The following is a 142,582-nucleotide window of genomic DNA, read 5'->3' as shown; positions in this document are numbered from 1 at the left end:
CATTTGAGATTATCGGCACAATTTGCTTTCATAACATCTGATGAAAAAATAAAGAGTTTGTCATATTATATTCTTTATTCCTTTGTAAAAATAAATGCAATATAATTAGTAATTACATACAATTGAAATATTAATGAATTGAATTGAATTAAATTGAATTGTTGTCAATATGTTTGAAACTCAAAAAAAAATTTAAAATAATTAATGAAGAAAAAAATTAAACCTGATGACAAGATGAGCAGTGAAAGTAGGACGATTGACAGCACACCAAACCTAGCCATTTCCTTAGTTTCTTCTATCAAATTCAACTCTTCTTCAATTTTCTTTCAACTCGATTGTTTTGTGATTGCTCGTCTGGTCTGGTTTTTATAAGGGTGATAAATAATATATTTATGGAAACAAATACAAATTTTTAAGGAACTTTATTTTATTTTATTTATATTTATATTTTAAAAAATTAAATCTTTGGAGAACTAAGAGACTTTACAATTTTTGAGTACTACTAACTCTGTTACAATTAGAAATTAATTGAGTCAAATATCTTGTGGTCTAGTGATACCCGATTTATACTCCCACATGGAAGGGAGTAGGTTCGAGTTTCAGTGGATGGAATTATTGATTTTTTGTGCTTCAGTAGATTGATCATAGTCGTCCAATAGGGTTCATCAATGCTTGTTTTAGTAAAAATCAGTGGGTCACTTTCATAAATATTATAACCTTACCTGTGAATACGTCCCCCCCCCCCCCCTCTCTCTGTATATGTATATGTATATGTATATGTATATATGTGTGTGTGTGTGTGAGTGACAAAATAGCGCAAATATCTCCACTATCATTTTTAAAATGCACTCAATATCTCTAAGCTTCCTAGTTTTCTACGTTACCAATTCTAGACTCACCTAATTACTCCAACCACCATATCGACATCTTCATGGCTAGCGAACAAATAGTATATGCAATCATTATAGTACAAAATACCAACCGTGCACATTCATATGGTATATGCGTCATGCATTCATATCGATTTCATCGTGCATTCCTAAATCGAATGTAGTAAAACGATAACTCTCTGATTGTACATCCATTTACGAAACTTTTGCAAACACAACCTAAACACATAGCTCACCACCTTTTGGGAAAAAAAAAACTCATAGCTTACCCAAACTAATATAGCATGCACAACACTGCCCAACATAATTCACACCTTTACTGCTATCAATGCACAAGTATACTTCTGGGAGTGCACACAAGTGTACATCATTTTTGTAAGTGCACACATATAATTCGATGCTCTATACTTTGGTTCCAAATTATTATAATATTTCAGTTACAATATTTTTGAAAGAACATCTAAATTATTTAATATAGATCTATAGTTTTATGGTAACAGAATTAATAATATGGATTATAATATTTGATACTCTCTATTTTGGTACTGAATAACTTGCTATTGTAGGTCAATTAATGATTTTGGGATTTCAAATTTTCAATGCAACAAAATGACTTGTTCATGAGCTTAATTGCGTTTTTAAAAAGTTCAGAATTCTAATTGTACGTTGGTGTAAAGTTAGAGGATATATAACTCTATACTTTTATGGGAACAGAATTAATAATATGGATTATAATATTTGAAGTCTATAAATATTATAAGATGTTAGTCAACATATTTTTTTTTTTATAGATCGAGCATCAAAATTATATATATATATATATATATATATATATATATATATATATATATATATATATATATATATATATATATATATATATCTACAATCTTAATAATAGTCAATAATGTTAGGATTCTAACGGAGAGAAAAAAATGTTGGTGGTAATTATTTACTTAAATGAATGGTTCATATTATTTTGATTTTAGTAATTTTTATGATTTTCCTTCTTTACCCTAATCAGAGTTGCATAATTGTTAAACATATACTACAAATATGTTAGAGTATATTATTGAAAAGTGAGTATCCTATTCTATTACTCTTGTTCAAATAAATAAATTAGTAACTACAACAACATATATATATATACTTTGAAGTACTTATTTAAAAATAAACATTGGACATTATCCTATTTGCGCAATGTGCGTGAAAAAATCAGTAACCATAACAAAATTGATAATGAGAGGATAAGGGAATTTGAAAATTTTCTAACATTACTGCAAAAAGTGTATATAAATAAGATGAATAACTTTGCAACAAACAGGATGCACCAGTGGTCTAGTGGTAGAATAGTACCCTGCCACGGTACAGACCCGGGTTCGATTCCCGGCTGGTGCACTTTGAGAAGCTGTGATGAAAAAGCGCTCAAGTGGTGATTGGGTCGCCACGGTTTGTCAGATCTAAATCGGACGATTAACAGCGCATCTGAGTTTCTTGGTTTTTAGGAGTTGTGCACTTTGCATGTCAGTAACATTTTGATCCCAAAACTTCTTTTATTTGTTGATAAACTTCAAATAAATAAATGAAAAATTAAAGAAATGATACTGGCTTTTTGGACAATTGGAGTGAGACCTAATACAACTATAACAGTCATTGAAACAAAAAATAAATGTATAAGTTAATATAATCAAACTTGATAATTGATTTGAATGAAAGGTTTAATTTCAATTTTCCAAATATAGTTGTATTCTATTCTTAAAATTAGATATCTATTTTTTATGAAAGAAACATAATATCAATATGATCATATCAAAATATACCGTGTTAGTTTAAGTATTTTAAAATTGAGAAAATAATATATTTAGTCCTATTATTATATGCATATAGGTGATATAGTGGTAAGTCCTTCAATTATACATGCACTTAAATTTCGTCTTTCGATTAAATCCCCTTTAGTATGCACTCAAGGTTAAACATCATATTTGCAGTTTGCTTTAATTTCATTTCTTCCACCATTGTAGCTCATAAACTAAATCAAATCATGCATGACTCCAAATTCCAAGTGAAGTGTTGTTTACAAAGTAATTATCTACGGTGATAATTACTAAAATTAACCAATTGCCATGGACTCCAAAATGTCATTTTAAAATGTGTGTTTAATAACCATCGTTAAATATATATTATAAGAAAGAAGTTGTCTTTGTTTGTAAACAAAAACAACAATTTGTAATGAATAAATTTCATGTTTGTATATATCATTGAATTTTTGTGTATAAGTTACTTTTTCATATTTATGACTTAACTCCTTTCATTTTCCCTTTGTAATGCATTCTAATTCATTCCCCCTCATTTTCTTAAACATGTAAATAGGCATTATTGACGATAGTTAGAAAAATATTGAATAATCACAATCATGTCAGGTCAAGGTGTGGGAGTTCTTAGGGCGAGAGATTTCGCTTTTTGTAGGTTAAAAAAAATATTGAATAAAAATTATATTCTTTTTTTTTATTTCATATCTCTCAAACTATTTAATCACTATATTTTTCACGTTTACTTTGCAGATAACTATAAATAATTAGAGAGAGAAATTATCAATCTCTACAGATGTTTTAGTGAAAAGTTTAATTTTAATTTTAATTTTTAAATTTATATTGACATTATTTTTTTAAAAACTAATTATTGGTGTTAAATTAAAATTGTTCAATGAAATACTTTGTTTGATTCAAGTTATATAAGATAAACTAAGGTAATATGTGCTTCGAAAGGGGGTGCCTGAGTGGGTAGAAGATAATTCTTGTACTTAAAGATCAAGATGTTGATTCTTTGCAATATCATCCTGTCAAGCATGTAGTTTAATTTGTGGGCTAAAAAAAACTACGGTAATGTGTGCATAGTTATGTTATATACTTTCGTTTAACACTACCAACACATCAATTTTTTTAGCTATATTAATGTTATATCTCTAATTAACCTCTTTATCTTAAGTATTCTAAGATAACATTAGATAGAATAGTACCTTCAAATGATTTAATTAAATAAAACTTTGATAATCAATGATATTATTGAATGAAATTAAATATTAAAGATCAAAGTGATTAAATCACATAGTTGATGGGCAATTTTGATCACTTACTATTTAGCATTACTATGTCAAAAAGTGAAAGACAAATAGATGAGTTAATAGCAAAAATATGAGTAGAATATAACAAGAGGCACCAGTGGTCTAGTGGTAGAATAGTACCCTGTCACGGTACAGACCCGGGTTCGATTCCAGGCTGGTGCACCTTCCTTTGAAGTGACGACGATTTTGCGCTGTTGTAGTAATTGGGTCGCTACGTTATGTCTGAACTCTAAGTGGACGGCTAAATATAGCGCCTCTGAGCTTTTTTGCATATATTCCCACTAAACTTTCACTGTGGGCGGCCACTATGGGCGGCCACTATGGGCCTATGGCAACAACATTCTTTCTTCAAATTGTATCTTTTGTCCATTGTTTAACCATTGAGTTTGCAAATATTCACAAAATAACATAATCTAACTTGGTAGTTGATATTTGTAAAAATTGTGTCGACTCTTGTTTAACTATAATTCTTCGATTTTCCTGTTAATTTTTTTTGAATTGAATCCTTAACTTCAAGTAACTTTATAATTTTGTTATTTTATTTACAAACATGTTATTCATGGGCCCTGTGCTTATTGGATCAGACTATGTATTTTGATGGCCCATGTGGATCTTACTGGCAAATTATGCTATGGACCTGGCCATGTCGATACTCACAATTTAAAAAACTCTATGTTTACAATTTTAAAATTTTATATTCGCAATTTTAAAATTTTATATTTATAATTTTAAATCTTAATACACAAAATTATATTACTCAATATTCACAATTTTGTTATATAAATTCAAAAATTGTGTTATACTATTAAATATAGAGTTCTGAAATTGTAAACATAGAATTCTGAAATTGTGAATATAAAGTTAAAAATTATGAACGTAGAGTTAAAGCTTTAGACCGACGCACCTTAAGTACACAAATCACGCACCTTAAGAACACAAACCACGCACCTAAGGTTTTAAAATAGCGCACCTTAAGTTTTAACAACCCACTCACCTTAAGCATACAAATCACGCATCTTAAGAAAGAAAAATCACGGACCTTAAGAAGGAAAATTACACATCTAAAGCAACCGCACGGGAAATCATATATATATATATATATATGAGAACCACTTTTCTCATGAGTCCATGAGAATCAATCTGGTGCATTAAAAATTAGATCTATGGATGAAATTAATTGGGAGTTCAAAATTCGTGTGTGTATATGAGGCATTCGTGTGGATGAAATTGTAAACATAGAGTTCTGAAATTGTGAATATAAAGTTAAAAATTATGAATGTAGAGTTTAAAAATTGTGAACATAGAATTCTAAAATTGTGAACATGAACCTAGGTCCACCTTGCAATGTGAACTCAGGTCCATGGCATAACAACCTGATCTTACTTCTATACAAAAATAAAATAATTACAATAATATCATTGGAAATTGGAATTAACAGAATCAACCCCTAAAACTAAAATAATAACTAAATTGATATTGTTACAAAAAAAATTAAAATTTCTGATATTTTAGTTAAAAATTAAATCTTTTTTAAATTGATTAAATAACTAAATTAAACATCAAATTAGGTGGGAAAAAAAAAAGATGAGAGCAAGGAGTAAACGAGCAACTAATATTTGACTCTAGTTCCATTAATAAGAAGAGAATGAAGAAAGAGTTTGAAGCTTTTCTTTTGAAGCATCCGGTAAGTGCAGTGCACTTGTCAGATATTATTAATGTTTTTGGGACATGCAACTTCATAGTAAACTAGGTTTAACTATTGTTACGTTCGTATAGAAGAAATCAGGCATTCCCTACATTGGGATTATTGTACAAGAATGTTTACTCTTATGCATGCTATTCATAATTGTAAGTTTCGACATATTAGATTATGATCAATGAATTTGTTAACTCATTATATAATAAAAGGTGTAGTAGATTTTTAGTTTAGTCCGGGAGAATGGCGAGACTCACCTCCGCTTTATATTCCATGACATTATTTTTATTTAATAAACTAATTGATTATTGTAAAATATATTTATATATGTGATCTCAAGTGTTTCTAATCCGATCCGTTTCTAAATACCTTTTTAATAAGCCTATTCTTTCTTATCCTCCCTACAACATGTTTTTACATAAGAGTCAAAATATTTTTATTATTAGCCTAGTGGTGTTTGGTTCTTACTTTTAATATAAGTACAAGGGCTCGATTCATTAGTTTATTTCTTGAATTGTATCTCAAACTCTTAATTAATACGCTTGGCAAGGATCTAATGCCAATTACCAATACACACATTTGCTGGTCTTATTTTGTTACAACAAGATATTAAGGTGATTCAATCGAATCAACTAAGTTAACACTGAAAGGCTCTAGCCAGCAATTATTAATACTTTGATCGGAGTTAAGAAGTTCCCTAATTTATATAGTGGGATAAGAAGCAGCCTTGGCAAGACCACATAGTCCTTTCTTATCTTTATAATCCCTTAGAATCCTCATATACCCATTTTCTCCCCATTTTGTCCCCCATGAATTCTTTATCACCCAATACTTCTTCCCGTCGCCGGCCGTCGTTCCATATCCGACGGCGGTCACCCCATGATCCAGCTCCGGTTTGCACTTCCCGCTAAACACTCCTTTTTCATAGAACTGGAAATGGAAGTCGCCGCCGTTGATTTCTAGCAACACCGGCTGATGCGCCACCGCTTGCATTAGCGCCGTCTCGTTCTTGGCGGGGACTTTCTCGTAGCCGGAGATGCGCGCCGCCTTTGACGCCGTTTTCTTGGAGTTGCAAACGCGGTCTTTTCCCTTATAAGGGTAGTTTTCCTCGGTTGTGAGGCCGTTGTTATTGACGATGAATTGGAAAGCGTATTCGGGAAAGCCTCCGTCGCAGCCGTAGCTTTTCCGGTCGCAGTCCACGAGTTCTTGCTCCGACAGAGAGACGAGGTTGCCGGTTTTCAGTTTGTGGATGCCTTCAACTGTTGCAACTACCGCAAATGCCCAGCAACTCGCTGCAGTGTTATTATACTGAAATCAGCAAAACCCGCCAGCCAAGATGACTAATGATACGAACTTGTAACCATAAGGTCACAATTTCTTTTTAGTTTAAACTGATCAACATGACCAGTTTTTTTTTATTTACGTGACCCTGTGCTGATAAATTGATGAGGCTCTATCAAAATATAAATAAACTGTGAATTGAAGAAAAGTAATTCGCATGAAAATTATGGAGTAGAACTTTTTTGAGAATAATACTAGTAGAATTTAGATTAGTTATGAAAACTTAATTTCGAGCCAATATAATCACAAATACATATACTAACTATTGAGTTAGGGCTGAACTACGGGCCCCAAAATTTTGAGACCCTGTGCTGTTGGCCTGTTGCACATCTTGCACGTCCTAAAATCCGACCCTGATTAATTATGGACAACTAAACTGGTTGGAGTTTTCCCAATATATATATATATATATATATATATATATATATATATATATATATATATATATATATATATATATATAAAAGGAGTATTTTGAAATGGAAATATTGACCAAAAACCAATATAATCCAAAAAAAAAAGAAAGTTACCACATTCGCCTTGGTCCTTGATGGGTGTGACAGCTCCTTTTTTTCTCCAGTCCACGGTGGAGGGTAAGTTGGTGGCATTAGCGTACCTGAAATGTTTTGATTTTGAAGCGGACATGAATCTTTCAGGTTTCCGGTTTCGCCGCGTCACATACCCGACAAGATGTAACTGTCGGAATTCGTCGTTAGTTAGATCGGCGAATTTATTAACGCCAAGCTTATACCCTTTATCGGGACCGGCATTAAAGGTTTCAATACGTTCAACGTTGTTTTTGAATATGTTAAAACGCATGTCTGCCTCAGATGTGTCTACGTAAACTTTTCCATGATAAGCCATCCATTGTTGATGCCTCAATCGCATGGAATGTTGGTAGTCATCAAAGGTTACCCGGGAGGAAGCTACTAGATAGCTCCAAACTCCCAAGATTATTGTTGTGATCATGAAGAGAAGAGATGAAGGAAGTGTTTTGGAGGCCATATTCGAGTGAATACAAGCTATATAGGAAATGCAGATTAGTGTTATTGGGTATGATGAAATGCCAAAGCTTGCAAGAGGGATTTATAGGCAAAGGCAAAAGGGATGTAGCCAATCAGCCTTTAGTCTTCGTCTTGTCTTAGTGATGGAGACATGCATGCATGTCTTGTTTACTTTGCTCGTCTAATATAATAGTCTAATGCCAAAGACCTTGTGGTCTAGTGGCATATGGTGTCCCGGTTAACACTTTCACATGGATAGAGCCTCAATGGAGGTTCATTAAGTTGAGAAAGTAGCTATGAACAGATACTACATTGTACTGGCAACTGTTGACTCTTTGCGTGTTTCAGTGGCATATGGTGTCCCGGTTAACACTTTCACATGGATAGAGCCTCAATGGATGTTCATTAAGTTGAGAAAGTAGCTATGAACAGATACTACATTGTACTGGCAACTGTTAACTCTTTGCGTGTTTCATTAGATTGAGAAAGTAGCTATGAACAGATACTATATTGTAACAGAGTCAATAGTACTCAAAATATATATATATATATATATATATATATATATATATATAATAGTCTAATTGAAAATGAAAGAAAAAGGGTATATGGTCTAAAAATTAATAATGTATAGGTCTTTGCCAAATTCCATTATGCTCGTGTGAAATTGGGATGTTCCCCTTCCACACTAACAAAGTTGTATCATGATGTGTCTCAACGTTGGACTGCTCCACTATCATATATGTTACAGTAATTTTTAATTTTTTTTGCTCGTGTGAACTTGTTCCCCTTCCACACTAACAAAGTTGTATCATGATGGTTCTCAACGTTGGATTGCTCCACTATCATATCTGTTAATTTTTAATTTTTTTAATTTTTTAACTTTTTCTAGAAACCCGATAATGTTGTATTACGTTGGATTGCTCCACTATCATATATTTAATTTTTAAAATTTTTTTTTTTTAAAGAAACCGATAATGCTGTAATATTTTTAATTAATTAAATTTTTAATTTTCTTTCAAGAAACCGATAATGTTGTAATATTTTTAATTTTTTTTTCAACCAACGACTTCCCACTAAGAATATTTTCAATTTTTTTCAACTCATAACATCGCACTAAGGCTCAAACCCACATATTCATAGTGGAGACTGGTGCTCGAACCCAAAACCTTCCAGATGAGAGTACAACTTGGTGTCACTGGACCACAAGGTCCTTGGCCTGGTGTATCTTGTTTAATACGGAGTAGCATTTATTTTGTACTATACTTTATATATGTTCATGAATTTAAACCTTGATAGACATAAATACTAAATTGCATATGCACTATATCTATTTCGTTCCATCCACTATATAGGTTCTCCACATATTCATAGTGGAGACTGGTGCTCGAACCCAAAACCTTCTAGATGAGAGTACAACTAGGTGTCACTGGACCACAAGGTCCTTGGCCTGGTGTATCTTGTTTAATACGGAGTAGCATTTATTTTGTACTGTACTTTATATATGTTCATGAATTTAAACCTTGATAGACATAAATACTAAATTGCATATGTACTATATCTATTTTGTTCCATCCACTATATAGGTTCATAATGTTCATAAAAAAACAAAGATTAATGTACATAAATATTACTCTACATGTGCATCATTTTTAATAACATTCATCCTATATTATGTTCATAATAGTTTTCTCTATATGATCATATAAATCTAAACATTAGTGTACATAAACACTAAATTGTGGGTACGACATATATATTTTCATCCACTTAGTAGACGTCATTATGTATATATTATGTTCGAATTATTTGTTCTATATTTTCTTTATAATTTTATAAATATCTTATTATTTGCTTTAAAAAAATAAAAATAAAAAACTAAAAGACATGTTGCTAAGAAGCTTTGCGAAGAGTGTAAAACACTGAAATCATACTACATACCTTGAAACAATGTGATATTAGATTAAGATCTATCTTATATAGTGGATCTTTTTCACAATATAACGATTGTCCCTATGCTCACAACACAAAATCCTAAGAAATCAAATCTATACTATTAATAAAAACAATATCGTTTTAACTTCCCGCCCAAAACAGACCTATAATATTATGGTTTGCGTAATATTGTAAAATATGGTAATACAATTCCTATCCCTAATACAATTGTAAATTAGAATAGAATTCCTAATAAAATATATTCTTCCCTACGTTCCTATTCGTAATACAATTCTAGACTAGAATTACTAATGGTAATAATTCAGTATATATATTTCTCTACAATGCAATCTATACTTCTATACTATTAATAAAAACAATATCCTCAGTTTTAACTTTCCGCCCAAAACAGACCTATAATATTATGGTTTGCGTAATATTGTAAAATATGGTAATACAATTCCTATCCCTAATACAATTGTAAATTAAAATAGAATTTCTAATAAAATATATTCTGCCCTACGTTCCTATTCGAAATACAATTCTAGACTAGAATTACTAATGGTAATAATTCAGTATATATATTTCTCTACAATGCAATCTATACTATTAATAAAAACAATATCCTCAGTTTTAACTTCCCGCCCAAAACAGATCTATAATATTTTGATTTGCGTAATATTGTAAAATATGGTAATACAATTCCTATCCCTAATACAATTGTAAATTAAAATAGAATCCCTAATAAAATATATTCTTCCCTACGTTCCTATTCGTAATACAATTCTAGACTAGAATTACTAATGGTAATAATTCAGTATATATATTTCTCTACAATGCAATCTATACTATTAATAAAAACAATATCCTCAGTTTTAACTTCCCGCCCAAAACAGATCTATAATATTTTGATTTGCGTAATATTGTAAAATATGGTAATACAATTCCTATCCCTAATACAATTGTAAATTAGAATAGAATTCCTAATAAAATATATTCTTCCCTACGTTCCTATTCGTAATACAATTCTAGACTAGAATTACTAATGGTAATAATTCAGTATATATATTTCTCTACAATGCAATCTATACTATTAATAAAAATAATATCCTCAGTTTTAACTTCCCGCCCAAAACAGATCTATAATATTTTGGTGTGCGTAATATTGTAAAATATGGTAATACAATTCCTATCCCTAATACAATTGTAAATTAGAATAGAATTCCTAATAAAATATATTCTTCCCTACGTTCCTATTCGTAATATAATTCTAGACTAGAATTACTAATGATAGTAATTCAGTATATATATTTCTCTGCAATGCAATCTATACTATTAATAAAAATAATATCCTCAGTTTTAACTTCCCGCCCAAAACAGATCTATAAAATATCCTCAGTTTTAACTTCCCGCCCAAAACAGATCTATAATATTTTGGTGTGCTTAACTTCCCGCCCAAAACAGATCTATAATATTTTGGTGTGCGTAATATTGTAAAATATGGTAATACAATTCCTATCCCTATGCGTAATATTGTAAAATATGGTAATACAATTCCTATCCCTAATACAATTGTAAATTAGAATAGAATTCCTAATAAAATATATTCTTCCCTACGTTCATATTCGTAATACAATTCTAAACTAGAATTACTAATGGTAATAATTCAGTATATATATTTCTCTACAATGCAATCTATACTATTAATAAAAACAATATCCTCAGTTTTAACTTCCCGCCCAAAACAGACCTATAATATTATGGTTTGCGTAATATTGTAAAATATGGTAATACAATTCCTATCCCTAATACAATTGTAAATTAGAATAGAATTCCTAATAAAATATATTCTTCCTTACGTTCCTATTCGTAATACAATTCTAGACTAGAATTACTAATGGTAATAATTCAGTATATATATTTCTCTGCAATGCAATCTATACTATTAATAAAAACAATATCCTCAGTTTTAACTTGCCGCCCAAAACAGACCGATAGTATTATGGTATGGTTTGCGTAATATTGTAAAAAATATGAAAATTTGGCATAATTCTAGGTGTCGGCCCACGAGTCAAGCCTTTTTAAGTTCATTCTGTGATTTCATTTGCACCCCCCCCTCCCGCGCCCCCCGCGCGCGAGAGAGAGCCTCTATGCTATACAATTCAATAAGCCTTAGAAAAACTCTTGTATATGTAGTGGTGCAAACCACTTCTCAAACTAATGTGGGACAAAAGTTACTTGAAAGGTTTTTCTCTATATTTTTCTAACTCAAATGGGTCAACTTTGAGAACTAATTTCTCATTCACCCATTATCAGTTTTGAGCGTACAATATATCAATCTTTTCGTCTAACTACGAAAAACACGAATCCACTTTGACCCGACCCAAATCGAAAGTGGACCCCACATATATTTGTACCACAATATTGCCAGTAAAATGCCATTTTATGCTAATTTTTTTCCAACAGTTATTTGTCCAGAGAATATCAACGTGTTGATGGAAGAAGATGATATATAGTGAAGGGCAATATCATCTTCACTATATATCATCTTCTTCCTCCAACACAACGCTTTACGGTTAACCAACAATTACTCAACTGATTATCCCATTACTCCCATGTAAATTTTTCTCTAATATAGTTATACTTACTGAATATCAAAATATAAGTGTACCTCAAGATCTTGCAATAACTAACCGACAAGTAATTAAATTAATGAATATGATGCAATAATGTAAATTATCTACCTATTACATTTATACACTTATTTTGGAATACTGAATTTTGGTGATATTTGTTGCATGCAAAGAAGACTCATACTATAATTGCATTTATACACTTATTCATACTGAAGACTCATACTATAATTGCATTTATACACTTATTCATACTCATATTCGATGTTATAATTTATATAATTGTATTATTCATACTCATATTCGATGTTATAATTTATATAATTGTATATTTCATACTCATATTCGATGTTATAATTTATATAATTGTATATATCGATTCAAATATTTCTTAAAATATTATAACAAATTCATTCCGTGCAACGCACGGGTGAAAATAGTAGTACTATTAATAAAAATAATATCCTCAGTTTTAACTTACCGCCCAAAACAGACCTATAATATTTTGGTGTGCGTAATATTGTAAAATATTGTAATACAATTCCTATCCCTAATACAATTGTAAATTAAAATAGAATTCCTAATAAAATATATTCTTCCCTACGTTCCTATTCGTAATATAATTTTAAACTAGAATTACTAATGGTAATAATTCAGTATATATATTTCTATGCAATGCAATCTATACTATTAATAAAAATAATATCCTCAGTTTTAACTTACCGCCCAAAACAGACCTATAATATTATGGTTTGCGTAATATTGTAAAATATGGTAATACAACTCCTATCCCAAATACAATTGTAAATTAAAATAGAATTCCTAATAAAATATATTCTTCTCTACGTTCATATTCGTAATACAATTCTAGACTAGAATTACTAATAGTAGTAATTCAGTATATATATTTCTCTGCAATGCAATCTATACTATTAATAAAAACAATATCCTCAGTTTTAACTTGCCGCCCAAAACAGACCTATAATATTTTGGTGTGCGTAATATTGTAAAATATTGTAATACAATTCCTATCCCTAATACAATTGTAAATTAAAATAGAATTCCTAATAAAATATATTCTTCCCTACGTTCCTATTCGTAATACAATTCTAAACTAGAATTACTAATGGTAATAGTTCAGTATATATATTTCTCTGCAATGCAATCTATCTATACTATTAATAAAAACAATATCCTCAGTTTTAACTTCCCGCCCAAAACAGACCTATAATATTATGGTTTGCGTAATATTGTAAAATATGGTAATACAACTCTTATCCTAATACAATTGTAAATTAAAATAGAATTCCTAATAAAATATATCCTTCCCTACGTTCCTATTCGTAATACAATTCTAGACTAGAATTACTAATGGTAATAATTCAGTATATATATTTCTCGGCAATGCAATCTATACTATTAATAAAAACAATATTCTCAGTTTTAACTTCTCGCCCAAAACAGGGCAAATTATACTGTGCACCACGGTGCACATAGCAATGTGCACCACGTACCTAAACGACGTCGTTTTGAGCATTGTAAACTAATCGTCAGTTTTTTTTGGAAATCACGTTTCCCGTTTTGGCCGGTCTCTGTATTTATGTTAATATTCTGTGTATTCCAAGAAATCATTCTGTGTATTCTAAGCAACCGTTCTGTGTATTATATGCAACCGTTCTGTGTATTCATGTTAGTAACACATGTTGTAATTTCATGTTAGTAACACATGTTGTGATGTGTTTGTGCATTCGAATGTTTAGGAGGATGAGTTCTGTGTATTTTGTGTAAATATTATGTGTATTCATGTTATTAACACAAGTTGTGATGTGTTTGTGCATTCGAATGTTAGGAGGATGAGTTCTGTGTATTTTGCGTCAATATTCTGTGTATTATGGGCAAACATTCTGTGTATTCTAGGCAAACGTTCTGTGTATTCTATATAATAATTATGTGTATTATAGATAATGAAGTTTCTGGAGTCATTCGCGTCCACTAACATCTGTGTATTTTGTGTCAATATTCTGTGTATTCTGGGCAAACATTCTGTGTATTCTAGGCAAACGTTCTGTGTATTATAGATAATGATTATGTGTATTATAGATAATGAATTCCCTGAGTCATTCGCGTTCGCGTCTACTAACATCGAAACGACGTCGTTTTACGTACGTGGTGCACATTGCTATGTGCACCGTGGTGTAGGGTATAACAATTGCCAAAACAGACCTATAATATTTTGGTGTGCGTAATATTGTAAAATATGGTAATACAATTCCTATCCCTAATACAATTGTAAATTAAAATAGAATGTCCTAATAAAATATATCCTTCCCTACGTTCCTATTCGTAATACAATTCTAGACTAGAATTACTAATGGTAATAATTCAGTATATATATTTCTCGGCAATGCAATCTATACTATTAATAAAAACAATATTCTCAGTTTTAACTTCCCGCCCAAAACAGACCTATAATATTTTGGTGTGCGTAATATTGTAAATTATGGTAATACAACTCCTATCCCTAATACAATTGTAAATTAAAATAGAATTTCTAATAAAATATATTCTTCCCTACGTTCATATTCGTAATACAATTCTAAACTAGAATTACTAATGGTAATAATTCAGTATATATATTTCTCTACAATGCAATCTATACTATTAATAAAAACAATATCCTCAGTTTTAACTTCCCGCCCAAAACAGACCTATAATATTATGGTTTGCGTAATATTGTAAAATATGGTAATAGAATTCCTATCTCTAATACAATTGTAAATTAAAATAGAATTCCTAATAAAATATATTCTTCCTTACGTTCCTATTCGTAATACAATTCTAGACTAGAATTACTAATGGTAATAATTCAGTATATATATTTCTCGGCAATGCAATCTATACGATTAATAAAAACAATATTCTCAGTTTTAACTTCCCGCCCAAAACAGACCTATAATATTTTGGTGTGCGTAATATTGTAAAATATGGTAATAGCATTCCTATCTCTAATACAACTGTAAATTAAAATAGAATTCCTAATAAAATATATTCTTCCTTACGTTCCTATTCGTAATACAATTCTAGACTAGAATTACTAATGGTAATAATTCAGTATATATATTTCTCTGCAATGCAATCTATATTATTAATAAAAACAATATCCTCAGTTTTAACTTGCCGCCCAAAACAGACCTATAATATTATGGTTTGCCTAATATTGTAAAATATGGTAATACAATTCCAATCCCTAATACAATTGTAAATTAAAATAGAATTCCTAATAAAATATATTCTTCTCTACGTTCCTATTCGTAATACAATTCTAGACTAGAATTACTAATGGTAGTAATTCAGTATATATATTTCTCTACAATGCAATCTATACTATTAATAAAAACAATATCCTCAGTTTTAAAATTTGGCATAATTCAACCCGCAAGGCCAACCAATTTTCTGAACGACATTCGTGCATGCAGGTGTCGCCGCACGAGTCAAGCCTTTTTAAGTTCATTTTTGGATTTCATTTGCACCCCCCCCCCTCCCGCGCCCCCCGCGCGCGAGAGAGAGCCTCTATGCTATACACATCAATAAGCCTTAGAAAAACTCTTGTATAAGTAGTGGTGCAAACCACTTCTCAAACCAATGTGGGACAAAAGTTACTTGAAAGGTTTTTCTCTATATTTTTCTAACTCAAATGGGTCAACTTTGAGAACTAATTTCTCATTCACCCATTATCAGTTTTGAGCGTACAATATATCAATCTTTTCGTCTAACTACGAAAAACACGAATCCACTTTGACCCGACCCAAATCGAAAGTGGACCCCACATATATTTGTACCACAATATTGCCAGTAAAATGCCATTTTATGCTAATTTTTTTCCAACAGTTATTTGTCCAGAGAATATCAACGTGTTGAAGGAAGAAGATGATATATAATGAAGGGCAATATCATCTTCACTATATATCATCTTCTTCCTCCAACACAACGCTCTACGATCAACCAACAATTACGCAACTGATTATCCCATTACTCCCATGTAAATTTTTTTTAATATAGTTATACTTACTGAATATCAAAATATAAGTGTACCTCAAGATCTTGCAATAACTAACCGACAAGTAATTAAATTAATGAATATGATGCAATAATGTAAATTATCTACCTATTGCATTTATACACTTATTTTAGAACACTAAATTTTGGTGATATTTGTTGCATGCAAGGAAGACTCATACTATAATTGCATTTATACACTTATTCATACTCATATTCGATGTTATAATTTATATAATTGTATATCGATTCAAATATTTCTTAAAATATTATAATAAATTCATTCCGTGCAACGCACGGGTGAAAATACTAGTAATCATTAAAAAAAAAAAAAAAAAAAGTCCTAACATATCAATATATCATTAGGTTACACGTATCATTAATTTTTACAAGTAAAATATAAATTTATCATACAAAAGAATATAAATTATAAGACAATTTTGAAAGTTGAATTGATGGCCTAGTGTGACGGTGTGAGTAGCTTAGTGTCATCATCTTTTATACACTATATTAGTGGTTGATGCCATCATAATTGAAGGATATATTACATTTCAATTAAAAGTATAAATGGATGATATACTATTTATTTTGACCTTTTGATTTCCAAATAAATTTAGTTCTAATAACAAATTAATTAAAGGATGTGTCCCGCCCATTAACTAAAAATCTAAACTAATTAATATAATTAAAATATTGAATACCACATTTATTTTATATATATATATATATATCGTTACTGAAGGGATTAGTTACAATTCAAGTAGTAATATTATATTTGTTGTTGGTCAAAATTGGGGCTTTGAAGAATTGATGATTTCGTAGTGGATACACTATCCAGTCCCTTTGTACTCATCACTAACTATTTAGGCCTTTAGGGTTTGGGCTTGGGTTAGAATAATGGTGGCATTTACTTTTGAAGTAAAAAAGCGATATAATTGAGTGAGGGAGTTGAAAGAAAAATAATTGTTGAAATCCCAAATGGCATGTAACTTTGACTAGGGCTTCATGTGACTCGTTTCTCCCCCTTTTTTTTTTTTTTTTTGAAATACTATTGACCCTGATACATGTAGTATCTGTCCATATACTTTCTCAACCATGAGGTTCGAACCCATGACCTTCCACTTGAGAAAATTACTTCATGTCACTTGACCACAAGGCCTTTGACCGTTTCTCCCCATTTAAATGCCATTATATTCAATATAATCTCTGTTTGCGTAGATAATATAGGACTGGTTTGCCCCTACTTCATCAAGTAGCTTAATTGCTTTATTCGAAACCTGCAAAAAACAACCCAGTGAAGTTGGTCGTAAAATTGACTTAATAATCACAAGATTCTAAGTTTAACTTTTCATGGAAGCTATTTATTAGTCTTTTTAGTTTCAGCTGGTCAATTATGGACAACTTAGTTTGATTTATCTCTTTATGCTCATTTGTCGGTTAGAATCACATATGACTTTCACGCAAAATGCACCTTCGAATAGCGAAGCTTAATTGTTTTGTTTATTTAATTTTCTCCACTATGTGAAAAATTTTTAAATGGAGATTAAAAAAATTAAAAATTATTATTGATTTCCTTTTCTATTTTTTATATCAAATTAATTAACCAACATGCTTCTATCAAAAGTCACTCAAAATTCTAAAAATTTTATTTGAAAATTGTAATTTTGTTCTTAAGTAGTTGTTATTTTTTGTTCTTAATTAGTTGTTGTCAGTACTCATATTTTATTTTTAACCTTTTTATCCAAGTTACTTTTTCCTCCCTAATTTTAATTTGGATTATTATTATTTTCGTCTATAATTTTTTAGACGATAACTTATATCAAGATCCTCCAATACATTGTAATTGGTTACAATCTCCATATGCATCACGAATCTTTAATCTACAATTTTAAGAACAAAGTAGTCGTATCCCACCACGTTTTACACTCTTTAGTGTAAATATTGGGGAGTTCATCAATTACTTTTTCCTCAAAATTGCCATATTAAAGGATTGTGTGAAAAGTGCCAAGAAATTCTATTGTTTCATGTACACAATTTTAAATTAATTAAAGATTTGTGATACATATGTAGAGAGTTCAACCCAAATTTAAATATATTGGAGTTAAAAGAATCTTAGTTTTTATAGAAGATATTGTCAAATAATTAGGGGCAAAAATAATAATTATAAAAAAAATGGACAAAAAGCAACATGAATAAAAGTTTAAGGATGAAATACAACTTATATAAGCACAAGTAAGAACAAAAGGCGAAAAAAATTCCTAAAAGCATCCACATTTGTGGATTTTAGAGATGTTTTTGCCGTCAAAAACTAGATGGTGGTGTTTTAAAACAAATGGAGAACGAGGTTTTTTTTTTTTTTTTTTTTTTTTTTTTTTTTTTTTTTGTGCGCGCGCGCCTTAGTGTTTTGGAGAATAAGAGGAAGAAAAGCGCGTGGAAGGCCTAAGGTTGCGTGAAAAGCATATTGAACTTTTTTTTAATTCTTTTTTTACATTTTCTCTTTCGTAGTTATACTTGCAAAATCCCACAAAAAACTTAACAAATGAGCTTGCTCTAATAACTTAAAAGACGAAAATTACAATTCTCCCCATTTTATTTCAATTACATTAAAAAAATACTATCATTTCTGTGTTATTTGTCTTACTTTCTTTTTGTTTTGTTTTGTTTTTGTTTTTGTTTTTTTGTTTTTAAAAAAAATTCCGATACAAAGTAATGTTTAATTTTTAATTTGAACACTATTAAATTTTTCTTTTTATAATTGATCTTATGTTTTTATTAACTTTTAAAGATGTTCCGCTTCTTAAAAGACTAAGTTTGAAATGAAAATTAAAATTTATTTGTTTTTTTTTTTTAAACATCATGTTAAACAAAACGATCTCTTATAAAATGGGACAAGTACGTGGATAATTTAATAAAGAATAAATTTCACATTTTATCATCTTGACTATTATACATGAATCACATTTATTTATTAACTATTAATATTTTCTAATTAGGTGCATGACTATATAATTTGTATCATATGTAATCCTGTTAGCTAATTTTTCAGCCAACTATTGCCGGAATGCTCCTTTTGAAAGGAGCACTACTTTCAGACTGGGCATTGCATTTACTTCTGGAAGGGGCACTGCATTTGTTTCTTCCAGGATGAGCACTTCTAGTAATAATTGGCTAAGAAATTAGATAGTATAATCAAATGTGATACAAATTAAAAGTAAAGTTTATTCTTTAATAAATAAACAATAATTAAATAATTACTTTATATAAAAAAAATACATGAACAAAGTTCGAGCAAAAACTTGTTCTTATATTAAACCAAAAATTTTCAATATATATTTTTTTCAGTGACGAGGAAAACTCGCAATTACTATGTGAAGGTGTGCATGTACTACTTAAATACTGCCTTGTGACCTTAACCTGCAAAGAACCACTAGGAGGTAAACTAGCTTAGATTATTCATAACTGAGTGATTCAAAATTAAACAGCCAATAAGCCACTCCCGCTAGGAGTTAAACTAGCATTATGTAACATTATGGTTACCAAATCATCAGTCTAACTCACTTGGATGCATGGGTTGGCCCACCAATATGTATTTAAAATTATAAAAATGTCCATTAAATACATTGAATAATATAATATAAGAAACCATAGTCAATCTGCATGTACTAAAGTAATTCACACATCATAAATTAGTTGATAGTGGTAACTACTTTTGACCATGATATATTCGATGCTGCAAGTTATTAATTCTAATGTTTATGGTGGACCACGTCATAATTATGGTGGAATTGTAGCTACCTTAAAAGTTAAAACTTAAAACTCATAAGTATTTTATTGTCAATTTTTTGAGGTTCTACCTGGCACAAAGAAGCTTAGTCACTTTTTAAGGTTTTATCGACACAAAAAGAATTAGTTTCAGTGTATGTGTGGGTTCCTAATATATCATGACTAGAGAAATATGCTTCAAATAAAAAAATTTATAATAGATATATTAATTATTTAATTGTGTAATAAAATATTAAAATACATTCTATGTTTATTGTTTCTAGAAAAAATTAAAATTTTTTGAAGATCATACAAATTTTTTACTTATATTTAGATAATTTAATTATTGTTCACGTGAAACACAAACTCTAATTAGATAAGAAAGTTTGTTCTCATTGATCACATGGCTTTAAAAAATAATTGTATTATTGAGTTAGTGCTTACATTGGAATCTTTGACCACAAATACTAAACCTTATGTTCATGAATCCACCACCTCCGCCTGAGGCTCAAACCTACACATTCATAGTGGAGTCAATATCACATACTCAAACCCACAACCTTCCATATGAGAGTGCAACTTGGATGATAATCAGCGTATCTGAGCTTCTTTATATTAACTATGATTATGCATAGTTGTTTCCAATGTAACTAACATTTTGTTCTCAAACTGTTTTTTTTTTTAGACAAACCTAAAAGGAAAGATGTTTTGTTAAAAATCCATCACACTTCTTCTCAATTAAATGACAAATGATACTAGATTTTTATTAGAACTAATATAACTTCGATAGTCATTGAAATAATAAATGTATACATGGTGATTTTAAAAATACTTATAAAACAATATAATTAAACTTGATAGTAGATATATAAAAGTAAAAATGTGCTTCAGCGGTCTCTCTCCCTCTCTATGAAGCGTTTTTTCCCTTGCAATATGCGTGGGTTTTTGTTTGTTGTCTTTCTTTTGTAATCATAGTTCCGCCATCTCAACCTCACATCACTTAGGGCTCCCTATTTCGTATATGGATCAGAGGAAAGGCATTAAAAGATATATTATGCAAAGTGAAGAAACATATATAGGCAACATCAAGATGCATTGCAAGAGATAAGTTACAACAGATAAGGCCTACTCTAACCGTGAACAATTATAACCTCAAAGACGAAACATCAAATAAATTATAATCCTTAATATGCCCCTGTAAGATGGAAGAACCATTAGTGACACCAATTTTGGAATGGAATCATATATAGAAACAATGATCGCATTATTGCTCTGCCAACACTTCAACCACTTGATTAGACGATGAGGTATGGCGAACACAAAGTGTACGGTCAGTAACCATATCTTTGATGAAGAAATAGTCCAACGATAGGTGCTTCATTCTAGAGCAGAAGACTAGATTCTTGTACAACATATGTTGCACTAAAATTATCGCATAACAATGTAGGTGCACAAGTCAAGACAATACCAGCCTCTCTTGAGTAAACTACGGACCCAAACAAGTTAAGTTATTGCATGAGCTAACGTGGGATACTCAACCTCGATAGATGAACGAGACAGTCTTTGATCGTGTAGACCTCCAATAAATAACGTTTGAGTTAAGATAAACCACGTATGCGCTAGTTGAATGCCCACTGTCATGCATGTTGCCTCAATCGACGTCTAAAAAAAACATTCAACATAAATGAAGAGTCATATTTTAAAAAGAAGTCACGGTGATAAGTGCTCTTAAGATAACGCAAAACCCTCTTAGCGATTTACAGTCAACTGCACCTGGGAGTGCATAAGCTAAGATAACTCATTAACCACATATGCTACATATGGGCATGTAATCAACAAATACTGCAACATTCCAATTAGTTGATGATATCCAGACGTATCAATAATAACACCAAAATCAGTTTGTTGAATCAACTCATCTGCAGACATAGGTGTGGAAACTTTTATCGCCCCATCCATCTTGAAGCGCTGAATAAAGTCAGTCAAATACCAGCTTTGAGACAAAAGCATACCAGAACCAATGAAAATGACCTCAACGCTAAGAAAATGGTGAAGAGCACTAAGGTCTTTAATAGAGAATCTACGAGGTGTGCGAGCTAAGACAGCGACAAAGTCATCCAAAAAAGAGATATTATTTCCAGTTAGAAGAATATCATCAACATTTATTAGGAAATTAGCAAAAACTCCATCGGTTGAATAAATAAACAATGAAGTGTTTACGCTCTACCGTTTAAAATCAATCATGAACAAATAATTAGACAATTCCAAATATCAAGCCCGAGAAGCTTGCTTTAGATCATATAATATCTTCTGCAACTTAAAGATATTAGAAGAAAACTTAGCATCCTTGTAGCCAAAGTGTCATGTAAAAACACGTTATTCACATCTAATTGGCGAACTTAGCACTTGCAACTCAAAGCCACAATGAGAATAACCCAAATGGAGGCATCAGGCATGCTTCATTACTAAGACTGAAGATTTCAAAATAACCGCGATGTGGTTGTTTACTGCCTTTTTGTGAAACTGGGGTTAGATATGGTGCTATGCCTGATATTATGAAAATATTTTTTTTATAACTTTTTTATTTCAAGTTAGTGACATATAATGAAAAGCATTTTCCAATTAAAAATATCACTGCATAAATATTAAAAATGGAAAATGTTCATATAGTAAAATGTTTACAATTAATATAGAGCTTTACCAAATGTGCAGGTGTTGTCTATTGTATGCTTAATCTTCAAGCAACTGTCTTCTTCCTCCTCGTGAATGCTTTCCCAACATGTCATATATATGCATCTCCACCATTCTAACAATATCCTTGATTTTTCTAATTTGTTCTTCTGTATATACTATATGCATCAGTTAGGGTTATTCATGATTTCTTTGTCGCGTTTGTGGCTGATCTGTTTCTGAAATTTGACCTTCCTCGAGTCGCAATTGATCTCGCTTCTCTGGATCTATTGACACTGTTTCTTGACCTTTGACAATTTGCACATATGATTGCATTGTTTCTGGAAATATACATGAATTTATTTGTGCTTCTTTAGATATATCCTTTCAATATTTATTTGAGATTCTTCCATTTTGAAATCTGAAATGTGAATGTTCAGTTCTCAAAAACAAAATATAAATACCTTGGTCCACAAAGAAATTGAAAGAGAAATGCACCTTGTATTCTCCTCTACATTTTACCGTCTTCAGCCTCTTTCGCCGTTGCCATGAAAATTCAAGAATGGTTCTTCTGCAACTTTGAACCATTTTTTCACTGATTAATTCCAAGTAGCTATCTTGCGAACTGTTAGTGCTTATTTATAGTGTTGTATATGATTATAGAAGCTTATGTATATTTAATTTATATATTAATATATTTGTAACTGTATTTGTATTATCTTCAAAATTGAAGAGGCACAATTAAGTGTAATCAATTCCTGATATTCCAAACGGCTTGACTCATCAACTGAACAATTATCACAATAATTTATCCCTTTTATTTTGGTGGAAATATTTTCTATTTTTAATTATCAAAAATGTTCTACTTTATTATAGTAGAAAACTAGTTCCATATACTCAGAAGAAAATGAAGAAACAATTGAATCTTTTCTTTTAGGGCATCTAGTAAATGCACATTTCACATTTTGTTTTTCTTCAAAGCATACAAATCCTGAGAAAACATTGAATTGTTTCTTCTTGGGCATCTAGTAAATGCACTTTTCACATATTATTTTTCTTCAAAACATACAATTCTTGAGGTAATATAACAAAATTAAAATTAACACTTTATTGTTGATTTATTGACTAAATATGTAAAAATTCATCACTAAAAGTCAAGTAGCTTGTAACTTAATGACACCTATGTAACTCTTTCAAATGGGAGGTCACATTGATTAAGAAAGTATATATGGACAGATACTACATTGTAATAGAGTCAATATTAATCAAAAAAAAAAGTTTATCATTAAAAAATTAACCGGTGCTTCCTAAACTGGATTTATTTCTTTTAGGTTTATCTACAAATAAGATAAAATAAATAAAAACAGTTTGAGAACTAAATGTTATTGACAAAATGGAGAGGTTGTAGTGAAAAAAAAATATACGAAGAAGCTCAGATGCACTGCTGATCGTCCCGATGACAAATTGTGGAGACCCATTTTCACCACTCGTGCGCAAATATCATCACCGCTTCAAAGAATGCACCAGCCGGGAATCGAACCCGGGTCTGTACCGTGGCAGGGTACTATTCTACCACTAGACCACTGGTGCTTATTGAAAATCCTTAGAAATTAAACAATACATATCATTCTACTCCTCAATTAAACCTTTTTTTTCCCACTATAACCTCTCCACTTTGTTCATAATATTTTGCTCTCAAACTTTTTTATTTTTTAGATAAAACTTAAATGAAATGATATTTTGTTAACAATACATCATCATTCTACTCAATTAACCAAAAATTATACTGAATTTTTTTATAACTAATATAACTTTAATAGTCACATGGCAATTTTTAAAATATTTATTAAAAAAATATAATCAAACTCGAGAGTAAATTTGAAAAAAAAGTTACAATTTTAATTTTCTAAGTATAGGCGTACTTTTAAAAGGAAAATGATGGCTGTGGTCCTTGAATCTCTTGTACTAATATAGCCAAGGAGTTTTGTCAATAGTTTTGCTTTTTTTTTTCGCTCATACTAAACAACAATCTTTTGCCAAATTATAATGCTAACTTTTTGCTTTAAAATGAATTCTTTTTGCAAGAGTCTGATATTTAGCTTCAAGATGCTTTTAATTGGTTCTAGAGATTGTGTTTTTTGAAATTTTGCTATGAGGAAACTTGTGAGCACAAGTTAAACCAATGGATCATATTATAATCATTCTGTTTATTTATAAGTTTATCGTAATTGTATTCTTTTTATGGCGTATATTTAATTTCGTTAGTGTATTTATTTATTTATCTCATTGACTATGGGAAGGGGAAGGGAAGGAATCCAAGGTAAAATCAATTCTAATAAGCAACTTGAAAATTTTGATTGGATTACTAATACTAGAGCATCTTGTCACAAGGGATCAGAGTAAATTGTACCATAAAAGATTTTATATAATAATATAATATAATTTTTTTTAATGTACATTTGCATGTTGGTAAGGTTAAGTGTATAACATTGAATTGTTTTTTTTTTTTTCTAAAGTATCCGGTAAATGCACTTCCCAGATATTATGAATATGTTTTGAACTTTCTTTTTTTGGTAACTATAACCTAACATTACATAGTATCTGCTCAATACTACAATGTAATAAGGTCAGTTGAATTCAAAAAAAAATACATAATATATGTTCACATAAGGAGACTTAAACAGTCAAACTTGAAACCTTCCATTTGGAATGGTAACAGTAATGCAATCAAACCAAAAGTACTTGGAAAATAACTTGTTTAATAACATTTAAATAAAAATGATATAGATAACTAGATATAGCTCTGGTTTTGCCAAAACTTATTTTAAACGTTTTGTTGAAAATTTGTAAATAACTAAACTTAAAACAAGTAGCACCAGTGGTCTAGTGGTAGAATAGTACCCTGCCACGGTACAGACCCGGGTTCGATTCCCGGCTGGTGCATTCTGTTTGAAGCGGTGATGACTTGTGCGCACAAGTGGTGATTGGGTCACTACGCTTTGTCTGACATAATCGGACGATCAACAGCGCATCTGAGCTTGCCTTTTTATTTCTCCGTGTATAGCATTTTTAGAACTAAAGTTGGAGTTAATGGTTTTAACTTTTAACGCATTATTATAACCCACAACACTTCGTGGCAGTAGTAGAGAAGTGTATTTACTTATAAGCTTTGCAATACCAATTGGATTAAGGCATGTGCTAGCTAAAAAGTCTAATTGACAAGATTGGTGGATAACTTAATGTGTTGAAAAAATGGGTATTTTAGTGGTTATTTTTTATTTTGAAACACCATTTTGAGTGGGATCCGTTACCAAGTTAAATTAGTTACTGATCGGATTATCTTATATCAAAAGATAAATTACGTATAATTATATACTAAAATTAGATAATTGGTGAATCAGAAATTGTTCCTTACAATATACCATGAAGTTTGAAAAAAATTATGAAGAATTGCACCAAAATTAGATAATTGGTGAATCAGAAATTGTTCCTTACAATATACCATGAAATTTGAAAAAAGTTATGAAGAATTGCACCACACTAACTACATGATTGCACCGGACTGAATACGATTCCACCGCATATTAGAAATCTATATATATGTGTCTGGGGGTTTAGAACTTAGACTAGGAAAGAGGCATTGAGAATTTTGAATAAACATATCCATAAAGTTGAGAAAAGTATGTGGGTTTAAATTAAGGCAAAAAAAAAAAATGGAATTGACTTTTGAACCAACTTAGCCCCCACATGCCCAACCTTACACAACATTAACTGCAGTGTCATTATTCATCAGATCTAACAAAAACTCAAGAGAAATGGTGCTCTTCAAAATGGGCATCAGATTCCCTTTGTAAGCCAGAGCAACTGAAATTTACAGACAACTGCAACAACACAGAAACAAGCCAATAACTCCAGTACTAATGTAAGTGAAGTTCATGTTACTATCTAGTAAAAACCCACAGCAAGTTGCCAATATAAGGTTACATAAGAGGGAGAGATCAGTTGTGGGTTCTTCTCCATATTCCTAAACAATCAAGATCTAGATAAATTGCTATACACCTAAATGACTGGTAACTATTGAGGTAAAACGGAAGGAATTTGCAGGTCCGGTTCTCTATATACAAATACGACCCACCCTGATAATGCGCTCGACAACTGCTGTCAATTGCCAAAGGTCGGGTAAGGACTAGGACGTCGTGACATCCATGGGTTCCACTTCGTCTTCTCTTTGACCAGCATTGTCGGGTTCAGCTGTTTTATCTTCATCGACGTTTTTGTCAAGAGTGTCGTTGTTGGTGCTATTGTTATCAACAACATTATCGTCACTGTCAGGTTTCTCGGCAGTGTTGGCTTCGTTGCTGCAGCTGATGGCATTACCCTTACACTCCTCTTCTTCGTGTTCTACGGTTTCTTGTTTGTCACCGTTGACCACGCCTAAATCTTCCGAGATCCCATCACTCGGTCTTGTTTCTGGCAAATCATCTTGCGGTTTTCCATTGTTGGGGGAAACCGCGTCTTTTGAGGCACCATCAATTGGGGTTTGTTTCGCTTCTTCAGAATCAGGGGTCTTCTCGTCCACACTTAGCCCCGCACTCGAGGGAACTTTTTGATCCAAAGTGGGAGAATTAGGACAATTTGCTTCCTTAGAAGTAGGAGACGACTCAGAGATCTTTATCTCTTGGTTGGCAATAGCAGTTATCACTGAAAGAATGTCGGGATGTGTCTCGATATCAACCCACTGATCTCCAACCCAGTCTTTTGAAATTCTTATGTTCTTTCTATCTACACTCAAGAACAGATTTTCACCTAATATCACGAAAAAAGGAGAGGAAGTCATTGAAAAATGAGGGTTTAATCAGACTAGAACACATAAATAAACAAAACCAAGGTAACAAAAACACAGATAAGAAATTCGATTCAAAAAAAACATACTGGGAATATAAACTTGATAGCCTTCAACCCCGTAGTTTCTGGTGTCAGTAATAACGCCTTCCCACCAGCCATCGCTCCACCAAGTATCAACTGAAACTCCTACCTCAAAGGTACGGTCTCCATCTTCACAAGGTCGAGCAGGTCTAATTGTTGGACGGCCAGGATTTCTCATTCCAAGTTTATCAGGCCTGGCTTGTCTAAATGCAGGGACCCACTCCTATTACGTTAAGATTTAAAAAGAAAAAACAAATGTCAAAACCTTGAACCAATATTCTCAATTCAAATTAAATGTCTTCAAATGAATAATTTGTCCACTCTTCCTTACACTGCCTACTTATAACAAATCTGGAAGTGCCTGAACATACCTCAAGGTAACCGCAACCATCTTCATCCTCTATGTCATCATATCGAATTTTTAGTTGTCTTCGGGAAATTTCCAGGACTGTGCATCTGAACCAGCAGCCTCGCATTCCACTATCTTGGCATAGAAATTCAATCTTTTCATCAGCCTTAAGATTTAGCATATGCCAAAGCGGGCCTTCAACTTGCTTGTGGGAGCTCATTCTCCTATCAAAAAAACTACTTTTCAACTTCTGATATGATTTTTCATACGTCTTCATCTCATCCTCTTCATAATTTCTTGGCCTTTTAGCTCCAACTTTTATTTCGTCTCTTGTGGCAAACTCTTCATCTTCGAAAAAGTCAGGACTAAAACACGAGAAAATTGGCTGATTAAAATAGCCACGCAATTTACCCAGCTCAAAAGGCTTTACTCTGTTGTTCTTAAATTGTCTATAGCAAAAATGTACTCTTGATAGCAAGTCACTTGGAAAAACAGCTGCACATTTATCATAATGTGCCCTAGTTAATACAATTGCAGGACCGTCAACACACTCTGCACTGATGACTTGGGCATAAGGCGTAATAAAAACTTCTCTGGGATTTGGATTCCGTAAGGAGACAACACCTCTGACTTCCCGATTAAAGTGGAACCATCTTATCTTGACCTTTTTCTGGCCCTTCCTGTCCTCGTACATATCGTCCAGATATGCAAGGTAGCGATTCTCTTTTTCAGCCATCACAAAGACAAATGAGTGTATCTGCAGTTAGATAACAGGATAAACAGATGGTTTCAACCAGCAAACAAAACAAAACAAAAACAAAAACAGAAGAACAAGAAAACATCATAGCGGGTGCCCTTCACCAAAAGGTAGGAAACAAGGACATTTTTACAATTTACAGGAAATTAGCTTACATTAAGATAACTCAAAGTCTAGAGATTCAATATCCATTAACACTTCTAAATGCTTCAAGCCAAGGTTAGATTTCAAATATCCTTTCTTGGAATACTTTTTAAGTGTATAGCTTCTATCCACTTGGTCGATGCTAGAACTCAATCAAAAATTGTCACAAAAGCATGAATTATTTTTATAGAGTCTAGATAACACTTACAGCTATTGCAATCCCATTCCTGCCAAATCCCGGGTAGTGCTTTAGCTGTTTACCACATGTCCATGGTTCACCTGACCATACTATGTCAGAAGAAAGTCCTTTTAAATTCCTAGCAAGACGACCCTGAAATAGAGATTAAAAAAATAAGCAAGTTAAATAAGTGATGATACGGAAATCAACAAAGTGTACAAGGGTGGATTTTACCTTATCATCTGCCATCTCACTTTGTTCAAAATTGACTCTGGAGGTCGGATCATCTTTTGGCGATTCTGTTAATTACATGGTGAGGAAGTTAATTACACAAAATGAAGAAAGCATGCCAACAAGGTAACAATTTACTCTTGTATAGGCTATAACAGCAGGGTAAGGTTTCTAATACTGAACTCATTGCGAATACCAGATGTTAAAGGATACAACCCATTGCGAAACAGACACTCATTCTTTGGTCAGATTTAGAAAAATGTTGGATTTATGTGCTCCCAAATCACTAATCAGACCATTATTGCAAAAAGGCCTATGCACATGACACATTAGGGATCACAAGAGGGTAAAATCAAAAGTAAAATCTGAACCATAAACTATGCATAGCAACAAACAATCTTTAGCAGTTGAGGTAAAGCAGCAACTTTCCTAGCATTGAGGCTTCTACTTGATTCACATAAAAGGGAAAATATATCCATCCAACGCAAGAAAAGAAAAGAAGGAAAAGAAAAAGCATACTTGAGCGATCATTCTGCCTATTCTGTTTGGATAGCATAGATGTGAGCCAATTCACAACCTCTCTCCTTGATCTCCATCTAAAACCAGCATGGACAGAAGTCTCAGCTCCATGTACTTTCAAGAACTCCTCTGAAACAACATAGAACATGTGGCGCACACTTCTCTCCGTGCCCACAACCGCAAGAACAGATTCCCCTGTACTGTCCTTCAAGAAATAATGAACCACACGGTTCCCCCTCTCTTTTGAAACAAACTGTTCTTTCCATTCCACGAAACAATAATCACCGGCCGCCATGCTTCACCAAACGAACTCCCAACCTAAACACCCATGACAAACCTCACACAAACCCTAAACCTGACAGACCGCTGCCCTAACCCCTAAATTGCCAAACACATCTAAACTACCTTGCCTCCCTGCTCCTAAAAGCTACATCCTCTCATCAGTTAGAGCTGTGAGGAGACAAAGCGGCGATAATCTGCCACTTCTGAAAGACTAAAGCTTTTCTGAGGCAGAAATTGGTGCCCAATTCATATAAACTGGGGAAACACAGACTGGTTCTTCGAGAAAATCAAGAAGTGCCCTTGAAACCGAAGAATTCCCAAGATCTGCTGCAAATCAGAGACCAAAGTGAGACCAAAGTCAAAGAACAAGAGGTTAGAGTTGGAAGATCCCTTGAAACCCACAGGGCTCTGCTGAGGTCCAAGAATCACCAAAAGAATGCAATGGCCCTCAGTCTGCAACACAAAAGAGCTGTCTTGGGAGGGAAAAAGACTGGATTTTGACAAGGATTCTAAGTCAAAAGGAGCCGGCGGCGTTGGGATGAAAGAGAAGGCGCTGTGTTCTAGCTCAGAGTATTAAAGGGTCTGCTGGGAAAGAGATAAGAATGCAGAGAAAGGGTTGGTTTAGAGCTTGGAGAAGCGGTGGACATGGCAAAAGGGTTAGTTGCAGAGGTCTGAAAGAGAGAGAGTTTGGGCATGGTGGCTGGTTGGAAGGAAGGAGGTAAAACTCTCATAATTATCTTTGGTTGGAGGGGAAATCTGGTGTGTGCGCGCTCACCTGGGGACCAGAGAGCCACCCGGCCGGACCCCGCGTGATGCTATCCTTTATCGGATAATAAATATGGATTCTGACGGTTGATTCCTTAGACCTTATTTTAATTTGGCCCATATACTTTACAAAATTGAAGATTTTTTGTTTTTTTTTTAATTACTAGTATTTTTTTTTTTAAATATGTTTAAGAGTTGATCTTTTTTAGTCCTACTCCTAATTTTATTAGGGGTTAGACACTTTTAGTTCATCATAAAAAAAAAATTACCGCATTGTATCCACTCTTATTTTGAAAGTGCCACGTTTAGTCCTCTATCCAATTTTCCATCCATTGACGGTTAAACAGGAGGGTATTTTTGTCATTTTATGTTTTCTTATTCTTCCCCTTTTATCTATTCTTTTCTCAGACTTGTTCTATGAAGAAAACAAACGATAAAACTCCTATGAAGAGATCCTCGTCGATCTTATTTTCGTTGCATTTTGCTATAATATTCTTGAGACTGTAAAAATTATCACCGCCCATGAAACCGGAACTAGCTTGACTTTTCGCATGCCACCACCCTTGATTGCCCAAAACAAATCTTCCCCCACTGCGGCAACTTTGTCTATAACACTGCTCGTGGCGTTAATGATACGTGCATCCAAAATGTTGTCCGCTCTAAGATCGTACTTTCTCATCAATTGACCATACACGCGCACCAATTGTGTGTCCTCCAATACCCAAGTTGATGCAAAACCACACCGAAAAAGCAAGAGTTATGCTTTGTTTTGAAATATTGTAATAAACTTCTACATTGGTGGCACTAGTCTAGAACTCTGGGCTCAACATTATTACCTTTAATATCCACCTTAATTCCTCAGAACTTAAGACAAATCAATCACAACAAAGGGCGTAAGAGATTTCATGTTCGACATGCAGGATAATCCTTCGTAATCATGGTTGTTACTGCGGACTATGAGTTAAGCGATAGCTTCTTTAGTGCAAATGACCGCAACCTAAATGTGGAATTCAATCAGCGGTGTGAATATGAGCAACAGTTTAAGCGTGGAAGGCACAATGAAGCGGAGATTTTTGTTGTTTGGTTAATTGTTTTTTTTTTTCCTCCTAAGTTCCTAGAATATAAAGTTTTTTTTTTTTTTGAGAATATAAAAGATAAGGGTGAGAATAAGATAACATGAAATGACATAAATGTCCTCTTTTTTTTTTTACAGTCAATGGATGGAAAATTGGGTGAATGACTAAAAGTGGCAATGTCAGATTAAGAGTGGATAAAATGTGGCAAATTTTATTATTGATAGTGTAAATTCATTTCGCGTATATAAGTGTGTAAAAAATGTATGTAAAAAGTAGAGATCCTCATAGAAAATAGCTTAAAGAAGCTTTATCATTTCTCATTCAATGTTGTAGAGAGATCACTAGAGAGAGAGAGAGTGTGGAGGGTGATAAAGAGGGTGTGTAGGGGATGGAAAATAATGGGCCTCCATGGCTTCGGAGTGAATGACCCTTATATATGTCAAATGCATTGACTATTTGACTTTGACACGAACACACAATCTTGACCCGAATCCGGACCAACATAGGACCGTATGCTATATAATAAATTGCATACTCGATGTATATTCCTTATCAGTTATGATAGACTAAAAGTATCAAACCCCTAATAAAATCAGGACTAACAAAATGAATTAACTCTTAAGTTTAAACAATGAATTTAAAGTTTACTTATATCCTGGAGAGTGGAGACTTGTGAGATGTGCTTCAACCAATTTACAACATCTCAATTCAATATTGTGGATTATGGTCATATTGCATGTTGGACGTCTGACAAAAATGTTTAATTTTAATATACTAACTAAAATAAATCTTCAATCTATTAAAAATAATTTTTCAATATACTAAAAATGAACATTTATCCGTGGTTTACATTGTAATGTAAATCACGATTCACAATATAATTTATCCCCCAAATATTTGTATAATAATCGTGCTCACAAAAAATATAAATATCTTCTAAGTTTGCACCTTGTGACTGTTATTAAAGCAAAACTTATAAACTTAGTTTATGTTGATTGACGAATTGAATTGTACATCGAGAGCTTCTCTTTTAAAAAAAAAAAATACATTTGAGGAGTTATATAACTCTGATTTTAAGGTATTTGGTATTCAATTTTGGTCTACATGTAACTAACTCTAGTATTTTACTATTTTTCAATGTTACCAAACTATTCAAATTAATTTTTTGACTTGACATACTCGTATCAACCATTGACTAGACCACCTATAAAATGTTTTTTTTTTTTTTGCTTTTGGTTTCAACTAGAATACTTTGAAATTTTATAAATCACATAAAAATTGTATAAACTTTTTTTTTTTGTTCCAAATAAATACATTTGTAACTAACAATTTCGGCTTCAACATTTTAAGAACTTGAATTGGGATCCGATTGCCTAAATGGCTAAATCCATACCCGAAATTATAATCATAGCTATATTGTTTTCATTCCTACAATGATTAGTTCATGACGAACTATTGGTTTAGTTATTTGCTCATGCATAGTGCATTGTAAAATTTAAAGAAGAATCAAATATACTCTATTAATTTTAAATAAAAAAGTGCAAATAAGTGTTTTTTTTTATCAGAAGAAAAGCAGTAAACTCGAAAGAAAGACAAAGGATTAAGGACTAGTGATCAGGACCCTTTTGTTTTGGCGGCTACTAATGATATAATCTTGAATAATGTCTTGGATTGTGTTGGAAGGGATCTCAATAATCTTCAAACCACGCGCAAGTAGAAGGGAATAATTGCTTTGTCGATCAGTCACTTTGTTTTGCTCTATGAAAATGTAATGAATTTTAAACTCTTAATTTAGTACAATTAGATATCAATTTTGACAATATTTTTTGAAATTAGATTATAATACTGATAAAATAATAAAAATTTATTTAATTGCTATTAAATTTCTATCAAAATTAACAATAAATTAAAAAATTAGTATATTTAATCACATATTTGCCATTGTATCAAAATTAGAAATAATTGCACAAATTTATTAAGATTGAAATATGACTCATGAAATTGAAAAAAAAAATTTTAATAACACTTTTTTTTTAATAGTTGTAGTGCCTAATTAAACTTGTACTAAAAATATGAGGGCATATCTGATATTTTCCATAAATTTTACTCCACAAAAACAGTTTGAGTTTGATTCAAGTCATTGGATTGCAAGCTGTAGATTGGGCCGAATTTTGAAGCCCTAATTTTTTAAGCCCAGGCCCAGAATGGACGTATCCGACAAGAAACACTCTCCCCGTCTCTCTGTAAACTACATCGGCGCTCGAGCTGCCCGATATACAAAAATACAAAATTCATTCAAAATTATTTTTCAATCGATCTTTCCTTTTCCCCCATTGGTGCCTTAACCAAGTCGAAGCCGGAAGAATATAAAGATTATCCACAAAAAACAGGAGAGTATAAGAGGCGAGAGCTTTGGTTATGGTGGTGAAGATCAAGGAGGAAAAAACTTTTTTATTGCTCTAACTTTTTTATATATATAAAGTATGACTGGGATTGCGATTGTGTTGGATCTGCTTCGGAAAAACCCAAGCTTCAGTGGCCAGACCCTCCACTCTTATGGCGTCTTCTCAGCTAAACTCGCCGCATCTGCTGCCGCAGCTTCTATTGGTGCAACCACTCCTTTTGCTTATAGGGCCTTTCTCGGGTAAATATTTCACTGTTCCGTACATATGTCCATATCTAACATAGATAATCTACTTGTATTAGTATTGCGTTATTTGTTTTAAGTATGCCTTGAATCCAAGCTCCTGACAAACATAAAGTTGAGTATTTTTTCTGTTTGCATACGGATACATGCAATTTGGGATAGTCATGTTCATACGAACTAGTCGTTCTTACTTCTTAGTGTGATATGTCATACTATATTTTGTGAACCAAATTATAGATTAGTGTGTGATATCCGGATCAAAGGAAGCAACTATATTGCCAAAGTTCTGCCCTACTGCATCCATTGCCCTAGGGTGTACACTTGCCTTGTGACTCCAGCCTAGAAAGGACCACAAGGAGTTAAACTAGTCTAGGTTGCTCATAATTAACTGGCTCAAATCAAGAAGGCCAATAGGCCGCCCCCGGTGGCAGTCGAACTTGTAACTTTGTGGTTACCAAGTCAACATCCTGACCAACTTTGCTGGGGTTGCCACGCCAAAGTTCTACCCTTGTTTAGAGTATTGCTGGTTAAAATGTGGTTTTGCTCATGTCATGCATTGATTAGATTTTATAATTTCAATAAATTGTAACTTAATTGACTGGAATCCCCTTTAGCAAGTAAGGTTTATAGGCATGTTTGATCCTCTTCCCCATTGTCCTTTTTGTTTTTTGGTTGAACTAGTCTATAAAATATTGATACCTGATGGTCTGATACAGTAACACTGGGACAAGAGTTGCACTTTGCGATGCTGGCACTGGATTCACCGATGATTACATATCTAGCTTAAAAAGTGATTCAACAGTTAACCTAGAAGCATACAGTTCCAAAGTATACTTCATTGAGCAAAAACCATTGCTTTCGGCATTTTATTGGAGAAATTTTGCCCTTACATCCTTGAGGTCTCTCCTATTATTTTACTTGCCTCTTCTGGAGCCCCATGCAAAGATGGAGGATGATGATGAGGACGATGAAGACTTTCTACAAGACTCTCAGGAAGAGCAGCGTGTTGATTTGATTACTCCTTTAAAGAAGTCGGCTAAACAAATTTGTCGTGAGGTAACCTTTCCCAAGTGCAATGTGATATTGTAAATTAATTGAGTTGTGTGGGATTTAAAGGTCATTATCAATACCAGTACAACCATAGATGCATGAGAACTAAGTCAACTAACAATATCATGCATGCCTGCTCAAGATTTATGTCTTTTATGCCAAACAATATTATTTCAAATATGTTATCCTTTTTTCGATTTCTGTCTTTATTGTTGAAGAAAACAGCTTTGCTTGAGGCTGTTAACTTTTAACAAGTAAATCACGCATTCTTGGAGCATTCTAAGTCTAACAATTGTGATGAAGATAACCCTCATCTTCTTACACCAAAAATTAGTTTACTGATATATTAGACTATAAACATGTCTATAATGTTCTCTTTAATGCTTTATTGGTAAAAAATCAGTTTGATAAGGACCATTATTGTGTACATGTTACACAGGCTTATTTCCATGGTAAAGTTACTCATTTTGATTGAGAAATCTTTAATTGTATGATATTCTTTTACTAAGTGTTGAAAATAATCATGCATTAAAAATGTAAGACTCTTCTTATTTCTAGGAGCCTTTTTGTTCTTTATAGGTATTTGGGTGATTCTTATCCTATGAATTCTAGGCTCTTGTAATCTTGATATCAAGTCAATATCACTATATCAGTCTTCTATATCCCTTGTTTTAGTCTGTCATATGATTCTTATTTCTTCTTCTACTTGTGTCGCTTGTTCAAGACATATAAGCTTCTTCTTATGGCTTTACCTACAGGTGTTGGCAAAGGCTCTTTGCCACCATCCAGATCTTTTAACTCATTTCTTAACAGAATATCAAAACCAAATCTTAGTCTAGTTTGTTGGGCATAGTTTTGATTTTGCTGGGCTTCTCTGTAGAGGGGTGTTGAGTCCCACACTGCCCAACTATCCAACCTGGTGCAGTTTATAAGCCTGTTAGCACTCACCATCTTACAAGCTAGTTCATGAGGTTGTACTATGCTTTTGACATGGTATCAAAGCGACTTTCCTACGGTTTGTTTCCAGTAAGATTTTCAAGCAAGGTTACTGACTTACTGCTCTTGTGACAGTACCCAAACAATGAACAGTAACTCAACTACTGTTCATTTTTCTGGTTTTATTTTCAGATTTACAGTTTCAACCAGTTTGATATGTGTGTTCTGTCTTTTCTAGAGCTTTCCCATTTACTGACTTTTAGCGGTGTATTTCATAAACCAATATGTTCAATGCCCTACCACTTCATAAGACATTCTAAAGCTTCAAGAGGGTGAGTGTGGGAATTATTGCCCGTATTCTACACAGAATTTCAAATTTCCTCTGGACAAGTGTGGGAATTATTGCCCGTATTCTACACACATAGTTTCTTTGTGAAATGATGGTCCGTCCTAAGACGGATCAAAGAAGAGTGGGGAACCTCTCGCTGGTTTTTGGAAAAGACTTCTTTGGTGCAAAATTGGGTCTTGGTTCTTTCTTCTCCAGGCTATTATTGCTTTTTGGCACTTTTCTAATAACCAGATCTCTGTGAAGAAGATCATGCTGTTCATCTTCTTTTGTGGGTTGCTATTGTAAACCACTTTTTCCAATTCCAGTTTCAGTTTCCAAGATGCAGCTTATTATGTATTTTACAGTGGTGTTTTGAGGCTTGAAAGCCAGTATTTGTTACATTGTCATGGACTTGTGGATCAGATTTTCAGTTCATATTCCAGTATTGAGTAGAAGTTTGCTTAAGATCTTTTTCAGTGTTCCCTATGCATGATCAGTATACTGCATATGATCCAACTTGGGGTAGTGTTGAAAATAAATGTGTTAAATGTAAATTCTAGTTAGACCTCTTGGGTATCTCATGGTCTATAAGTTCTAGGCTCTTGTATTCTTTCTGTCAAGTCATTATCAGCCTATCTGATCTCTTATTCTATTACTGTTTCTTGCTTAACAATTTTGCCTCACCAGCCAGTGGCAGCTATTTGCCACCCACTAGACATTTCAACTTATTACAGAGTATTTCACAACATAAAAGGAACCAGGAAAAGTTGAAAAGCTCCAGTGTACATTTTAGCAGACAAAATTAATTAGTTATTGAAAGTATTAGCTATCATGTCTGAACTTTAAATGCTACCATTACCTTACTTTTTGCCTTCAATTATTATGTACACAAACTGACTACACGAGATATCTTATTTATGGAATGTTTACCTTATAAATTTCATGTCATTTGATGATGTGTTGATTCCTTTGCTGACAACCTGCCATGTCACTCCACTCATTTTAGAAAGCTTTTTGCTTACTTAATGTGAACTTAATTCTTTATGCCTTATTTCCAAGCTTCTTTCATTGCATTAATCTTGTCTCAGACTTCTATATAGCGACTTGAGTTTTCAATTATGCTTTGAAACTCCCTGACTTTTATTTTGATCTAAACTTAAATTTGAGAGTCAATTGAGCGACCAACTAACTTCTTGTCATGTATCATGACTTAGACCACAGTTGTAACTACTAGACGTGTGTTGGAAAGACTTGCTGTCCATTATGTCTCGCAGCGCATGGCATGGAAACTCCTCAAAGGTACCTTTAACTGTTTTTTGTTAGTGCTCTATCTTCATCTATTAACATGTGATCAACAATATATGCAGATGTTCCCAGGTCAGCTGTTCGCAAGGCTGGAAGAGGAATGCCAACTTTGGTCTACATATACAGTGTTACCAGAACAACTTTCAGAGGTGATTTTCTTTTTGGGGTAGTATTTCTTGTTCCTCTGTTTCACATGTACTTAAACATCATTTCTTTCTCTATATTCCACTGTTTGAGAAGGTCATTGCCTTGGAGTCCTGGCATCTTGGATTGTCCAAGTTGGGATAGATATATGCCGACTCTTTAGATCAAAGGATGACAGCGAAGAAAAAGTTATGCTGCTTGGAAAGAAGGTTTACATTGCTACTGTTAGGTGTGGTGCATCTCTTGTTTTCGCGTCAATCGGGGCCGGAATAGGAGCTTCATTCCTTCGCCCTTCAACCGGCCAGTGGATAGGTGAGTTTGCGAAAAACCCGCCTTATGTTAATTCAAACTGTTCTTATAATATACACTTATTGCCATTCTGAACTTTCAGGATGTGCAATCGGGGATGTGGCTGGACCCGTCATTGTTTCAATGTGCTTCGAGAAAGTTCTTCATCTCGAACTTTAATCATTGAAGTAAGAGATTCAAGACATGATTGACCAAGTTTTTAAGTCCAATTGTGCTAGACTTGTGCTTAAAACTGCACCTTTCCATCAATGAATCTACTCGCAATTTTTCACTGTGATAATAAGGCTTGTTATGGATATATAGAACATTTTTTCCTTGAACATTCATACTAGGTTTCCACAAAATGTCTAATAGATTTCCCATTTTAGATGCTTTGATGACAGTATTCTCTTGCTATACCTATGTTCTTGATAAGATCAGGGACAAAAGCTCACATGGATTAAATATACGAATCACTGTCTTTCTATGCTCTATATTAAGCTGATTTTACAAGAATGAATAGTGGAAGAAACTTTATTACAGACCCAAATACAAGCAGGTTGTGGTAAAGCTCAGGTGTCCCAGATCATGACAATTGCAATGACTCCAATGCCCAGGAGAACAGCCATGAACTTGAAATGAGGCTTATCGACACCGACCGTCTTCTGGGGCTTGTAACCCTTGGAGAGCAGATGGTTAATCGAAACATAAATGAAAACCCCACAGGCAATGCCCATGGAGATGGCGTAAATCCAGTCTGCCACTGCACCTTGAGTTGTGGCGTCGATTATGATCCCGATGGCGACGCCCACTGGGCTGGAGATGGCGAACGCGAACGAGTAAGCTACGCAGGATAAGAGCGGGCGATTTGGGATCATTCTGAGCAGTGCTATCCCCATTGCTATAGCTGCAAATATTTTGTGCAAACAGACTGTCCAAAGCGCCTTCCATGCATCCGCTTTGGTGTCTGCTACTCCAATGGCGATCCCTTCGAAGACTGAATGGAAACACAGCGCGAATATCAGAAGCAAACTGTCACCCAGTGAAGATGCGTGCAAGAAATGGCTTTCGTTGCCATCACAGCCCTGGTAAAACATTGGAGCTTAAGATTAGTCTAATGTAAGCGAGAAATAAGGAACGTAAACTGGAAACAGTATAAAAGTTATAGATATTTTGGACTTGACAATTTAACCCAGATATAAGATTTGATTATTCTTATAATTACAAAATCCATAATTTATATTATGTATCATTCTATTAATTTAATCTTATCTGTCCTCATTTCATCATCTTCTCACTTATCTCTACAGCTCTACTCACTTAATTGACTTTCTCACTATATTACTTACTCATTTTATTGTCACTCTTACTATCAATTGTCTTGATTTTTATTTTTAAAACATCAATATTAATAATTATTCTAGTTCAACCCTACCATCAACTCACCAAGTATTCGATTCTCACTCTAATTTAGATTCCCGTGTTACAACCAAACAAACCCTTAATGTATCTATAAAAAAAAAACAAAAAGAAAAAGAAAACAAAAACAAAAAAGTTCATTTGAGAACATCCATCACCTGTGATTGTGGATGGGTGGTCCCAATTCCATTGAAATTTCTACCCTCGGTGTTCCCTACAAGTTACAACATATGGGTAAATTAACACTTAAAAGAGAAGATAAGTAGTGGTAAATTGACAGAAAGAGAGAAAATTGAACCTTGGAGCTCAAGATCGGCGGCGGGTTTATCAGATACATTAATTTGCTTGCTATAAACATAGGAAATCACACAATCGGCAAACATGGTGAGAAGATATCCCGCACTGGCGAGCATGAACGCAAATGGGTACTCTTTATCACTCAGCTCCTCAAAAGTCTCATTCGCGTCGCTCAAGAAATGCATCAGAGCCGTCCCCAGAAACACGCCGCCGGCGAACTGCGTTCCCAGCACCAAGAACCCCTCGTTCCACTTCAAAAAATAAGGGGAAATCCCTCCCGCAAAAGTCCCCACGAACACGATAATCAGGCACCATATCTTCACCAAAATCAACGGCCGAGATCTCAGGTCAGGCTTCTCGGATTCGCCGCCGGAGTCGGCATCGTCGTCGTCGTGGCCGCCGTGAGCGGCGGCGGAGACGACGAGGAAGAGGAGGAAAGCGACGAAGAGAAGAAAGCGAGGCATTATTGGGGAATTTTCAGCATTTTATGAAAAGATTCTAAATTTATTTTATTTTTATGAAAAAAGAAGTTTGTTTGGTAATGAAATATAAATCATTGTGTAGTACAGACGAATGAAGGAAGAAGGTGGCGATGCGGTGAAAGTACGTACTACAACTTGTGGAAAAGTCTTAACGTCCATTGACCGTTAGTCCGTCAACGATATTTGATTATTATCTTTTCTTTTTGTCTTTTAAATAAATTTTTTGTTAATATTCCAAACTATTATTATTTTATTACAAAAATGTAATGTCACAATGATGCAATGAAAGAGTAGTTGACAACAATAAATACCTATTATAGGAATGTCAATCAGGTCAACTCATTTAGTTTCGGATTAGTTCTATCGGGCGGTTAAACTTACCTTTTTTTTTTTGTCTTATTTTAAATTCTTTAACTACTCTAAAACTTCGAGCTGTTAGGTTATTGGACAATCTGATCTAAAAAAAAATATTTTTAAATTATCATTCTAAATATTTTATTTTAATAAACCATCACATTTATGTTAATAAACATAAACTTCAACAACATAATTCAATTCAAGAAACATAATGCAATGATGAAAAATTAATTCAGATTTCAAAGTCTCTAACATCCAAACACAAAGACCATAAGTCCACAATTCACCTACGCCAAATTCACAATCAATACTAAAGTTTAAAATGGCAAAAGATCAAACGTAAAGCAACAATATTTCTATATTTTTTCAAATTAAAATAAGAGTATAAAAATTATAATATGGAGTTGTCAAATAAAAAAAGTAAATGTCATTTGTAGCAATTCAACGATTAAATATAGAAATTAAGTATATAAAATAAATAAATAAATTATTAGTTTATGAAACAATTAAACATAATTAAAAGCTAATTACTAAACACTTAAAGCTAAATATTTAATTTTAAAACAAAAAAAGCTAAATATTTAAATATTTAAACCATATCCAAATAAATCTAATTAAATAATTAAACATTTAATGGATTCTAATTAGAATTATTTGTTGAAGTGCTAAATTGTTAAGTTGAAGAATGATTGAATAGAGATTTGAGTAGTGGTCAATTCAAGTTCTTTTTATTTTCTTCGTCGGGCTAATCAGGCCAAATTGACAACTCGATTAGCTCGCTCAATTTCTTAGCAGGTTATTATTCTTTTTACTCTTAACCCTACACTTTTTTGAATCAGACCAACACATCAATTTCGAGCTACGTTTTCGAAATTAAATTTTATGAATAAAATAATAATTGTTACAGAAATATCAAACTCGAATTTTATAAATAGAATTCTTAATTTATACAACTCGAATAGGAAAATAAATATATACAAGAAAGAGAAAGAGGACAAAGGTTGATTCCGACAATTCTTGCACTCCTTAACAACGTGGGACTATGAAAGGGGACACTGGACAACGACAAGCTCCAACATCTTCCAATACAGAAAATGATAAATATACTTTCGATCTACTAAAAATAATTAAATTAAAAATTTTTACAATTGTTTTTTTAATGTATATTCTATTTTATAAATTTTTACTATCTCCATATATTCTATTGTGTAATATTCACAAGGCTACGACATATTGTGTTAAACAATTTTTTTTTTCTCGAAAAAATGTGTTCATTAAATTAAGATTTTATTTTTATCCATTTTCTTTTTCATTTTTATATAATATCGAGTATAACCGAACTTGATGCAACTCCAACTGAGTTGGTAACGACAAGTTTTCAAGTTTGATTCCCATGAAAAATGCCTATTAGTTTAAACCGAAAGGAACATTTTGTGTAGTTACCAGTAGACTAAACATGAACCTGTTTTTAGTCAATCAAGTAACTCAAATTACCATTTTTTTTAAAAAAAAATCAAAGATGACTGCATTAATTCAAGTCCGAAATAAGAGTGTTACAAATGATAGAAGGAGGGTTCGTGAACCACTCCGAGCTGAAGAGGCATATAAATAATTTACCACATCTACATACAACTAAAATCACTCTCTAAATAATTGTTAGAAATAGAATAATAAATCACTCCAATCATATTATTTTAACCATCTTAACTATAATTCTCGCATAAAGACAAAGATTACTAGTTCCCCATAGATTAATTTTTTTGTTCTTAAATTTAATTTAATTTAAATAAGTAAAAATAAATTTGTTAATATATATAAAAACTACGGAGTATCATTTATGCTAATAAATAAATGAAAAATGTAAATGTATTAAAATTAGTATATTAAATTGTGTCTCATTCTACGTACCGTGACTAAAATTAAAGTTGGTCCAATGCTTTAACTTCACATCACAGTATGGCCGTTCTCACTCATCCCCCACACAAACAAAACCCCAACCCTCCGGACGATAGTTGGGTCCACTGGACCCCACTCCATTATTATAACACGCTTATTCTAGGACTAAGTCAAATATGGCAAATTTTTCGTAAATATAAATATAAGGTATATTTTTTAATATACTAAAAGTATATTATTGTGTATTGAAAGTATGTTATTTTTGATGTGTCAGATCAGAAGGGCCTAAGAGGCACAAATACTGAAGGTATATTATTTGATATTTGATAGTATAGAAAATAATACTCCCTTCGTCCCATTTTATGTGTCTGGTTCGGTTAACGAGACTTGACTGAAGTTAGTTTTAATCCAATTTTTCATAATATTAAGTTTAGTATTAATATACAAAATTTATATATTTAGAAACTACTATACACTAAAAGTTCTATTAAACACAAAAAATTAAATTTAAAAATAAGTAAAAAAATACTAAAGAAAATAAACAAAAAACGAAAAGTTGGTTTGACTAATGAATAGTAAGTATGACAGATAAAATAGGACAAAGGAAGTATATTTTTAGTATTTTTTTTGAGTACTACTGACTCTGTTACAATGTAGTATCTGTTCATAATGTATTTTTCATAAATACAAGGTACATTTCAATATACTAAAAATACATTATTTAATAATATACAAAATAATATATTTTTAGTATTTAAGTAATGTTATTTCAAATAATGTAAATACATAGAATGTACAAACAAACTGTCATTACAACTAATTATATACATCTTATTAAAACCATACATTTATTGAATTTACATAAGCAAAGTTTATCGGGTATACACCTTCAAATAGTAATTGAGATTTTCTCGTCACAAAAAAAAAAAAATTTTAATTAAATTTGGACTCCTTCATGATACTAATTAATACACTTACTACCTCCACATTAAATCCGGAGCTTCTCCCATAGTCCCATATATATCATTAGGTTTAACTAAACCATCAATCAATTATCGGTTTGAATTTGTTACTAAAAACAATTGTGATGTTAAGTTGTATGTGCATGTCTATAAGAGCCAATAAGAGTTGTATATATGGAAAAAAAAAAAAACTAACGATTTTAAAGTCATTGGAGAAAATAAAATGCAATGTCATTTTTATAAATAAAATGCAATGCCATTTTTATAAATAACTTGAATTTTAAAGTGTAATTATTAGTACTATAGAATCCAATTCAACTTTTAATTCTATAGAATGCAATTAAGCAAAACTACATAGTGCATGCACATGTTGATAAATCGCGAAAACTAAACCAAAGTAAACTACAAATACTAAACTTAGCTTCTTAGCAGTAAAAAGTGAATATTTAAACCAAGCTAAAAAAAAAAAAAGTGAAATCATAAATTCTAATAAAGCTCTATTTGGCAATAGCTGAAAAAACTAGTATCTAATAATCTAATTAATTAAAATTAAAATATTTAGTAAAATTAATTATTGAATTAGCTAATAAGTGTAATAAGACATTTTTTTAGTACTATTGACTCTGTTACAATATACTATCTGTTCATAGCTACTTTCTCAACCAAATGAAGCACAAAGAGCCAATATCACGTCCATTGAGGCTCAAACCTACCCCCTCTCATGTAGGGGTGCAACCGGATGCCACTAGACCACAAGGTCTTTGGCATAACTGTAATAAGATATAAAATGATAAACTAAGATATTACGGAGTATGATTTTGATTAATGATGGGTAAATAGTGTCATTTTTGTAAATTAATAAAGATAAAAAAAAAATTTAAAAAGCCAATAGCTTATTTTAAACTCCCTAAGGGAGTTTTATCAAACAGAACCTTTAAGTAAACCCTAACTTCTTTTTTTTTTTTGAATACTAATGACTCTGTTACAATGTAGTATCTGTTCATAGCTAGTTTCTCAACCTACTGAAGCACAAAGAGTCCCCGCTCCCATCATTCATGTGGGAGTGTAAACCGGGACACCGGGTGCCACTAGACCACAAGGTCTGTAATGAGCTTTTACGTTACGTTGGGTGCAATTAATGATATTGTGAGTTCACTTTATACTATTGCTAAGTATACTTTATATTATTGTTAGGTACACTTTATATTCTTGTTAGGTATGTACACTTTATATTGTGATTCACGGAATTTTGGATTATCCCAGGTGATAGGATTACCTTCATGAAGGTAATGTGAGATTTTGGGAATGTAAGATTACCTTATGTGTTTGGTTTGGATTGTGGAATATAATATGTTTGGTTAAGGGTTATATTTTAGGTTACATGGATCAATTTACTATAATGATATATATATATATATATATATATATATATATATATATATATATATATATATATTCACGTGTGATACGTGTATTTATTTATTTATATGTATGAATGTATTGATACTTAATATTAAAAAAACAAATATATAAATATACACATGTGTATATTTGATTATATAAACATATATTTATATTATATATGTTATTGCGTTGTTGTTGTTGTTGTTGTTGTTGTTGTTGTTGTTGTTGTTGTTGTTGTTGTTGTTGTTATTATTATTATTATTATAATTATATAAGGATTAGTTAACAAGGGCAAAATTGGAATAATTCAAGGTAATCTAAGATTACCTAAAAAAACGGAGGTAATCACATTACCTTGAAACATTACCGCCAAATCAGCTTTGAGGTAATATAACATTACCAGGTAATCTCATAACTTGAACCAAACAAGATAATATAACATTACCAGACTCAGATTACCTAGGTAGTCTAAGATGACCTGAACCAAACGGCCCCTAAGGGTATATTTGCTTGGGAATATAAGATTCCCATGTTTGATTATGTAATTTTCTCAAGGAATGTAACATAACCTCCAAATGAAGTTTTTAGCTATTGGAAGGGAATGTAAGATGCATCCTAATTTCTTAGGTAATCTCATATTCCATTATCTTATTATTAATATTGGACTTTTGGCATTTTAATCAATTTATCTTATTTCCGTTATTTTATTTGTATATACTTCAGTTTTAAACCAAACACAATTATCTAACGTTCCCAGTAATCTAACATTTCGTAAGGTAATCTAACATTCTGTGAACCAAACGCCCCCTAAAGGTAAAACATACCTATTGAACTCTAGTGAACTTCTAAACCAACTTATTAAAAAAAAGGAATAAGGATCAAATAGGCCACCGAACTACACACGAAACTGCAATTAGGCCATTGAACTCAAAAACAATGCAATTGGGTCCCTGAACTACACAAATTCATGCAAATTAACCCAAAGTGACTTGTTGACTTGATCTTCCGGTTACCAACTTTAAAAAATAATATTTTAAAATAATTTTGAATAAAATAATTAATTAAAATTAAATTTAAAATAAAAAATTTAAAAAAGACCTAATTGACTTGTTCCTGTTTTTTTTTTTAATTTTAATTTTAATTAATTAATTAATTTAAAATTATTTTAAAATATTATTTTTAAAGTTGGTAACCCGAAGATCAAGTCAACAAGTCACTTTGGGTTAATTTGCATGAATTTGTGTAGTTTAGGGACCGAATTGCATTGTTTTTGAGTTCGATGGCCTAATTGCAATTTCGTGTGTAGTTCGGTGGCCTATTTGACCCTTATTCTTTTAAAAAAAAAAAACACTAATTAAACTCTGATCTAAAGCAAACCATAAACTCTCAAAGGTGAACCATTTTACGTATTGCACTTATTATGCATATCACATGATGATCACTATGGTATTTCCAATTGCACCCCATAATGTTGGTACTTGCATTTACATTTTGAGTTATTTAATTAGGAAATACCTTTTTTGTCATTTCTCCTTACTTTAAAGTCCTTATATTTTCAAATCCACAGTTCTGATTGGTTATTGATAGAGAATATACCTCGATTATACGACCCTAAGAACTTTATACGTATGTCGGTATACAGGTACGTGTATAAGCCTATAAAAAGGTCTTAACCCTTCAAGTGAGGGGACTTTTAGCTTTTTGGTCCCCTCTCTACTTCTCTCTAGGGGGCTCGCTACAATATTCAATAAGGCTCTGGATTCTCTCTACATTATTGCAGGGCTATGAATAAAAGAGCTTTATGAGTTAAATTCTTGCAAACTATTTCTATATTGTTACATCTATTAGGATACATACAAAGCATATAGAACAATTTAAATTAGTTCTATCAATAATAATTATAATTAGATTTTTTATCATTTTCCCATATTTATTTTAGTAATAATATAATTACATAAGTCATATTACATATTGGTATTTTTAAAATAATTGTAGACAAACAAGTCATATAGTATTCAATTAATTGAGTAATACTTTTGCACTAATCTTATAATCAAATAAATGTACACATTCAATATTAGAATTTTTATAATTTTATATTTACTTTTATTATATAAATATAAAAAAAAAAAACAAAATTGATCCATGCATCGCACGAGTAATTGGACAATTATTTGCGCTAATTCAAGCAAGAAAAACATAAAAACATAATCGATCCAACCAATTTCATTAATTTCGTGCAACGCACGTGCGAAAATACTAGTAAGTATATATATACCACATGTTATTTTATGTTTTATCAATAATTTTAGGAGCAAGGACTTTGTAGTCCAGTGGCATCAAACCCTTCCCTTTATAAGGGAGGTGGTGGCTTCGAGCTTCTAATTTTAGGATGTTTCTTTTCATATAAAATATTATAAACCATTATATATGAATACTATTAAATATTTTACAAAGTCAAATCCTTTATATTGTATTAAACAAATAGGAGCCACAAAATGGTCCTTATGAGTTGTTGAAAAAGAACTTCAACCCATAAAATGATCTTACAAATTACATCAATCATATTACATATCAATTTTTTTAAAATAAATACAATCATTTTAGTCATAAAATATTGATACTTTTGCATTAATCTTATAATCAAATTAATATACACTTTCAAATATTATAATTATTTATAGATTCACCTGTAAGTTTATTATTTAAATATATAATATAAAAAAAATAATCCGTGCATCGCACGAGTAATTTAATAGTTAACATAAATCAATTTAAAAAAATGGAGTATTGTCTTACACTCTTGTGTATATATAGATCAGAGTAATGAAATGATATAGTACAAACATTTACAAAAAATAGTACATTGGACTAGCTTCTGTGCCTCTAAGAGTAAATGCGAGTACACTTAGACCACCTTTAAACGGACTGAAAAAGACCCACCAAAAATAGGACAAACATTTACATTAATAACTTGATATTCTTTCCATATTGATGAGATCATCATATACTTTTCTCTGGGATTATACACCTATATATACACAGGATTACCAGGCAGCTTTCAAGCTTGAATCAATGGAGCCGGTAGCACATGCGGTATGTATACAATATTGGATCTAACGAGAGCTTAAGATTATGAATATCTTAGTAAATGTGATCTATTTAATGCTTATTATAATCTATATATATAATATATGATGCTGTTTAATTTGTAGGGTTGTATTTTGAAAGTGGACGTGCAATGCGATTCATGCAAGTTAAACGTCCTGGAAGTTCTGAGTTCCATAAATGGTAAAATTGCTTTAATTTTGGATGAATTAATGTTAAAGAGCTTCTTTAAATCGAATTATTTGAAGAAATCGAATATTTAATTGTATGATTATGGGGTGAAGGTGTATATTCAGTTAGCATCGACGCTGAGGAAGGAGTTGCTAGGGTTTCAGGGGAAGTGGATCCGAACAGACTCTTGACTGCTCTGGCAAGGTCCGGCAGACACGCAGAGGTGAAGACTGTGAATCTCAGGCATCCATTGTTGAATCGTGGCTATGGAGCTTCGTCATACGAAAATGGCTACGGCTATGGTGCCATCGACGATCCGTATATGTACGCCGGCAGAAGAGGGTTGCCGGAGTATTCCATGTGCGGCGGCGGCGGCGGCTATGAGGCGCAGTACCACGGCAATGTTAATTATCCGATAAGGGGATACGGTGGGCATGCGGCGGCGGCGGCGGCCGCTAATCCGTTTTACGACGTTTCTAGTTATCAGCGTTATGCGGCCCAAGCTATGGCGTCACCCTTTCGATATGGGTATGTCATATCTATCCCTTTTATTTATTATACTCAATAATTATCCTCCAAAAAATTTAAGGGTAATTTTTAATTTAAATTATTACATTTTCTGAAATCACATTATTGTTAGGTCGAACTAAATAAAAGCCTATAACATTCTTTTTAAATCACGTGATGTATACCAAATATCTCCTTAACCCCTATTATATACTGTATTACTGTATAGATATGTACCATTTTGTTTAATTAAAATACTATAAAGAAGGGTATAATTGTTAGAAAGAAACGTGTGCAACTCTAGACATGATACGGCATAGTAGGGTAATTATTATTATTATTATTATTATTATTATTATTATTATTATTATTATTATTATTGTGTGCATATAATTGTATTATTTGATGAATTCTCAAGGTAATATTAGTGAATTTTTATGATGTGTAGGCATTACAACTATTGCTAAGAGGCTTCAGTGGTGATCGCTTATAACGTCATAGCTATCCGCGGAATTTTGCAACATTTTGTTTTATTTAGACAATCGTCATTTTCCTTTTAAAATTACCTTCCTTGTATTATATTAAAGTTTTAAACTGAAAACTATTTGAATTGATTTTAATGTGAAAATATGACATGATGACTCTTTTATTTAAGTACAGCGTTTTTATTATTTTATGTGAAAATTTTATTTACTAAGTAAAATCACCTAATTAAAATTGATTCGTATGTACTTTATTATTATTAAGTTAAATTAAGTTGGTTTTGTTATACATACATCTATATATGAAATTTGAATCAAACAGGAAGTTGTTGCCTTGAAGAGAATTAATAACTGATAGAGTTATATACGGAAGGTATAAATAAGATACTATTTATTAATATTCAAACGGGTAGAAGTCGGTATACCCTACTGAAATCGGTCTAGGTGACAGTGGGTCTGAGGTTTCTGGTGACTATTATGTAAGTAAAACAGCCAAAAATTTCTCCACTAGCATTAAATGCGCCTTTTATACCTGTCCTTGGGGCCGGCTTACGCGTGTCAGTCATGCACCGGCCCCTTCTGCGGCCCATCGGGTGAAGGCCAAGTGTGAACCCCGAACAGGTCGAGACTTAGGCGAATGAGATTCGGTCCAAGGTCAGGACGACTGACTAAGGGCACCCAGAAGGTCGGGAATACAGAAAGTGTTCGTTACAGAGATGCAGATTGAGCTGGATGTTCTTGAGATAAGAGATTAATATCAGGATATTAAGTTTTATTTTGAAGTAATCTAATTTTTTGGGAAATTAAGAAACAAGATGTGGTTGCAAGATCAAGCGCAGAGCAGAATACTGAGCGATGAGACTAGAAACTTGTGAGCTAATTTGGATATGCTGCACATATGATTGTCCTAATAATAACAAAGATAGTATTATCTTTCAACAAACAATGACAATAATAATAAATCTAACCCTCAAAAGTAAGATGACCTCAGTATTAACTCTTAAAAAAAGTGATGGAAGTACGCGTGTTCTATCCTGGTACACACTATCGAGGATCACCCAAATGGAGAGAAACACGTCCCATCCTCATTCGTCAACGCGGATTTGAATACAACATCGAATCTATGCACGCCGGTTTGTTACTTTAATCCAAAATTCCCAACAAAATTGAACATCATAATGGGTCAATGAGCTGATTGTGATGCACTAAAAGCTGTCTCATTTGATCATGTGTCTCCATCCACAGCATTCCAGAAAAGAAATCAACATCTTCTGCAACTTTCTCAGGCACTGAACTCTCAAGACTAAGCTAAACCAGCTCCTATTCTCTCTCTGGTATCTCTCTTAGATTCTTGATCTGATTTATTTATCGCTTGAATTTGAATTTTCTCTACTTTGAAGTTTGCCGCAATTCTTCTTTGCTTCGCAACTCTCTCTAAATTGAGTTATTCTTACAATATTTAGTATTTTCCTTATGAAATTAATGAGCTTCAATATCATTCCAATTTTGATCTGGCCTGCATAGTTGATGCTGAGAGCAAGACATTAACTGCTAGAAAACACATTTATGAATGTTCTGCTTTAAGAAACTTTTCATAAACCGCTTTAGACTTCATGGATTTGGTGTATTTGAGCCCTTCTAGGTTTATAAACTCAAATCTGTTACTTAGGCTTAATGATGAGCAGCTATGGAAAACAATTGATGAGTGATCTAATTCACTTTGAGTAAGGATCTAATTGTTCTACATTATTTGTCTAGGAAATTGCCTGATGGCTGACAGCACTGTAGAGCCCTTGTTAGATACACTACCTCTAAGTATCCCTGGTGTTAATCCCAGGAGAAAAAGATTTCGGCGGTGTAAAAGTGCCCCTGTGGAAGAATTAGTTCCTGAAGAAAGGAATGGCACAACAGGTGCCAAGTCGATCCAACGATCTGGTTCGTTTTTGGATCAAATCCATCCCAGTTTTAAGAATGTAATGCTTTACTTGCTTATCTACTTGGGTATAGCTACTTTGTGTTTTTACATTGTCAAGGACCGGATCAAGGGAGTGAAAACGGATGGAGTTCTTGACTCGGTTTACTTTGTTGTTGTGACCATGACGACGGTTGGGTATGGGGACCTTGTTCCCAATAGTGCTCCTACAAAGCTGCTGGCTTGCGTTTTTGTGTTCTCGGGGATGGCTATGGGTTGCCTGGTTCTAAGCAAAGCGGCCGACTACTTGGTGGAGAAGCAAGAGAGGCTATTGATCAAAGCGTTGCATATGCGCCAGAGAGTTGGTGCGACTGAGATCATGAAAGAATTTGAGACGAACAGGGTGAGATACAAGTGCATTCTCACGACTGCCTTTCTCGTGGTGCTTGTAGTGGTTGGAACCGTGTTCCTAGCCCGTGTTGAGAAGTTAGGTGTGGTTGATGCGTTTTACTGTGTTTGCTCCACAATCACGACCCTGGGGTATGGAGACCGGAGCTTCACAACCAAGGGAGGGCGCGTTTTCGCTATATTCTGGATATTGCTTGGTACTGTCTGTGTGGCTCAGTTCTTCCTTTATATTGCTGAATATAACACTGAGAACAGGCAGAAGGACTTGGTGAAGTGGGTTCTTTCTCGACGAATGACCAATTTGGATTTAGAGGAAGCTGATCTCGACGATGATGGTTCTGTTGGGTGAGTTCTGTACTTCTGTCTATCTTAATTTAGCACAAACACACAAAAAAAAATGTTCCTACTCATGTTTCTAAATTCTAACTTGCTTAATTTGGTGATTCTAGGATGGCTGAATTTGTGATATATAAACTGAAGGAGATGGGGAAGATCACCCAAGCCGACATTTCGCTTGTTTTGGAAGAGTTCGAAGCTCTTGATGTTGATCAGTCTGGAACATTAACATCCTCCGACTTGACGCTTGCCCAGTCATGATTGTTGCTCAGATTCTAAGTTGCTTAATTTGGTGATTCAAGGTTGGCTGAATTTGTGATATAAACCCAGTCTTCCACTTTCCTTAGTGAATTCTTGTTCATATTCAATTACTATATAAAACCTCACTGCATGATTTTGTATCTCTGCTGTTGTGATGTGTATATTGAGTGTACTGAAATCTGATGAACACTAACATCTGTTACCTGCTGCTGCTGCCGTTGTTTTTAACGTCAATTCAACTGGCCGAAAGTGTACTATGGGCTCCACATGACGCTTCAAATGCTATCCGTCCGTTGGATTTTGGAGTTTTAAGAATTGGGTAACAAAAGTAGGTAAATTATACCATGCATTTGGGTTTACCTTACATTATAAATTCCATTTAAAAATAATTTTCAGATTTTGTATTAACAATTATAAGTTATTTGTTTATATTTATAGAAACTTTTAACTGTAGATTTAAAATGCGATAACTGAAGATACACAATTTTTGTATAAGTTTCACAATAATATAATATGAACCATTGTATAACAATTTACAAAAGTAACCATAAGGTTTCAAATTCAGTTCATGTCAAAGTTGTGAGTGCCAATAATTCTAAATGTTTTATCACGCAGGCTTTTGGTCAAATTACAGTAAACTCTTCTTTTTTGTTTTTGTTCTTATTCTTGTTCACTTTTTCTCAACATAGAAATAAAGACAAAGACGGGTAAAAACATACTTGTTTATTGTTTTTGTTCAAATTCATTTAAATTAAACAAGATTGAAGCAAAAAAAACGAACATGAACACGATGAAATTACAGTAAACTCTTCTTTATTGTTTTCGTTTTTTATTCTTGATCTCGTTTTTTTCAACATAGAAGATAGAGACAAAGACCGGTAAAAACATACATGTTTATTGTTTTTGTTCAAATTCATTTAAATTAAACGAGTTGGAAGCAAACAAAGACGAACATGAACACGATGAACAGTTAGGGGCGTTTGGTTCAAACATGAAATAAGAATCAAAATTAAAATCCAATTTCGAACGATTAAGGGTTTGTTCAATTTCATCCGGCGATGAATTGACTAAGCAACCAGCCACTGAGAAATAGCATTAGTTTCAGATGCTCAAACTGGGGTTTGTGTGGGATCGGATTGCGATTGGTGTTCAAATTGCTCCAATCGAACCATTTTTTATAAACAGAGATTAGAAACGCAGTCGTAATCTCGGTTGGTAGCTATGGAAAATGGCGGATAGAAGCATCTCCAAACTGACAAAATATAACATCAATATATCATTATCATTCTATCTCTATAGAATTCGAAACCTCTCCATAACAGCACTAGAATCCAAAACTGAAAATCGGAATATGAGAGAAACAGAGCAGAAAATAGAAATTACAAAATGTAGCTATGGAGAGATAGAGATTACACACAGATCACTCCTTGTTTCCCTCTTCCTCTTCTTCGACACTCTCTGCACGGAGCACAGGGGGAAGCAGGTCTTCATGCTCGTGCTGGCCAGCCACGTAATCCAGGATTCCTTCGCCGGATTCCTCGGGAACGGGCGGCGTAATCCGGCTGAAAGCGGCGACGGTGGCCAGGAAGAGAGCGGTGGAGAGCAGAAGAGGCCAGAAATACTTGAGGATGTCGAGAAATTTGGGGGCGACATAGACGACGGAGAAGATGATCAGAGAGAAGGCGGCTAGGAATAAGATAGGGATTTTGAACTTCACGATCTTTTCAGAGATTTCCATGGCGGACGGGAGTTCAGCGGCGACGCACTCTGTAACGGACTTTTTTTTTTTCTTTTTAGAGTGAGAGTGAGAGAGAGAGAGAGAGCGGGCGGAGGGGTTCTGACGCTTTTTGCAGAGATTCTCTGTAGTGAAAAGGTTTATTTTTTTTAACTGTTTAGCATCTAACTTCGTAACTCGTTTTACTGGCGGTAAAAACAAATTTATTTCCACATCTGCCCATTTACATTCTTTCTTATTCCTTGCAAATTTTGCATTAACGGAGATTCTTTGTGCGTTTTGTGCGTTTAATTTACACTCGCTCCCTCCCCTTATTAAGGTGTATTTTCGTCCATGTGTTGCACGGAATATATTTGTTATAATATTTTAAAAATATTTAGATTTATATACAATTATATAAATTATAACATTAAATATTATATAGTGCAATTCATGAAATTGGTTGGATCGATTATGTTTTCTGATGTTTTCCTTGTTTGCTTGAATTAGAGCAAATAATTGTCCAATTACATGTGTCATGTATGAATAAACTTTTTATTATATATTTAGATAATAAAAATAAAAATAAAATTATAAAAAATTCTAATATTGACCGTGCACATTTATTTGATTATAAGATTAGTGTAAAAATATCACTCAATTAATTAAATAATATAAAGAATGTCTTTATAGGTAGAGAATGTGAGAATTATAAATTTGTATAATTTTTCAAAAGAAAAGTGTAATTAATTTTTTTTAATTTTTAAATAATTTTCAGTAAATTAGTAATATCCTTTTCCTTTTTTCAATTTGTCTAATTTTCATTTCCTTTTCCATTAGGATCTTTTTATATTTTCTATCAATTAGTAATATCATTTTTCCATTTTATCTTTACTATTGTTTGGGCGGAAATTTTACAAAAGATGATTTTATTTTTATTAATAATAGTATAGATATAGAAGTATAGATAAGTATTCAAATTATTTATGAAGTAGACTTATGCACTAGACTTAAGTTTGCCATGAAGTAGACTTGTGATTTTTTTAATTATATTTCTTTTTGGATTTTTCAACAAACTTATGTGTTGATAACAATTTTATTACCAAGAAAAAAAATAATGGTTTTGAGCGGTTAATAATGTCATTTAAACATTAATGGATGACAAAAAATGATCATGTCACAATAATGTTAGGACCGACGAGAATGTTTTGAAGAAAAAAAATTACTAAAAGTGAAATGACACATATAAATCTAGGACAAATAAAAATGGACTTAATACTTAGAACTGAATATACCAAAATGTCATTGTATTTAACATCATTTAAAAGGTTTTGTTGACAGATGATCAAAAATTGTCATGCCACAATAATATTAGGACCAAATGAGATGTTTAAAAAAAAAAAAAACTAATAGTGAACTGACACATATAAATTTATGACCATAAATAAAATTAACTCTTAATTATTATTATTATTCCTTTTTTTTTAATACACAGAAACAATTATGTTATAGTAAACTTAAGAGTTATAAAGATGAAAAATAATTGTAAAAGTGTATCCAAAAGGCATGATTAAATAGTACGTTAAAGTTCTACCAATTTTAAAACATCTCATTATATACCATGTTTGATGTTGAATTACTTTGAGAAATGCATGAACCTGATCTTGAATTTGTGAAGAATATTATTGAATTGAGTATCATTTGTTGCTAAAATAAACTTTTTTATGCAATATAAATGACCCTCGACAAAGATATTTTTTAATTCATTCACTTAAACTTTCTTGATCGTTGCATATATACGCGTACTCTGATATGTCAAAAACTAAGATATTGATGGTGTCAAAAACTAATAAAACGTCTCACTATGTCTAAGTTTATTGATATAAAAGAAAGGGATGGATAAAAATTATGATCTATTCTTTTTCTTTTTTTTTGGATGAATTCAAAATAAAACCAGCTCAAAGTCACATCCACCTTGAAGGTTTCTGGTATGGGACCTTGACTTAAGTGACTATATGAGGCCATTTAGCATATTTTGCTTGGGATCCAATATTACCAGTTGTAGGTCCTTAATTAACAAGCTTGAAAGATTTGAAGTGTTTACAAGGCATTGAATTAATGTCGAAGCATATGAATGAGAATTATAACTCAACTTGTAGTATTTACCCAAATTTGCCTGGCATGTATGGGAATTTTGTGTGATAATGGATGGTGGATTAGGAGAAGTATTTAATTTGTACTTGTCATGGGTTTAATTTGGATGTGAGTTTATATATGCTATTTGGATTATTTTTTTTTAATTTATAGGAAAGTTTGCAATCATTATTCAAAGATGCACTTTAGGTGAAGTTCACTTTACGATCTTAGCCGACAAAAGGGGCCGCTCTCATATGGAGGTCACACTTTACGATCTTAGCCGACAAAAGGGGCCACTCCCACATGGAGGTCCCACTACTCGCATCGAATCCGATAAAGATTTAAATTAAAATTGATCAACCCATTGTGTGTATATGTTTACTCTCTCCCCGATAAAGATTTAAAATTGACTTATTTGTATTTATAAGTCAGTTATAGTAATCCTAGTGCAATAAAGATTTAAAATTTAAATTTTTTTGACAAAACTCAAGATTAAAAATAAAATGCAAGACATATACATTTTATTTAGTATTTGATTGATAAAATTTATTTAGAACTTGGATGTGTATTTATTTTTATTTAAAAAAAAAAGTAAAACTTAGTTATATATGTATTATATTAAGTTTTATTATGAATTTTGAGTTTTAATTTATATTTTATTAATTTTAAAATTTTATTTATTAAAATTGAAAATATATAGTAAGTAATAGCATTTCTAAGTAATTAAGTTAACGGGAAATGTTGAATATTACTTTCTCTTCTTTCGATTCTTGTCCGTCTATTTCGTATTTCATTTGAATTAAAATGAAACCATATTATTGTGGTTGGAATGTTTCAGTGGATTAAACTCTCCCAAACTAGTCTTACTATACAAACCACCAAGGAAGAAATACAAATAGTTGATCCACAAAACCTTACTTCTCAACCAAAGTTGGGTATGTAGACAAACTCACCCATTACAAAAAGAGTAGAAAACATATTAAGAATGCAAGCTGGCCATTAGACAAGCTCTTCCTTTAGAGAAAAATAAAAATAAAATCTCTTCTAAATAATAATAAATTATGAAAACTTGTAATTAACGACAACAAAAGCCAACTTATTAGCTAAAATAAATAAATAAATAATCAAAACCTGAACAAGAAACACCTTAAATTTTGAAAAGAAAAAAAGGTACAAATATATGTCAAAGAGAGTGAAAATTAGATATTGAAATCTCATTGTCATTTTGAATTGACAACAATAGTGAACATGAAAAGAGCAATCATGCTTACATACACAACTCAGTTGGTCACATAAGTAAAGTTTGAGAACAATTCTGAGAGCAATCCTTAATCAAAGAGTTGCAAATTTCTTTGGTTTGCGATGCATTGCTACAAAGGACAAAAATCCTTGCGGAATGCAGCGAAAAAGGATATGCAAGGGCAGAAGGGTAAGTTCATGTAAGTGTAATTTCTTCCCGGCATAATGACCACATTATCCTCTTGTCGCATCACAGAATTGTCGGCTACTTTTTTACGTTTAAGCTAACGTCTTGTACTCTTGTACCACTTTTTAGCTTTTACACCGATGAAATGTTGTTTGTTTGTGCACCCAAACTCAGTCCGTTACATCTAACTCCACCGCATTCTTGCTTAACTTAGTCAGTCCCACTCTGATGATTAAGGTTAAGGTTTTCAATTTGAATTCTGGTAGGGCATATGATTGTACCAACATTCACTGTTCTCTGTTGACTGCACATCCTGGGTAGCACTTTTGACTCACTACAACAAACATTCCGCTTTGCCCATTCAATACAATACCTTTATTTCATTGTTTCTGAATTAGTATTTAGCTATTCCCTTTGCAATTACTCCTCAAAATAGTATTCAATATGTTAGTTTGAGTCCTTGAGTGGTAAGAAAATAGTAGACTCTGTTCTTAAGTTATTGCCGTAATCACTCTTAGGGTGTGTTTGGTTCGCACATGGGAATCGGAATCGGAATGGGTATCAAATAATTGGTAATGGTAATGGGTTTTGGTGAAAGTATTTAGCATGTTTGGTAGTTGGGTGGAATGGGAATGATTATTAATAGTTGAGGAAGAAATGAGGAAGGGAGATGAAACCCTTATATAATAAGGGTATGGGTTTTCTCATTAATGGGGTATTCCAAACCCATAGTAGCATTCACAAAACTTATCAACCAAACACAAGCAATCACTTTTATACCCATTCCTTATGCCTAAACCCACCAACCAAACACACCCTTAGTCATCTCAATCATTAAGCAATATTTCCTATCATTGCAATCATATCATTGCCTACTTTAATAGAGAAACATGATCCCAACCCAAGGACCAAAATGCAACTTTGGAAAAAATATAACTACACCAATAACTTAGGATTTGAGCCACCTATTTCGCTATGACTTAAATACTTAATCACTAAAACTACCATTTTCCCTTTCAGGCCTAAGCTAGAAGGGAAATGCATGCACGAGAATAAGAAAGATTTAAACAAAACATATCCACTGTATAATTAACCCCCCAAACAAGTTCAACGGGGGAATCATTTAACAAATACACAAACATGCTGGTGGGTGACATGCCCCCAGCGCCCTGTATGCAAAACAAAGTCGGATATAGAGGGGCCTAATAAGCTTATTGGATCACTGTTAACCAATTCAATATCTCAAGGACAATAGATATCTCACCAATTACTGATGATCTCTCCTTTCAAACTCAGACTCATGGCAATGAGGATCTAGCCAATCCTTGCAGGAGCTTTTTGATGCACCAGGCATTTTTCCACCACCCACAAGCTCTCTTAGATTTTCCACCTTATTCTCCCGCCCAACTCCACTGTGTTTCCTATCAGCTTCCTTCAGTTTCTGCTTAAAACTCTGCTTGCGTTTGGTTGAGTTTTGCTCCTGTTGTTTTGATCGTGAAGGAGGAGCACCGTGAGGTCCAAGGTATATATTCTCTTCTTTTGATTGCTGCCAAAATGCATTAGGCAGGCATAAGATACATGCAATCCATTAGCACTAGTACAAGATGCAATTATAAAAGAGGAAAGATCAATAGAATTTCATCCTTGCAATGGGAAGTTTATAAACTCACAGTAACTGATGACTGTTTAGAATCTGTAACAGGATCACTTCGACTTTCTCCAGAATCTCCAATCCCCAAGCTTGGAATTACAAATCCCTCAGTGTCTTAATGGTAAACACCAAAGGTTAGTATGGCAAATTATATAATAAACACCACAGTCCAACACACCTTGATTTATAAGCACCAAATACTAACTATTCATCACAGTTGTCAGTGATTAACATTGTTGATCACTTCAATCTTTATATAATTTGAAATAAATGTTCACAAGATAATATTGATAGCATTTGAAACAAATGTTCATCAAAACTGTAAAAAAAATATTCATCATTGAAATGGGCGGGCACTGCATCCCAACTGGGTTAGTACATATAAATAGATTGTCAATAATAACTTAATATGAATAATAAAAACTCGATCACACCCAGTAAGAGTATCAAGCACATTTATCTGTTTTTGATGAAAAACTTCAGCAGATTGGCAATGGATATTTGCCCAATCAAGTGAGCCAAAATTGTATCCAAAAATACAAATAAAGAGGCAAATTTCATAATCCATTGGTCATTTCCATCTCATAAAGGCTGATATTGACAATTTAATTATGCTGCACATATGATTGAGAAATATCAAAAATCAAAAGGCAATTTGACTGATAAGGTCTAACAGAGGCAAAAGCAACATGATGTGCCGTAAGTCTAGGGCCTTCAAAACCCAACTATTTTATTTATTTGGCTCAAACATCACAAGCCTCTACAAAGTACAACTTAAGTGCTCTGTACTTAACCTGATAATGTTAAAACATGATCAACAAGAAGGATATGCATCTATACTAGAATCACCATGCACTAAAGATTAAATGAAGTTGATTTTTTACAATGTAAAAAACTTAACCATCAAATATAACAGATCATCAAATCAAATCAAAACATATAAATGGGATTGGGAACTACAGAAGAAACTCTAAATCTCCCAAATATACAATCATACATGTTTGTTTGCGACTATCCAACCCCACAAACGAACTGATATAGGCGCGAAAATCATACAACTATTTAACTGAATCCAAAACCAGTAGCAACCGTATAAATTCATAGTATGTAAAAATATGTAGATTAAAAATCTGTCACTGTATTTCCATTCATAAGTAATGAAATCGAGTAGAATGTATGTAATGAAAATACCCCACTCATCTTCTTCGATGGAAGGAGTGGATTGCACCAAAGGCTGGTCCATGGAATGCAGACGATCATCGACTTTGTGTTGCTCGCTTAGGAACAACGATTAAGCCGATTCTTGGGGCAATTTGAGTGGGAAAAAATGTCCAGTAACTTTGATACCAATTTCATCCAAATCGAATCTTAGAACTGACACAAAAGGAAACCAGAGTAGTGGACAAATCTGCGGAACCCTAAAAAGCTATCTCCGTCTGGATCTTTACACCGCCTAGCCACAATCGCCGTGACGCGAAGTCACATGGTCCAAATGACATAATTACCCTTCCGTACTTTTTACGCCATATTTCAGGTGATCCTTGATACACCTCTATGTATTTATACATAGTAAAGAAATGGGAAAATAGCCTCTTTATTACCGGGTGTTTGGTTGGGAGGAAGGAATTAAGGAGAAAAGAATTATAATTTAGCGGAATTATAATTCAATGAATAACGTAAAAATTGAAATTACAGTAGTTGGTATACAGGAATAGGCGTACAAGGAATTGAAAGGTAAGAAACGACAGAATGACTAAAATGTTTTTATGTACTAATAATAATAATAATAATTCATTCAATAATAATAATAATAATAAGGATCATACTTGTGTGAGGCCGTCTCACGGATCCTTATTCGTGAGACAAGTCGGGTCGAGTCAAGACACCATGTAAATGTCATACTTATATGTGCAAATGTCATACTTATATACTCAAATATAACACTAATCAATAATACAATTTTTGTTACTTATTAGAGAAAAAGTAATACATTTTTCATAATAAGTAATGTTGACAAGTGCTCCTTACTTATAAGGGCAAATATAATACTTTTGTGAGAAAATGTAATACTTTTAAATCGAAGTGTAAAAGTATTGTATTTTCTCTTAAAAGTATTATATTTACCCTTATAAGTAACAAAAAATTTATTCCTGATTAGTATTACATTTGAGCATATAAGTATGACATTTGAGCATATAAGTATGACATTTGTGCATATAAGTGTAACATTTGCATCTTGATCGGACCCGACCCGAACAGTCTCATGGTGAGACGGTCTCACACAAGTTTTTGCCTAATAATTTAAAAAAAAAGAAGAGATAAATGATTGGAAGGAGGGGCAAAATAATCTTTACACCCATATAATTGCCCTTCCTCTCCTACCCCATGAATTGTAATTCACCATTGGGAGGGAATTGTAATTCCCTTCAATCAAACACTGTAATTGTCAAATTTATTGAATTTCAATTCAATGAATTACAACTCCCCCAAATTACACCCACCAAATAACCCCTTAGTGCCACATTGTGTTTGTGTGACCGTGTTAGATTTAATAAATTAACGGGTTAACGAGCTAGCTTATTGTAAAAGGATAGAGAGCAACAATAGTGTCAACCGTTGTTTTGCCTTAGATGCTAAAGTATCGCTGAGTTAGACATGTCGATCCAGTTAAGTTTGGAGAGCTTGTCGCTAATCTTGGACTTGACTATGAAGGAGACAACTAGTTAAGAGCTATTGTCATTTCCCTTTATGAGCCCATGTCAAGGCGAAATTAGTTTGGCACATATGAGGGGTAAGGTTGGTCCGGGGGTAAGAGGGGTCCGGAACACCGTATAGACGTTGGTCGTTGCACTGGACTCTAGGTCTGTGGCATTTAGTCATTCAATTGTACCATAAATGGTAAACTTGATCATTTAATTATTAAAATGACACCATTTAGTCATTGAATTATTCACATGGTGGTCATTCTAGTATTTCACCACATGTATCTATTAAAATTTAATGTAAATGTAAGGACAAATATGAAATTTATTTATATGAAATTACATAGAAGCCAAAGAAAAAAACAATATATATTACAATACATTCATATGCAAGAAATGATGATTACAACTTCAACTACAATAAATTGTATCCAAATACCACAAATTTAATTGGTGCTGCTGAGAAGCCAAGCCATTATGGAGAAAAGAGGACCAATATGTATACAATTCTAAGAATTCAAAATAAAATGCGTAATATTTAACAATATATGTTAAGTCTCCTTGACCAGTATAAACATTCGTAATGCTATGCGATATGTTCATTACATTTTTTCATTGTTGTTCAGTACAAGAAAAAAAGGAGGAGGATGAAATTGTCAACTTTAAACAGTGTTGTGCAACTATTGTTATTTTTCCTTCTTAGATCCTTTTGTATTAGTTATGTTAATTTTACTAACCAAAACCTTCCTAAAATCCCGCATATCCTATAATCCTAATTCCTACTTATTTTCAAAGGCACTATAATTTCTTTTCATAAATTTTGATAGTGATTAATTCTATTTAATTAATTTTACAAAGTTCATTTTTTGTTGAACTTTTCTAATCTCATTCATTTTCATTTTTAGTATGCAATAAATTTGACAATTTGAAGCATTTCAATAACCTTTGATTGAATTATTTATTTTTGTCAACACCTTTAGCTTTAATAACAAGTTGGAATTTTCATATATTTGTGATGGAGTGATGAATTTTGGCATTTTCAACTTTGGTTTCCATTAATTATTATTCTTGTTCTTTTTAAGATCAAATTTTAAGATGTTTTAGTTTTTGACATTTTCATAAATGATGAATATTATTGTTTTAAATGTTTGAATATCTTTCTCATATATGTTTCTTGCGTGCAATGTGTGTGTAAGAGAGATTTTGTAAATCTAGCTCTATATATGGTGTGTATCGATTTGATTGTAATGTATATATGTGAATCAATATCAATCTTTTTTTTTTTTTTTTTGAGAAAGTTACCAAGATGGTAAGATATTTCCAAGCAAGTATATTGTAATGGTTAGATTTGATATGTGAAAGTTAACAAGATTACAAGATACTTCCAAGTATATTGTAATGCTTATATTTGATATTTTCCCTTTCCTCAATTAAAGATTTGAGTGTTATGTTGATAAATGAAATTATATTGATCTCACTTTTCTTTTCTCTTTATTATTAATTTATTATAGCAAACATGGAATTTGAGGATGGAATGACGACAACAACTTTATGCCNTTTTTTTTTTTTTTTTTTTTTTTTTTTTTTTTTTTTTTTTTTTTTTTTTTTTTTTTTTTTTTTTTAGTGATGTTTCATGTTAAATTGTTGCAATTTTATTAAACTTTTTTAGGTTGTAATAATTATTTTCTTTCGCAATTCTGATTTTGCATCTCTATTTATTTGCTCAAATTCTTCCATCAACCCAAACCCAAAGTAAATTGCTATTATTTCGGTTCGGCCTTTGAGTATCAAAATTCACAATAGGAAACTTCGAGAGGCCAAAGATTGAAATGGGAAACAAACTTAATTTGTTGACAAAAATGTGAAGCTTTTGAAAGCTTAACTAGAATGGAAAAAGAACGTTGTGACATGCATTTCATGTAAGAAATGCATGTCTCACATGCGCTTGTAATTTTTTTTCTCAAATGTTGACCACAAACGCAAGTAAGACTTGCGCCTGATATATTATACATAAGAGTCAAGTCTCACTTGCGTCTCATGTATATTTTAAAAAAAAGGTTGGTTGCTGGAGAAGACGCTCAGTTTGGTGCTTGTCGCCTTCTCCTGCGAAGGAGCCTGGTCGCCTTCTCCTTCGTTGGATAAGGCAACCATCACCTTCTCCTTCGCTAAAGAATGCAACTAGCCTCATCTGCCGAAGAAGGCGACCACAACTTTTTATTACTATTTTTTAAATATACATGAGATGCAGTGTGGGACTTGCGTCTCATATATAATACATCAGACGCAAGTCTCACTGTGATCAATATTCGAGAAAAAAATTACAAATATACGTCTCAAATGCTCTTTTCTCATTCTAGTCTAATTTTAAAAAGCTTTTTATTTTTATCAACAAATTAAATTTGTTTCTCATTTAAGTCTTTGACCCAAACTTCGAGTGCTCAAAGTTAAGGTCGGGTTGAACCCAACCCAATCAATGCCCACCCCTGTGAGCAGTCAACGCTAACAAGACCAGAGGATGGGAGCGTTGTGGATTTTCTCCAGTTGCCGGTTACTCATCCCAGCTGAAATCGAATATGAAATCTCCACCCTTCCTTTTTTAGATGCCCACCGCAAAATTCTCGCACCCGTTTGATGAGTTCCTCTTTTAGAGTTCCGCCGTGTGTCTCCTCCAGTCCCGTCCGACATGGCATTCAACTCCTTCTGAAATCCGGATTTCAAGTCCGCACTATAAATTACACTCCCTCAAGAACCCACCGACGGCACCCCCGACACTGAAGTTTGGAGTGTCAAAACTTCAAAACGTTAAAAAGGAAACTCTTTTGAGGAAAGGAAACTCTTTTGAGGAAAGGAAACAAGACTAGTGGTTCAGTGTATGCCTTGCAGAGCTCTGTAATCTCCGAATTTAGCTCTTAAAATCGCTGCAGGTTCTTAAATTTTACTTGCGTTTTGCGTAAATTTCATGCCTTTTTCGTTTCTCCGGGTAAATTTTCTTCCTTTTTTGTGCGGGAATTTGATAAAGATGGGATCTTTGCGGCTTAGGGTTTCGTAATTTTACAAGTTTTATTGTAATTCATGTGTTCTTTCTGCTGTCTCCTTAGGTTATCTTTATTCTTGTTTCGTTTGATTTTTCGGACTTGATGCGTATATCTTTCTGTTTTTTCTCCTATCGTTAGAAACACTAGTAATTTAGTTGTTTATTTTCTGTTTGTTGCTTAATTTTATGTGCAGCTAAATTTTTGTTACTGAGGAAAGGATTTTTCTTTGGTGCATTGCTTCAACTGTCATAAGTTATGGGAGAGGAAGATACTGTGTCTGAGTTGCCAGATGCTGCTGCAAATGGGAATGCACCCCTTGAGGGAAACACTGAGGCTGCTGAGGAGAAAAAAGAGGAGGAAAACAATGGTGTAAAGGACATGGAAGAGGATAGCAAGGAAGGTGATAAGGCAGAGGCTGAGAAAATGGATGTGGACACAAAAGAAGTGAAGGAAAGCAATGAACCTAAAGAAGATAAAATAGAAAAAGAAGAAGCAGAAGAGGAAGAAAAGGGAGATGAGGGAAACAAAATGGAGGAAGAAAAGTTGGAGGCCAAGGATGAGCAAATGGAGGAAGACCAAGTGGGGGAAGAAGCAAGCAAGGAAAATGAAGATAATGTTGAAGAAGAGACAGATGGTTCGAAGGAGGTAGAAGAAAAGGAGCCTGAACAGCCTAAAGTGGAGAAAAAGGGGAAAAAGGGTGCTAAATCAAAAAGTGGTTCTGGAGCGAAGGACAAAGAAAAAAAGAAAGAAGGGGAAGGGAAGAAGGAGAAGGAACCCAAAACTCCTGCAGCACCTACAATCGATCGTCCTGTCCGTGAACGAAAATCTGTGGAAAGGCTGGTAGCATCTATCGAGAAAGATTCTGTCAAGGAATTCCAGATAGAGAAGGTGCTTTCATTTCTAGTCTTGATTTTTTTTCCTTGTTTTACTTTTTTTCTTTTTTATTTTCATTATCTTAGCTCCGTGCAGTTAAATTTGATGTCCTGTTGGAGAACTGAAACTTAAGGTCTGGTGTGCAGGGCCGTGGAACTGCACTGAAGGACATTCCAAATGGTATATCATGATACCATCCTACTGCTTCTATGTTTCTTTTCTAAGTATGCATTTTTGTGCATGTTCATCCTCTCAGTAGGATATAAAACATTTCACTTATGCTGCTTGAGTTTAATTTGACCAGCATATTTGGTTCTCTCCAATGTGATATCATGATCTCTCTTGCAGTTGATATCAGGGTGAGTGCAATCAATAAATATTATCTTTGGGCCCTTTGTTACTAGGGAGTAGTTGGGATTGGATTATTGGTCTGACCCTTTGTTACTAGGGAGTAGGATGAATCCCTTGACTACGGGTTTTGAAGTGTAGGGCAATAGATGAGCTTTCTGTAGGGAGATTGAAGTTCTATACTTTCTATAGTGGTTGAATATTATAAGCAAATTTAAGTGGGATAATGTCAAATGACATGAACTGCATGTAAGTGATAGAGGAGTATTTGGCACTTGTATTTGTAGAAAAATAAAAGTTCAACCTGACAAGGGAATACTCTCAAACTAGTGGTGGTAGATGGAGATTGAATTATGAAAGAAGGCTTAGTGAATTTAACCTCTACTCTTAGATTGTTCTCGGCCCATTGCCTTGTATTTCTTCCCCTGCCCCTCTCCATTTGTTTTTATCTTCCCTTTTGTGAGTGGTTGAGGGTTTTTTTTTTTTTTTTTTGGAAAATATGGAAACATCTTGTACTCACCTTGCCTTTTTTGGAAAATATGCTATTCACTGATACTGTTCATAACTACTTACTGCTATTACGAAACAACATTTTCTGTTTCAGTGGCGTTCAAGTTATCCAGAAAGAAGAGTGATGACACCTTCAAATTGCTTCACACAATACTTTTTGGAAGGAGAGGAAAGGTGATATACTGAATATTAGCGCAGTTATCCTACATTTTCTCTGCTTTCTGCTTTAGCATATTGTAATGTCTGTTGAAGGTACTTAGATCCTGGTTCATAGATGGGTGCCTCACTGCCTTGTTCCATCACAGTATTTGTTTTGATATATAGATGAATAATGACTGGAATACTTTAACCTATGGTGACTAGGAAAATATGCGAGAATTTAAACTTGTGCCTCAGACTTCTCTGCTTTATTTGACTGTATTTGATGCTTGGATGTCTCTATTCTCTTTAATGTTGAGTCCAGTTTTATAATCCATACTTGTACTTTTCTTTTTTCAGGCTGCTCAGATTAAGAGTAACATATTGAGGTTTTCTGGCTTTGTGTGGCATGAAAATGAGGTAATGAAAGATCCATTCAGCAAAGTTTAATTTGCTTTATGGAATTTTATTTTCATTTTACTGAGCAGTTGTGTATTTAATATGGCTTAGTTGCTTGTTCTCTGTTTCTTTCTTCTTTTTGATGGAGCAAGTGAACTGGTAAATAAAATTTCATTTTTATTATTGCAGGACAAGCAAAAGATGAAGGTGAAAGAAAAACTTGACAAGTGTGTAAAAGAGAAGTTATTGGAATTTTGCGATGTACTTGATATACCTGCTACCAAGGCTACATCAAGGAAGGTTTGTTGATTCTGTCTTCTTTATGGTAATTTTAGAAACAAATTAGTAGATTATAATCATCTTTACTAAGTATATTATTTTGGTTGCAAGCTTGTTCTCTTTCCGATAAGTGTTCATCTGAAACAATTTCTTGAAAATGGACTGCTCGTTGGAAACTAATCGATGATCTTAGTCTTCAGTCTTTACATTAGAGCTTCTGTTGCCACTTGATAATTGCTCCAAATATCCTTGCATCATTTGTATCTGCAGGAAGATGTAATTGTAAAGTTGATGGACTTTTTGGAGGCTCCACACGCAACAACTTCCGAGTTGCTTGCTGAGAAAGAACAGGTTCTTCCACTCAAGTTCTGCTGATTTAGTTAGGAACTTTGGTTTCGTTTTATTACTTCTTAATACCCGCTTTCATGTCCTTTGTGTTGAGCAGGCAAGTAAGGGCAAACGTAAGAGGGTTAGCAATAAAAGTGGATCATCAGCATCTGGAAATGCGAAAGGCTCAGCTAAGGTGCTTATTGTCCTTAATTGCAATCAACTAATACTTTGGTAGAACAAGCTAGCTAGACTTGAGTACACCATGAGTTTATTTGATGTGTTTTCTGCAGAGACAAAGGGCTTCATCTGCATCTAAAAAGGGTGAGAAGAAGAATACACATGAATCTGAAGATGGGTCAGAGGAAGAATCAGAAGAAGAACGCGAGGAAACAAAAGCGAACGGTGGTCCTGACAAATCAGAAGATGAGATTTCAGAGCACGCTGAAAGCGACGAGAACAATGAATCTGAAGACGAGTTCGAGGAAGAAAAGAAAAAAGAAAAACGAAGCTCAAAGAAGTCAACATCAAAGAAGGAACCTAAAGATGAATCTGAGGAGGAAAAGCCTAAACAAAAAGAGACTTCTAAGAAAACATCGTCAAAGAAGGAATCTGCAGGAAAATCTAAGAAGAATGTTGCAACTCCTAAAAAGACTCCTAGCAAAACATCAAGTCAATCTAAGGTTAGTGATGGCAATGATGAAAGTTCAAAAGTGTCCTCAAGGAAGAAAAATACTGAAGTAAAAAAAGTTAAGTCCTCAACTCCAAAGAAATCTGCTTCCAAGGAAAGCACAGGTAAGAATTTTTATGACTTTGGCATTTTACTCGCAGGATTTCAACCATTGTAGTTTCAGATTAGGATGATAAATTCTTGCAATTCTGTCCTTTTGCATACTGTATATAATATATAACCACATAATTGTTATCTATTTTGGTTATCCTTCAGGGAAAAAAACTGGGAAAGGTAAAGAGCAACCCAAAGAGGAAAAATTAAAACCAAGTGATGATGAGCTGAAAGAAGCAATATGTGAAATCCTTAAAGAAGTTGATTTCAACACGGTGAGGTTTTGATGGTTAATATATTGTTGGCTCATAATCCCCCATTTCACTTGGGCTGTTCCTTAAACTTACTTTAGCTGTTATCAACTGGGCATATGGACTTTGCTAATCATATCTGTTAAGAATAACGTGTGCTGATGTGTAATAACACATAAATATCTTATATCTATACAAACATAGGTTATTGATATAAAATTTTCATGAATATGTATTCAAGACAAATGTACATTATGTGTGGTTCGCATAATTTCAGATCATATATTTTATTTCATGAAAGGATTGATAGTGACGCTTTCCTGTTTCATATTGCAGGCCACATTCACCGACATTGTAAAGCAATTGTGTATGTTCCTGTAACCCCTTTTATGTGCATCATTTTGTGTACAAGGATAAAGCTCAGTTACTCATTCCAAAGAGTAGCCATGGAAGTTCCCCATTTAAAAAAAAAACAAAACAAAATTGCATTGATTATAAGAAAATGCTGCAAGCAAAAAGCCGGGGGCAGTTGACATATTTGTCCTTTTGAATAATTGTATTTTAGTATGAAACATTTTCTCCTTTTACAATTTCTCATGCACATTCTTGTTATGCAGCTAAGCAATTCAATACGGAGCTTGCTGCAAGAAAAGCATCTATAAAGTCTATGATCCAGGATGAGATTACGAGACTAGCAGAAGCAGACTCGGGAGATGAAGGCGACGCTGTAAAAGATGATAGACAGCCTTCAAGCCAAGGTGTAGATACTACTTGAACAGAGTGGATATGTGTCTCGACACCCACCATTTCTCATTTAGCTGTGCAATGTTGTCCATTCCTAAATTAAGCCAACTATAATTTCCTAATTGCTATTCCATTCACCTGTAAAAGACTAGGAGAGTTGAGAGGTAGTAGTGCTTAAGCTGTGCTGCAAGGATTAAAGCTGCTTTCTCTGTAACAAAAATTTGTAGGATTTAATTTGATTCACTGGCAGTGAGGAAGATTTCAATAGCTGTGTTTTTCTTTGCTTTTCTTCCTTGGCAACTCTTGCTGCTGTATTTTGTGCTGCAACATATTCTGATATCCTGTGGCAAAGATACTGGAGATAATATTGTGTATTCCAGATTTTCTGCATTATGGCCCTCATTCATTTGCCAGCATGTGGAATGGTTGGTGCTTTTGAAGCCTCCAATGGTGTAATAAAGTAGTGATTTGTCTTAGCCTTGGCATTAGAGTAGTTGGTTCGTCGCCTGATTTAAAAGGTCATGATTAGAGATGACAGTGTGTAGTTTGAATTTTACTAGAAACATATATAGGAAAAAGGTTCAAGATGATGAAAGGTCAAGTATTGATTTTAATAAGGAAAAATATTTGTAAGTAACTTGTGGTTTGATGATATTACTATTACATTCAAGCCTTAATTATCCTAATTAAGGATGTTGGTATAATCATGTTGAGTAGATTCTATAGACACCAACATAGATGTTTATTTTTAATGTAGTAAAAGTTCATTTTCTGAATATTCATTTTTGTATACTACCTAAAAATAAACATTCAGTATATTAAAAATAAATACTTAATATATTCAAATTAAATATTTGTTTTTTTTCTTCTTTTGAGTACTATTGACTTTAGGGTTTGATCTCGAGATCTCGCATTTGACAGGAACTTTGATAAAATTGAATATTTGGTAGTGATTCACCTTCCACATATCCAAGGTGTCTTTGATTGAAAGTTGAAAGCGGGCCAATTTGTACACTGAAAATTGCACTACTACTAATGCCAATATGGCATGTAATGATAGGCTAATTACAAATTTACAATGTACTTTCATGGTTTAAAAAATTATTTTTAATAATTTTTTAAAATATTTTTGAATGTATTTTTATTTAATAGAACTTTTAAATAATATTTAAATATGTGAATTCACTTATTACTATTTTTGAATACTATTGACTCTGTTACAATGTAGTATCTGCTCATACATACTCTCTCAACTTACTGAAGTACAAAGAGTCAAAAACCTTGTGGTCAAGCCACATATCTAATTAAATTGAAACTAACATGAATTAGAGATTGATGGAACAAAAAATAAGAAAATTTCTAAAGTCAAAAAGCTATCCGTTGTCACACTTACAGTGGTCCTCTAATTCAATTAAAGTCAAACAAACATTTAAAATATACTGTGTGTTATAAAGATTTTAATATGGACATTAATATCAACATTATGATTATTCATGGCAATGTTTTGTAATGGTCCTTCCTTTTATTACCTTCCTTCCATTGTTGTATTATTACACTATTACATATATGCCTTTCTCCCTTCTAGACCTTTGCCCCCCTCACCATTAGTGTGACCAGTTGACCTGCTCATGCGGGCAAGTTACCTTTCTCCCCTGTCTCTACTCTTTGTTGTCAGTATTTACTTTCTTGTTTATTCTACATTCACAATATTGTCTACAAGTTCACCGGTTAGGAGTTAACATGTCAACAAGCACAACAAAGTATAACATGTTATCAGCATGCTACCACTACAATCGACGAACAATAATTTTTCTAAATCAATATGCATACTTTTCAATCAGCATGCGTTTTTTGTGATTTTATGCTTATTATCTAATTTGTCTGTTCACATCCTATATGTAATATTATACATGTTATTAAAATCCCTACACATGCATTTGATAACCTCTATGAGCATTCAATTTTTTTTTTTTTAGAATTATCTGCATAACATAGATTTTTTTTTTTTTTTTGTATATCAGACAAATTCTTTTATCAGCATATCAATACAATTTTCGTATATATAAAATTTTTTTGAAATATATATCCAGACTAGGATCTAACATTATTTAGATTAGATATATAATCAACATCCAAATATCTCACTAATGTTAAACCAAGATACAACATTAGTGGATATTCGAATGCTGGATCCACATAATGCTAGATCCCAGGATATATATTTCTTTGTGGATGTACTGCTATAGTGCTATTTTATGAAAATCCATTAAACAGACAATAGTATCTACCTCATCTAATCATTCAGAGATCATCGCTCTATATAAGCCTCAAAAGAGTATGTATGGTTGAGGCCATTAATACATAATATTCATAACTCGTGTGGGATAGCAAGTATAAGTGACGCCCTCACTATCATGTATGAGGACAACGCAACATGTGTTGTAATGGATATGTTAAAGGGAACCTTACGAAGGATATTGCACATAAATTCTTCTACCCACACGAACTCCAGAAGAGTGGTGAAATACATGTTCGGAAGGTTCGTTCTAGTGACAAATGAAAATCTAGCATATTTGTTCACCAAACCCCTATCTACGTGACTACGTCTACATTTAAAAAATACGTTAATAAAATTGGGATGCGTAGGTTAGGGAGATTGTTGCCTTCCGGGGGGAGCAACAATATCTAAATATGATTGATTTATTGGTCCCGATGATCAAATATTTTAAACCCTAAAGGTTACAGTTGTACTTTTTGAGTTTTTTCTCACAGGGTTTTTCTCAGTGTAAGTTTTTAATGAGGCAGTCGAAGCGACACATGAATTACCCGTATATCATGCATTTTTTTCTCGTTTAGGCTTTTCCACATAATTTTTCTGGCGACTTTTTAACGAGCCATGATTATGGTTATATAATGTCCAACGGGGACTGTTATAAAGATTTTAATGTGGACATTAATATTAACATTATGACCATTCATGGCAATGTTTTGTAACAGTCATTCCTTTTATTACCTTCCTTCCATTATTTTTTGTGTGTGTGGATTGACTGAATAAAGTTACCTTTCTCCCTTGTCTCTACTCTCTGTTCTGAGTATTTACTTTCTTGTTTATTCTACATTCACAATATTGTTTGCAACTTCAAAATTAAGAGTTAACGGACCGGCACAACTAAATATAACACTGCACCATTCTATTAAAAAATTCAAAATAAACCAAACAAATTAAATATTTCACCCTCCATTATGCAATATAATACGTTAATACTCCATCTATCTCCTCTTTTTTTCTTTGTTTAATTTTTTACATTTAAGTGGTACCTTTTTATTCATAATTACAACTTACAAAATTTATTTGGTTTATTATGGACATAAAAACTTTATGATTTTTAAAGGATAATACAATTTGCATAGTATCTTTTGTATCAAATCTTTACTATTTTGTAATACAATTGGTCAATTCATGATTTGATCAATCAATTTAAAAATAATTTAAGATTTGATTCAAAAAATTTGAATGAGGGTATTTTTTTTTTTTTCTGCATTTCCACCAAGCATGGTGGTATGGTAGTGAGGTAGTCCAAGTAGAGCTAGCTACCTAGGCGGCTAGGCCTATCAGCGGCTGGCGGGGCCCCGGAGCCGATATAACCCGACCCTGGATTTCCGGATCCTCCACCACCCATCGGATTATATGCTCCAGACCCGTATATGTGCCCATGATGCTGACCCTGACCCATCATCATGCCATACTCTCCGCCATAACCGCCATTGCCGCCGCCGCCGCTCTCTTGCCGTCCAGCCATGGCGGTTCTCTCCCCTTCCATGTCCCGAAACCTCTGCAGGTAAACCTTCAAAGGCTCCACGTAGTCCTCGAACCCTAGCGTAGTCATGGCCCACAGCAAGTCGTCGCCGTTGACCGTCTTCCTCTTCTCCCGCTGGCACTTGTCCGATGCCTCGCCGGTGATGAAACTGATGAACTCCGACACGCACTCCTGAACCGTCTCTTTGGCGTCCTTCGAAATCTTCGCGTTCGCCGGGAGCGCCTTCTTCATGATACGGCTCACGTTAGCGATTGGGAGGAATCGGTCCTGCTCTCGCGGCGAGCTTTCGCTGTTGCCTCTCTGCCCTCCCGATTCATTGTCAGAATCCGCCATTGCTTATGTTTTCCAGAGAATTTGCGACTAAAACTTCAATAATGTTAAAAACCGTTTGAAAAGACGAAATTCAAATTTTGAATTAATCAAGCAAAACTACCGAAATTAGAGTTTTTCACTTGAAGTCCACTCTGAAAGTAAACGATTCACTGAAAATGAACATCATCATCTACTTGCAATGGAAGAAAACGATGATAAAGGTTAAGAATTGGCCAAAGAATATCACCGGAAAGCTTCTCCGAAGAGTAAAGCTCGCCGGAGGGAGGTTTGGAAGGAAGGCTACTGAGTGAGCGCAGAGAGGGAGATGGAGCGGAGATTTTTATGAGGACTAAATTAGCACCGTACGATCAAATGCTATATAATAACGTGATCAAGAAAGACGCGTGGGAGAATGTTGACCGTTCGAGATTGTTAATAATGATTTTTCCAGGAATGAGTTTACTCCGTCCGATCAGTGTTGCTGTAGAGAAATCTGGACCATACATGTCGCGGTGTAATCGGATATTTTCTCTTGTTAATTAGATGTTGTCGTGTGAACCCACCATCTACTACTACTACTCTTGTTGTTGTTGTTATTGTTGTTGTTGTTAAAGCAATGCTTTGTACTCTTTTAATTGTTAATAAAAAAAAATTAAAGTGTCAATCAACAAGTGTTTTTATAGTAACCCAATATAACTAGATATATATTTTATGTTGTACGCTTGTAGCTGGTGTTAATACATATTTTTTAAATTTAATACTTGAAACATGTTTTATTTATTTATGACTTTTGGGCAATCAACGGTTGGCCAACACAACCGTTAAAATAAAAAGTATATGAGAATGTGGATATTGTATTGCTCAGAATCGTTTGCCTCTTCTCTATCTATTGAGGGTCTATTTATGCATATTTTGAGCTATAAGTCATATAATGAATATAAATTCTAGACTGCCCCATATTGAGGCAGTCGTTATATCGTGGACCATGGTCCAAAAACGGCATAGTTTCTTTAATTAAAGAAACGACGGTCATCACATTTTAACGGAGCTTCGTAAATGAAACTATAGTTTATCTCAAATGATACTGCCCCACGTTTGTTTTTATATTATCAAGTGAAAGTATAGTTATATCGAAATGAAACTATAGTTGTGTTGAAAGGAAATTGTGTAGTGCATATAAAATAAAACTGAATAATAGTTTCACATATTTGAGTGTATATTGCCCAATGAAATTGTAGTTATATCGAAATGATATTGTAGTTGTGTTGAAAAGAAACAGCATTGTATATAAAATGAAGCTGAATAACAGTTTCACATATTTGAGTATATAATGTTGAATGAAACTGTAGTTATATTGAAATGAAACTGTAGTTGTGTTGAAAGGAAACTGCAGTGTATATAAAATGAAACTGAATAACAATTTCGCATATTTGAGTGTTTAATGTCGAATGAAATTATAGTTATATCATAATGATACTGTAGTTGTGTTGTAATGATACTATAGTGTATATAAAATGAAACTGAATAACAGTTTCAAATATTTGAGTGTATAATGTCGAATGAAACTGTAGTTGTATCGAAATGAAACTGTAGTTGTGTTGAAAGGAAACTGCAGTACATATAAAATGAAAATGAATATGTTACACAAATAGAGCTACTTACACAAAGGGTTGTCTCCGGTGTGGTTGTTTAGGTGCGTGATTTGTGTGCTTAAGGTGCGTCATCCTAAAGTTTTAAGTGCATGGTTTCCCTTCTTAAGGTACGTCAGTGTTGAAACTTAAGGTGAAGGTGCACTATTTAAAAAGTTTAAGTATGTGGCTTGTGTTCTTAATTTAAGGTGCGTGGTTTGTATACTTAACGTACGTAGTTTATGTACTTAAGGTGCACAATTTAAAAACTTTAGGTGTGTAGTTTGTGTTCTTAGCTTAAGGTGCGCGGTTTATATACTTAAGGTGCGGCTGGTGGGTCATTTTAATGCTTAAGGTGCGTAACTGCACGAGAAGCTATACACGCACGTAAACCCTTCCATCTATAAAAACTAATGACTAATAATATGACCCATTCATTTGGGTAGACCAACGGTTGGGGGTTGCTAAAAAAAAAAGAAAAAAAAAAAAAGAAGTTGATCTCAACTGTCGATCAAGGTTTATCAATGGCTGAGACTTGAGAATATTATTATAAAAAATACGAGGTCAATTTTATAATTATTGCAAATTTTTAAGTTTATAATATTTATAAAATTAACACCGCACTTTTTTCCTTTTATTTTTAATAATCTTCAACCGTTGATTTACTCAAGTATATGAATTAAATCAGTGTTCATTCTAGAAGTTTGTTCTTACCTGAACTCTCTGGTGTTGTGAACAAATCTGGATTGTCTAGTCACCAAGTCAAAGTATTCTCTAATTAAATAATAATTTTGTAAAAAGTTGAATAAAAAACTACTTTACTAACTTAACATTATTTTTACCAACGAAATTTAGTCCGTTGATATATAATGGTTTGCATGTTTTGTAACAGTGCTAGTTTTGGTAGATTGTGCTCAACACGGTGAGTGGTGAGATTGAGAAGATCCGATCCCTAGATGAAGCATGCAAGTTGATTATATTGTTGATGTGGGCTAATTAAAGAATGTGATATGAAATATATTTTTAAAATGAGTTGAATAAAGCAAAGTAATAGTTGCTGCAGTTTAGACCGTCGATCTTCTTCATCAGCGGTATCAAACCAGCTTGATTAGTGTGAATGACCGTGCACTCTCATTTTTTAAGAGAGATCGAGTTTGAACCCCTTTCGTATGGAAAAATTAATTTGGCCAGCACTTTGTCCTTAATTAGGTCAATCCGGTGCAACCGAAGATTAATCTGAGTATGGTACAAGTTTAAAGGTGTCTCTTACAGTTATGACTTGTTTAGGGCACCTCACGATCTGACAAAAAAAAAATTACGACTTTTGGAGAACATGAACAAGTTTTGTGTCACTAAACGCACTCTCCATTGTGGATATGGGGGGTGTTTGGCAAACGGCTGATAGCTGGTTGGTTTAGCTAGTAGTTGATGGCTGATTGCTTTAATTGGTTTGACCAGCTGGTTGTATTAGCTGGTTATAAAAAATTGTTTGGTAAATTAGTTGTTTACTAGTAGCTGATTGAATGTAAAATGACATTTAAGGGTATTATTATTATTATTATAAAATAACAATCACACCACCCATTTAAAAGTAAATCCCATTGATTTTAAAGGATAAAATAGTCAATTACCCATTGTTCCAACCAGCTGATACAAAACGCTACATTTATTAGCTTTTCAATTTTCAGCTTATTGGCCCAATAAGTCAAGGCCAATAAGCCATTTACCAAACACTTCAAAATACCTTATTGGTTGGTCAAAAAGTTAAACTTGATCAAATAAGCTAAAATTTAGCTTATAAGCCAATAACCAAACACCCCCGGTAAGAGACTAAGAGCTTCATTGGTACGGTGAATGTAAGGGACACTGATGAAGCTACTACTGAAACAAACATTGCTTGAAATTAAATCAAAATTTGTATCCGTTAGTCACTACACATTTATGTGTTTCTTTTTTAAATCAAGTGATGGGAGATTCGAGTCCATGATCTGACTCTGATACCAAATTGAATGATGTATTTTATATCTCAATTAAAAATTTAAATTAATATTGAATTGCACATTTATATTTTATACTAACATTTGTAAGCACGTTAAAATTCATGCTCAATATTAAAATAATTGTAAATAAAAATATTTAGTTCAAATCTTATTTTATAATTTTTTAAATTGATAACTTTTAATTATCATATTTGAATAATATAGAGAAAAAAAAAGAATTTATATTTTTTATTAATACTGTATGTAATTTTCTTCTTCTTCTTTTTTCTCAAAAGAATAATGTAGGTAATTTTCATAAATTTATATTTACAAATTATAAGCTCAATAGATTAAAGCTAGCGGTACAAATAGAAGCAATAAAAGTAGGGGAGTTAAAAATTAACCAACAAAAAAATCTCATATCACTTTCTTTGTTTTTCATCAACTGGATTTGTTTCTTACTTCTTTTCTTTCTTGATGTGGATTTCATTCAAATTGATATATTTACTTCTTGTGTGCACAATGTATCAATTATATTGTAGGAACTTGAAAAGTCTTTATACCTATACACCACTTGTACTCTCTTTCGATTCTAGTGGAATTGGGTTCACATTTGTTGCCCCACAAACGTATAGTAGAAAAAGTTTTCTTTGTATTGCATTAACAACATGTATATGTGCCTTCATTGCTTCTCCTGGCATGTTTCTTTTGTTAAATGTTGACGATAACTTATGATTTTTTACCTTTAAATGAAAAAATGTCAAAAATAGTGAATTGTGAAAAAAACTTCGCCGACTTAAACAAACAAACTTATTAGTCACATTATTATTAACTTCAAAATAAATATATATTAAGCACTTCAATACTTACAATTTATAGACTATCTTGAGATATAAGAAAAAAAAAAAGATTTATAGTTATCTCATAGGTGGTACAAATTTCCACTCATCTCTAATTGATAAACTCATTAATTAATTACATTTATCACATTAAGAATGAATACATATTTCTCTATCATATATATGTCAATAGTAATTAATGTGAAATTAATTTCATATTTGAATTTTTTTTTTATAAAATAATCTCTTTATAAAGACAAAAGACTAGCTTATGAGATAATGAGATATAATAATCATATAAGTTGTGACAAATTAGCTTTTTCATAATTTCAACCCCACTTTAATTTGATATTGTTAAATGTTTACAATAATTACAAATTTGCATGTGCATTAATCAACTAAAGGTGATAGAGGCAGGAATGGGCTTATTTTGAAGTCATACACACAGTGTAACCATGTTCCATGTGCAATGCGAAGTCCACATCTTACCTACTGTAAAATCATCACTACCAATCATAACTACTAAGAAAATTCCAAACATTTTTACGCTATTCCCCCAACACCCACAATTTTTTTTATTCATCATTTTTATTTTAAAAAATAAAAATTGTACATATATACGACATCTCGTTAACTTTTTATTAAAAATACTTCGGAATCTTTTTTATCAAAATAATTTTTTGTTACCTCATTCTAAAAATGCCATACTGTTTTTAGGTTGTAATCCTCACACTTAAGGGCGTGACTACTTAGATCCAATATGATGATGTTTAAATTCGATTCAATTACTGTCTAGCTGAACTTAAACACGAGTAATTTGTTCTCCAAAAAAAAAACACGAGTAATTCGAATAATAAATTAAAATTCAATAAAGGTCGCTCACATAGCTTGAAATCAAAAAAATTAAAATTCAATCAAGCTTGAATTTCAAATCTAACTAAACTTTGACTATTACCCAACTCCCCTTACACCATGGACTATGGGTGTGCAATACCCGACCCACCCGAAAAACCCGGCCGACCCGTAATCCGAAATTGAGTACGAAACGAGTGTCACTACCCGATTCCATCAACCGACCCGTTAATTGGCTTGAGTGCGGGTGTAGGTTATCGGGTAGGGTTGAGAAATATCCTCCCCGAACCGCCCGAATACCCGATTACATATATACACATATTATATAGATATATATATATACGACGTCGTATGATGTGTAATATATATATACTCCTTTGTTCAGAGGGTGCCAACCCTAGGTCATTTGTGCTCTTTCTGTGCAGTCGCGACTCGCGACCTCTCCTCTCTGGCTCTTTGTTCTCTTCTCTGAGACTCTGAGTTCTCTCAATTCTCACTTCTTAGTGATCTCACTTCTCAATCTCAGTCTCTCTCGAGTCTTTAGTCTTCTACTCGAGTCTTTTGTTCTCTCAACTTTCCGGTGGAACTGTGGAAGCCCTTAATTATTGCTATGCTTTGATCTGTTATTCTGTTATGATATACTGATTACATTGAAATTAGGGTTTGCCCTAATTCAATTTAAGTGTGGAACTGTGGAAGCCCTTAACGCCGTTGCAACTGTCGACTTGAAGCCGGTGGAAGCCCTAAAACTCCGGTGAGGCTTTTATCTAAAAAAATAGAGAGTAGACTCATTAGAGACTGAGTCTTTGACTCTTTGAGCCGTTTGAGGTATGCCGGAACCCTAGTTCATAGATTTTTATTGTTATTGTATATTTGTATTACTGGTGTTGTGGATTTGTGTTTGATATGTGAATATGTGATTCTGTAGTTCTGTTGCTATGCCTTTGATATGTTATTCTGTTATGATATACTGATTACATTGAAATTAGGGTTTGCCCTAATTCAATTTAAGTGTGGAACTGTGGAAGCCCTTAATTATTGCTATGCTTTGATGAATTTGATCTGCTATTCTGTTATGATATACTGATTACATTGAAATTAGAGTTTGCCCTAATTCAATTTAAGTGTGGAACTGTGGAAGCCCTTAATTATTGCTATGCTTTGATGAGCCACTATTCTGTTATGATATACTGATTACATTGAAATTAGGGTTTGCCCTAATTCAATTTAAGTGTGGAAGCCCTATTAGCCCCTAAATGATGAACTTTCTAACTTTGTAAGTTCTGAAATAAAAAATAAGTTTATGGAATTTATGGACCCTTAAATCAGTTAAATGTGTACCTCAGTATCTGTGTTTGTGTACCTCAGTATCTGTTTTTGACTATATGAGTCTAGCTGTATAACTATAAGTGTATAACCACACTATTATGAGTCTAGCTGTATAACTATAAGTGTATAACCACACTATACTGACTTGATCTGTATAACTATAAGTGTATAACCACACTATACTGACTTGATCTTTTTTTCTATAAGTGTATAACCACACTATACTGACTTGATCTTTTTTTCCATACTGATTTCTAATACATATACTGACTTGATCTTTTTTTCCATACTGATTTCTAATACACATCTCATCTGTAAAGATGGAGAGATACTGATTTCTAATACACATCTCATCTGTAAAGATGGAGAGTATTAGTTTGTCTGGGCAACCTCCTCCTATACTATCTAGTGAGGAACTTACTGGGTGGAAGCAGAAGCTGTGGAGAGAAATCAATCTCAGCAGCAAAATGTGCCTCCTCATCAATCTGTTCCTTCAAAAAAAAGAAAGGAGGTTGAAACCAGATCCCCGGTATGGGATCATTTTGAGAAGGTCAAAGACAGTAGTGGAGTGGTTATGCATGCAAGGTGTATTTATTGTGCAAAATTATATGGTGGTCAGTCAAAAAAGCATGGCACATCTTCCTTAAGGCATCATATGCTTAACTGCCTAAAGAATCCTCACTCCAAAGATGTTAGACAATCTCTGCTAACATTTCAGCCTGTGGTTAGTCCTAGTCCAGAGACGGGGGTTAATGTGGGGGTCTTAACTACTTGGGTGTTCAATCAAGATGCAATTAGGAGGGCCCTAGCAGAAATGATACTCATTGATGAGTTTCCTTTCAGATTTGTAGAGGGGCAGGGGTTTAGAAAATTTATTCTTGTTGCATGTCCTAGATTTAAGATCCCATCTAGATGGACTATAAGTAGGGATATTTATCAGATTTTTTCTGATTAGAGGGTAAATCTGAAGAAACTATTTAGGACTTCCTGCCAAAGAGTTAGTATCACAACTAATACTTGGACTTCTGTCTAAAGGATAAACTATATGTGCATCACTGCACATTTTATAGGTAACCAATGGAAGCTACACAAAAAGATCATATCATTTGTCCCTGTCACCTCACATAGGGGGGAATACATTGCCAAAGCCTTAGAAACCTGTCTTCTAGAGTGGGGGCTAAAAAATATATTCACTGTGACTGTTGACAATGCCTCTAGTAATGACACTGCTATGGGTTTCTTCAAAAAGAAGTTGCTGTCTTGGGGGGTTTCTTCTGTGAAATGCAATTATGTGCACATGAGATGCATTACACATGTCTTAAATTTGATTGTCCAGGATGGGTTAAAGGATGTAGACAGTTCTGTAAAGAAGGTGAGGGATGCAGTTAGATATGTGAGAAATTCTCCTGCTAGGCTAAAAAAATTCAGGGACCTTGCTGATTTAATATGGGTGGAAGTCAAGTCTAGTTTGACTCTTGATGTACCAACTAGATGGAACTCAACCTACTTGATGCTTAAGAATGCAGTCACATATCAAAAGGTATTTGAGGCCTATGAAGAAAATGATAGTTCATTCTCCACTGATTTAAGTGAATCTGTCCCAGATTTTATGGATTGGTATTCTGTTGAGCATATGGTGAAGTTGCTTAAATGTTTTTATGAGATGACCCTAAGGATTTCTGGTTATCTGTATGTGACTGCCAATAATTTCTTCTCTGAAATTTCTGACTTGTCTTGCATGCTGTTTGAAATGGTGGAAGCTGAATCTGCCTCTGTTAATCTGATGGGTTTAAATATGAAAACGAAGTTTGAGAAATATTGGGGTGATCCTGATAAAATGAATGCCATCATTTTTTATGCAAATATATTGGATCCAAGGGATAAAATTGCATACATGCCATACCAGTTCACACAACTGTATGGTGATGGTAAGGGAGAANTCTTTTTTTCCATACTGATTTCTAATACACATCTCATCTGTAAAGATGGAGAGTATTAGTTTGTCTGGGCAACCTCCTCCTATACTATCTAGTGAGGAACTTACTGGGTGGAAGCAGAAGCTGTGGAGAGAAATCAATCTCAGCAGCAAAATGTGCCTCCTCATCAATCTGTTCCTTCAAAAAAAAGAAAGGAGGTTGAAACCAGATCCCCGGTATGGGATCATTTTGAGAAGGTCAAAGACAGTAGTGGAGTGGTTATGCATGCAAGGTGTATTTATTGTGCAAAATTATATGGTGGTCAGTCAAAAAAGCATGGCACATCTTCCTTAAGGCATCATATGCTTAACTGCCTAAAGAATCCTCACTCCAAAGATGTTAGACAATCTCTGCTAACATTTCAGCCTGTGGTTAGTCCTAGTCCAGAGACGGGGGTTAATGTGGGGGTCTTAACTACTTGGGTGTTCAATCAAGATGCAATTAGGAGGGCCCTAGCAGAAATGATACTCATTGATGAGTTTCCTTTCAGATTTGTAGAGGGGCAGGGGTTTAGAAAATTTATTCTTGTTGCATGTCCTAGATTTAAGATCCCATCTAGATGGACTATAAGTAGGGATATTTATCAGATTTTTTCTGATTAGAGGGTAAATCTGAAGAAACTATTTAGGACTTCCTGCCAAAGAGTTAGTATCACAACTAATACTTGGACTTCTGTCTAAAGGATAAACTATATGTGCATCACTGCACATTTTATAGGTAACCAATGGAAGCTACACAAAAAGATCATATCATTTGTCCCTGTCACCTCACATAGGGGGGAATACATTGCCAAAGCCTTAGAAACCTGTCTTCTAGAGTGGGGGCTAAAAAATATATTCACTGTGACTGTTGACAATGCCTCTAGTAATGACACTGCTATGGGTTTCTTCAAAAAGAAGTTGCTGTCTTGGGGGGTTTCTTCTGTGAAATGCAATTATGTGCACATGAGATGCATTACACATGTCTTAAATTTGATTGTCCAGGATGGGTTAAAGGATGTAGACAGTTCTGTAAAGAAGGTGAGGGATGCAGTTAGATATGTGAGAAATTCTCCTGCTAGGCTAAAAAAATTCAGGGACCTTGCTGATTTAATATGGGTGGAAGTCAAGTCTAGTTTGACTCTTGATGTACCAACTAGATGGAACTCAACCTACTTGATGCTTAAGAATGCAGTCACATATCAAAAGGTATTTGAGGCCTATGAAGAAAATGATAGTTCATTCTCCACTGATTTAAGTGAATCTGTCCCAGATTTTATGGATTGGTATTCTGTTGAGCATATGGTGAAGTTGCTTAAATGTTTTTATGAGATGACCCTAAGGATTTCTGGTTATCTGTATGTGACTGCCAATAATTTCTTCTCTGAAATTTCTGACTTGTCTTGCATGCTGTTTGAAATGGTGGAAGCTGAATCTGCCTCTGTTAATCTGATGGGTTTAAATATGAAAACGAAGTTTGAGAAATATTGGGGTGATCCTGATAAAATGAATGCCATCATTTTTTATGCAAATATATTGGATCCAAGGGATAAAATTGCATACATGCCATACCAGTTCACACAACTGTATGGTGATGGTAAGGGAGAATCTTGTTTCAAAAATTTTAACTGGTCTAAAGAATTTGTTTGATGACTATGTGCATGGTTCATCTGTCAGTGTTGATTCTGCTACTGCTGTCACTGGTACATCCCAGTCCCACTCTCAATCTGTCACCATTGGTAGACCACAGTCTAAACTGAAATCTCAGTTAAAAAAGCAAAGAGTAGAGAGTGGTGAGTTGGGAGGCAAAAAAACTGAGCTGGAAATCTATCTAAGTGAGGAAATTGTGGAGGATGAAAATCCTGATTTTGACATTTTAAATTGGTGGAAGATCAATACTAGTAGGTTTCCTATCCTCTCCCAATTGGCTAGGGATGTTCTTGTTGTTCCCATTTCAACTGTAGCCTCTGAATCTGCTTTTAGCACTAGTGGGAGAGTGCTAGATGCATTTAGGAGTTCATTAACTCCTAGAATAGTGGAAGCACTTGTGTGTGCCCAAGATTGGATGAGGTTGCCAAATCAACCCATCTTAGTAGAAGAAAATCTGGATGAAGTGGAGAGATTAGAAACAGGTAACTACTAACTACTAAACTACTAGTTAACTTCGTTTTCATTAGATAATTTTTAAAATCTGATTGTCTCATTTTTTGTTTGCAGAACTGGTGAGTGGCGGTGGAGCTAGGAGCAGTGAAGTTGGTTTATCACTTCCCACAATTGCTGTAACTAGCCTACTCCTATTAAGCCTTAACTTATTCATTTATTTTTGTCTTTTTTGTTCAATTGACTTGGTTTGAACTGTAAGGTGTTGGAAACTTGGACAGTTGCCAATTGGCAAAATGGCAAGTGGCTGGGCAACTATTATTTGTTGCTGCCATTTTGCAATTTGCCAGTTTGGACTGTTGGAACTTGGAACTATGAGGCAAGAACAAATGGATAATTTGCAAGTTGCAACAGGTTTGAATGTTAGGACTTAGGAGTCCTAAGTTGATGGTATCATGGTAATAATGTATCTCTCACTCTCTTGTCTCTGCTGCCTCTCTGAATTTATGTTTATCTCTCTACTTCTATCCTTGGCAATGATGATGCTTCCACCAATAGTCTGAAAAAAAAAAAAAGGCTATGGGTTGGTATGTTACACTGAGTAGTGGGTATAACTCAACTACTCAAGTAGCAATTTGTCCTCATTCCTTGTTTTGACATGAAAGCTAAAGCATGCTGAGCCATTCCTTGTGTTTAAACANCTTGATGCTTAAGAATGCAGTCACATATCAAAAGGTATTTGAGGCCTATGAAGAAAATGATAGTTCATTCTCCACTGATTTAAGTGAATCTGTCCCAGATTTTATGGATTGGTATTCTGTTGAGCATATGGTGAAGTTGCTTAAATGTTTTTATGAGATGACCCTAAGGATTTCTGGTTATCTGTATGTGACTGCCAATAATTTCTTCTCTGAAATTTCTGACTTGTCTTGCATGCTGTTTGAAATGGTGGAAGCTGAATCTGCCTCTGTTAATCTGATGGGTTTAAATATGAAAACGAAGTTTGAGAAATATTGGGGTGATCCTGATAAAATGAATGCCATCATTTTTTATGCAAATATATTGGATCCAAGGGATAAAATTGCATACATGCCATACCAGTTCACACAACTGTATGGTGATGGTAAGGGAGAATCTTGTTTCAAAAATTTTAACTGGTCTAAAGAATTTGTTTGATGACTATGTGCATGGTTCATCTGTCAGTGTTGATTCTGCTACTGCTGTCACTGGTACATCCCAGTCCCACTCTCAATCTGTCACCATTGGTAGACCACAGTCTAAACTGAAATCTCAGTTAAAAAAGCAAAGAGTAGAGAGTGGTGAGTTGGGAGGCAAAAAAACTGAGCTGGAAATCTATCTAAGTGAGGAAATTGTGGAGGATGAAAATCCTGATTTTGACATTTTAAATTGGTGGAAGATCAATACTAGTAGGTTTCCTATCCTCTCCCAATTGGCTAGGGATGTTCTTGTTGTTCCCATTTCAACTGTAGCCTCTGAATCTGCTTTTAGCACTAGTGGGAGAGTGCTAGATGCATTTAGGAGTTCATTAACTCCTAGAATAGTGGAAGCACTTGTGTGTGCCCAAGATTGGATGAGGTTGCCAAATCAACCCATCTTAGTAGAAGAAAATCTGGATGAAGTGGAGAGATTAGAAACAGGTAACTACTAACTACTAAACTACTAGTTAACTTCGTTTTCATTAGATAATTTTTAAAATCTGATTGTCTCATTTTTTGTTTGCAGAACTGGTGAGTGGCGGTGGAGCTAGGAGCAGTGAAGTTGGTTTATCACTTCCCACAATTGCTGTAACTAGCCTACTCCTATTAAGCCTTAACTTATTCATTTATTTTTGTCTTTTTTGTTCAATTGACTTGGTTTGAACTGTAAGGTGTTGGAAACTTGGACAGTTGCCAATTGGCAAAATGGCAAGTGGCTGGGCAACTATTATTTGTTGCTGCCATTTTGCAATTTGCCAGTTTGGACTGTTGGAACTTGGAACTATGAGGCAAGAACAAATGGATAATTTGCAAGTTGCAACAGGTTTGAATGTTAGGACTTAGGAGTCCTAAGTTGATGGTATCATGGTAATAATGTATCTCTCACTCTCTTGTCTCTGCTGCCTCTCTGAATTTATGTTTATCTCTCTACTTCTATCCTTGGCAATGATGATGCTTCCACCAATAGTCTGAAAAAAAAAAAAAGGCTATGGGTTGGTATGTTACACTGAGTAGTGGGTATAACTCAACTACTCAAGTAGCAATTTGTCCTCATTCCTTGTTTTGACATGAAAGCTAAAGCATGCTGAGCCCTCATTCCTTGTTTTGACATGAAAGCTAAAGCATGCTGAGCCATTCCTTGTGTTTTTGACATGAAAGCTAAAGCATGCTGAGCCATTCCTTGTGTTTAAACAGTGTACTTTTTAATTTTCATTATGATTTATTATGTTTAAACAGTGTACTTTTTAATTTTCATTATGATTTATTAATTGTGAGTTGTGACTGATTTGTTTAAGTTATAACTTTTCATTAGGAGGAAGATGCGGAATAGCAGATTAGCAGATTCACTATGTGTAGTTGTACATTTCTACTTCAGTTTTTGGATTTTTGTCAGTTCACCTTCACAGAATATCAGCTACAATTAGTTCAGTACTTCAGTTAGTTGGTTACTTGATGCCCCTAGTTGGCAAAGATTGGACAATTTGGTGACTGGAGTCACTTATTATGTAATTTTGTAGTTTGTTACTTCTGCAAAATATGTAATTATGTAGTTTACTTAGTTAATTTGCCACTTAATTTTGTATATTTGCAGTTGTAACTTGTAAAATGGCCATATGGTTTAACTATGTCACTTATTTTAGTTATTTACTAAGTTATTTTGTCCTTTAAGTCTTAAACTTGTATAATGTACTTTTGTAATTTATTATATTTGATGAAAATCAGTGTTATTTTTTTATTTCCGAAATTATTACGAAAACCGCAATACCCGACCAAAACCGAACTTTAAAAAACCGAGTAGATTTTCGATAATTATATGACGGTTAGGGTACTAAAATTGTTAACCGTTAACCGAATGGTTTCCATCTTTGTATAACCGAACCGCCCATACCCAGCCCATACCCGACCGATGCACAGGCCTACCATGGACCAAAAAGATAGTAAACACTCCCAAAATAGGGGGGCTCAAAACTTAAAACAGTCCCCACAAGCCACTTGCAGAGGAAAGAAAATTCTTCTCTTTTAGTAAAAAACATGAACAAATTGCTTTCCATGTCACATGTATGTACAAGAAAGTAGTCTCCATTTACAATTTCATCCGAGGAATCTGTCTATGTATGTACACATCACAGAAACACAATCCTGTGATCATATTGTGAACCCATCAAAACTCAGGTTAAAATAAGATACAAAGTTAACCTGTGACTGTTAAATCCCTAAATACATTCAAGGAGCATACAACCTAATTAATCAGACTTCAGCACTTTCGAGTCATCAATCAGTCATAGGCATAGGCATCATCCTCGCCAGGCATGATCATTTGATCACATTGTGTACCCATCAAAAACCCTGGGTGTACGATACAAAATCAACAAAAACAATACAAACCCGAGAAAACACAGAAAATTAGCACCAACCTCTGTTAAATCCCCTAATACATCACATTCATAGACCATACAACTAAATTAATCTACCACATTCAGACTTCTGCAGTTTCAAGTCACAAGCATCATCACCAACACCAACCAATATTGGTCTGTTCAACTCATACTTAACTAAAATATAAATGCAAAATGAGGCTAACAATGATGAAGTTCAACTAGCATATCCTTCTTGTCTAATGCCCATTTCATGCCGTGCTACAGTAGTCCATCTCGTAGATGCCCCACACTGCTGCTGAACAGTTTGAGCATACAGAGTTATGTCCTTCAAGCTATCATCAAAAGAAACAGCAGGGTAAGTGTACTAAAATTGAAGTCTCAATAATATTCTACCAGAACAAACTCAATTTGAAGCCTCAAAAATATTCTGCAAAGATGCTACTAGATTTTAAATCCAAAACAAATTTTATAATAATACTAAAACCCTTTAAAATACACTTGAGCTGAATCAAGATTTAACCAAGTATATCCTATTTACATATAGTGGTGGTTAGACTCAAGTTGGATATGAGTAGGGCCACTTACAACTGAAAACAAAAATGGTTACTAATAGAGGACCATAGGGTCAATCACAGATTTATGGCTATAAATTAAGCAGGAATCCTAAGTTCTCATTTGTGCAAACAAAGACTCAGTGATTCACCACTGATTTCTTCTTTCAATCCCCTTTTTCCCTACTTATTCAGCATAGAAAGGAAGGGCCTCATGATTGCAGCATTAAGTCTCAAGCAATCAACACTCAAGCATGAAAGAGAAATTGCTAATTAGCAGAAGTACTAAATAAAAGGTTTCCTAGAAAAAAGTAAATTTAATACACATACAATTAAGTCATGCTCTGTATTTTTATTTTTTATTTTTTAACCAATGAATTGGGTGGATATGCAACACAAGGAATAAATCATCCTACTATTACACTTGCCAAAGTTTTCAATTTACGCGTTCCATTTAAGTTGTGTCATTTCTCTAAAGGGAAAAACTGACCCGAGCTTTTCTAGAGACCTGTGCAAGAAGTATTCCCCACCATGATACAAGTTCAAAATAACCAGGTTATAAAAAAGGGCTCTATTCATCAACATTAATTTGTATTTCTAAGCCAAAACTCATGAGAGTGCGAGGCACAATAGGCCAAAAGTATCCTAATTGACTTACTGGGTGATTGAAAGTATAATGCAAATATCAATTCGATGTAATCAAATTAGTGAAACAAGCTTCCAGATGCAGCAAGTCAATTCTATTTACAAAGATAGACAAAAGAATAAGAACATAGCAACAGGAAGAATGATGTTCAATCATTCACATTCTTCTCTAAATGATCTTAATCAGTTTCTGACAAAAGAATACTTGTGCAAAAAGCATTTTCAAAGCAGGAGTTGAAAGCTGTGGTAACAATAATAATTATTTTATGATGCAGGACAGCAACTAGAGATCAACAGATGCTAGGATTCGCAATATGAGAGGTACAGAGGCAGGGAACTTACTTCAAATGCTAAGAGAGTCGCACACCACAAAAGTGGAAAAGAACCCAGCATTGACGCATAAAAGGATTACCAAAGGTTACGGCTATTCAATGAAGCTAGGCAGTCAAGAATTAAGCTACCACAAAGGCCTCAATATGCATGCAAAAACCCCTCAGTTCAAGTAGTTTATAATTCCTTTTCTAGATAACTGTCCTCAAATAAACTACTCAGAACGACGCCTTTTCCCATATTCAGTGTCCCTAGATCTTGATCTTTGCTCTTCCTCACGCGACACTCTTGACTTTGCGTGAGTTCTTGATGACCTTCCCCTGTCCCAATCATCATTGTATTCAGGCTCATGGTCTCTGTGCCGATGATGAGCAGCATATCTTTCATCCCTATGATGATCACGCTCACGGTCATGTCCACGGTCGCGATCCCGATCCCTGTCGACATCACGATCGCGGTCACGATCACGGTCTCTAGAACGCTCCCGCTCCCGCTCCCTCTCTCTTCCAATATCTCTGCTATCTCTATGTTTCCTCTCTGACCAATCATGATCATGTCCTGTATCCTTTTCTCGAGGCATTTCCCTGTCAAATCCTGGTTCCTTATCATCCCTATGTCTTCTGTCTGTAGAACCTGACCAGTCCCGCTCCACACCTCTGTCCTTTTCTTTAAGGCCACCAGGCCAAGCCCCTCTATCATGACTTACTTCTCCATGTTGATGGTCAGATACAGCTTCTTCATTATAACTTGACTCACCAGCTCTACCTCCATGCTCTTCACCACCAGTCCATCCTCCACCCCCCATATTCATATCAGACCACATTCCCATATTCGGCCCCTCTACACCTGCACCAGGCATCATTCCCATACCATTCATAGGCATCCCTCTGCCAAAGAATGCTGGGTTGACGTGGGGGGCAACACCAGGCAACCCAACACTTCCAACGGGTGGGAATGAAGGCAAGATTCCTGAAAATGGTGGAGTTGGAGCACCTGGAAATCCTCCGTAGCTACCCATTCGTCCCATAGGCCCTCCAAATGCAGGATCAAAACCAGGACCCATCATTGCTTGAGGATGCAACATCGGTGGTGTGCCACCAATACCTTGCCCAAATGCACTACCTCCATTTCCCATTAAACCTCGTCCACCCACACCCCCAGGCCTGTTTCTCATAGGACCAAGAGGACCCCTATTCCCCATCCCTTGAGCACCTCCCCTACCTCCCCAATTTCCTCTGCCATAACCTCCTCTATTGTTATCCCCACCACCTTGATAGTTACCACCTGTGGCAATATTATTACCACTGGGTTTACCTATGGCATCACCAGGGCCTCTCCTTGCTTGGGGGGCAGAAGTCTGGGTCATCTGCTGATTTCTGTTTAGCTGAGCCTCGCCCATTTTCTTCACAGTGTATGGAGATGCAAAGGCTACAACACATGGTCGGCCGTTGAAAACATGACCATTCATCCCTTCCTTGCAAGCTGTGGCAGCTGAAGGGTCAAAATATTCAACCTGGCAATACCCTTTTGACTTCCCACTAGCCTTCTCATCAAAAAATTTCACTTCCTTCACTGGTCCATACTTGCACAACTCCGCCTCCAGCTCAGCATCAGTTGTCCACCAATGCAAATCTCCAACAAAAAGAACTGTACCACCACCCGGGCCACCTCCACCGCCACCGCCTACTCCAAATGCTCCACCACCACTAATATTGGCACTCATATTCCCACCTCCTTGTCTTGCCATACTATCATTTCCTGTTATTCCTACATTAACTAAATTTCCTACAGGAGCAACATGAGGCTGCTGAGCCACACATTGATTCTGTGCATTTCCACTAACAGCCTGCTCCTCTAAATCAGCTACTTTACCTGATGAGTGACCTAACTCAACCCTAAGCTCCCCACCTGGAGTCCCTGATCCGCCTGCTGCAACACTTGAACTTCTAGCTCCCATTTCATTCACCCTGAACCCCATACTCTGATAACCTTCCAACCTGCCGGAGCTCCTCGTCCCACCATCTTCCTCTTTCTCTGCCTTCCTCTCCCCTCCTATAGCACTAGGCGTCTGCGCAGGTGGAGTTACTGTAGTAGGCTTAGGTGGCAACTTTTCCGCAACCTCCTCATTCCTAAACCCTAAATCCTCGTTCTTCTTTAGAGACTGGAGAAAATTCTCGCCAACGTTCACATCATTATAAAGATCCTCATAGTCATCATCCTCTTCTCCAAGAAACCCCTCGTCCGCGACAGCAGATATAGCCTCGTTCCGATGGAACTGTTCACTCGGATCTCCCACGCCGTCGCCAAACCCATCACCGCCTTCATTCGCGTCCATCTTTGCTCGCTTCCCCAAGACTTAGGGTTAGGGTTTTCTTTATTACGGAATAATAAAAAGAAATGAAAGGGGGAAAAAGAAAATTAAATCAAGCTCGTTTTCCACCAGAGACAATTTGAAACATTATGAATGAAAATATGACAGGAATTGGGAGGAGTTAGATCTTACCTTTTATCTCAGGAGAATTGAAGCAGAGAGAAACGCGAAGAGAAAATTGGAAAAATCGAGAAAGAGAGAAACTTTTCGAATTACAAACCCTAATCTGGATAGATACCGCCGCTCTAGAAGTATGTACGTGAAAATTGGAAGCGTGTCGTTTGTTACGTCATTATTCTTCGTAATTGCAGAAGCTCTCGAGTCTCGATAGCTTTTGCTCTTCTTTTTTTCTTTTTTCTTTTTTCTTTTTTTTTTTCTTTTTTCTCTTTTTTTTTTTTTTTGTTTTTTGAGAAAAAAAAAACTTCACTTTTTCCTTAGAACAATGATTTATAAAGTTACTTTAAATTAAATTTTGTATAAAATAAATTTCACTTTTGTTCATTTATATATGATTATTACATTCACTATAATATATCAAAAAGTAAGTATTATGTTTGAGCAAGATTTTTAAGATAATTATTGTTAATTTTGACTTTTTTTAAACAAATTTATAAATAACATGTAAATTCTATAGAATACACTATAAAATAAAAAAAAATTAGGATATCAAAATATTATAATCGAAACTTTTGACTTCCACCTTCCTCATTTTGAGTTACCTTTCACCCTGAAAACTAATGCTTCTGAGTGTATAGTTAATGCAATTTTATCTTAAGAAAAACATTTATATTTCAATGAGAAGTTTCCAAATCGGTTCCAAACAACCTCGAATTATAGTTATGAATTGTATGTTAGCAACAGTGTGACATTAACACCCTTATTTGTTGGGATAACCCTTTACCATTATTACTAATCACAAAAATATAAAACAATTATTGTTGCTCCAAACCATTCAGACTTCACAACAAGAATGATAGTTAAAAAACTATTGGGCTTTGATGAGTTTATCATTGAACACTATGTATGTGATAAAACTAATGGTCTAGACTATATGCTTTATCTAGGTGGACTATAGAAGCAACAACCAATTTGATACCCTTTACTATTACGACTGCGGGTTGGAGGGTCTTTGCTTCTTGCCCTCCGGAATGTGAAGAGGTCTATATGAACGACCTTGTGCAAGCTACAAGAATTCGTAGAGTTAGAGAGACCTCCTAGGATGGTCTCGTTCCCAGGTACCCCCCCTCCCTGCTTTGATCTAAGAAAGGAACATGATATAATAAATTCTCTTCAAAATGGGGATGTAGTTGATATAGGATTATCTTTGAAACACAACATGTTGTATTATGACAACAAGATTTATGTTTCGTCTAAAAAAGGATTGCAACAATAACGGTATCAAATTTATTCCATGGCTTGCTAGATATAGGTTATTTGAACGAACTAAATGCTTATATACATTTAGTGCTAATTTTTATTGGCCTAAGATGCATAAGGGGACTCAATAGCATGTTAAAAACAATTCCATTTGCCTGTAGATTAAGTCCAAAAACTTTTGTCTCAAAGAATTATTGCAACCATTACCAATTCCTTCATAGATTTGGAAAAATATTACCATAAACTTCATCACATCATATCCTTACCACCGTCTTGTGGCAAAACCACTACATAGGTTATAGTTGATTGTTTAAGTATGATTATGTGTGTGCTTCACTAGAAGGCATGGTTGCTCTAAAAAAAAAATAGTAAAAACACTTTGTCCTCACGTATATCAGCCTATATAGTTCTCCTTAGTTTATTGTCATAAATCACAATCTTTTACTCATAACTCATAAGTATATTATAGAATGAGCTTTATCAATTACAAGGAATGTAATTCAATTAAAAGTATAATACAACTTATCACCCACAAATTAACAAATGGCTAGACAACAATGTTCAATCAGTGTTTCAAGATGTATTTAAGAGCTTTTGTAGGTGGTTGTCCTACCCAATAGGTTTGGACAAAATATTAGTATAAAACTAGTATTCATAGGTTTAGTAGGTTTTTTCCCTTTCCAAGAATAAGGTAAACATTCACCATCATTGGTCAATTACTCGTGTGACAACACTCCTATTAACACATTAGACCGTATTTTCTAAGTTAGTAGGCTCTTTTGTCTATGATCAGATTAAATTTACAGTAAACACAAGAAAAAATGAAAATACAAGTCAATTGTTATTTACACAATAAATAGTTCGTTTAATGTTGATGATTGGGTGTATGTTAAATTGTAGTTATATTAGCAACGCTATGTTGCTCAAAACCTCAATTACAAGCTTGTTAAGAGCTACTATGCTCCATACAAATTATCATTGCCTGATAGAATAGACATTCATCTTGTATTTCATGTGTTACTCCTGAAATTTTGGCCAAACATGTTGGCTATTACATTGATTCATCCCTACCATCCACGACCCAATTTCTTACTCCATTTTGTATACTTGATAAGCATTTTGGGAACAATAAAAAGATCAAGAATGTGCAATAAGTGCTGGATCACACTATACTTGCAAAAGCTACTTAGGAATATTAGGAATCATTATATGTCACCTTTTCAAACATTAGCCTTGAGAATAATATTTTTTTTCGAATGAGGACTGGAGAAGATAATGTTATATATTTAGACCATGTGGGTCAAGAAACCACCTCTGCTGCATTTGCTCTTGACTTATTTTTAACCCTTTTTTTTTTGACTTATTCTTATTGTTTATTTAAATTCTTTTATTCTAGTTGTGGGTAGTGAACAAAGGTAGGATTTTTATTGAAAGTTGATAGCGTGAAAACGTTGTATAAACTTTAATTTTATTGTCTAAACTCTAATTTCTTACATGTATTACATTGTAATATAGTCAATAATATTTATACAAGAATCTTTAATTTCTGAGTATTTTTTTTTCTCTTACTTTTATATGTAAGTGGTCCATGAAAGTGAACAATAACATTTTGCTATAAAATTATCTCAACAGCACCCAAAAAAAAAAAAAATTATCTCAACAGTGTCAACTCTTTGTGCATGATTATATTAGCATTTAATACATTAAGGGAACACCTTTGTTGTTTTGCTCAATAATCCAAAATTCCTCATTGGGCTTAAACCCAAAGGTGAATGCCGAATGGGGTGGGGAAAAAGACCATGACCATGACAAAACAAAAACATTGACAAGGATAATATATTAGTTGGCATTATTATTTGCAAAAATAAAAAATAAAAATCTATGTTAGTGTAAGTTTATAATTATTAATTTTTAATAATTATTCATCAATTAAATAATAATGCCATAAATTTATTAATGAACTCATGCAAACGTGTAAAATTTTATGTTCCTCTATAACATCTTTAAACAAATATTAATATAATTTGCACTTAATTTTAGTTCCCAATATTTAATATTTTGCTTTAACATATCTTTACCCAGGGACCAAAATGTAATTTTCACCATTTAACATGCATTGATTGGATGAAATAAAAAATAGCAAAAAGAAAGTTAATTATAACTATTGAAACTAATAATCATTTAATTTAATAAATAATAAGGAGAGTTTGTATACATTTCATTGGTTTTAAAATAGCAAATTCTAAGCGTATAATATTTTCATTATGTGGATCTCAAAAAAAAGTGTGAGAAAAATTCATATAGTATTTTCCTGACTCGATAGTTAAAGAATTACCCTAAAGTCTTGACAGGATGAAAGTTCTGAAGACATGTCGTCTTGACAGGATGAAAGTTCTGAAGACATGAGGGACATTGGTAGAGTCCGCGCTCTTGGGCCGGGGTTCATATAGTCAATAGTTAAAAGAAAAATTAATTTTATAAAACTTAAAAAGCAGTGATTTTTAAAGATTTACGGAGTACAGTTATATTGGTGGAAAAGTTCGAAGTTACTACGGACATATATGTAGTGATGATGATTGTGTGCAACGGCTATATTAGCGGGTGTACGGAGGAGCATACTCCCAACGGTCATATTTGGTTTTGTAAGTTCCGGACACAACGCTTACTTCCAACTCTCTGCTCCTATATATCGCTCACTCTCTCACTCTCCTTCCCATCACTCACTCATCTCCTCACAATCTCATCGCTTATTCATACACATAATCGCTATTTTACACTTCTGAAATCTGCTAAACAAAATGTATCGGTTGATCGTCGTTGCTTTGTTGTCGGTGTTGTGCGCCTCGGTTCCCAGAGGAGGAGCACAGAACACAAACGCGCCTTCTCAAGCACCATCAACTAGCCCGTCTGCGTCGCCGTCGAAGCCTCTTTCGCCGGCATCTGCTCCGCTCACCCCTCACGCATCGCCTTCCAAGTCTCCAGTCGCTTCGCCTTCTCCCAAGGCCAGTCCGGCTGCATCACCGGTACAATCTCCGGCGCCCACTCCGTCGTCCAAGGCTTCTCCTCCGGTCTCATCTCCAGCCTCCTCCCCTCCTCCGGCTGTTGAAACTCCGGTCAGCTCACCGGCACTGTCTCCTCCGGCAGCCGCCCCAGCGGCTTCCCCTGTTGCCGCAGACGTCCCGGCTGCTGCCGTTACGCCATCTGCATCCGCAAGCATTCCTTCGAGTTCGGCGACACCGTCGGAGGCACCTACCATGTTCCCGGAGGGCAATAGCCCTGGTATGGCCCCAGCTGCCTCGTCCCCGGAGACAGCTCAGGGTCCGGTTGCTGATGGATCCGGTTCAAACATGCTACACGGGTTCCGGATCGCTGCAACCGGGCTTGCTTTATGGGCGGCGGCTTTGGCCATTTGATTTTTAGGCTGATTGCCACTGAAAATGTATTACTAGTAGTAGCGTCATTCTTTTCATTCATTGTTACTACCCTACCATTATTGGCATTTGCAATTCAGATTATTCAATTTCAATTATTATTATTATTTTCTTCTACTTTAATCATTTTAAATTCAACACAGATATAGGGAGAAATATCATAATTTTTTATACTGAAAAAAGATACAAGGGGGAGGCCAATGATGACATGCCTGCCATAAGTTATTCTAAAATTAAAAAGACAAAATCTGCTATAGAAAAAAATTAACAAATCAGAGGGGAGGGTTATATCACTACAGAGTTATTCATATGCTTCTGGTGAACTCTTACTCCTTCAGGGGATGAATTTTACTAAGATTTTGCTGGTTTAGATCTCGCTTGTTGACATAAAGGTAGCTTATTGGATCATTGAAGAATGAGGTTATTGGCACGGGAACAAAACCCCTGTATTTCCCCACTTCTTTGGCCAACCATAAATCATTTATGTACTTGAAAAAACTGTGTTTTTGAATGAAAGGCTGGGCTGCATATTCTTCAAATGGCATCCACTGCACATAAAGGGAGTAGTAATGTATGTTTAAGTTTAGGTATATATGACTCAAAAGATCTGTGATATAAAATCCCATCAAAACTTTACTTAGTCATGAAGAAGAAGTAGCTGGATACCTGGGCTGCCTCGATTTCAAGGTCTTGCTTCTCAATGGCAAATGAGAAGGGACGTAGCACACAGACAAAGAACAAATCTGATTTCTCGAAGAATGACTTGTGTGTTTGGCTGTCAATTCAGAAGTAACATAAGATTCCAGTGATTATTTGGATCACAGTTTGTAAAACAGTGACATCTTTCTTTATCTTTTAATTCTTTACTAAAAACCTTGTTGCCCGGTGGCCTATCAGAATAAATCCTATCTGTTTCCAAAAAAAAAATAATAATAATAAATAAATCCTATCTGAAAAGGACACAGAAAAGACAGGTTCTCTGAATCTAATCTCATAAACTTTTACAAGTTGCTATTTTTAAGGAAAAATGGTTGGCATCTCCCCTTACGTGTTTCCACACACATCCGGTTAAGGCTACCTTCTAGGTGGATCTCTAGTTACTATTTCAAAGAGAAAGAAAAATGCTATTTGACTAGTTAAGGCTACCCACTTCTGTGGATCTCTAGTTACTATCAAAGAGAGGCAAAAAAACATGCTACTCCCTGTCACAAAACATTGAGTGAGTACTTCAAGAATTTACTCTTAAAGTATACAGATAAAGATTTGCTCTTGTTGTACCTGAAGGCTAGTAGTTCCACAAATTCTGTATCAATCTGAAACAAATTGCAACAACCACCAGGAGAATCAATTAGAGTTCTGCTTAGCATGAAAGATTGCAAAACTTTTTTATGGATTAAGTTCAGTTGAGTATATACTTACTCCTGTCTCTTCTTTTACTTCTCTAATTGCACCCTCAAAAATATCCTCACCCTGCAGATTAAAAAGCTTGCTTTATTTGGGTTAAAAAGGTTGAGGGCAGATGATTAAGCTTCTGTTGGTATATTTACCTCTTCAACAACTCCAGTAGGGATCTTCCATATGCCAGTTCCCTTGAAATTGCCACTGTTTTCTTGTACAACCAGCAGCTAAAAGAGAGACATGACAAAAGATCAGAACCACAAAAACTAACTAATACTGAGCAATGATCAATCCAACAAAATTATTTTTTTTTTCTCATCAACTGTTATCAACCCAGTATAATGATGTTGGTGGTAATATATCTTAAACATCAAATCACCTCTCTCTGTTCATTCATGACAATAGCACCAATACCCACTCGATGTGTGGCATTTGCAGGGATGGTATCAGGTGTTTTAGGAATCCAATATACAAGCATCAGGTAAGAAGGCTCAGCATGGTGAAACCAAAAACCTTCCTGTAATCAAGGTCAGAGATCAAATTAATATTATAGATAAAGTTAAAGCACATTAAGCGACATGTAGAGCACCAATTACAGCACGATACTAGTGGAGATCCTGAAACATGGAGTATACACCTTATTTGCAGAAAATTTGTCAACAGTTGTCAAAAGTGGAGTCAAACAAAATTGGAAATTGGACTTCATTCCAGCGACTATGTAGTAGCAATTTCATGAATTTCAGTTTTCTTCCATATATGAATGTTCATTGTTCTGGAGGTCACATAAACCACCACTTGGATTCAAAATCCACAAAAACTACAAAGGATTCTAAGGAATTTACCTTAACTGCGGTATCAATCAGATTTGCAAGTCCAATTGGGACCTTGATCCATACACCCCTCTTGCCCTGCATATTTTATTTCTCAGATTATGATTCCGGGGTAAAAGCAAGGTTATTTGAACAGATGTGATGAAATGTTTGCAGCAATAGAAATAGAGAACTTCACATGCATGTTCTTCAAGTTTTTGAGAATTTTCTCGTTTTCCTTTTCCATTCTATATGCTGCAATAGCTAATGCATCTTAGTCTAAACAAACCTAACAAAATGAGCAATACCTGCAGCCTCCATTGGACTAGCGAAGCTCGAAGCATGGAGTAAAAGACATTTGAATCCATAGGCTCCTGAAGCTCCACTATGACTCCTCCATGCTCATCATTCCTAGCTGGAAGCAACTGAACCTTCTTCAGACCGTTTTTACCGAACATTTGCTCCATCAAATCCAAACTTAACCTGTACAGAGCACAGCCATACATGATACGTGAGCTCTCACGTCACAATCCAAAACCGCAATTCTCCAAACAAAAACGTTAAAATCGAAGCCAATTCACCACGGAAATTCTCAGGATAAACGAAGATTACCTTGAAACAGAGCAAAACGAATAAACTTCGAATAAACGATGAATCAGTTAGGGTTCCAAGTTTCAACGCCGAGTCACAGCGGAGTAAGAGTAAAAATCCGTTCTGGTACACACTGAAGCTCGGTGAGTGAAATGCTTGATGTAACGAACAAACCGAAAGGCGAGGGAGTTTTATAGAGCACCGGGTGGGTGTGCGGTAAAACTAATGTGCGCCGAGTGCGTATACGACTATACGAGGGTCCCTCCACTGAATTGATTATCCGGTGACGTCATCGTGGGTCCCGGTTCACTTAAGCCGCCTGCGTAAAATTTGGTTACGTGTTGGTGGTGAGGGGCTTTTTGGACTTGAGTGACGGGCCTACTTGACTGGGCCCCGCGTTTTTTTCGATTGTGAAAAGTGAAAACGTTGCTTTTCATTTTCAATGATAAACGACTTGTACACCAAACAAAAACGATTAAACGACTTTCAACGGTCCCACCAATTAAACTACGGCTCGGTCGCTCGGAGCACTATTTTGTTTTGATCAAATATTGACTGCCATTATTTTATTTGCAAGTGTATTGTAATGACTAATGATAACATTCTCTAAAAATTCTCACTCCAATCTTTTCGTTCTTTTGAAGTAATGGTGAGTTATCCCATTCACAGGTATCCAATCATTATAAACCATGAAATATTAGGAGAAATTTTGAGGGAAATTAATATTTCCTTCCCATTTTAAATATATCTTTATATGTTTTATTCAATGTTAATTTCATTTTTGTCTTAGATTTGTAAGTTTCAGCTCGCTTTTAGTCCTTTTTTAATATCCATATTTGGTCATAGTATTATCGTAATATTGTGACATGACCATTGTCATCTATCAACAAAAATGTTTAAATAGTGTCAAATACAATGACATTTTAATCTATTTAGTTCTAAATGTTAAATCTTTTTTTTCTTTTTAGTCATAGATTTATAGGTGTCATTTCATTTTTTGTCTTTTTTCCTAACATTATTGTGACATGATCATTTTTTGTCCCCCGTCAATAAATATGTTTAAATGGCACTAAAAATGACGTTAAAATTTTCTTTTTTTTTTTCTTCTTGGTAATAGAATCACAAGTCTTATGGATTTTCATGAAGTAGACTTGTAAATTTTTCAATTATACTTTTTTGGATTTGCAATAGACTTTTGTATTAATAGCAATTTTATTACCAATGAGAAAAATTATGATAAACATATGACCAATAAAGAAAAATAACTTAACACTTATAACTGAATAGACAAAAATACTCTTGTATTCAACGCCATATAAATGATTTTGTTAACAAAAGACAAAAAATGTCATATTACAATAATATTATGATCAAAAGAATATATTTTTTAAAAATAGTTAAAATCTATAAATCCGACAAAAAATTAGAATTACCACTTTTATTAATATAATGCAATGAATCTATTGATCAACAGACGAGGTAAACAACATCGGTAATCATTTTCTCTCTCTAATGAGATTAAAACATGTGTCACAATAGATCATTAATAAATATGTTTATTCAATTTGTAGTATTTAAGTGGAATAAGATTCTCTCTCAAAAAGTGGAATAATTTCTGTCATTTATATCACAGATCATTAATGTGTTCAAACTAGGCATTTGCAAGTTGCAATTAACATAATTTTAAAAATTTGTATTTTTCACTGGAGTTGCAATACATGATTAATCGTTTTGATTAATAATTGTCTACTTTTATAAATAGTTTTAAATTGTATAATGATTTTAAATTCAATGTAACAATTAGAAATTGAATGACTATGGCGGCTCTTAATTGAAAAGTTGTTTACAATTGAAAAATCAATTGTTACAAATTTATAGTTAAATATAATTAAATTGGATACATAATATTAAAATATTTAGTAAAATTAATGGTTAGTTTATAGCTAATTTGTATAAGGTGTCACTGTCTTTCAAAAACTATATCAATAAATAAAACACTTTCTTTAAAAAAAAAAAAAAAAAAACACTTTAAGTCATTTTCTTCCTCATAAGTTCTTTTTCTCTCTCTCAAACTCAAAGTCTTCATATAAAAGGGTTTTTTTTTTTTTTTGGTAATTAATGTATAGTAGCAAATTAGCAATTCCCATTAATTGCTCAACGCTCGAATTTTTGGTGGACAATTGATGCACAAAAATATCAGGAATTTATCAATTACGGATTAGTTCATATCACCTTAGACTCCGAGAGTGAACAATACGTTAAATCTTGGAATAGTGGATCTATAATTGCATGTTTGGTTCATGAAAAATATTTTGAAGGAATAAGATTGATATTCTATAGTGATTGGAATATATAAAGAGTATAATATAAATTCTATTTCATTATTTGGTTCACTTTATGAATAAACTTCAAGAATTGTATTTACAGTAAGTGGTCGGTTTAATGAATAAAAATAGAATAAGCTAAGTATTCAAATCACGTACATAAATATCTTTTATACTAAATAAAATAAAATGTATTTCCATATGTAAATATGTTATTATACTACGTACTTTACAAAGTTAAAAGTTGACATATATTTTGTGAAAATTTAACTTCAATTTCTACATCAGATCATTTTAGCTAGAATATTATAATTAAGAAAAAGGGATACTTACGGTTTTAATGGTAATTTTAGTCCCTTAATTATTCGCTATGTAAAATTAATTCTTAAAATTGTAGGAAAGATTGCTAAAGTTTTTAACAAAACCCTAACATGAGGAACTAAATCGGTGATAATTTCGCTACAAGTTTAAGAGATAACCTATCTCTATTATTACTAAATTAAAGAAACACACACACACACGCACACACAAATTTACACCATGATCATAATTAAAGGATCAAAAAATCATTTTCAACCATAACTTTTGTTAAAAAAAAAAAAAAAAAAACTTTTCAAAGTTTTAATAAAATCTAAATTAATGAAAAAACACCCCCACCCCCCAAAAAAGTACTACTCGTATTAAATAACTATTGAATTTGAAAGACATCACTGAAATTATTACAGTTAAGAATTTATTATTGAAAATAAAATCAATTATAATAAATAATTTAAAAATACTTGAGTTAGTATAAATTTAAAATAAATAAAGTCGTAGTGTAACACTAGTTATTAAGAATAACAGTTAAGAGAGAAGTATTAAAATTTATGTGGTTTTTTGGTCATAGCTAAGCTTATCTGAGCAGTATGCTTGTCACCTTGAGTAACCTCTCAATTAAGTCAGTCACTCAATAAGTCATAACTTATCTAAGTTGGTTTAATTTACCTCATCAGTAGGGGTACATATTCAGTTAATTGAACAGTTAACCGAATCGTTTTAACTGAAATTTTTAATGCTTTAACCATTAACCGAGTTGAACTTTGTATTACCGAATTAACCGAATCGAAGTGCATGTTTTTTTATTACCGAATTAAATCCTTAAAATAATACCTATAATAATAAATCAAATTACTTCAATACCTATAATAATAAATTCATAACTTCCTACTCATAAAAATAATCCATAACTTCAATACAAAATCCAAAGTCCAAACATCCATAGTCCTTAGGGGTTTCATTTTAGTTTTATGGACTTTATAGTATATATTGAAAATAATAGTAAATCATAACTTCAATACAAAATTCAAAGTCCAAACATCCATAATCCTCAGGGATTTCATTTTGGTTTTAGGGATTTTATATTACATATTAAAAACAATAGTAAATCTATAACTCAATACAAAATCCAAAGTCAAAACATCCATAGTCCTTAGGGATTTCATTGTAGTTTTAGGGATTTTATAATATATATTAAAAATAATCATAAATCCATAACTTCAATACAAAATCCAAAGTCAAAACATCCATAGTCCTTAGGGATTTCATTGTAGTTTTATGGATTTTATATTATATATTAAAAATAATCGTAAATCCATAACTTCAATACAAAATCCAAAGCCCAAACATCCATAGTCCTTAGGGATTTCATTTTAGTTTTAGGAATTTATATTATATAAATAAAATTTCGGTTAACCGATAATTTCGAATCGAATTAACCGTTAATTAAAATTTTACATACAGAACCTCTAACCATTAACCGAACTGAAGTATTCCGGTTAAAAAAAATGATTAACCAAAATTTTTTTGTTCGATTGATTAACTGAACTTTCACCAAAGTTTACACACTCTTACTCATCGGGAGTCCTTTGCCCGATACTTCGATAGTGTCTTAAGGTTTCATCCGTGCACACATTTGAATAGCAACTAACATATTTTCTCACAAAACAAAATATTAAAATTTATAAAGTTTATTTATCACATGATCAATTATTCTCAACGCATACACTTACGCTAGCAATACGTACTAGTCTTGCACTAGAATCCCAACCAGTCAACCACTACCAAATAGAAGTATTCCATTTAATTACTTGAAACTTTTGTTCCTTTTCTTCGTCACCCTGACTAGTAATGGAAATTATAATCTAATTCCTGATGATTGTCTAAATTTTACTTATTGGATAATAGTATGTGATGAGTTAAAGATATGTTTACAAAATTACAAATTTATACTCGTAGTAATTAAATTCACATTACAAATGTAAATGTTAAGAGTATCTTTGGTAGTGTTAGAGTTCATTGTTTTCCTCCACCAAGTACATATAGAAACAATGTGATTATTTTTAATTTAGTACAAAATGGTGCAAATGGTGATAATACATTCAATTAAGTTAAACGGTCAACTAATAAAAATTATGACAAAATTAGAGTCACTGATTAAAATTAATCTATTAAAATGATGCATTTTTTTTATCAAAAAATGTGATACATATTTTAATTAGAGAACAAAATTGTATTGTTGATCTCTTTACGAAGAGATCGTTTAGTAGTGGTAGAGGGATGTTATTCTTCGACAATTCCTCAAGAAAAATCTTAAGAGCTCTTCAAGAGGATGCTATTGACTCATAGGATCTCTAGAATATTTTAGTGTTCTTGGGTTATCAAGGTTTCCCCTGTCAACTATCATATAGTGTGATAGTATTATGGTTATCATTTTAAATGAGTGATTATAGGTTCGAACTTGAGTAGTAGGCGTTTAGATTTTTGAGAAAGTACAAAATAAATACTACCTTGTAAAAAAGAGTCTCCCCTCATTCAGGATCTAAAAGAAAGTCCATTGTCACATTTGATTGACTTAAAATTTTAGGACCAAAGTTGTTTAGCGTATAACATGTAAGTTGACTGTACTTTTGAGAACTTTAGCGGATAATGTGAAAGCTATTCAAAATAATTTTTTTAATCAGCTCTGTGGACCAAAATATTGATTTCAAAAGCCATTTACAACATGAAACACTTCTATATTAGCTATTTGACTAAGTCAATCAATTTAAATCAATCAAAAAGAGGTTATTTCAAAAAGTCATTTACCAAAGAAAGTCATTACTATACATGACATACAAGTTTAGCACGGAGTATAACTTAAGAATAGCAAATAAAGTGAAATCGATATGTATTTTTTTCAGTGATAAGAAAAACCTGCAATCACTATTTGAGGGTATGGATTGGATAAATTTTGCATTGTGATCAGCTCGTAAATAACCATAAGAAGGTAAACCAACATAAATTATTTGTAGTTGGCCGACTCAAATAAAAAATACCAGGCCAATATTGAATATGTATTTATTTAGTTTTAATCAGGTGGATACATTTTATTCAAGATTTGGATGGATATTTATTTGTTTGTTCAAAAGTACGCATATGTATGAATGTTTGTATTTAGTTAAGTTATATTATAGGCATTGAATTTTAATATGTGTATTTATTAATTAATATTTTTGAAATTATTTTTATTGAAATTATTTATTCACTTGAAAAGTAGTTGATATTTGCAACAAATATTCACACTAGATGGGCATATGCATATTTTAAAGGCAAATCCTCATGTGAAATCATTTTATGAATTTCCATTTGCGAGATGGGTCAGGTTTTTCTAATAAGTATTGCAATTTTCATCATAAGTAATTCTTCAAATCTTAACAGTAAATCATACTTTAAAAATATTACATTTTTTCTATTAAATGTATCACATTTTTTATCATAAATATTACACTTTATCTCATAAGTAATAATTAAACAATTTATTCATTATTAGTATTACATTTTTTTTATAAATAACTATTCAATCCTAAGTATAATATTTTGATTTAAAAGTATGGCAAAAACTTGTGTGAGACTGTCTCACCATTAGACGGGTCGAGTCGGGTCGAATCAAGATGCAAATGTAACACTTATATGCACAAATGCTATACTTATATGCTCAAATGTAATAATAATCAGGAATAAAATTTTTGTTACTTATTAGGGTAAATGTAATACTTTTAAGGGAAAATACAATACTTTTACATTTCGATTTAAAAGTATTACATTTTTTGCTCAAAAGTATTATATTTGCCCTTATAAGTGAGAGGCATTGTCAACATTACTTATTATGAAAAATGTATTACTTTTTCTCTTATAAGTAACAAAAATTATATTTTTGATTAGTGTTATATTTGAGCATATAAGTGTGAGATTTGCACATATAAGTATGACATTTGCATGATGCTTCGACTCGATCCAACCCGTCTCACAAATAAGAATCCGTGAGACGGTCTCACACAAGTGTGACCCTAAAAGTATTACATTTTTCTTAATAAGTAACAACCAATTTATTCCTAATTAGTATTATATTTTTCAGTATACTTATTGCATTTTCATTATAATCCGACATGTTGTGTAACACATAAGGATTTATGATACAGTTTCATAGGGTACTTATTATATTTTAAAAGAGTTTATTCACATTGAGTTAGGAGCAATGGCAAGTGGTAATATTACAAGGGCCAGCAAGATTGCAAAATAGACTGTGAATCGAATGTATTCACTCAAATACGTATTTCCATCTTTATCTCTAATTTTCTTTGTTGTCAATCATTTTATCGATATCGACTAAACATATCTTACTTGGACCAATATTATCACCACAGTCCACAAATAAAGAAAACCTAGTCTTGTTTGCCTTCAATTTTTGGTAGTAATATAAATATTTATATAAACTTAAATGGAATATAATAATGCGTCGTTAATACAGTGATATTGATTTTTGAAAATTTCAAATTGACCACTATTAACATTCATATTTCTGTGTGAGAGTAGAATTCCCGTTTGAACCCCACACACAGTGAAGATTGAAGGAGTGATAATTACGTTGATTAGTTTGTGGTTTCCGAATTCAAAGCAGAGTTTGTCGTGTACACTGGTTATAAGGTCATGGAGGGACGACACGGTAAAAAAAAAAAAGGGTCAGAGGAATGGGTTTGAATGGACCCACCTACCCATCCTGACAACTAAGCTTTGCGTTGAAGGTTGAAAGTCAACAAATACGACTGACTGACTCACTGACTTGGGATGGGATCATGAATTTCGAGACGTTTATTCAAAGTTTTGTATTTAATCATTAGACCCGTTTTAATTGGGCGCCACTGCGTTCATACCTAAACCTAAACCTGCGTCTATGCCGGATTTGAGATAGCATATGAGAACATGTAAATGAAATCATATAACTTAAGACTTTTTTTAAAAAAAATAAAAAAATAAATAAATAAGCTAATTCATTAATCATAGACTGAGACGTTTACAATAAAGATCGATGGAATGGTCAAACATTTCTTACCGTCAGACATAGAAACAACTTCCCTAGCAATGCTACAAAAAACTTAATTCGCAGACTGTTTTACAAATTTGAAGCTGAATTCTTTGGATGAACTTAAAGCTTCTTTAATGATTTGGTCAAACGTACCCAAGACTAACACTCGTTGAATAGTCTTGCACACCACCTGAGTATCTATTTCCATTCTTCTATCCATTGACAATATCTCCAACGGGTTGAACTGCATATCATAGTTCAGAGGAATCTCTTTTTCATTGTCATGTTTGTCACCCAGGATGAGATTCACATACGTCATGACTAGTTTTATCGTTTCACGCTTTATGAAAAAGAACTCGCCAAAGTAAACGAGAGGAATGAAGAAACTCGTCAAGACAACGAGAGGAAAACACATCAATTGCAAACAAAATTAAAACAATAAATCAAAGCAAATGAAAACAACAATGCGAAAATAAGAGAGAAACGACCGGTAGCAGTGGAGATAGAGGAAAACGGTGAAAACAGAGAAGACAATGAAGGGCAGACGCTATCTGAGGTGGAGATGACAGCAGGGGAAGACGATGGGACGCCGCCTCCGATCCGCTTGCTTCACGGAGGCGGCGACCGCGTTGATAACAAGAGAGATTAGAGAAAAGAGAGATTTAGAGAAACCCTAGGCGGCTGCCTTCTTTTTGAAGTAAAGTATTTATAACTTAGACTATTTTTATTCTCGTAAATATCTCTCACTTTTTAGAGTGAGTCTCACTTCTACATTATTAAATTTATAAATTTTCATTGTTTATTCTACATCCGAAAAATCTCTCTCATTTAAAAAATAAATGAGACTCACATAATATTATATTATAAATATAATAATAAAATAATAAAAAATAATAAAAAAATTAAAAGGTGTGCTGCGGCAATCCTTTTCGGCAGCTTTTAATTTGTAGCTTTGCCATAAAGCTACAAATTGCGTATCTTCTATATTAATATAATATTCATAAATATTTTTTATTTTAATTATATCAACTTTATATATTTATAGATTAATTTGAATTGATGCATAGTTAAAATTCCTAGATTATATTGAATAGTTTGTTTATAAAAAGTAAATTTTCTTTGAAAGAATTTTTCATAATTATATTACAAAATAAACAGATTCCATATGGACCATATCAATTTAAATAATCATTACCACATATAATACATTATAAATTTCACAATTAATATAAAAAATCACAAATAAAAATTACAATTTAATGTAATTAACAAGTTTTAATCTTTCCAAAAAAAAAAATAATAATAACAAGCTTTGATCCCTCATCAGTCATCCCTAAATCTCTTAAGGCAATAAGATATACATATATATCACCAACTAAGCTACTATACCTCAATCGCGCGTGTGTATACTATCACGAACTAAGCTACCTCAATCGCATGTGCGCGCGCGTAGCACTCGAGTTAGATTTTTTTTTTTTTTTAAAACAAACCAAGACGAATTAATCATTAATCAAATGTTGAACACAATCAGGAATAGAATTAAACCATAAACGAGGACCAGACTGAGAATTAGTAGCTCTAGCTAAAGCATGAGCCAACTTATTCGCTGATTTAGGAATAAAACTGAACGACACAGAATCAAAATGTCGTTTAAGATTGAGACATTCTTGAATAACACAACCAACGTAGGATAAATTCGGGGAACCCGACTTCAATAATGAGCAAACCACTTGACAATCAGAAAAAATAATGATATTCCGCCAATCGCAATCCTTAGCACTCGAGTTAGATTTAGTCCCAAAGTTGACTATCATGATATAAAATTGTAGAAGTTGATTTTATTTATTTTTTTATTATGGAGTCTTATATAGTGATTAGGGATTTAGCATTTGATGATAATATGTTAAACGCTATTCATGGTGAATCATGCAGAGTTATAAGTTTTCGTTGTAGGATAATGATGAAATAATTGAGATCTATAAATATAAATCTAAAATTGAATAATTGGTAAACTAGAATTTAAATGGAGTAATGTCCAATAGTTACTCTGACCAACATTATAATTTTTCAACTGCTAAATTTCAATGTTCAATCTTGTGAATCAAGTCATTTGTATCTATCTTGTTTGAATGATTTCGGTCAAAATTATATTGTTAATTTTATTTTAAACTTTTGAATCGATTATTTGATTTTGGACATTTTAATTTTAAAAGCATTTTAGGCTAATTTAACATTAATTGTTTAAACTAAAAATTTTAAGGAAATCAACCGTACTTTTACATATGATATAATTTAATTAAATCAAAATATAATATGTAGGTGTAAATTCAGGTTATGTCTATAATTTTTTTCTATTTTCTATGTGATAATAAAAATATACATTTTACTTGAAATGTTGTACATTTCATTTTATTTGACAAAATTATCCATACTGCATTTTTGTTAGACAAAATTGCCATTACACTGTTATAACGCCATTATTATTTAATAACTTCATCACTATTACCATACACCTACATCTAACATTTTATTAAAATCGTCATATAATAATTAATTTAATTGTAAATTATATTTTAATTAAATATCTATGAATATTAAATCAACAATGTATAGAATACATAGTATTTATGTATATATAGCAACATATATGGATGCTAGCTTAGTATTATAATTTTTTTTTGTAGATATAAATTTTATGAAAATTGTGTACATTATTATTACTAAATAAAAAATATAAATTATATTCTTTCTCTCATTTTTCTATATTATTAAAATATCAATTTAAAAAATTGTGAAATATAATTTAAAATAATTTTTAAATTTTTTATTTTTTTATTTAGTTATATTTTAATATTAAGCATGAATTTTCTCGCATAGCGCATACAAAATGCTAGTATATATACATGTGTAAACAAAATTTTGAAAGTTTTGAAGGTAATAGAAATTAATGAAAAAGTTTGATAGGTCAGGATCAACTCTTGATCTCATTAATACCATATCAGATTGTACCATACATTCTAAAATTATACGGAGTACTCTTAATTTTTTTAAATATAATATCTAATCATTATTTAGTAAGTGATAATTAAAAAAAATACGGAGTAATAATTGCTTATATTCAATCAATAGACAATTATAATAGAAATTAATCAAATTATATACTCTCTGATTTTGAAGAGATTATTTTCCTAAACTAATAATTAGGCGGCATTGATTATCATCTTTGAGTGCTTTGAAGTTTGAAGAATGTAGCTAATCATTACCTCCCACCATTGATATCTTAGCCACCGTACCATCCATGTAAATCAATTTTGAACATTTTTATTGTTTCATAATTCATATTCTTAAAAAATAAAAATCCATGCGATTATTTGTACTTTGGACGTCATTAAAAACAAATAGTGAGAAGGGAAAGTAAAAAATAGGATCGGATACATGAATGTTAATCATGTTCCAAATTTCGTTACAGTATTAGTGCCTTCCCCCATCAATGGTCTCCATTATATATGTGGGGTAGTTTGGTAAATTGCACCTCTTTTAGACTGTGAATAGTCTTTTTTTTTTTTTTTAATACTACTAACTCTATTACAATGCAGTATCTGTTCATAACTACTTTCTCAACCTATTGAAGCACAAGAGTAAGTATTACTTCCACTGAGACTCGAGCCTACCACCTCCCATATAATATTTACTATTACCTTGTAAAAAAATAATGAAAAATTTTATGCTAATTTCATTACATCGGTGATTCTCAAGCAACTATTCATGTGACTAATAATAGTACGTGCTTACAATGGTAAGAAAAGACACATATGTCTCAAACATGAATATGTGAGGCAATTGATGATTAATGAATGGAGTATGTGAAATTCGAAAGGAACCTAACTGACTCTTTCACTAAAGGACTCAAGCAAAATTTAGTATATCAAACATCAAAGGGAATGCATTTAAAGCCCGTTAGTTAATGAATTCATGGTCGATTCCACTTTCATGGTTAAACGAAATCATGGAAAGATTTCCATAGTTACACCACTACTCATCCCTGTGACTTGGTGTAATAATATAATCAAGGTTAAAATAATACTCTTAATGAGTTCATAACCCTGAGAAATGAGTAGTCCTTTGAGGCAGACTTGATGAGCTCATAGTGAGTACTTACGTGAGGTTGGTGCTTTTCTTGGCTCTTAATGATTTCATGGCTCATAGAAGCAGTTTACAATATATATAATACATACATGAAATCACATACTTGAGTGTATTGTGAAGGATTAGCCTCCTTCTATGGAAGACTTAAGGGCTTAGGGTAGTCTAGCTTTTTAGAGCACTCATGAGCATTTAAGTTATTTTTGACTAAATTTAGCTTGTTTGTCAACATTAGCACAACTTGGAGGCCAGATACGTGTCATAAGGCTTATAACTCCGGTAAAAAGAGTTCAAGACCTTGATTCACTTCTATATCGGAGAAGTCCTTATGTCACTACGTGCCAGTTGTCAAACCTCACACTTGCTCATATTATATTATTTATGGTTTACTATACGTTTGCATTAGTGGGAGATTGTGAGTAATGCAAACGCCTTCATTTGACTTTATTTGCGCACTCCTGGCTCCTGTACTCTTAACATGTGGATCACCGTCCCCAATGCAAACATGAGGCCACAAAGCATCTAAGCTTCGTTATAAATAGGCCTTCACTGTTTCACTTCAGAATACACAAGAATAAAAACTATTTGTTCTCTCTTCTTCCTCCTTTTGCCTATTTCTTAAGCAGTTCATGTGCATTGTCCAACTTTGAATTATATTGTGCCCAAAAAAAAAAAAAAACCTAAAGCAATAGTGCCATACCCATCAAAATATCCACCATGAGCCTGTGAACGTCGTTCTTAATGTTGTGTGGAAGCTAAATGTGGTGTTAGTAATGAGTGAAGTAGACGTTTCTCTTAGCTAGTGCTTTAATCGGCATGCAATGTCACACAGATGATGCAGCTTCTTTAATGGAGAGTGATGCACGCAAATTCAATATCTGATGGATCTGTGTACCATCCAATTGAAAATGGCATTATATTGCATGGGATCTGCAATTATTAAGTAGGCGGCAGATCATTTTGGCACCACTGGCCAATTGAATTCAGATAAGTCTTCGTCGATCATATCCCTTTATAAGCCCCCTCCTCTCCATTCTTCAATGGGATCATAATGTTGTAACCAGAAGCTAGCTGGCTAGGTGGACACTTCACTTTCCGCACTAAACTAATTTGGCCAGGTTCAAGCCATGCCACTGCATCATTCTTGTAAAACAAACTTCAATTCTTTAAAGATTACCACACTCCACTTTTTTCAGCAACGCATTTGTTTTCGTCAAGCAAGTTAAAAAATGAATTTGGTTCTTATGTTTTGTCAAAGACCTTGTGGTCTAGTGGCACCCGATGTCCCGATTTACCCTCCCACATGGATAATGAGAGTGCGTTCCCGATGTCCCGATTTACCCTCCCACATGGATAATGAGAGTGCGTTTGAGCCTCAAACACACTGATACTACGTTGTACCAGAGTAAAAATTGTTTTCAGTTAATTTTCCTATTTTAAAATTCAATTTCTCATAGTTTGGGATATACATAATTAATGTTAGTTGTCTTGTGCACATCTCATAATAGTGTGGGGTTACTTAAAATATAACCACAACTTATATAATTAATAAAAACATTGAACTCTGGGTGTCTTTGGATCAGTAAAATGACTTATGTAAACGAGTCATTTTTTATAAAACATTTTTATTTTTTAATGTTTAGTTGCATTCTAGAAAAGTGTCTTGGTGTGTTTGGTTCATTTCCCAAAAAATGTGCTGAAGTGTGTAATTAAACATTTTAATTGTTTTGTTTAGACTATAACAACATTTTTTTTTGAGTACACTATAACAACATTTATAATAAGAAAAATTATCATTTTAGTCTCCCAATTGTTTTCCAACTGTCAATGTAATCTTTAATTTTCAATTTCAACTAATTTGATCCTCAAAATGTTTAATTAAAATTTCATCAATTAAACTCTTCTGAGGGACTAAAATGGTGATTTCTCTATTTTTAAAATGACGTCAATTTGATCCTCCAAGGGTTTAATTGATGAAATTTAAAACAATTTGATGGTCAAATTAGTTAAAATTGAAAACTATGGACTACACTGACAATTGAAAAACAATTGGGGACAAAAATGATGATTTCTCCTTTATAACAACAACAACAATAATATAAATTGTGGTGGTCGGTGGTGGTGGTGGTGGTAGTGGTAGTGGTAGTGGTTATGGTGATGGTGACGGTACGTGATGGAGGTGATGGTGGTAGTGGTGTGGTGGCGGTAGTGGTCGTAGTGTGGTGGTGGTGGTGATGATGATGGTGACAGTTGTTGCAGTGGTGGTGGTAGTGGTACTGGTGTGGTGTTGGTATGAAAATTGAAAAACAACTTCTCTTTAAAAAAAAAAGTTATTTTCCAATAAAATGAAAGTATTTTCATTTGACCAAACACTTATTTTTCCTTTTGACTCACTTTTTTTTTTACTATTTACTAAACATTGAAAATCCAAAAATTATTTTTCAAGTTTTTAAAAATCTTAAACCCCTAAAAAGATAACTGACTGGATAGAACATAATATTTATTACGAATTTAATTCTTTTAATTTAATACTATTGTAGTTGAACCGACCGTCCCATTGAATCGTACAAGATCTTATTAGTGCGGAATAGATATTAACAATGGGTGTCCGACAATATTTGGTAGCTTCTAAAAATTTATTCCAGTTGAATGTGAAGTTAGCTACAACCTTTCATTTTGTTGAAAGTCATACGAACAATAGTTCATCATTCAAAAAATAATTGTTGCATCCTCCAACCACCTTATTTATTGGCTCAAATAGTCAGTGTAACATCCAATCATATTTCTCCATAAAATTCAAGCCTGGACCAAGGTCCAAAACAATATTATTTCGTAATATTATCACTAAAGACACGTTTATATGAATTTTTTTTAGTATTAAAAAAAATTCATATAAACGTGTCTTTAGTGATATTTTTAAATTTTTTTTATGAGCAATTAGAAATAACATTACAAAATATATGTTAATGGTAGATATGCATAATCTATTAACTACAGATTTATAAAAAGTAATACCTTAAGTTCACAATAAAACTTACTAATTTTTAACAAAATGTCTCTTGAAACTATAACATAATTATGATTGCATGTCAAACATTCAATTTATGATTTTTACTGACTCTATTACAATATATATAGTATCTATTCAATTTATGAATCTTTAATTTAACTTTAAGGTTATTGACTAATAATTCACATATACACCAATGTTAGAATATGTACATATTGTGTTAATTATCTGCTTGTACATAATATGTTACCTACAAGTTTATAAAATTAATACCTTAAGTCAATAATAAAAAATATTTTTATTTAATTTCAACCAAATATCTCTTAAAATTATACCATAATCATAATTATATGCTAAACACTCAACTTATGAATATTAAACTTTAAGTTTATTACCAATTAGACATGACAATTTGAGTATACATGCTCATTAATGAGTTGACACGATAACAACACAATACAATAATGCTAAACATGGATGCAACACGTTAATGTTAATGGTTTGAAATTCTTAACACGAACACGATTTGTAAACGGGTTGGCACGATAGACACATTTTGCTAACATGTTTTGGGTGTGTCGACATGATGTAACACAAAACACATTTAAATCCGCTAAACCTATTAATTAATATATTAAAAGAAACTAAAATTTGAAATTAAATTATTTATAAAAAAAACTACAATTCAACCCATCAAACAAACAAAAAAATATTCAATTCAAAACATTCATAAAATGATAAAAATAACATCCAAAAATCATAATTAAAGAAGTTCATAATAGTTTTAGAATAAAATTGAACACAATAAAAATTCATATCTCATATTGTTGAATATCAATAGTTGGTGTATGGTCTTGGCTATAGTAAATTCATCCTTAGTTATTCATAATATCTTTTGTAATATCATTCAAAATGGTTTGTCCCAAATCTACAAATTTTCAAAATATAACATTGTAAGATAAAAAAAAAAAAACTAATAATGAAATTAAAAAAAATAAAACAATGATTCTATTTATAAATTTTATAAAGAAAAAATGGTATTACCTAAATAACAATGGTTCTTAGCCGGTTATAAACATGTTTGTGTAAATGTGTTAACACGATAATATTAATAACATGTTAAGTTGGTTATTAATAGGTTTAACGGGTTGACTCATTAGGACACGAAACATAACGGGTCTTTAACGAGTCGACCTGTTAACGACACGGGACACGTTAAGACAAATCATTAATCCGTTATTTTTGTGTTGACATAATATATTTACAGTTAACATATTATGTAATGCAAGTTTACAGGGGCGGATCCAGAAATCTTCAACAGTGAGGGCGAAAGATTAAAAACCAATAAGATTTTTTGAAAAAAATACTTAGAGGTCGAGTAAAAAATGTTGTTAATTAGGATAAAAAATTAAAATACATCAAAATGAGATTAAAAAATATTCAAAATGAAATATAAAATATAATTAATTAGATAAAATAGTTTGAATATAAAATATATTATAATACACACATATCACTATTAAAAAAGAGAAGAAACACAATGTTACAAATAAAAATTTCACAATATATGAAATATAATTAATTAGATAAAATAGTTTGAATAGAAAACATATTGTAAAGCATTGATATCACTATTAATATTAAAAAATGAGATTAAAAAAATATAATGTAACAAATAATCTCACTATAAATTCAAGTTGTAGGATTTGAACCTCTATTAATATTAAAAAATGAGATTAAAAATTAAAAAAATATAATGTAACAAATAATAATCTCACTATAAATTTATGTTGTAGGATTTGAACCTCTAACATTTAAGAGAAAATTAAATAACCTACCATCTAAACAAACTAATCATTTAGTTAAACTTATGTAAATTTCATATTTATAAGTTAGATATGTATATAAAAGGGTACTACACATACAATATATATAAATGGGTGGGAGTAGGGGTGGGGGAGTGGGGGCAGTTGCCCCCACTGCTCCCATTGTGGCTCTGCTACTGCAAGTTTATTTACTTACAGTTCATACATTATTTACCTATTTTTTTGACATAAATTATTATTTACCTATTATAATGTGAATGCTCACAAAAGTAAAAGAATAGAAAAAGATTGTGCTAATTTAGACAAAACAACGGGTCATTTTGAACTAACATTCAGCCGATTACAATATGCATTGTAGGTCTTAGTCCTAGATACAATTTGACTTTGGCCATTTATTTATTTTTAACGTGGAAAAGAGTCCGACTGTATTGGGTTGGTGATGGGGGCCTTTATTGGGCCTAGCCGATGATGAATCCAATAACTAACCAAATTTCACCTAGTCATTTCCGACGTCGTTTCGAGCTTCTTCCACTCTCATTCCTTCAAATTTGAAATTTTATTCGCGCTCTTGCGATTTGATTTGTCTCCACTCTCCATTCCCAATCTCTCTCGTTCTCTCAGAGTCATATACTGAGTGAGGCTTCGTGCGATGCAGTAAAGTGAGTAATGGTAGTGCGCTTCAGGTGAAGATGTCGACGGTGGAGAAGCTGCTCGTTCAGATCTTCGAGCGGAAGAATTCGATCATCGAGCAGGTGAAGCAACAGACTGATTTGTACAGTCAACACCTCGCTTCCAAACTCCTCATTGAAGGAATTACTCCTCCTCCTTGGCTATGGAACACTTCTCTATCCTCCAATCTCAAAGGCACGTCACGTCATTTCCTGATTTTCATTTCAAATTTCTGCTACTTTCACTTGATTATATGTTCTAGGGTTCCATTTGAGTTGTGGAAAATTCTCAGAATTCTAGGAACGGAAAGGTTTTTTAGTGCATTTTATTCTCAGCCGATGTCCAAAGGTGACACTTTTGTGGCTCAGGATCTTAAACTTTTTAATTTCCAGTTCTCACTGGAATTATTAGTAATTCAAGTCTTGTTTAGAAAAATGCATATATGTATAATTTACTGAGTCCATATATCTTTTTTGCCCCAGAGTTGAACAAAGATGAGCTGATTTCTGAGATTTTACTCCCCCGTGCTTGGCCTTCAACATATTATCCCAATTCCCGTTACTCCATCTATAATACGACAGTAGTCACAGGTGATAATGGAGAGCTATCAGATGGAGCATTTGTGGAAAATTACGCATCTAGTAAAGATCTTCATGCTGGAGAGGGGCCAAGCAGCAGAGCTGTTTACCATGATAACAACACTGAAGACGTTCTTAAATCAATTCCTGAGCTGGATGTAAGGGTTACCTTGCCCCAAGATGAGACAGATACAAGAGCTGAAAGCACTTCATATGCTCCAGATCAGTCGCTGGCTAAAATTCAAAGGTCTAAATCCAGACAAAAGGCTCTGAAGCTTCGTAATAGTGCAAGTACAAAAGCTAGGAGCCAATCAAGCATCAAGTGTAGATATGATGTCACCTCTATTGGGATTGATTTTTCTGCTTCTGTGTCTGAACAAGTTGGTGAGTCATACAAATTTCCTGAGGCTTCTATGCTTGTTAGTGAAGGCAATGGGCTCCCAGCTGAAAGAAATTGTCCAAATCAGGAAAATCAGAATGATAATTATACTGGTAGAGTTACGAGGTCTACAAGTTGTTCCATAAAAAGGAACTGCATGAGTGACTATAGTAAAGCTGACAACTATTCTGACATAGCTGAGAATGTCATGTCAAGTCAAAAGAATATGCATGCTGTTGCTTCAAATGGTACAAATATGTCTATGTTGCCTTTTGAACAAGAGAATCTTGTTAACAAGTCACCAAAAGTATCTGAACCTTGTATGATTAATACTGAACCTTATGCAGTTCAGGAGTCAAGTGAAGGTGATCATCAAATGCTTGAAAAGGGGGTGGATGTATACACTGGTGGAGTTACAAGGTCTAGAAGTTCTGCCAAGCAACAGAATTATGTGTATGATTCTTTTGAAGTGAATAGCTCTTCTGATATAGCTAATAAGAATTCTGGTGGTCAAGCACAGCCCACAGTTGATTTGCCAAATCAATCGGTGAAGGTGGTAAACTTGTCTGATATTACTGATGAAAGTCAGGATGTATGCAACGCAACAGTTAGAGGTTCAAGTTATAAGAAGAAAAAGTTAACTGGCATTTATTCCGGTAGGACCACAAGATCTATGAGTTCTACCCAAAAGTGTTCTATCACCAGTGAAACTTTACAGGTGGATGCATCCACTTACTCAGCCAAGGTGAATAGCAACATAATTGCTCAAACTTCTAGGGAAACATTGGAGAAGCTTGTTGATGCTAAGAAGCATTTGGAATTGGTTCAGCCTTCTATTGACTTTGACAATAGAAGTTCAAAGCCACAATGTTGTTCTGGTAATGAAGTCATAACAAATCTTGATAAAATATCTAGTATTGCTCGTGCAAGTGATTCCGGGACCAAGTCTGCTGCTTTACAGAAGTCAGCATGTGAAAATCAGGACATTCAGAGTGCATCACATGATAATATTATCTTGACAGGTCCTGAAAAATGTGATGCTGATAACCAGCTGGGAAATGCTGAAGCTGATTCATCGAAGTCTCACATTCCCCAATCTAGTCCCAGTGAAACCAATGGAAGAATAGGTTCAGAACATCTAGTTGCAGAATTGCCTTCTGATTGCTCTATGCTAATGAAGCCAAAGCAACTCAACTTTGATGACATGGAAGAGTGTAACTTGAATGAGTACATCCATTGTACTTCTGAAGATGAAAACTTGGACATAGCAATCAAAGAAATAGGTTCTACTCCAATAGATCGTTTCTCACTGAAAGAAAAGCTATCTTCTAGCAGCCCTCATACTATATTTTCAGAGAAACAATCCACCCTGGAGCAAGATATTTATAGCAAGTCAAATAGACTTTCAAGCTGTCCTGTTGAATTCACCGCCCAAGAGCCTGACAGATCAAAGATAGACGCATCAGACACAGAAGTGCATGCTTCAAAAAGTAGCTTAGATGATCCAGAGGCCTTGCAGTGTTTTGAAAATTCCAACATTTCACCTGAAGAAGATACTATGCTGCCAAGTACTTTTAATAATTCTGATGCAAATCACCATCATATGAAGCTTAGTCCAATAGAAAGATCAAACTCCTTAATAGAGCCATACGTAGAAGTGGTACGCCTCACCTTTATTTTTATATCTACAATTTTTAACACAGATTTTAATCTTCTCCCCGTAAATATCAGTTGAAGTTAACCTTAAAGTGTATAGGGGAAAGTTTCAAGTGCCTTCTTTGATGCTCATCATTTTTCTAATTAGCCAATAGAAATCTGTTGCACATTCCAATAGCTGAATAAATCTTTGTCCAATTTGCATATGGTAAATAATGTTTTCATGTGTATCTTCTGATAGATGCTAATTTCTTTGAATGTGATAAATGAGTGCTGGCTTTCCTCAGTACTGTTCAGTTTCCTATCCTACCGTTATGTGTTTGGTTTTGCATATTTTTTTTATTTTGTTTTGTAAAAGAAGTAACTGTTGAATAGTGTAACTTTTTCTAAATAATTTTGTAAGACTATTGTTGTTAAATGGATATTTTCTATGCTATATGCAATAGATTTTTACCACCATCATGATAAGTTTTCCATTTCTATCAAGCTTATATATCTAATTGATCAAATAGGGAGTTTCTGGATTTAAAAGGTGTGATGAAGGTACAGCTGCCTCATGTGCTGGCAAGAGTAAAACTTTGGTGACACCTTGCAGCACAAGTTTGACTAATAGGACAACTGGAGATTATAAAAAATGTGTGGCGAAGGAAGTTGCAAATGAAGATCCAATTACCGGTTCATTTGCTGCTGGAGGACAGAATTACATTCAAGGTAATCAATCTTGTCTTGTCTTAAAAGTAAATTTTTGTTTTGGAGATGTGTCCAAAATCATTGAAAGAAAATGGCCTGCTTACATGGCTTTTTATAGGGGCTGGAGTTGATGATGAGAATTTCAGTCTTGAATCAAAGGAAATTCAAATTGCTATGAATTCCTCTTTACTTGAAAGAAAATTCAGATCTACTAAGGTTAGTTCTTGGCCACAAGTGAAGAGGAGAAAGCTTGAAGATCAACAAAGCAATTGTTTTTCTGCTTCTCGGAATTCCCAGATACCAAGACTTTGCAACATAAAAATGGCCAGTGGAAGCATAGATCTGCATAGCATTGAAGGACAAGGAGGAGTTGTTTTGAAAGAGGATGCTTCTGGAGATAACATTATTAGTGAACTGTGCCCAACTATGGACTCCTGTGTGCCAGGACTGGATTTGACTTTAATTGCTTCTCAGGACTGCATGGTTGAGGAAAAAGGCAGAGGAGATCCTGTTGACTTAACGTTTGATGCGGATGGTTGCTACAAGCCAAATGAACAAGAAGATGCTGCTACTACTTCCAATGATGGAATACTTCAGGTGTTGAGTGAAAGTAAAGGAACAGTTGGTGATTTTTGTGATTCCATAACTGAGGTAAAAGGTAGAGATGTTCCAGAAGATCCTGGTGACTCAATGTTTGATACAGCTGGTTGCTACAAGCCAAATGAACAAGCAGATGCTGCTACTATTTCCAATGCTGGAATACTCCAGGGCTTGAGTGAAAGTAAAGAAACAGTTGGTGATTTTTGTGATTCCATAATTGAGGTAAAAGGGAGAAATGTTCCAGCAGATCCTGGTGACTCAACGTTTGATACAGATGGTTGGTACAAGCGAAATGAACAATCAGATGCTGCTACTATTTCCAATGATGGGATACTCCAGGTCTCGAGTGAAAGTAAAGAAACAGTTGGTAATTTTTGTGATTCCATAATTGAGGTAAAAGGCAGAGATGTTCCAGCTGGCCCTAATTTTGATTCATGTGAGTATTCCAATGAACAGAATTTCCAAACTGCATCAATGCTTGAGAACAATATTAGTTTAGCAAATAATGAGAGCTTATGTACAGGGAGCATAGTTCTAAAAAGTAGCTCTCACATGATGGAAGACAGCCTTTATCCACATTCTTTAGTTCATTCTTCACATGATGAAGTAGAGTCTACTGGTATTGATGATTCTATGCCCGTTTTTGAGGGTTTTGTCATTGATCCCCCTGGAGCAGATGGAGAACTAGATATTGCTGGAGTTGGAATCAACTTTGAAGCCCTGGACCTTCCAACGACTACAATTGAACGTGCTAGCATCCTGGAGCAGATATGCAGATCTGCTAGCACACACAAATCATTGTCCCATTTGTCATCTGCTCTCAAATTGCACAGGTCACACACCTTGTATCAGTCTCTACCTGAAGGTCTTGAGCACATGGACTTGAGAAGCACCTCACCTTTCAGTGAGGATATTGACAAACAGTCTAGAGCTAGTACCAGTTGTGATGAGGAAGAAGTCGGGTATTCTGCTCAAGGGATATCTTATCCAGATTGTTTAGGTTATTCTGGTGCCAAGTTCAGGTGGAAATCTGGAAGCCCATATGCATCTCCTGTTGGAAAGCTATGGGAAAGAACCTCATTTCATTCTAGCAGCTCAGAGAAACAATTGAACTCAAACCCAGAGCTTACTTGTTTCCCAATCAAGGAGGACTCCACTATTAGTGAGGAAAATGAGAATGTGGATAAATTGGCTGATGAATTCCAAGATGATATTGATTCCTTAGTGGGAAATAGTCATGCCAAAAGGCAACCACTTTTTGATGTAACTGCTGAAGCTTGTTTGAATGCCCCTGCATCAGTTTCTGCTGCAGAGAAGGTTCAAGCTGGTGGTAGAATGGACTCTGCTAAATCTGATGTTGGCTTCAGTGGTACACGTAATAAAGCCAAAAGGAAACTTCCAAGCCACTGTAGAAATACTAGTGTGGGAAAGGAAAACCGATCACTATTGATTTCTGCAACCGGAAAGAAAAAAGAGAAGCACTCACATATAGATGGGTCCAGGAAGCCGAATTCATCAGCTACTACTAGTTTGAGGAGAAATGAGCAGAAGCTTTCGGAGAAAGGGTATAACAGACATAACAACATTATTTCAAATGTTACTTCATTTATACCACTCGTCCAACAAAAACAAGCAGCTTCTATGTGTACAGGTAATTCTGATTTTGCACACGTTTACCTGTGATTCCAAACTAGTTTGATATCACTTGATCTAGAAGATATATTGTTTCGCTTCTTGAATTTTTCATGCCATATACTAGCATAATAAGGAGCTTAAGAGATTTTCTATCATTTTCATATATGTGTAACTAATAAGCCTTGTCATTTCAATCTGGAATCTGCTTATTTTGAATTTTGAGTTAAATTTTAAAAGTTTAAATGGTTATTTGAGCAATTTCATCTTGTTAACTTGGTTTTTCATTGCATGATAATGGCAACTCTAGTAATTTGCCAGTAGTGTGTATATTTAAATTTTTCTTTACCTTGTCCACTATCTTCAAGGCTTTTTTACTTTGGAAGCAGACTACCTAGTACAATTGTTTTATGGATTCAAGTAATTATGAAGGGAACCACTGACATGGAAATTCAAAATTCTTTATTTGTAGCTTTGACAACGTTGTAGGGTTGTGAAAAATTTCTCAGCTCAGCTATTGTTTTGCAGGAAAGAAAGATATAAAGGTCAAGGCTCTGGAGGCAGCTGAGGCTGCAAAACGTCTTGAAGAGAAAAAAGAGATTGAACGGAAGAAGAGGAAAGAAGCAATGAAGCTTAAGAGAGCACAACTGGAGCAAGAGAATTTGAGACAGTTGGAATTAAACAAGCAAAAAAAAGAAGAGGAAAGAAAGAAAAAGGATGCTGAAGTCTTAGCAAAGAAAAGGGCTAGGGCTGAAGAAGAGAAAAATGACAAGGAGAAGAAAAGAAAGCGAATTGAAGATTTACGGAGGCAACAAAATGACCAGGAGGAAAAACTGCGTGCAAGAAAATTAGAGATAGAAAAGAAGTGTTCTGCTATTGTAAGATCACTGCTATATCTAATTTTGTCAACCTATTGTATTTCAACATAATTCACTCCTGTGGCTTTTTCCAGGATGAAAAAGCAATCAGCATGAAGGAGAATGATGATAAATTGAATATAAGCCACGTGGAAAAAGAGATTGGAGACTGTAAGGCCTCTGATAAGCCAGTAGGTGAACTCAGACAAGTTGAAATTTTGAAAAGTGATAACCCAGTATCCACAATCTCTCATGAATGCCTTGACACCTCTGCGGATCATAGTCAACATGAAAAGGTAGACACTGTACCATAGTATGATTAATTTTACACTTATTTGTCAATTTATTCACAGCACTCTTTTGTATGTTACAGCATTCATAAGTTGTTGATACAGGTCTTATAAAACCTTGTTAATAGCCATGTATTTCTTTCCATGGAACTTCCAATGATATCCTTGGTCTTTATCAAAAGAACATAATGCACACTATGTCTAGACAATTTATGATCATTCTTTGCTAGATTTCTTTATCACATGAAAGGTGAAATTCTAACTAACCTCTGGATCTCCTAAGATCCTGCAACATAGGAGGCTTGTGCATTAATTTTCTCTTTATCAAATTCAAAGCCCCTAATTACCTGTCCAATGGATGTGGTAAAAAGAGGACAAAACAAAGTCATTTTTTAACTTTCCATCTTTTTGTTTGACTGATTGAGTGATTGGTATACATGCATGAATTTGAGTATTTGTTAAGATCTTGGTACTGAGAAGTTTGACTTATTTCTCCAAGGTGATACACTCCAACTTGGATAAACCTGGCAAAGATCAGAACTTCACTGCCAAGGAACCTCAATTGAAATCATATGAGATTTCTCCATATAAATGTTCAGATGATGAAGATGATGAAGATGAGGAAGATCAACCCATGCGAAAATTTATTCCCTCGTGGGCAAGGTAATTAGATTTTCCCACTAGAATGCTGCTAGTGCTTGCTCAATCCCGAATCCTGGTTATGCTTTTTGGGTAGCTATATGATTATATCTTAGTTGCTTCAATTTTGGTGATTAAGCTGGCATTGTGATGACTTCTGATGTTCTAGTGTTCTATGAATATCTGACTTTGGATTAATCTACAATGATACTGTAAGTTTTAAAAAGTGTTATTATTATTATTTTTTTTCAGCAAAAGTTGTGTCGCTCTGGTTCTTCCCTTGCAGCAAGAAATTGATCCCGACTCCATTTTCTCCCCAGAAAGCTTCTGCAGTATGGATGAAGGTATGCTTCCCTGCATGATAGAACAATTTCAATACTCAGTTCTAACTGTATTAAGCATCACTTCTTCTGAACCTAATAATTGAAAACATAACTAAAGTTCCCAAGTAAACTCCTTGTAAGTCAAACATACCTATGTACTGCGTTGATATCTTAAAAACCAACATAAATTAAGCATGGTAATAAATGAGGAAAAAAAAACATAATAGCACCATTAAAAAGAAACATGAAAATTATTTTGTTTCACTTTGATGCTGAATCAGTTCTAATGTTCACCGATTAGTTCTGTCCTAGTGTAACAATCTCTACTTTGTATGCAGTTCTCCTCCCTCGGCGGGTACAACAGAAACAAACGGCTCTGTGAGTGGATTTGTTGGAAATTTTCAGAAAATTTTGAGTGGTATCTTCCAAGTTCTACACCTAGACAAGGCTTTTGCCAATCATGTGGTCATGAGATTACAATGATTATGTGCATATGGTTTACACTTTACACAGTGTCAGATGAAGTTTTGGGTAGTCCACCCACCTCCCTGAATTGAAGCATCTGAGAACATCAATACTGAGGGATGCAACAAAATTGCCCTAGTAATTTTAATGTTCTAGTGATGTTTTATCATGAATGCCAATCTGGTAGTCACTTGTTTCAGTTATTAATTGGAAGTCAAATGAGGGAATCATAAGAACTGCTCTTTTGCGGAACAAATACATGTATAATCATTCTCGTGTAACATCTAGCTACTGTTGTAAGATTACCAATAAGATTTTAGATGCCATAACACTGTAATAAGAATGACCATGGAAAGGAATTTAACAATTGTGTCAAAATGTACTCTCTAATGATTCTCCAACGTGTAATTTGATTGTTTTGCTTTTACTAATAACAAATCAAGATTGAGACTAAAAGTTAATAGTATTATAGTTATAAGACTTGAACTTTATTGCAAAAATTACTTCTAACTCAATTCTTCCTATTCCACTTGACACTTGAAAAGACAAATCCTACGAAGTAAATATTTTGATAGTTGAAGGTTTGTGTTTCTTTTTGTTTTGTTTAATATATACAGAGTAATATTGAGCGATGCCAACCATATAGTAGATGCTCTAAGTGTTGCCAATATCAGCATGCAACCATATAATAGATGTTCTAAGTGTTGTCAATATCAGCATGCAACCATATAATAGATGTTCTAAGTGTTGCCAATATCAGCATGTGTTGGTTTTACGGCCACGAGGCAGCTAGACGGCTAGCCAACATTACCGTAAAATCAACTGATAGGCAAATCAGTTTTACGGTCACGAGGCAGCTAGACGACTAGCTAACACGGTCACGAGGCAGCTAGAAGGTTAGCTAACACAACCGTAAAACCAACTAATAGGCAAGTCGATGGTTGCCTACGTTACGGTAATGTTGGCTTGCTGTCTGACTACGTCATGAATGTAAAACCAAACAACATGATTTGTCTATTATTATTATTACTATTATTATTCATTTTGTTGGATTTTTCTCTTCTTTTTTATTTAAAAAAAAAAATTAATTTTTGTTTTTCCATTTCCTATTTTCTTATTTGAATTACGCGCCCATATACCTTACACCTCCATTTTCCAAATGGTCACTGCCATGCTTCTGGAAAACCAAAACTCGTTTCAATCATCGCCATGGAAATGCGTTCAAGAAACCTCTTTCTTTATTCTCTTTTCTTGCTTCTCTTCAACCCCACTGTCTCTCAGAACTTCACCTTCGATTTCCCATCTTTCAATCCCACAAACCTCACTCTTCTCGGAGACTCACACGTCAAAGACGGCGTTCTAAGCCTCACCAGAAGGTCACGAGCCCCATCTTCAAGCTCCGGCTCCGCCTTGTACAAAAACCCAATCCGTTTCTTTGACAAACACGCCGCTTCTTTCTCCACAAGATTCACCTTTCGGATTGAGAGCGTGAATGCGTGGTCATCTGGGGGCGGATTCTCCTTCTTCCTCTCCCCTGAAAATCACACTTTGGGGAGCCCCGGAGGGTTCTTGGGGCTCATGGACTCGACCCAGATCACCAAGAACAGATTTGTGGCGGTTGAGTTTGATACGGAGCAAGATTTGCAATTTGATGATCCTGATGAGAATCACGTGGGGTTGGATATAGACACAATTGTGTCTGTCAAGACCGGAAGTGCAATGCCGGGTGGGATTAATCTCAAGAGTGGATTTTCAACCACTGCTTGGATTGATTACTATAGCCCGGAGAAAATTGAGGTTTTCTTGAGTTACTCCACTCTCAAGCCTCAAACCCCTGTAATGGAGGTGGAAATAGACCTCTCTGGTTACCTCAATGATTCCATGTTTCTTGGCTTTTCGGCCTCGGCTGAGAGGAGCACCGAGCAGCATTTCATCCACAATTGGAGTTTCCAAATTTCTGGAATCACTGCTCCGGCACCAACAATTCATTCCCACAATCTGGACTCTGATTCCCCTGTTCCAGGGAGACAGCAATTCCAGGTTTTTTTAATATTGGTTCTTGGAATTTGTGGCGCAGCGTTCGTGTGCGCTGTTCTGCTGGTGTTTTGGTGGAGTTCGATGAAGAAAACGAAGCAAGAGGTCGCGAATACCGTGGATGATGCAGCAGAGGCTGTGGCAGAGTCCTGCAGACAATTCAGTTACAAGGAGCTAAGATCAGCCACTAGAGGGTTCAGCTCCAAGAACATAATTGGCCAGGGAGCTTTGGGCACTGTCTACAAGGCCTGTTTTAGGGGTTCAGATAACATAGCAGCAGTGAAAAGATTGAAACACTCCCGGGCCGAATTTGTAGCTGAATTGTCCACTATAGCTAGGTTGAGCCACAGAAATCTCCTCAGGCTCCAAGGATGGTGTGCTGAGAAAGGGGAATTCCTTGTTGTGTATGACTATATGCCCAATGGGAGTCTCGACAAGGCTCTATACCGAGAAACCGGGGAGGAAACGTCTCTGAAATGGCCTCACAGGTACAACATTGCAGTGGGGTTAGCCTCAGTCCTCACATACTTACACCAAGAGCAAGAATCCAATCAACAGGTGATTCACAGTGACTTGAAGCCCAGCAATGTGATGCTGGACTCGAGCTATACCCCGAGGCTCGGGGATTTTGGGCTGTCGTGGCTGATGGATCACGACAAGAACCCCACGGGAACAATGGGGTACGTGGCTCCCGAGTATGTTCTGTACGGGCAAGCAACTGAGGAGAGCGATGTTTACAGCTACGGGGTCGTGGCCCTAGAAGTGGCTTGTGGGAGGAGGCCTGGTAAGGGCAAGAAAATGGAGGGTTTGGTGGATTGGGTGTGGAGGCTTCACTATGAAGGGAGGATAATTGAAGCAGCAGATAGGAGATTGAATGGGGAATTCAGTGAAGATGAGATGAGGAAAGTTTTGCTTGTGGGACTTAGCTGTGCTAACCCTGACAGCACTGAAAGGCCTTCCATGAAAAGAGTGTTGCAGACACTAATGAATGAGGTTGAGACTATGGTGGTTCCCAGGATAAAGCCTACTCTCACTTTCTCTAACACTCTGCTTCTTAGGACTAATGAGATCTTGTCAGATGATGAAAAGAGTGGATTCCTGGAAATCAATTTGAGGTCAGATTCGATTGAAGAGGAAAGAGATGTAGCTGTTTAATGTTCTTCTTGGTTTTGCTCATTTCTATTGTTTTCATCACTATTCCTAAGGCAATTTAGTTTGTGTTGAGTTCAAATTCTTGTTTGTCACCCTCTTTGGTAACCTTTGGTTTCAACTAAACCTGCATGGGTTGATGTGTCTATGTCAAAATGTACAATGGAGAAGAAGCATATGCCAACCATGTTTTTTTTTTTCTTCCTTCTCACAAGTGGAATTGAGATTTTGGTGAAGGAGCCATTTTTTTTTGGATACATCAGACTCCGAGCTTAAACCAGTCTAATCATAAATCCCAGAACCTTGTCGTTGAGTTGTGCACAAGGGTTCCATCTCCACAATCCCACCATGTTTTTAGAGTGCTGACTTTAAGTTAGGTGGTCGACCACTTGAGCTAGTCCTGAAGAAGTCATTATTTTATCACCTCGGGAAAAAAAGTATGAGATTCTAACAAAACAATAGAGAGGACTTGACAAAGAAACCATTATTTAGCAATCTTTAAAGAAAAGTATGGAATTTTTTTTACCAAAATACGATAGAGTTGAATATGTGTGTGCAAAAAAACTACTCATAAATGGGTGTCAATTTTATAATCTAATAGTGTGCATGCACAATACAATATAGATACACCACTAATTTGAGAAAATTAATTTTTTTAAGAAAAATTTTAAATTCGAGTCTTGTGAATAAAATCGTTCATATTATATCCAAGCATAACTTAGATCAGATAGAGATATTTACTAAGGGTACTAAAGATTTTCTTAGTTAATCAAGAAAGCATGTAGACCTCATCAAGAGAGCAAATAAGGAGATGAAGATATATGTGTGCACATAGCCAATTTAATAGAAGATGGTAAATATTATTAATATAAAGATGTGTTATCATCAAATTAGCATTAAATATAGAAATAAAATATCTATATAGACTATATATTCCACATAATAATAATAATAATAATAATAATAATAATAATAATAACAACTACTCGAGAAGCAAGTTGACTAGTGCCTTTGAAGTTTGACTTTCAGGACAAATTGACAGAGTCAAAAAGGTTAAATAACTGACTGATCCCACTCCCCCCATTCTCCCCACCTTCTGCAAAATAACTAACATAACTGCCATGGAATACGCTTTCCACTTCCCTCTTTTCTCCATCTATATAAACTCACCTCATATCTCTCATTCCTTTACTACATTACATTGCTCTTCACACTCCAAAGATCTTCACAACCCAGAAGAGAAAAAAATGGCTTTTCTCGCATCAGGTTTCCCCACACTAATTGAGAAAGCTCTCTTCACCACCCTTCTCCTGACTTCCATGGCTGCTGTCCCGGTTTCTTCCTTCCAGTTTGAGGTTGGCGGCGAAAATGGTTGGGCAAAACCTACTGGGAACGAGTCCGAGACTTACAACGAATGGGCAATTCAAAACCGGTTTCGAATTGGAGATACCCTTTGTCAGTTTCTATATATCTAAGCTAAGACATTTGACATAAGACAAAATACTATGTTTAATGTTGCTGATGTTTTTTTTTTGTTTTGTTTTGTTTTGTGTTTTTTTTTTTTTTTGGGTCAAGATTTCAAGTACCAAGATGACTCTGTGCTGGAAGTGAGCTATGCTGATTATACAAACTGTGATGTTTCAAATCCAGTTGTGAAATTTGATGATGGGGAGACAGTTTTCGAGTTCAGGCGCTCTGGTTTGTTTTTCTTCATTAGCGGGAGGCGAGGCCACTGCAATGCTGGCCAGAAACTGATTGTCCGTGTGCTGCACCCGTCTGAGGCTGTGTCTGCTGCAGGGCCTGCACCCTCCCCAGGCCCTGCAGCAGCCCGGGGTGGCGATGAATGGGACCCCCACAACTTAGGACCGCCCCCGGGGCACAATTCTACTTCCAAGCTCTCTGTTGCTTCTTACTTCATTACTGCCCTGGGAGGAGTTCTGGTGTTTCTCTATTTGCTCATGTAGTGTAGGTTCAGTTTTGTTTGGTTGGTGTTGTTCTTTAGTTTGTTTCAGACATTTTTATGTGGCACTTTGGCTTCATAGTTCATTCAATTCTTTCTGGGTAGTTTTTCTTTCTAGGGCATTTCATATTGAACAATGAATCTTTGTGTTGGTGCTTTGTTTTATTGATGATAATAAATTTCAGTTTCTTATGCAATTGTGGGATTGATTCTAGCTTTGAGAAGCCAAGAATGACAGAACAAAGAACATGATTTAGGTACCAAATCTTGTTGTTCTCCAACCTTTTACATTGTACAGAGTTTCAAATCAAGTATAACATATCTTAGAATGAAAACAAAAAATTCTATTAAAAAACAAAGGAGGGATTAGGGATTATATACAGCTCTGGGCAAAAGTTGTGTGTTTTTCATCTTCTATCATTTCCTCTTCTCTATTAGCCTTTGAAACTTCACATACTCCTTTGGTTCGTATGGCTTCGGCCTGATCTGCAAATAAGACTTTCGAAAGGGATGAACTGCAAATTTGTCTGTATACTTCATAGTTTGCAGCATGTGTGCAACCACCCTCGAGAAGTCTCGAGAGAGGATGCAAAACTGATATTGGATCATTGCTCCTCCCTAAAGTTTCGATCGTGTCAAGGAATGCGGTAGCCATTTCTGTTTTGCTGAACTGAACAAAGGCAGAAGTTTTATCTATGAAGTAGATGGAAGGAGCTGAATTGTGACCAAAAACTCTTGATATGCAATCTCTAATGTCAGATGGTTTTAGATTAGATGGTAAGCCCCACAACAGAACAATGTTTTTAAACAGAATTTCCCCGGACTGACTTTTGAGATTGCTAGAGGCCGAACTGTCTGTATTCCGCTTTCCAGTTCTCAGATCAATGATGTCTCCGCTAACCCAACTAAGATAGAGAAGATTCATGTAATTTTGAAGTTTCTTTTCGTCAGCTAGGCCAAGTGGGGGTGAATTCGTCTTGAAATCAACTCCCAGATGACTGCATGCTTGAGCAAATACGCATCCTGTCATAAATGCATCATAGCCGGCCTCATGTTTTGCCCCAGAGTTCCAGTTCAAGGACCTGGGAATATGAAGTTTAGTTACAGAAGAAGCATTATATCTTTTAGTATCAATAGGGAAAGACAAGATAACAATCAGAATACGAGTTGCTATTGGTAACCGGGCATTCAAGCAGAAAGGAATTCCAGAGAGAACGAGTAAAATATATGTATTGGGGAAGCAAACCTCTTCTCATCCACTTGAACCTCCACCTTAACGTGAAATTTATCAGCCAAACTATAGCCTTTAACACCCGATGCAATTCCAGGACAAAGAGAAGCAAATGCTTTAGATAATGAAGTGCTGCTTTTCTTCATCGGAGACTGAAAAGAATCATTTGCGTTCAAGAGTACTTTTGTGTCAATTATGTGTGGAAAGTAGTTTTGGAGAGACGTGGCATATTCTTCAGCAGTCCAAGGGAGTGGGCCAATGAATTTGTTATGTATATGAGCAAAGTCTGTATAATAGAAACAAAGCTATAATGGTCAATGTACACCAACAATAATAACAATAGCAGTACTTATAACTCGAGGATCATTTTACCAAGAAAGCAGTTGTGACCAACAACCAGTTTCTTCTCAGAGGAAAGGAGATCAATAACATTTCGAAACCCCACAGCAGCTTTTACTTTCCTTTGTCCTTCTTTAAGAATGCAGTCCTTTACTTCCTTCTACAAAATATCAAGATACAAATAGATTTGATTAGATAATGCTCAAGAAACTCACCAGACAAAGATATAATTTCTCTGCATGACCATTTTTAGCTTCTTCATACTTGAGAAAAATTCTAGGGTTCAAGGTGACTTGATATTATAAAATAATTAATATTTCAACAGTTTGAAGAAATAAAAACCATGGTGAAGATGAGAATGATTTGAAGTAAAAATCATCACAAAAAAAATAACTTTAGCTCTTATTGTCAGTGTAAAAAAAAAAAAGTCAAACTAGTACACAGAGCTCCCACATCATAATTCATAAGAAAAAAGTTTGTTTCAAAGCTTTGAAACTGTGGCCTAATGGTCAAGTCGTCAAGGGGTGAACCTTTAACTCCGCCATACTTATACAGCTATACATATGTATATATGTATACACATACATGTCTATGTACATATATACACGCACAGCACACTGACACACATATTTTTCTAAAGATTAGTCATACAGAAACTGTTGATAGCATAAAGCATCTCGATTCAACATATAGGATCAAGATTGGGTCATACCATAAGCAAATCCCTGTCATCTTCGGAATCTATATAAACAACCAATTGCTGTGGACACAGAGTTTCATCATCAGTGACACGAACAAATGCAAGATCTTTGAAATGCTTTTCTGTGACCTACACAATTCACTAGTCATCAAAAGTACAGAACACATTCAATCAAACTAGTATAGAACTCAAGACTTTGAAAAAAATATTTGCCCAAATTCGTAATCATCATTGTCTTGGTTATAAATGAACAGATTTTAAATCCAACTGAAAAAGTTACCAATTGGATCAACTTTTTCTGGTGAGAAGTAAATCCACTAAGCACAACGGCTGGGCGCATTTTGAAGAAAATTGTCTGAAATCTCTGGTCTGAATTATTTGGAGTCTGTTGGAATTCGGAACTACTATTCCTATCCTGTAACAGCCCATCACGCCAATCACGGATCTTGATTTTCATTCGCTCAGCAAATAGAACATCTGCCATCCTAGCATATTGCAAGTCTCCAACTTCCTTTAAGCTGGACAACGAATCAGAAGATTCATCCGTGTAGATAGAATTTAAGCGTTCCAATGCTATTGTTTCTTGGTTTCTGGATAAATACGAGATCCCTGATATCATAGAAACGACAACATCTCAAAAATTAGCAACAATTTGGGTTATTGCAAATATAATTCAGCAAAATCTAGAGCTTACTAATTTCACATAATCTAAAGATATATACTCCAGTGTCCTACAGTCACCGGCCCCACCTCAAAGTAAAGAAGGGAACAATAGACTTCTTAGTATGCCCTAAAGGAACTAAACCTTCTCTATTAGAATATACTAATAAATTATCCAGTATCTGGTGTTAATTGAAAAATATATTGTAACTGACCAAGTCAACTAGTAACTGATCTAATCTTGCAAAATCATTCACTGGGATTGTGTAAAGAGAGTACAAACATGTTTGAGAGAGCAGTAAATACCTTCACTTATGCATGTATTAAAATCAAACTGGTACTTGGCCAAGAAATCGAGTGACGTTGTCTGGCATAAGAACTCATAAGATTGGTCATTTCCTGGAATTTCTTGCCGAGGAAATATGTAAAAGTTGTGTCTGAGAAAGAGAGAATTAGAGTTTAGTAATTCTCTAGTCAAAACATCAATTTTGTCAAAAGGCAAGCAGAAACAAACTTTTTTCATTCTAATTCTGCAATTCTTTACATAAGCATCTTTCTAGACAGAGGATGCTGCTTTCTATTCTATCCTTCAGCTTTTCTGAAATGATGCAAAGGTTTCCAATCCTTTCTTAATTTTTTAAAAAGAAAAGATTACTCCTTTCTTTGAAAATTCATGTTGTTTAAACTGACATTTAGCTTCCTATCAAAATGTCTTGAAACAATACATTAAATTACACCCCCCAAAAAAAAAAAAATTTCTTAGCATCTTAACTTAAAAACTTGCTACATTTCTATTGCAATAATTTTCCCATTTTACTTTTTTTTTTTCTTTACTGAAAAAATGGAATAATAATACAAATGAACTCATCATGTACTGCAATTAATAAGAAAAGAAATTGAACGGTAGCAGTAGAAATCACAGTGACATACGGATGAGCAATGAAGAAGTGTTGGACAGAGTCCCATCGGAAGGGGCAAACGCCGAACTGAACGACGGCGAACTTCTCGGCGGAGTCCTTGACTTTGAGGTAGCGAATGTCGTAGCGGTCAAGGTCGAATGACTCTCTCCAGGGGGCGCTGGTAACTCCGGTCATTTCCAAGTCGATGGCGACGAAGTCGGCGGCCTTGATGAGGCCACGCAAATCTTCGAGCGCCGATTCGAAGTTGGAGCTTGTAACATTCTTGAGAGAGAAGGCCGAAGAGCAAAGAGCGCGGGAGAAGGAGGTGAGCCCCGCGTGAGGAGCTGAGATTAGGGCCTTAGATAAAGCCCTAATCATCCACTGTTTCTTCATCCTCTCTTCTTCTTCTTCTTCATGCTCGGCTCGTCAAAAGCGTGATTATGTTATCTGGGGAAGAAGAAGAAATAAGAGTTGCAGCAAATGGACTGAACAAATTAGCCCAATCCATTTTCTAGCCTGCTAAGAGTATATTTCTACCATCCTTATACCGTGGACTAGGATACTGCAGACCCTAGTTATAAACAATGTAGTTTTAAATTCTAAATTTTATAGTGACGGTTTGCTGTTCAATTTATATTACAGATTTTTTTTTTTACTGAAAAACATGTACATGTGTTTTGTGTTATGCATTTATGTGTCTCACGTTATATAATTCTGTACCTTAAATAAAATAAATATAACATGCGTTTTTGTACCTTGTGTTATGTATTTTTGTGTCTTATATTATACATTTTTGTATCTTATGTTATGCAATTTTGTACCATAAAAGAATATTGATTATGCACTTGAACTAAAGTAAATATAAAATATGTGTGTGTCTTGTGTTATGCAATTTTGATGTGCGAGTGTGACCGATTTTCACTTGAAGGGGTTTTTGATTTGAAATTTTTTTACTTATTTTGCTAACAATCTTTCTCATGTTTTGCCATATCTCATTGTTATAATATCTTTGTTATATGTGGTAATATATGTTGTAGCCTTGTAGGACACTACTAGATTGACTGTATTATTAGTCACATTTGAGATGTGGGTGTATAGTTGGTAGGGATATATGCGAGAGAATTAGAGGATAAAATGATATACATTTTTTAGTTTAACTTTATTGGATTTTTAAATCTCTCTCTTTTTACTATTAATTTTAACAATTTTATTCACAAAAAAAAAAAAAAAAAGAGATCAAATTTACCTTTTTAATAACGTAACAAAATATGATTGATTACATCATATTTATACATCCATAATAATACATTAAATATTAATTTTATTCTTCAAAAAAAATATTAATTTTATTATAAAATAATTTGAAGATAAAAATGTTAAACATAGCGGGAGATTTTACTAATTATGTGGAAATAGTCCACCAAAGGAAGGAAAAAAAAAAGATTACATCATATTTATACATCCATAATACATTAAATATTAATTGTACTATAAAATAATTTGAAGATAAAAATGTTAAACATCGTCAATAGTATTAAAAAAAAAAAACATAATAAGGAGATTTTATTAATTATGTGAAAATAGTCCACCAAAGGAAAAAAAAAAGAAAAAAAAGAACATCCATAATACATTAAATATTAATTGTACTATAAAATAATTTGAAGATAAAAATGTTAAACATCGTCAATAGTATTAAAAAAAAAAAAAACATAATAAGGAGATTTTATTAATTATGTGAAAATAGTCCACCAAAGGAAAAAAAAAGAAAAAAAAGAAAAAAAAAAAAGCTCAGAGGCGCTGATGGTCGTCCGATTAAGTTCAGACAAGCTGTGGAGAACCAAATCACCACAAGGTCTCAGCTTCCGTCATTGCAACACAGAATGCACCAGCGGGGAATCGAACCCGGGTCTGTACCGTGGCAGGGTACTATTCTACCACTAGACCACTGGTGCTTCTCGTTTTAAGTCACTGAATTTCAAATAGTTATATAGTGGTGAATATAGATTACGATGCTAATGTTACAGATTGTTCAATAAATAAATTTTCAAAAAGGTTAAAATTGAAAATGATTGGATTGCCATAGTATTGGTCATCAGTTTTAGAAGTTATTTTGATTAGTTTTCAATTAATTATTAATCTTATTGATAGGGTGGAATATGTTTGCTGTTAAGTTTTCAATATAGTTTTGATATTTTAATTTGTTCAAAACATAAAATTATATCATCTTTAGCATTTTTTTTCTCTCGGAAGATTTCATGTTTATTGAATTTTAATTTTTAATTTTTTATTTCATCTATGAGATGTTGGGAAACAATTCTCGAAATACCCAAGAAAATGGACGAAATAGGAAAAAACCACTAAAACAAATATTACAAGGAATTCCACAAAATTCCAGGAATTTATGTTAAGGAGGGAATGTAGGTAGCAAGGTTTTCCACTTTAGAGGATGGAATGCCTCCAGACAAGAAAAGGGTTAGGGAGAAGAGAGAACCAAAGTTTAGAGGAAGGAAACGATGTTATTTCTTTGATAATCACTTTGCTGTCAAAAACGCCATTTATACAGCACACATAACTAATGAATTCCTACCAAGAAGCCTACATTATTACTTAACCACATGTAATCTAATAAAGTTGAAAGCAGAATAAGAATTTGTCAGAACTAGACAATTTAGGAGCAAATATAGTCCTTCAGTTTGCTAGGTGGTCTTACGATTCTCTTGCCACGTTCATGTTCCTCCTCTGCGGATGCATGGTCTGCTGATGCATGGTTTGTAACAATTTAAACCTACAGCAAAGGTTCGATAAACCTGGAATACAAGGGATGGGGAGAACGGACTTTTGGGGTAGTTGTAAGTACGAGTCGAGTTGCCTCTGTCCTTAAAACCTTATTTACCGCCTCCCGGGGTGCTGGAGCGTTGCGGTCTAGGTTTCCCAGGATAAAACGTACTACGATCCGCCGTTTGAGCACACGAACTTGGATCCGGCGAACGAGAACGTGGGATGAACACAGGTGGCTAGAACGAAGGAGGAGCAGAGTTTCGAGGAGGAAAACTGATTTTCGTTTTGTTGTTATAAATCTCCTGCTCAACCTGGAAATATATAGTAGAGGAAAGGATTAATGGCATTCAACATGGCATTCAATTCTGGCCTTGTAACCTCCTCTCCACTAACAGCACTTTAATCTGCCACTAACTCCCTATTTAACCACCACTAACAAGAGTTTAATCCTAGATGTTATTATTAGAATAAATACGAAATAAATTCTATAACATCTTGGATTGGTCTCCTGAACAGTCACGGTGGAAGGAGAAAGGTCGTTCCAGATTATAGCCTCCGAGAGGTTACTTTAGTTGCGCACAGTACGCCGTCCGCGAGACATCGAGAGATACCGCTAACGCGCGCTACTATCGCGACGCAACTATCGTTCGAGACATCGCATGTCTCGCGCGCTGGCAGTGCGCGAGACATCGCTGATGTCTCGAACCCAGGCGCGAGACTGATGTCTCGAAGTCGAGACATCACTTATGTCTCGACCCTGCCCAGCCTCGAGACATTGATGTCTCGAGCGCTGCGGCTCGGCTATGCCGCGAGACCACGTCTCGCGCGCTGCTGCGCACCTTCGAGAGGTCGCAGGCAGTGGTATGGAAAAATAGCTCGGAGTTTTGGCATAACTTAGCCCGCAGGTGCCGGCGCACACGAGTTCAAGCCTTTCGAACTCATTTTGGGATTTGATTTGCACCCCCCTGCGCGCGAGAGAGAGCATCTATGCCATACAAGTCAATGAGCTTAAGAAAGCCTCTTGTATATATAGTGGGTGAAATCTTCTTCCCAAACCAATGTGGGACAAATGCTTTTCCTTAATGGCACGTTTGGTTCACGGAATAGGCTTGAAATGGCATAGCATTCCCAGTAATAGGTCTATTCCTTCGTTTGCTAAACACTTTTATTCCCAGGAATATTGTTCCTAGGAATGGCCCATTCCCCCTACCGGAGGAATAGCTATTATTGGCTGCCCCTGGTATTAACCTATTCCTGAGTTCTCAGGAATAACTTTTATATTTTATTTCCTATTTTATCCTTTGTTTAACCCAAACTGTTATTTTTCTCTCTTTCTTTCTCTTTGCCAACGCCACCATCTGTTTCATTGTTAGCCTCATCGATTCGCCGGAAACTCGCAACACTGTCTCACGAAAAATCTGCAGGCCGCCAATCAACAATACGTTAAGGACCATCCATGCCATCTGCATCCATCATGCTGCAAGGAATCGACGAAGGTTTGGGAGAGATTTGGCAGGGAATCGCCGTAACATTATAATTTCTGGATGCAATCCTATTTGCGAAAGGTAGCCACCAGGAACGTAACCTTTGTCCTCAACCTCAAACAAAAAGCAATAAAAAAAACTAAGAAAATAAATATTCGTATGTTAACCACATACTATGTTTCAAACAGCAAGAAAAGACTAATTATTAATATATGTTATACTTAATATTATTTATTCTTGAGCAAATAGTAATATTAGGACTCTTGAATATCTGATCTTTTGTTGCAGGAAGACTCCTTGAAATAAGGAGAGACATCCATCTCAAACAAACTTCTTGAAAACTTCATAATTTATTCTTCTGAATATTATTAAATGTTGTTTAAAAAATTTTGTTATTTTATGAATATATTTTGTTTCATAATTTATAGATCATTCTTTTAATATTGTAATTACTCTAGAATAATATTTTATAAAAAAATTTATGCAATAATAATAATAATAATAATATATTTTGTATAAGGGTATTTATGTCTTTTAAACATATATTCCATTTCTATTCCTTCAACCAACCAAACGTTGAAATACAATTCCTAAAGTCTATTCCTTCAACGAACCAAACAATATAATACAATTCCTGTTGTATTCCTTACCTATTCCATTCCCTATAGAATAACATTCCTATTCCCTCCAAATTCATTCCGTGAACCAAACGTGCTGTAAAGCTTTTCCCACAATTTTCCATCTCAATGGGTCTACTTTGAGAACCAATTTCTCATTTACCCATTATCCATTTTGAGCGTATAATATATCGATCTCTTCGTCTCACTACGAAGAATCCGAATCCACTTTGACCCGACCCAAATCGAATGTGGATCCTACATATATTTATACCACAAAATGGCCACTTAAAATGCCATTTATTGCCATTTTTTCCAACAATCCCCCACATGAATGAAAATTGTTTTCGGGATAATTTTGGAAAACGGAAACAACTGTGTTCAACGGTTGATTCCTGCATAGCAGAGGTAGGTTTAACCCTTTGAACCTTGCCTTGTGAGATCTATATACCCTACTAGCTGTACGGTAGAACGCGATGTCTTTGAACCGACTGCCATTTGTGTAGACATTGACAAATCTCACACAGGAACCTTCCAACCACGTCCTGTTCTCATGACTGTGCCCATTTTGGTCGTGGGACACCTGCCTGGTTCTGCAAGAGTTTCTAAAGAATTGAGCCCAGTTCAATTCTCCTTTGAAGCGACCCACACTTCTCTCTCACATAGGTGATTCTTTCTCGAGTTTCCTGTAACTCAACACATGTTAATTGACTTTGCGCACTTAGCACAAACCAATTCAACAATCGAATCATTAAAGCACTAATGTGCTAGCCTCGATCGGGAGTCACTGTTTTAACGAGGAGTGGTAGGGATCGGAGACCCCCACAGTGACGCGCTCATTCCATAATTTAGTTGTCCCATTGAACCTAGGTGCCAGCTAGGTTGGGTATCCACTATGGAATTTTTATATACCAAGGGCTATAGACCCATTCCTCATATCAATTTCTCAACAACCAAAGGTTACCCTTTAGGTTAGCGGCCGCTACGTTGTCCTCTGACCTTATAATCAACAGAGACAACTCCCGTTGCGAGAAATTGTTTAATGGTATTATGTCTACGACTTATAAGTCTAGACTACCATACAACTCCATACTCAACCAATTTTTGGATTGACTATCGCAAAACAATAACATTGGAGGTATGAGTTTTCCAACTCGGGAACATTCTCAACAAGAATGGCATTACCATTCAACCTCTCGAGACACATGTGTCCTAAGGTTTTCAGCGTAGATTTCAACACGGATCTAGCTTTCACGAGAATTTCCACTTTTTGACTGACTATCCCGGCTCACATCAACCATGTAGCCTCTCACGGACTCAACGTCATTTAGATATCCGGTTAAGGTGCTATACTTTCCAAGTATGGCTGGATATCACACGTAGTGCAGTCCAAAATCATAAGTATACCAAAGGTATCTCATAATTTTCCAGTATTGCCTTCTAGTGCGTAGCACTAGGGCTACTCGTATTACTACAGAGTTTATAAACCGCAAGGCAATATTTGGCCAAATACAACACTTAGATACAATTGAACTTACCAATAATCGGAGTGTATTCTCATCGAGAAGTACAATCTTTGTGATTTTGGATAGTTAGTATCTAACGTTGTCCAAGCCACTTGATTATCATCCTTTTGCAAGGAATTAATCAACACAGTGAGATTGGCTTCACACGAGACCATCAGGTCTTCTCATGATTTTAATCCCGAAGATTTAAATCCGCCAATATCATATCTTTCACGTCAAATTTCCAATTTAACATGATTCTGGTAGACTTGGTCACTCGATTATTTTCTACCCACGATGAGTTTATCGTGTATAAACGCATAGCAACGTCACTATCTATCGTATACCATAGACATTTGTTACTTTGTTTATACTAAACTCGTTGGTTTATCATTGTATGATCGAAACATCACATGCCAATATTTCAGGCTTATTGTTTTTACCATACAAGGATTTTACCAAGTTACACACTTTCTTTCATAGCGAGGAACCAACAGAACCCTTAGGCCGTTCCTTGTTTATAAAGATAGTGGTTCATCCATTTGATGAACTTCCAAATCCCACGCAGTGGTTAAGGAGAGTGTCATCCTTATGGATTATTATTCTCACACGAGAGAATACACATTAAAGTAATTAAGGCACTCGCAAGTAATCTTCGATTACTAGCCTGTCCTTATACTTCAATGAAATTAACTGATTTTATCTTCCAACCCGATGATCCACCTAGGATCCAAAGGTTTTACAACCCGGAGGAAGAGCAACCAGTTCCGAAGTATGATTCTCTAAGATAGAATCTACTTCACATTATAGCCTCTTTTTGGTACAAGACCAAATTGCACCCTTCGAACCAACTACCACTAATCAGGAGATTAATTCTTAGAAAATGTATTGGATTTAACTTAAAGTTAATTCCGTAATGTTCAGAATTNGATTTAACTTAAAGTTAATTCCGTAATGTTCAGAATTATTTCCTTAATAGCTTGGCCGGTCACGAGAGGTGACTTTGTCCAATCACGAGAGGTAAACTTATTTTACTTCTCATGGACATCCGTAGAAAGCACAATTTCTACATCCATACGAGGCTTTATTTTCTAACAAGCCGTGTTAGAAAACCTGATCCATTTTCTAGTAAACAAGTTAGACTATGCATATCGCATTCTAACAAGTATGTCAGAAAATCGAACCACATGATTTTTCAATCCTTACCAAATCCATTCCATTTTCTAGTTAACAAGTTAGATTGTGGATATCGCATTCTAACATGTAAGTCAGAAAATCTGGATAATAGGATTTTCCAAATCATTACTCATTAGCTACGTCTAGCTATGAGTTCGGGTTTTAGGTCCTTCAATTGACCTTCACAGAAAAACCATCTTCTACGAACGATGAATTTCTGATTCGTTATATTCTTACGTACGTCCGAGACGTGGACTTTGAGTACTAAGAACAAACACATTTGGCAAGCCACCCCCACATTTCAAGTATCAACGGGATAGCTCAAACC

General features: G+C 34.0%; 17 protein-coding genes and 8 non-coding genes across 27 annotated transcripts; 13 read left to right on the top strand and 12 right to left on the bottom strand.

Moving 5' to 3' along the window:
- The first annotated feature begins 2,217 nt into the window (after positions 1–2,217).
- TRNAG-GCC lies at positions 2,218–2,288 on the top strand. The gene has a single exon. It is a non-coding gene; the product is annotated as a tRNA-Gly (tRNA).
- Positions 2,289–2,295: 7 nt separating this feature from the next.
- On the top strand, positions 2,296–2,383 carry LOC116011523. Its single transcript, XR_004097073.1, has one exon. It is a non-coding gene; the product is annotated as a small nucleolar RNA snoR114 (small nucleolar RNA).
- A 1,719-nt stretch (positions 2,384–4,102) lies between these two features.
- TRNAD-GUC lies at positions 4,103–4,173 on the top strand. Its single transcript has one exon. It is a non-coding gene; the product is annotated as a tRNA-Asp (tRNA).
- A 2,010-nt stretch (positions 4,174–6,183) lies between these two features.
- LOC116011147 (ervatamin-C-like) lies at positions 6,184–8,061 on the bottom strand. The gene is made up of 2 exons (XM_031250669.1): positions 7,579–8,061; positions 6,184–6,999 (listed from the first exon to the last, which is right to left on the bottom strand). Exons 1-2 carry the CDS (start codon positions 8,051–8,053, stop codon positions 6,410–6,412), a joined length of 1,065 nt encoding a protein of 354 aa, XP_031106529.1. The 5' UTR covers positions 8,054–8,061; the 3' UTR covers positions 6,184–6,409.
- A 16,475-nt stretch (positions 8,062–24,536) lies between these two features.
- On the bottom strand, positions 24,537–24,620 carry LOC116011520. Its single transcript, XR_004097070.1, has one exon. It is a non-coding gene; the product is annotated as a small nucleolar RNA snoR114 (small nucleolar RNA).
- A 7-nt stretch (positions 24,621–24,627) lies between these two features.
- On the bottom strand, positions 24,628–24,698 carry TRNAG-GCC. The gene has a single exon. It is a non-coding gene; the product is annotated as a tRNA-Gly (tRNA).
- A 1,282-nt stretch (positions 24,699–25,980) lies between these two features.
- On the top strand, positions 25,981–26,051 carry TRNAG-GCC. Its single transcript has one exon. It is a non-coding gene; the product is annotated as a tRNA-Gly (tRNA).
- Positions 26,052–26,060: 9 nt separating this feature from the next.
- On the top strand, positions 26,061–26,148 carry LOC116011518. The gene has a single exon (XR_004097068.1). It is a non-coding gene; the product is annotated as a small nucleolar RNA snoR114 (small nucleolar RNA).
- Positions 26,149–26,924: 776 nt separating this feature from the next.
- LOC116009926 lies at positions 26,925–31,214 on the bottom strand. The gene is made up of 6 exons (XM_031249130.1): positions 30,213–31,214; positions 29,697–29,761; positions 29,493–29,615; positions 28,406–29,140; positions 28,041–28,257; positions 26,925–27,914 (listed from the first exon to the last, which is right to left on the bottom strand). Exons 1-6 carry the CDS (start codon positions 30,505–30,507, stop codon positions 27,295–27,297), a joined length of 2,055 nt encoding a protein of 684 aa, XP_031104990.1. The 5' UTR covers positions 30,508–31,214; the 3' UTR covers positions 26,925–27,294.
- Positions 31,215–34,600: 3,386 nt separating this feature from the next.
- LOC116009977 lies at positions 34,601–39,424 on the top strand. Its single transcript, XM_031249205.1, has 6 exons — positions 34,601–34,979; positions 35,699–36,038; positions 38,511–38,595; positions 38,664–38,750; positions 38,842–39,057; positions 39,137–39,424. The coding sequence occupies exons 1-6, from the start codon at positions 34,819–34,821 to the stop codon at positions 39,211–39,213; spliced, it is 966 nt and encodes a 321-aa protein (XP_031105065.1). The 5' UTR covers positions 34,601–34,818; the 3' UTR covers positions 39,214–39,424.
- A 46-nt stretch (positions 39,425–39,470) lies between these two features.
- Positions 39,471–41,275, bottom strand: LOC116009976 (zinc transporter 11-like). The gene is made up of 3 exons (XM_031249204.1): positions 40,751–41,275; positions 40,611–40,666; positions 39,471–40,118 (listed from the first exon to the last, which is right to left on the bottom strand). Exons 1-3 carry the CDS (start codon positions 41,211–41,213, stop codon positions 39,606–39,608), a joined length of 1,032 nt encoding a protein of 343 aa, XP_031105064.1. The 5' UTR covers positions 41,214–41,275; the 3' UTR covers positions 39,471–39,605.
- A 7,650-nt stretch (positions 41,276–48,925) lies between these two features.
- LOC116010745 (heavy metal-associated isoprenylated plant protein 32-like) lies at positions 48,926–50,266 on the top strand. Its single transcript, XM_031250259.1, has 4 exons — positions 48,926–48,946; positions 49,066–49,141; positions 49,243–49,657; positions 50,085–50,266. Exons 1-4 carry the CDS (start codon positions 48,926–48,928, stop codon positions 50,101–50,103), a joined length of 531 nt encoding a protein of 176 aa, XP_031106119.1. The 3' UTR covers positions 50,104–50,266.
- A 961-nt stretch (positions 50,267–51,227) lies between these two features.
- LOC116006461 (two-pore potassium channel 1) lies at positions 51,228–53,298 on the top strand. Its single transcript, XM_031246845.1, has 3 exons — positions 51,228–51,452; positions 51,877–52,783; positions 52,888–53,298. Exons 2-3 carry the CDS (start codon positions 51,888–51,890, stop codon positions 53,033–53,035), a joined length of 1,044 nt encoding a protein of 347 aa, XP_031102705.1. The 5' UTR covers positions 51,228–51,452; positions 51,877–51,887; the 3' UTR covers positions 53,036–53,298.
- Positions 53,299–54,455: 1,157 nt separating this feature from the next.
- Positions 54,456–54,773, bottom strand: LOC116010744. Its single transcript, XM_031250258.1, has one exon. The coding sequence runs from the start codon at positions 54,771–54,773 to the stop codon at positions 54,456–54,458; it is 318 nt and encodes a 105-aa protein (XP_031106118.1).
- Positions 54,774–59,366: 4,593 nt separating this feature from the next.
- Positions 59,367–61,417, bottom strand: LOC116006279. Its single transcript, XM_031246594.1, has 3 exons — positions 61,154–61,417; positions 59,982–60,076; positions 59,367–59,857 (listed from the first exon to the last, which is right to left on the bottom strand). The coding sequence occupies exons 1-3, from the start codon at positions 61,203–61,205 to the stop codon at positions 59,579–59,581; spliced, it is 426 nt and encodes a 141-aa protein (XP_031102454.1). The 5' UTR covers positions 61,206–61,417; the 3' UTR covers positions 59,367–59,578.
- A 3,764-nt stretch (positions 61,418–65,181) lies between these two features.
- LOC116009916 (protein DEK-like) lies at positions 65,182–70,742 on the top strand. Of its 2 annotated transcripts, none has more exons than XM_031249110.1 (12): positions 65,182–65,588; positions 65,953–66,587; positions 66,719–66,752; positions 67,525–67,604; positions 67,929–67,988; positions 68,157–68,267; positions 68,517–68,597; positions 68,692–68,769; positions 68,867–69,368; positions 69,520–69,632; positions 69,945–69,975; positions 70,226–70,742. In XM_031249110.1, exons 2-12 carry the CDS (start codon positions 65,955–65,957, stop codon positions 70,381–70,383), a joined length of 1,881 nt encoding a protein of 626 aa, XP_031104970.1. In that variant the 5' UTR covers positions 65,182–65,588; positions 65,953–65,954; the 3' UTR covers positions 70,384–70,742. The 2 variants fall into 2 exon arrangements, with proteins under 2 accessions (XP_031104970.1, XP_031104969.1); XM_031249109.1 differs by having other exon boundaries at positions 65,893–66,587.
- A 2,864-nt stretch (positions 70,743–73,606) lies between these two features.
- Positions 73,607–74,824, bottom strand: LOC116007523 (nuclear transcription factor Y subunit B-3-like). The gene is made up of 2 exons (XM_031248233.1): positions 74,604–74,824; positions 73,607–74,530 (listed from the first exon to the last, which is right to left on the bottom strand). Exon 2 carries the CDS (start codon positions 74,501–74,503, stop codon positions 73,940–73,942), a length of 564 nt encoding a protein of 187 aa, XP_031104093.1. The 5' UTR covers positions 74,504–74,530; positions 74,604–74,824; the 3' UTR covers positions 73,607–73,939.
- A 13,596-nt stretch (positions 74,825–88,420) lies between these two features.
- Positions 88,421–92,944, bottom strand: LOC116009866 (cleavage and polyadenylation specificity factor subunit CG7185). Of its 2 annotated transcripts, none has more exons than XM_031249038.1 (3): positions 92,788–92,944; positions 90,297–92,656; positions 88,421–89,090 (listed from the first exon to the last, which is right to left on the bottom strand). In XM_031249038.1, the coding sequence occupies exon 2, from the start codon at positions 92,617–92,619 to the stop codon at positions 90,499–90,501; it is 2,121 nt and encodes a 706-aa protein (XP_031104898.1). In that variant the 5' UTR covers positions 92,620–92,656; positions 92,788–92,944; the 3' UTR covers positions 88,421–89,090; positions 90,297–90,498. The 2 variants fall into 2 exon arrangements, with proteins under 2 accessions (XP_031104898.1, XP_031104899.1); XM_031249039.1 differs by having other exon boundaries at positions 90,297–92,619; positions 92,788–92,922.
- A 3,789-nt stretch (positions 92,945–96,733) lies between these two features.
- On the top strand, positions 96,734–97,570 carry LOC116011330 (transcriptional regulatory protein AlgP-like). The gene has a single exon (XM_031250879.1). It carries the CDS (start codon positions 96,831–96,833, stop codon positions 97,443–97,445), a length of 615 nt encoding a protein of 204 aa, XP_031106739.1. The 5' UTR covers positions 96,734–96,830; the 3' UTR covers positions 97,446–97,570.
- Positions 97,571–97,609: 39 nt separating this feature from the next.
- Positions 97,610–100,425, bottom strand: LOC116011329 (nudix hydrolase 2-like). The gene is made up of 9 exons (XM_031250878.1): positions 100,283–100,425; positions 99,979–100,153; positions 99,704–99,769; positions 99,241–99,378; positions 99,011–99,088; positions 98,883–98,933; positions 98,742–98,776; positions 98,130–98,238; positions 97,610–98,011 (listed from the first exon to the last, which is right to left on the bottom strand). The coding sequence occupies exons 2-9, from the start codon at positions 100,135–100,137 to the stop codon at positions 97,790–97,792; spliced, it is 858 nt and encodes a 285-aa protein (XP_031106738.1). The 5' UTR covers positions 100,138–100,153; positions 100,283–100,425; the 3' UTR covers positions 97,610–97,789.
- Positions 100,426–117,552: 17,127 nt separating this feature from the next.
- On the top strand, positions 117,553–125,661 carry LOC116011018. Its single transcript, XM_031250513.1, has 9 exons — positions 117,553–117,808; positions 118,096–120,230; positions 120,739–120,937; positions 121,035–123,167; positions 123,677–124,026; positions 124,101–124,301; positions 124,795–124,958; positions 125,187–125,278; positions 125,596–125,661. Exons 1-9 carry the CDS (start codon positions 117,634–117,636, stop codon positions 125,637–125,639), a joined length of 5,493 nt encoding a protein of 1,830 aa, XP_031106373.1. The 5' UTR covers positions 117,553–117,633; the 3' UTR covers positions 125,640–125,661.
- A 1,270-nt stretch (positions 125,662–126,931) lies between these two features.
- Positions 126,932–128,911, top strand: LOC116010743 (probable L-type lectin-domain containing receptor kinase S.7). The gene has a single exon (XM_031250257.1). The coding sequence runs from the start codon at positions 126,932–126,934 to the stop codon at positions 128,909–128,911; it is 1,980 nt and encodes a 659-aa protein (XP_031106117.1).
- Positions 128,912–130,152: 1,241 nt separating this feature from the next.
- On the top strand, positions 130,153–130,971 carry LOC116010742 (early nodulin-like protein 1). The gene is made up of 2 exons (XM_031250256.1): positions 130,153–130,360; positions 130,481–130,971. Exons 1-2 carry the CDS (start codon positions 130,153–130,155, stop codon positions 130,867–130,869), a joined length of 597 nt encoding a protein of 198 aa, XP_031106116.1. The 3' UTR covers positions 130,870–130,971.
- A 126-nt stretch (positions 130,972–131,097) lies between these two features.
- On the bottom strand, positions 131,098–135,185 carry LOC116011196 (poly(A)-specific ribonuclease PARN). Its single transcript, XM_031250729.1, has 7 exons — positions 134,726–135,185; positions 134,102–134,232; positions 133,416–133,744; positions 133,148–133,264; positions 132,469–132,595; positions 132,112–132,382; positions 131,098–131,947 (listed from the first exon to the last, which is right to left on the bottom strand). The coding sequence occupies exons 1-7, from the start codon at positions 135,085–135,087 to the stop codon at positions 131,239–131,241; spliced, it is 2,046 nt and encodes a 681-aa protein (XP_031106589.1). The 5' UTR covers positions 135,088–135,185; the 3' UTR covers positions 131,098–131,238.
- A 1,390-nt stretch (positions 135,186–136,575) lies between these two features.
- TRNAG-GCC lies at positions 136,576–136,646 on the bottom strand. Its single transcript has one exon. It is a non-coding gene; the product is annotated as a tRNA-Gly (tRNA).
- Positions 136,647–142,582: the final 5,936 nt, after the last annotated feature.

The sequence above is a fragment of the Ipomoea triloba genome, chromosome 2 (genome assembly GCF_003576645.1).
Source record: "Ipomoea triloba cultivar NCNSP0323 chromosome 2, ASM357664v1".
Lineage (NCBI taxonomy): Eukaryota > Viridiplantae > Streptophyta > Magnoliopsida > Solanales > Convolvulaceae > Ipomoea > Ipomoea triloba.
This window is presented reverse-complemented; position numbering and strand designations above follow the sequence as displayed.

Bases quoted from the DNA above. Each gene is read 5' to 3' on its own strand.
- LOC116010745 (XM_031250259.1), top strand. From the start codon at position 48,926: ATGGAGCCGGTAGCACATGCG. The intron at 48,947-49,065 runs GTATGTATACAA...TTTAATTTGTAG, and splicing joins TGGAGCCGGTAGCACATGCG to GGTTGTATTTTGAAAGTGGA. The intron at 49,142-49,242 runs GTAAAATTGCTT...TATGGGGTGAAG, and splicing joins AGTTCTGAGTTCCATAAATG to GTGTATATTCAGTTAGCATC.
- LOC116011018 (XM_031250513.1), top strand. From the start codon at position 117,634: ATGTCGACGGTGGAGAAGCTGCTCGTTCAGATCTTCGAGCGGAAGAAT. The intron at 123,168-123,676 runs GTAATTCTGATT...ATTGTTTTGCAG, and splicing joins AGCAGCTTCTATGTGTACAG to GAAAGAAAGATATAAAGGTC. The intron at 124,302-124,794 runs GTAGACACTGTA...TATTTCTCCAAG, and splicing joins ATCATAGTCAACATGAAAAG to GTGATACACTCCAACTTGGA.
- LOC116011147 (XM_031250669.1), bottom strand. From the start codon at position 8,053: ATGGCCTCCAAAACACTTCCTTCATCTCTTCTCTTCATGATCACAACA. The intron at 7,000-7,578 runs GTAACTTTCTTT...ATAACACTGCAG, and splicing joins CAAGGACCAAGGCGAATGTG to CGAGTTGCTGGGCATTTGCG.
- LOC116009866 (XM_031249038.1), bottom strand. From the start codon at position 92,619: ATGGACGCGAATGAAGGCGGTGATGGGTTTGGCGACGGCGTGGGAGAT.
- LOC116010744 (XM_031250258.1), bottom strand. From the start codon at position 54,773: ATGGAAATCTCTGAAAAGATCGTGAAGTTCAAAATCCCTATCTTATTC.
- LOC116010742 (XM_031250256.1), top strand. From the start codon at position 130,153: ATGGCTTTTCTCGCATCAGGTTTCCCCACACTAATTGAGAAAGCTCTC. The intron at 130,361-130,480 runs GTCAGTTTCTAT...TTTTGGGTCAAG, and splicing joins TCGAATTGGAGATACCCTTT to ATTTCAAGTACCAAGATGAC.
- LOC116009977 (XM_031249205.1), top strand. From the start codon at position 34,819: ATGACTGGGATTGCGATTGTGTTGGATCTGCTTCGGAAAAACCCAAGC. The intron at 34,980-35,698 runs GTAAATATTTCA...GGTCTGATACAG, and splicing joins GCTTATAGGGCCTTTCTCGG to TAACACTGGGACAAGAGTTG. The intron at 39,058-39,136 runs GTGAGTTTGCGA...CTGAACTTTCAG, and splicing joins TTCAACCGGCCAGTGGATAG to GATGTGCAATCGGGGATGTG.
- LOC116009976 (XM_031249204.1), bottom strand. From the start codon at position 41,213: ATGCCTCGCTTTCTTCTCTTCGTCGCTTTCCTCCTCTTCCTCGTCGTC. The intron at 40,667-40,750 runs GTTCAATTTTCT...TGTAACTTGTAG, and splicing joins CGCCGATCTTGAGCTCCAAG to GGAACACCGAGGGTAGAAAT. The intron at 40,119-40,610 runs GTGATGGATGTT...ATGTTTTACCAG, and splicing joins CCACCCATCCACAATCACAG to GGCTGTGATGGCAACGAAAG.
- LOC116009926 (XM_031249130.1), bottom strand. From the start codon at position 30,507: ATGGCGGCCGGTGATTATTGTTTCGTGGAATGGAAAGAACAGTTTGTT. The intron at 28,258-28,405 runs GTATGTTCAGGC...TTAACGTAATAG, and splicing joins ATGGTTGCGGTTACCTTGAG to GAGTGGGTCCCTGCATTTAG. The intron at 27,915-28,040 runs GTATGTTTTTTT...TCGTGATATTAG, and splicing joins CTATCAAGTTTATATTCCCA to GTGAAAATCTGTTCTTGAGT.
- LOC116006461 (XM_031246845.1), top strand. From the start codon at position 51,888: ATGGCTGACAGCACTGTAGAGCCCTTGTTAGATACACTACCTCTAAGT. The intron at 52,784-52,887 runs GTGAGTTCTGTA...TGGTGATTCTAG, and splicing joins GACGATGATGGTTCTGTTGG to GATGGCTGAATTTGTGATAT.
- LOC116011329 (XM_031250878.1), bottom strand. From the start codon at position 100,137: ATGGAGCAAATGTTCGGTAAAAACGGTCTGAAGAAGGTTCAGTTGCTT. The intron at 99,770-99,978 runs GTATTGCTCATT...TAAAATATGCAG, and splicing joins TAGTCCAATGGAGGCTGCAG to GGCAAGAGGGGTGTATGGAT. The intron at 98,777-98,882 runs GTAAGTATATAC...AATTTGTTTCAG, and splicing joins AAGTAAAAGAAGAGACAGGA to ATTGATACAGAATTTGTGGA.
- LOC116010743 (XM_031250257.1), top strand. From the start codon at position 126,932: ATGGAAATGCGTTCAAGAAACCTCTTTCTTTATTCTCTTTTCTTGCTT.
- LOC116011196 (XM_031250729.1), bottom strand. From the start codon at position 135,087: ATGAAGAAACAGTGGATGATTAGGGCTTTATCTAAGGCCCTAATCTCA. The intron at 133,265-133,415 runs GTAACTTTTTCA...TGAATTGTGTAG, and splicing joins AGAAAAAGTTGATCCAATTG to GTCACAGAAAAGCATTTCAA. The intron at 132,383-132,468 runs GTAAAATGATCC...TCTATTATACAG, and splicing joins TGGTCACAACTGCTTTCTTG to ACTTTGCTCATATACATAAC.
- LOC116009916 (XM_031249110.1), top strand. From the start codon at position 65,955: ATGGGAGAGGAAGATACTGTGTCTGAGTTGCCAGATGCTGCTGCAAAT. The intron at 66,753-67,524 runs GTATATCATGAT...TTTCTGTTTCAG, and splicing joins ACTGAAGGACATTCCAAATG to TGGCGTTCAAGTTATCCAGA. The intron at 68,770-68,866 runs GTGCTTATTGTC...TGTTTTCTGCAG, and splicing joins ATGCGAAAGGCTCAGCTAAG to AGACAAAGGGCTTCATCTGC.
- LOC116007523 (XM_031248233.1), bottom strand. From the start codon at position 74,503: ATGGCGGATTCTGACAATGAATCGGGAGGGCAGAGAGGCAACAGCGAA.
- LOC116011330 (XM_031250879.1), top strand. From the start codon at position 96,831: ATGTATCGGTTGATCGTCGTTGCTTTGTTGTCGGTGTTGTGCGCCTCG.
- LOC116006279 (XM_031246594.1), bottom strand. From the start codon at position 61,205: ATGGACCAGCCTTTGGTGCAATCCACTCCTTCCATCGAAGAAGATGAG. The intron at 60,077-61,153 runs GTATTTTCATTA...TTTACCATTAAG, and splicing joins CATCGAAGAAGATGAGTGGG to ACACTGAGGGATTTGTAATT. The intron at 59,858-59,981 runs GTGAGTTTATAA...GCATTTTGGCAG, and splicing joins CTAAACAGTCATCAGTTACT to CAATCAAAAGAAGAGAATAT.